Source organism: Glycine soja, chromosome 18, assembly GCF_004193775.1.
Source record: "Glycine soja cultivar W05 chromosome 18, ASM419377v2, whole genome shotgun sequence".
NCBI lineage: Eukaryota > Viridiplantae > Streptophyta > Magnoliopsida > Fabales > Fabaceae > Glycine > Glycine soja.
This window is the reverse complement of record NC_041019.1, coordinates 44,544,206-44,688,384: the sequence shown is the minus strand read 5'-3', so window position 1 is coordinate 44,688,384 and position 144,179 is coordinate 44,544,206. Positions and strand designations below refer to the sequence as shown.

General features: G+C 32.7%; 1 protein-coding gene, 1 long non-coding RNA gene and 4 pseudogenes across 2 annotated transcripts in view; 1 reads left to right on the top strand and 5 right to left on the bottom strand.

The window, feature by feature from the left end:
* Positions 1 to 4,969: 4,969 nt before the first annotated feature.
* LOC114397294 lies at positions 4,970 to 16,279 on the bottom strand (annotated as a pseudogene).
* A 237-nt stretch (positions 16,280 to 16,516) lies between these two features.
* LOC114397293 lies at positions 16,517 to 27,186 on the bottom strand (annotated as a pseudogene).
* Positions 27,187 to 27,317: 131 nt separating this feature from the next.
* Positions 27,318 to 29,887, bottom strand: LOC114397561 (tropinone reductase homolog). Its single transcript, XM_028359651.1, has 5 exons — positions 29,645 to 29,887; positions 29,322 to 29,529; positions 28,913 to 29,129; positions 28,691 to 28,803; positions 27,318 to 27,756 (listed from the first exon to the last, which is right to left on the bottom strand). Exons 1-5 carry the CDS (start codon positions 29,734 to 29,736, stop codon positions 27,586 to 27,588), a joined length of 801 nt encoding a protein of 266 aa, XP_028215452.1. The 5' UTR covers positions 29,737 to 29,887; the 3' UTR covers positions 27,318 to 27,585.
* Positions 29,888 to 55,268: 25,381 nt separating this feature from the next.
* LOC114397292 lies at positions 55,269 to 113,784 on the bottom strand (annotated as a pseudogene).
* On the bottom strand, positions 64,021 to 66,925 carry LOC114397654 (annotated as a pseudogene).
* A 30,216-nt stretch (positions 113,785 to 144,000) lies between the features above and the next one.
* The window catches only part of LOC114397657, a 3,349-nt gene continuing 3,170 nt past the window's right edge, over positions 144,001 to 144,179 (top strand). The window contains exon 1 of the long non-coding RNA XR_003663374.1: positions 144,001 to 144,179. This exon is cut by the window's right edge and continues 524 nt beyond it. This is a non-coding gene — a long non-coding RNA (uncharacterized LOC114397657).

Below are 144,179 nucleotides of genomic sequence, written 5' to 3'. Positions count from 1 at the left end.
TTGAGGGGACTGTTTGGACAAGTCAAAACTATCCAAAGTAGCCCAAAACCGCAACACCCAAAAAGTCACAAAGGAAAATCAAAGCTCCTAAAAGATATGGCTTTGATATAGTGGACAACAACAAGATTTCTTTCCAATATTTTGACACATCTCTATACTTGTTTTGCTGGCCCTAGTGGCAACTCTGGACATGGAGTTAGAGGAATTCAATATCAGAATTGCTTTTCTCCATGGAAGACTAGAGGAAGACATTTTGATGCAACAACCTGAAGGTTTTGAGGTGGAAGGAAAGGAAAATTCTATCTATAGATTGAAGATGTCTCTTTATGGGCTAAAGTAATCACCAAGGCCACTACAAGAGATTCAATGAGTTCATTATTTATCATGGGTAACATCAGAAGTTTATAAGGGTCATGGTTATCATAGCAAGGTGAAGAATGGTTCCCACATCGATGACATGCTCATAGTATCTCAAAATTTGTTGGCAATTCCAAACCTGAAGTCACTATTCAGTAGTGAATTTCAGATGAAGGACATGAGAGACACTGAAAAGATTCTAAGCATGGAGATCAAGAAGGATCAAGTCTAGAATAAGCTTTTTCTATGTTAGAAGGAATACATTTAGAAATTGATGAATTGTTTTAGGATGACATCCGCAAAACCAGTTTGTACTCCTCTGACAACATCCATTCATCTATCTGAACTCAATACTAATCATTAGAATCATAAAAGGAATACATGTCTTATTTTCCTTATTCAAGTGTTGTAGGCAGTCTCATGTAAGTTATGGTATGCACCAGATCGGATCTACCACAAGTAGTCAGTGTTGTAAGTATATGGGTAATCTTGAGAAGGAACATTGGCAAGTTAAGAAATTCATATTCAAGTACCTTAAGGGTACAACTAATATTGGACTTGTCCACCATGGAGATACATCTTATGCTCTTCCTAGTAACTCAAATTCTGACTATGCTACAGATTTGGATGCAAGAAGATCTACGACTAGGTACACGTTCATGATTGACAACTTCCTTGTTAGTTAGAAGGCAACACTTCAACCCATAATGACTTTATCCATTACAGAGGCAGGGTACATGGATCTGGCAAAAGCAATAAAGGAAGGGATCTAGATGAAGGGTCTGATTAGTAATATTAAATTTTCAAAGGAAAAAGGCTATTATTTTTTTGCGAAAGTCTGAGTGCAATTTGTTTAGCCAAGGAAAAAGTCCATCATGAGAGGACTAAGCACATTGACATCAGATACCACTTCATCTGTTCTGAGAAGAGGGTCCAAGTTCAGAAAGTTGATACGAGGGAGAATCCAGTTTATATGTTCACAAAACATGTTCCAAGAAGCAAGTTCATGCACTGTTTGGATCTACTTAACGTAGATTACTGAAAATGAACTGAGTTACTTGTAATTCAGAAATGTCATTGAACCAAGGTGGGTATTATTAATTGTTGGACAATAGAGATAGCATGGATGCTAGCGTTGGTCGTTTGGTCCAGTACTCTTGTCGTTTGTAATTTGGTGGAACATCCAATCATGTAGAAGGGAGCGTCCAGTTTGGCGGTTCATTAACATAAGTTTATTGTAATTATTTTTTGTTTTTTTTGTTGTAATCGTTTTTGGTTAGGCAATTAGTTGTTGTCTCTGTTATTAGGAGTTTTGTATTTTGGGTTCAGAGAGAGCTTGAGCATACTTTGAACTACTTCGTTGTAAATTTTGTTATTCGCAATAAACTGAACAATTTTGGACGATATCTTTCTTCTCCTTCTATCATCTGAGCTTCCTATCTAAATAGAATTTTTCAAATCTTCCAAACACACATTATTTTATTTTCTTTTATTTCTTTTCTCTTACTAGGTGTCAAATAATTTATTGGGTGTGACCAATCATTTTTCGTTAGCAAACAACAAGAGTGGGAGTGAATGGTTGCAAAGGCAAAAAAAAATTAGCAATCAAAGAAACTAATTAAATCAATATATTTGTCCAAATTTAATGTCAAAATGATAAGAATAAATTACTCATAATGGAAATACCATAACCATTGAAATAGCTCTTAAAACTAGGTGGACACAAACTAGATTTGTGACTTTTTTATATGATCTGATTAATTTTATTTAAGTTCGGATCAGATTTTGTCTAATTTGAGTATGCAACCTGATCCCATCATAATCAAATTAGATCATATCAGATCATCGGATTTATTATTAAAATAATAAAAAATTTGAAAAAACTTAGAAATGTGATTCCGATAGTATGCAATTTTATACATTTAACTCAAACCATTTTTAACTATTAGTCTAATATGAAAACCGTTCCATTTGAAGTTAAAAATTAAATACATGTCTTATTACTTACATTACAATTATAATAATCATTTATTAATAACCTTCAAATGAAAAAATACAATAAAATTTAGTTGGGCTAAAAAGCCCAAATTCTACAATAAAATTTAGTTGGGCTAAAATTCCCAAATTCCAAAGGTTCATGTTTAAGGTCTGTAAGAAATTGAAAGCTCTTAAAGCTCCCTTGAAGAATCTTTTTAAGCAGGAGTTCAGCAACATCTCCAACCGAGTGGAGCTAGCTGAGGCTGAATATAACAGTGTGCTTAGTTCTCATGAGTTGACCCAAGCTCCTTCCATTTCGATCTGCAACAGGGGTCCTAAGGTTCCACCGATTGCTTTGCGGCCTTACTTTGTCCTACTTCTAAGCAAGAGGTTTGGAACGTTATTTCTGTGATGGATAACAATATAGCTCCTGGGCCAGATGGTTTCAATGTTTTATTCTTCAAGAAGGCTTGGAATATCATTGGTGATGATATCTTTGCAACGGTTAATGAATTCTTTACAACTGGAAAAATTCTAAAGCAGCTCAACCATGCTATTATTGCGCTTATTCCTAAACATGATCAGGCCTCCCAGGTTAACCATTTTAGACCTATATCTTGCTGTAATTTGTTATACAAGATTGTGTCTAAAATTCTGGCCAACCGCATAGCCCCAGTGCTTGAGACTATTATTGGGGAAACTCAAACTGCTTTCATTAAGAACAGAAAGATGATGGACAACATCTTCCTAGTTCAAGAGATTTTGCGCAAATATGCCCGGAAAAGATCCTCTCCGAGATGTCTCCTGAAAATTGACTTGCATAAAGCTTATGATTCCATTTCCTGGGAATTCTTGGATTGGATGCTTAAGTCCATTGGCTTCCCAGCCTAGTTCTGTACTTGGATCATGGAATGTGTTTCTTCCACTTCCTTTAGTGTGGCAGTCAATGGATCCATTTATGGTCACTTCAAAGGGCAGCGGGGTCTTGGACAAGGGGATCCTCTCTCCCCTTATCTGTTTGTGCTCTGTTTGGAGTACTTTTCCAGATATATGAGCAGCCTCAATGATGATGCCAATTTTAAATTTCATCCCAACTGTGTAGGTATTCAACTATCTCATTTGGCTTTTGCAAATGATATTATGCTTCTATCTAGAGGAGATATCCCTTCTGTGTCAACTATGTTTGCCAAGCTTCAACACTTCTGTAGGGTTTCAGGGCTTTCCATCAGCTTTGATAAATCTGCCATATACTCAGCCGGTATTAGGCCACATGAGCTTTCTCATATTCAGCAGTTTACTGGATTTAGCTTGGGTGACTTCCCTTTTAGATACTTGGGTGTTCCCCTTTTATCATCTAGATTAAATGTATGTCATTATGCTCCCTTGCTTTCCAAGATTACTGGCCTGATTCAGGGATGGAGCAAGAAGTCTTTATCTTATGCAGATAAGTTAGAGTTGATCAGAGCAGTTATTCAAGGAATTATGAATTTCTGGATGGGGATTTTTCCTTTGCCGCAATCTGTTTTGGACCAGATCAACGCTTCGTGCTGTAATTTTCTATGGGGCAAAGCGGATATTGAAAAAAGCAAGCCCTTGGTTGCTTGGTTAGTAGTTTGTTCTCCGAAAAACGAAGGGGGTTTAGGCCTTTTTAATCTCAAGGACTGGAACCTTGCGCTTCTTTCCCGTATCCTATGGGACTTTCATTGTAAGAAAGATTCTCTATGGGTTCGGTGGGTTCACCATTACTATTGCAGAGGGAGTGATGTGTGGAATTACAATACTTCTTCATCAGATTCAGTTTTGATAAAGAAAATCATTCAAATAAGGGGCTTTATTATCTCCAAAAAGCTAAGTACGGAAGAGGCCAAAAAGAGGATTCAATCTTGGCGCACCAATGAACAATTGCTTGTTGGCAAAGTCTATGAATACATTAGAGGTGTCAAGCCTACTATTAGTTGGTGTTCTGTTATATGGAACCCAGCAATTCCCCCTAAGATGTCCTTCATTCTGTGGCTTGCTAAAAGGAACCGACTGCTTACTCTTGAAAAAATTGCTTTTTTGAACAAGGGTTCCCTCTGCCCTTTATGTTCAAATAAGGCTGAGTCAAATGCTCATTTGTTCTTTTCTTGCAGGAAATATCTCCAAGTTTGGGCTCACATTCGTGATTTGGCTCCTTTCCGCAGACGTTTCACTTCTTTACAGCGCATTACTGACTCTTTAATTAGAGGCAGATCCATATCAGGTGTTCAAGGAAAATTACGTTGTCTGGCTATAGCAATTACAGTCTATTACATCTGGTTGTCTAGGAACAAGTTGATTTTTGAGGATTATCAATTTTCTGTAATAGAGGTTATTAGCAAGATTAAGTTTCTCATGTATAGACAAGCGCACATGTTGCATTTGTTTTAGCATCTTGATATAGACCTTCTTGTATTAGGGAGACTTTTGATTTTCTCTAGCTGCGGGGTATGCCCCGTTTATTGTTGTATCATTTTGGGTTTAATATAATTTACTTTTTTCCCAAAAAAAAATATAACATTAAATAAAACATACTAAGTAATCAGATTGATTTATTGGAAAGGATTTTCAAAATTGACATCCGATATCCAATATAAACTCATCAAACTCATTGGATTTGCATTTTTTTAAATCCGATCCTAACCAATTGGCATTTTTGAATTTGTATTTATTTGGATTCGTCGAATTCTAGGATTGATTCAGATCCATTACCCCTCCTACTTAAAACAACTACTATTAATTATTAGTTCCGGAGCTTCATACAAACCAAGCTAATCCCAAATTTGTGTTTTTGGGTATTTATTTATTTTTCTTTGGGCATAACAATTTAAATTATGGAACCCCCATCCACAGTTATAATTTGGCTAGTGATGTATGAAGCATCGCACGCAGCTGGAAGGCAAAGGAAAGCAATCGGTGTTGATATGTCCTTAGGTTCTCCAAGACGACCAACTGTCATTTGAGATTCCATAGCCACAACCATCTTATGCACTTCAGCAGTAGATTTCTATAACAAGATCAATTCAAAGAGATTTTTTTAGCATTTGGTTGTTGAATTAATAGCACAATATGCACGTACGAGAATAGAATAGAAGAGACTGACAACTATAGGAAATATGTAGCAAGGCAATAAAAATAATTCGCTGCCATTAAGGTAAACTATTTCATGGAACATCGACAATATATATGTTTATGAAAGGAAAAACATTTTTTTTAAATTAGAAGAATTCTATAACATTTATGAAATATACAAAAAAAATTAGGACATTAACTTTTTACTAATCTATAATTTTATTTTTGATTAAAAATAACTATCAAATTAGGAAAATAAAAAATAAAAAAAATTGCACAGTTATTCACCTTGGCCCGAATATAACTATCAAATTTTACTATTTTTTTTTAAATTGCAATGTATAAGCTTACAACTAACAATACATACAATGAGATACTCCAAAAGTAAAGTCTTAATAGGACCAGGTGCACGGTATTTGCACGAATATTATCCTTTGCCAATTCCATCTTGGTAAATTGATTCAGTGCTCCTGAATATAATTTTATATGCAGATTGATTATTTTCTGGAACTCCAATTAGCCACGTCTAATTTCTAGTTAAAGTATATATATAATGACAGGGAAACTTACCTTTAGTGGTTGCATAAGCAGAACAAAGTGGAAAAGCTTTGAGACCTGATATCAACACTATGCTCCCATACCCAAATGCCTTTAGAAGTGGTTGTGTTAGTTGGCATAGGTGGAAACATGACTCAAAATTAGTACCCATTAGTGTTGCCACATATTCTGCAGTGTAATCAACGATGCTCTTAGTTGAAGTTGTTCCAGCATTGTTTATCTCACTACTATAAATAATGGTTTTAACATCGCTAAGTTAACATTGGTTTTACCAAAAACCGATGTTAACTAAAACGCGGTGGTAATCTAGTAAATAACACGAGTTTGTTAATGTTGATTTTTGATAAAATCAATGTTACTGAAAAAACGTAGAGAAAACTCAATTTTGGTTTTATGCGAGATCTTTCATAATCATTGTCAGGTGCTGAAAACCCTCAAGCTCACTAACTTTGAAACCTCTCACTCTTATCACTCTCACTCAAACGGTTTCACACTCTCATTTGAAACCTCTCGTGGCATTGAAACTCGGTCACCACCGGCATTGCAACCTCTCATGGCACTCGTGGCACTGCAACCTCACTATTGGTCACAAAAGGTTAGCTTTCTTCTCCTTTCTTCGTGTTTCTCTACTTTGTTCTCCTTCTCGCATTGTCATTTGAACTCCTTCTTCCTTTCTTAGTCTCATAAGACCTAAATAATTTCCTTTCTCCTCATCCTTCGTGTTAGTCTCACAGGACGCAATATAAATGAAGTGAAACCTGATAACTTTTTTTATAAATCTATCTATCTATCTATCTATATATATATATATATATATATATATATATATATATAGTGTTTACAATGTATTTAACGAAATGTGTATGTGTGGATGACAGTCTGTATGTGTAAGCGGTTTATGAAACAACTAATCTTGCATATTGATTCATGGACCACGAAGTAGTTAATGGTTAGGATTGAATGTTGTTGGTCTCTAGATCTACTTGGCCTTTCAATAACATTTGTTTGTGTATTTGTCTGTATGTCTCTATCTATAATATATGTTCCACTTATGTATGTTTTCTATCTTGAGTGAGTTGTTACTTTGTAATGTGGAAATTGTCCTTAACTTCTCTTGTATCTGAGATGACAAACTACAATGAAGTAGATGATAGTCAATATAATTTGTATATATATATATATGCTTCTTCCAAATGTTGAAAATAAAATATTTTGGTATGAAGTGATTCTAAAGGCACCAAATCAGAACGGAAAGTAAGATGAAAAATTATGAAACAACGAATGGTAATTTTATTTCATTGGCAGCTTTAATACCAGGGTGCTTTGTTGTTAACCTAAATTTTTTGGAAGATGATAAATGGAGGAAATATAATAAGGGCTACATTAATTTTTGTTTCTCCATTTGCTACCTTCACATTTCCACCCATGCCAATTACCAAGTACACCATGAAAAATAAAATGAGCCTTAGAATAGCCTTGATGCTTGTAGAAAGCACATTAAACTCTATGTTTCATACTCATATGGATGTGTGAGTTCCATTATATATCTATTGTCTTACAAAAGGACTGATAAATTTGCTCTAAAATAAGAAATCCATGATCTTTTATTTATATATTTAGATAGGTTGATGCCTAGATAACAGGTATTTATCAACATTTGATATGCAAGAAATGTCACTGAGTTGGACAAAATTTAATATATAAATAGTTGAGCTATCTCATATTGTTGCAAAAGTTGTTTTGATGATTGTGCTAAGTTGTTGAACCAACAACTTGTCAATGAATTCCAATATCCAATTTTTAATTTGTTGGTATTAAAAAAACAGTAGACGTTTCTTCTCGTATCTCTCACTTAGCATTGAAATCTTTAATTTGTAGACACTTCTCGTTTTCTTATTTCCATCGTGATCACGACATTCCTTGCTGGACATTAGAGTGACAATCATCACAGGTACAAATGTTTTTCATAAACTTTTGATACTTTTTTTTGTTACTAATACTTTTATAACTTGTTGACTGTGATTAATGACTATTGTTTTATATACAAGTTATATTCATGATGAGTGAACCTTAGATTCTCGTTTGAGATTGAATACAATGATTCTTCCAGATAGTTTGTATTAATTGTTGTATTGAATCTTTAATTGTCCATTTGAGCAGTTTGGGAAAAGTCATTTTTTATAGTAGATTTGTACGTATACGTTAACTTTATTTTCTTAAATTTGATGAAATTATAGTATAGTGCATTTCACTTTGTTCTCTGAGTACATACTTGATTGTGGTGGAATTCATGTCACCACTTTCATGTCTTATACTTGAAGATCAATGCAAAATGTTGTCAAAATTTTGTCAAATCTAAGAAAAGAGAGTTAACCTTTACGTATGAATCTAGTATTAAAAAATGTCTTCCTGAATGGGATAGGGTCACACCTTTAATGAAAAAAGTGATGTTTTCATGCATGGAATAACTTTGTGAGTATCACAGAGTTATTAGTTAGATGGATCAAACTTGGATGAATGCAAGTCGTATGAGCCTTACGTATGAGGAAGGCGTTGAAAAGTTCTTGCAATTTGCCTATGAAAGAAGTCGACCGAATGAGGATGGAAAATATTTTTGTCCTTGTATAAATTGTTTGAATGAGAGACGACAAGTACTAGATGACATACGGGGAACATCTTCTGCGTGAAGGGAATAAGAAGAATTATACGACATGGATATGACATTGTGAATTGACAAACATGCAGAAGGTGTCTGAAATTGAATCGGTTGATGTAGAAATAGGAGATCGATTAAAGGATATGATTCATGATCTTGGACAAGAGTCATTTCAGTAAGCACATGCCCTTATATATGATACATTGGAAAGTGATTCGAAGAAGCCTTTGTATCGGGGATGCAATAAATCTTTGACCCTATAGTTTGCGGTGTTAAGTATGGTTAATGTCAAGGCCAAAAATGGGTGGAGTGACAAAAGCTTCACTTCACTGTTTCAGGTAGTGCTAGATATGCTTCCAAAGGAAAACACGTTGCCAAAAAGTTATTATCAGGTGAAGAAGATATTGTATCCAATAGGTATGGAGCATCAGAAAATACATGCATGCCCTAATGATTGTATATTATATAGAGAAGAGTATGAAGAAATGCATAAATGTCCTAGGTGTGGGGTAGCAGTGATGAAAGCACAATGAAAAGCTCCCCAACGAAGGTGTTATGGTATCTTCTGATCATTCTAAGGTTCAAGCATTTGTTTGCTAATGTAGATGACGCAAAAGACCTTACATGACATGCAGATGGGAGAAATTGCGATGAAATGCTCTGTCACTTGGCTGATTCTAGCTCCCAGTGGAAGAGGATTAGTCATTTGTATCTGAATTTTGGCAAAGAGGCAAGAAATCTTAGGCTTGGACTTGCCACTAATGGAATGAATCCCTATGACAGTTTAAACACTCGGCACAATTCGTTACCTGTTTTGCTAGTAATTTACAACTTGCCTCCTTGGTTGTGCTTGAAGTGAAAATACATGTTGTTGTCTATGGTGATATTGGGCCCAAGACAACTAGGAATTGACACCGATGTTTTTCTCAGTCCCTTGATTGAAGACTTGACAAAGTTTTGAGATGAGGGGATTGTTGTGTTTGATGGGTATTGAAATGAGACATTCAAGTTGCGTGCAATGTTATTTTGTACCATTAATGACTTTCTAGCATACGGGAATTTGTGTGAATATAATGTTAAGGGCCATCGTGCATGCTATTATATATGAAGAAGACACAAGCTACATACAACTGAAACATGGAAGAAAAACAATATACACTCGACATCGATGTTTTCTGAAAGCTTATCACCCTTACCGGCGATTGAAAAAAGTTTTTAATAGAAGTCAAGAGCATGATAGTGCATCGATACCATTAACTAGTCAATAGGTTCTTGAGCGGGTAGAGGACATCAATACTATATTAGGAAAGACCCAAAAGAAGGAAAAAAAGCAAAACTTCCATATGGAAGAAGAGATCGATATTGTTTGATCTTCCATTACTGGTTCGATCTAGATGTCAGACATTGTATTGATGTTATGCATTTAAAAAAAAAAGTGTGATAGTGTCATCGACATGCTTCTTAACATTCAAGGCAAGATAAATAATGGTTTGAATACTTGCCAAGATCTAGTTGAGATGGGTATACAAGACTAGTTACATCCAAGGTCTGATGGTAAGAAAATACACTTGCCTCTAGCTTGTCATAGTTTGTCCAAAGAGGAAAAGAAACGTTTTGTCAGTGTTTGAGCCATATCAAAGTGCCACAGGGATACTCTTCGATACTTTTCAAATTATTATTGACATATTAAATTGTATTTTTCTTTTACATTTATTTTCAATTTAACTTGGATCTATTTTACTTTTTGCTCTGGATTTATGAATTTGAGTATTTCGTTAATTACATGTTTATGAAACAATTCAATTTTTTACGTTAAATAATATAAATACAAACAATAATTGCTAAATTATTGATAATAAATAATAAAAATTAAATAAATTACAATTATTTATAAAATAACATTTCCGACGAAAATAGTCCATCAGAAATTTTCGTCGGAACGTTTCCGACGGTTAAAATTTCCTACGATCATTTTTTCGATAGATTTTGATCCGTTGGAAATTTTGAATTATCGATGGATTTTTGAGCTTTCTGACGGATTCCAGCCATCGCAAATACGTTTTTTTTAGTTGGTCAAAGATTGGGTTGACTGGCTTATGGCCATGGAAGTACACATTTTTTTATCGAGTGAATAGGCAATTTAGTCCCTGAAATTGTATCCATTTTGTATATTAGTCCCTAACTTAATATTAAATTTAAAATAGTCCCTATCTTTGCATAAGTGTTGCAAAATAGTCCTTCCGTTAAGTTTTAAAGTAACGCCGTTAGTGAGGTTAATTTTAGTGCCACGTGGACTATCCACGTGGCACTAAAGGATGACGTGGCATGACACGTGGACGTGCGTGATGCCACGTCATTTGATGATAATAAAATGAGTAAATAGGTAATTTAGTCCCTGACTTTGTACCCCTGTTACATATTAGTCCCTAACAACATTACTTTAAAATTTAACGGAATGACTATTTTGTAATACTTATGTAAAAGATAGGGACTATTTTGAATTTTTCATTAAGTTAGGGACTAATATGCAACAGGGGTACAAAGTCAGGGACTAAATTGCCTATTTACTCGTTTTGTTATCATCAAATGACGTGGCATCAGGCATGTCCACGTGTCATGCCACGTCATCCTTTAGTGCCACGTGGATAGTCCACGTGATCCACGTGGCACTAAAATTGACCTCACTAACGGCGTTACTTTAAAATTTAACGGAAGGACTATTTTGCAACACTTATGCAAAGATAGGGACTATTTTGAATTTAATATTAAATTAGGGACTGATATGCAAAATAGGTACAATCTCAGGGACTAAATTACCTATTCACTCTTTTTTTATCATAATAATTTGTTTATAAACAATATTTAAATATTATGACTTCACATTTTATATTTTGAACTATCTTCCAATCCAACCATTATATTATAACTATATCCACTCGTGCTGATTTTCTTATGTCTTTCTCCTTCATTCATTTATTGAAGAAAATATAGAATTCATTTGGTATGAGAAAAACTTTTCATCTTGTTTTCATTTCCTTTCAAAATGTTGAAAATGACTTTTTACCGTTAAATTTGGATCATCTTTTTCGACACTACTTTTTTTTATACTGAAAATGAAAATAGAAAATTAACATACTAAACAAATCTAATCCATTATTTTTAACACGTTTTATTATTCATTAAAATCAATTGAAAACTATGAAAATAGGAGGTTCATTAAATGAGACATGAAATAAAAAAAATATTCATTAGAGTGTTACAAGTATTTTCCTTTGCACAAATAATTTATATTACCTTCATCTCTAAATATGATATTTTTTTAACTATTTTAAACTCTAATTTACTTAATATTATTAAATTTATTAACAATTTGTATTAATTTTTTTCATAATTATTCATAAAATAATCGGGACTCATCATCTTTGTCTTTTCACTTAATTACTTAATTTTTACATAATTAATTAATGTGTGTAAGTCATCTTTTCCAATCCTTATAAAGATAGAGAATAAGTTTATCTTATTAATTTATAGCATTTATTGTAAAGTAATTAAGATTATTTTGATTAAAAAAGTATTTAATAAAAGACAACTTGAAAATAATCTTATCAAAAGGAACAAATATTTTTTTTAAAAAAAAATTATATATTTAGGAATGAAGGTATTATAAGTTTTTGTACAAGATAAAGGACTAAAGAAAAGAAAAACATTGTGTAAAATAATTGATTTGATAAATAAAATGGAAAAATAATATGGTAAAATATTTTTTTAACAGGCAAATGAAACTTGTATATTAAAATAGCAACACAAGAAGTGCTAAGATATTAGATACATAATATCTGCTTAGACATGCTAGTTACACAAGAATAACTCCAACAAAATATTGTCCCAACAAAAATTTCCAAAGGCATGATAAAATATATTTTTCATCCTCAATTTTTGGCAAAATAAGCAAAATTTTGACTAATCTTAGTCATTATACTTTTCTTACTTAACGTTGTTAATGCCAATTTACCATTTTTTCGTACATATATTTGTGGTCCTCACTCTAATAAAAGGTCTACCAGTTAAGACCTAGGCAATTGATTGAACAAAGTAAGATCTTGACATGGTCCTCACTTGAATAAAAGGTCGACCAACTAAGACCTAGGCAATTAATAGAGCAAAGTAAGACCTAGGCTTGACCCTCACTCTAATAAAAGGTTGACCATTTAAGACCTAGGCAATTGATCGAGCAAAGTAAGACCAAGGCTTTACCCTTACTCTAATAACAGGTCAACCAAAATTAAGACCCAGACAACTGATCAAGCATATTAAGCCTTAGGCGTGGTCCTCGCTCCAATCAAAGGTTGGTAAGCTAAGACCTAGGCAATTAGCCAAGCAAAGTAAGACCTAGGCTTGGCCTTCATTCCAATAGGAGGTTGACCGGTTAAGACCTTGGCAATTGACCGAGAACATTAAGACCTAGGTAAGGTCCTCACTCTAATACGAGGTTGAACAACTAAGACCAAAGTGTGTTCCTCATTCCAAAAAGAAGTCAACAAGTTAAGAGGCTTTGGTTTTGGCTACAAGTTAGGCTGAGGTCCTACTAGGGTATAAGAAATCTTGGTAGGTTCATTGAGCTCAACTAAGGTCTAACCCTAGAATTCTATATTTTAAGAGGCTTCAACACTAGTTACAAGTTAGGCTGAGGTCCCAATTAAGGTGTAAGAAATCTGGGTAGAGCCACTAAGCCTCTTCTGAGGTTCGACTCTATTTCTAAGTGTGTTCTATCGATTCTACTCATGAAATTGTTCAAAGGCAAACATAAGCATACTTTCATTGATTGTCCATGAATGTGTTCTTCCTTAAGTAGATTGCACTAAAATGTGAGTCTACTTGGACAAATTTTCTATACGTCATATCTACTAAATTTTTTGTAGAATGAGATTGATCGTTAGAAAAAAAAATCTGCTTAGCTTTAAGTAGGACATACTAAGATTAACAAATTGAAAAAATTTCCATGTCGAACATATGTGATTTTTCATAGATCATGATTGATCAAAAGCAAACTTGATTATCAACAAATAGTATTTTGTACTAAGATCATCGACAAACATATAGTGGATTGTACTAAGATCTTGATTCTTATTCTTCGATACATTTAGTCATTAGTAGATCAATATGTGAATATACACATTTTATCAAGTTCACTTGTGAAATTCTCCAAAGTGAACTTGCTCACTTTTTTGTAGGTCATACTAAGCTTATCAGATTTACAAAGCAAGTTGACTCTATCATTTGTACATCGTGATTGGTTATCAATTCTGCTTGTGAAACTTTTCAAAGCAAACTTATTCACTTTTTAGTAGATGGTATCAAGCATATTGCAATTGAATGTACTTGGTATTCATAGGGCATAACAAGGTTATCAAATTTCTGAATTGTGACGAATTATGAAACATACTAGTGAATCCTCCAAAGAGAATCTCTTCATTTTTTCGTAGATCATAACAAGATTATTGAATCTACTTGTCAAATTTTCAATACAAATCCATTAGCTAGTATTAGAGTGCAACAAGGTTATCAAATTAGTTTACAAGATTTTGAACTCAACTTATGTTTGTTTTGGAAGACATGGACTTAACTTATGTAAAACCTAGTCATTAATCAAAGGTTAATCTACACTTACAAAAGAGGGCACAAGGGTCGATACAAAATCAGAACATAAAACGACTCTAATATTCTTTAGCGACCTTAACAATATGACCATTGAAGACCCTTCTACTATTTAGCCTCTAAATGCTATCACACTTGAGGGTAAAAGTTGAGTACGCTTTGGTCATCATTGGGCTCAACCCAATGATTAATTGTAGACCCTTTTACTTTTTAGCTACTACATGCTAGTGCTACTACACTTAAGCTTGGGGGACTATGTACCCTCCGATCATCCTTTGATAGAGCCTTATTGATCCATTTTCTTTTAACCTATATGCCCTATCATGCTTGAGTTTGAAAGGTTATGTATCCTTCGATCATCCGTGGGCTAAGCCCAATAGATCGAGTCCAACAAAACGAGTCCAATCCCTAACCTATTGGGTCAACTGCCACTGACCTGAACCACTATCCAAGATGCACTGTTGCCTGCACAACTACAATAAAACCTTTTAACAACGGTTAAATTGGGCTTTTAACAACGGTTTTTGACCGTTGTTATAGTCAATGTCGTTAAAAGTAAATTTCAATTAACGACAGTTCCAAAAAATACCGTCGTAAAAAACGTGAACTTTCTAGGATGATTGTTACATCATAACCATTTTAGAAAATTGACATTCTACGATGGTTATTACATTAGGACCGTCTTAGAAAACAGATATTCTAAGACGGTTCTGATGTAATAACCGTCTTAGAAAGCAGACATTCTAAGACGGTTGTCTAAGAATCGTCTTAGAAGGTATGAAGTTTTTTTTTTACACCCCAGAGCCACACTTGAGGCACTCAATGCATTCAGTAACTTTCTTACTCTTCAACCTAATATTGTTGTAAACTTCTAATGACTCAGTGCAATAGAACTATGTCACTAACATTAAAGGGACCAAAATAAAATCATGCAATTAATAGAACTATGTCAATAGTAGTTTGTTTTTTATTCATGTATATTGCCTATGAGAAAAAAAAATACAAAAGCATGGAATTAAACCATAATAGAATTAGAAGATGGAAAGTAGTACTATGACTAAATGCGAAAGTTGAATAAATATTATATCATGACATAAGAAATTTATCCATTAGTAAGAAGATTTGGTGCAATACATATAAATATGTGGTCTTGGAGTCTTAAAGTTTATTATAATTCCAATTAACTCTTAAGGTCTAACTTAAATTTTTTTCTCATCCAAAAAAAACATTCATTCTTCATCAAAATTTATTTTGATATTAATAAATGAAATGCATGTTATGCATCTTCATCATTATTCTCCATAGTTATCCGCTAGAACTATTTATCTAGTGTATCCGCTAGAATCTTTTAAGTAAACTCTACTACACGACGGGCGGGACCATAGACATGTATTTGCAAGTCTTTATGATTAATTTTAAAAAATTATTTTGAAAGAAATTTTTAAAAAATAGTCTTTTTATAAAACCTCTATCAAATACCTTTCATCTTGTTCATAAACTTAATGCTTATTTCGCAATAGGTTAATTTTAGCAAATAAAACTCTTTAATTTTGAAATAAGTCAATTAAAATGTGGATATAAATCATGTGTCCCATCTATATCTCACTAGTTTAAAGGAGTTTGGAAAAAATCTATGATCAAGGTTTATCTTGATCACAGTTGATTTTGGATTTGTCAAACTACTAGCAAAGCAAAATATGTTCAAAAGATATGAAAAATGGATCATGTAGGACTCATTGATATCCCCTTCAAAGACATAACAATAGCATAGTACTAAAAAATATATAGAAGAAAAAGAAAAAGAAAATAAATTTGTTGGAGTGATAAGAAATAATTTATTACCTTGTACCTAGGCATAACACAATATATGCCTGTTTGCATGCTTCTCAACAGGATTCATCTCCTTTGAAGACAATGCACATACCAAAAGTTGTATCCTTTATCATCTTCACACATCTCCTTCATGCCACAAGCCACAACTGTCATGACTCATATATGATATATTAATAATGCTTATTAATTAGTTATTGGTGTTATCTTTTTTCTTGAAAAAAATAAAAGTAGAGAAGTATCCTAACATATTTTCTAAACATTTACCATTTTGGCAGCCAAAGATTGTCCATGGTGAATAGGCAATAACATCAGTAGAAGAAAGAGTCCAGTCTACAGAATTTGGGTGACTTATACTATTAATTTGGGTGACTTATACTATTGGAAGATCCACTAAGTCTGTAAGCATCACACCATAAAAAGAATCACAGGTCACATAGGATTAATAAGTTAATTAATTGAATAAAATGATATTTATTGGGATTAATAGGTTAATTAATAGATGTTAAATAATCTTTTCTCTGTTTTTTGAGTCCTCGAAGATTATAATATATAGATAAATAATTAATCTCCTCATTTATATTAATATTTATATATAACTTCCTCCATACGTTCATTATTTCTCCCATTTATTACTTTAACATTTTAAACATTGGTGTCTTCTTTTTTATGATATTATAATTAACAAAGCAATAATTACTTCATACAGTATTATGTAAATAATAGTAACATATACGTATAAATAGATTTTTTCTTGAAAATGACAAATTAAAAGAAAAAGTAAAAGATGATATCATTAAGTTGGAAGTTATAAAATGTTGAAACTAACCATTGACATGGAATCTGAAACCCGTGACAAACAATGGGATAGTGGTGAAAAGGTCAAGGACAATGACGTGAGAGAAATCAGGCACTATTCTAGGTGTCTGACTTTTTCCAAACAACAATGCACTAATTGCCATTGATGAGCATATCACAACAAACACCAATGCTAGTAGGATTGATATTGCATAACTATATATAAATTGTGCTTAATTAGCCAATTGTTCCTAAAATGAAGAAGGGCCATGTTTAATTTGCCAAGAAAACAAAAGTTGCTTGTGCATTTGGGTATAGTACTAATACTGACCTACAAGACGTATAACATATTTCAAAAAAGAATTCGAACAGAAGAGGTTCAAAAGAGTTAGTATAGGTAAGCAAAAAGTTCGTATCTTTCTCTCGGAATGTCTACATATTTCAATTAAAAAACTCTTAAACATTAGTTAAATTGAAACAGCCTTCTGTCAATTAATTAATTGGCCAATACTAAATAATATCTATCATTTTTTGATTAATAGATAGTATATAAGTTGAAAATATATAATATTTAAAAGAATAAAAAAGAAGAAAATAAAATTAAAAATTTACAATTTTTTAAGACTAAAAGTTTAATTAGATTTTTTTAGAACAATATAGTTTTTTTAAAACTAAAAAATAAATTAGATAAATAAATGATCAATTGTATTTTATTTAAATTGTGAAGTTAATTAAATTTTGGGAGAGGCCACTACATATGTAGTAATCAGCAGCACTTTGATTTGATGTGACTAGAACTGAGTAGGATTGGCCAAAGGACATTTGTGTTTAGACAGTACTCATGGTATGAATACTTGCCAAAGGATAATCAATAGAGTGAATTTCTCTACGGGACAACTATAATACCATATTGAATTTTTAAATGGAATCTATAAAACAAAAATAGATCATGTGCAAGTTTTGCGTCAATCTCTCTCATGATGGATATTAAATAAGTGGGGCCCTATAAAAATTAATAAGGTGAAAGACACATACAAAACTTGTACATGACCTATCATGTCATGAGAGGATCCTTTCTTGTAGTTAATCATACCCTCAAGCTAAAAAAGTATGACAGATCATATCAAGGAGTTTGTCAAGTGATCATGGAAAACCTACTATTTAGAGACTCTTCGTGACCATCAGTACACAAAATTTACATCCTAAACAAGGAACTCACCTTCATAAAATCTTCATGGACCACATAATCACGCTCTGCCCGAATTGCTGCCATTCCAGCTTCTGTGCAGACATTTCAAAGATCAGCCCCATTAAATCCCTACACAAGAATTGCAAATACATCAGACATGCAAGCTTCACAACAACTTCATAGTCTATTTCACCATGCTTGGCAATTCCACCATTAGATTTTTTGTTCAGCAATCATTTGTAGAAAAAATCAACATATCCATAAGAATACATGAATGAGAAAAGGTCAGTGCTTCTATATTTATTACATTTGAATTTATCTAATATAAAGAAATGATCTGTCTAATAAAATAATAAAAATATTCCAAATCTTAAAAAGCATATACAAAATTGATTTTCGACTTTACAAATTATGAAATAGTAGCTCTTTCAATTTCTAAACAATATGATTCATAACATAATTTGCAAGTTCATTTTTCACATTAGAAACAATTCAACAAGTGAAAGTAAAGTCACAATCTGAAAGTGGAAGGTATGTGATACGTATTTAACATATGGGCTTGCATTCTCCATATTTTTTATTTAATATGCATAGCCATGTCTATAACATTTTCTTTTAAAAAAATAATGAATTGCATTTTGTAAGGCTTACCACAAACCTACCACCCACTACCTCCACAAAAAAAAAAAAAAGACAAAAGTTCCTTAACCTTCGAATTTGCTACAACGGATCAAGCTTTTAACTCCAAGTTAAATGGTATTATGGAATAAAATATACCTTTCGAAGTTGATCAAATCCATTAAGTTGATTAAGCAGCTCCATTAGCGTTCTCTGAATTTCACGATCTGCACTTGTTCCCTCATTGAAACGACGACCTCCAATGGCATCAATCTCATCCATAAAAATGATGCACGACTAATCAAGAAAAGTATAGATTTAGAACATCTTTAAATTAGTATGTGTAAACCTATAGGAAGACAATTTCGCACAAGTACCTCACCTGGTGATCACGTGCATAACCAAACATCTCTCTCATTAACTTGGCATTTTCTCCAATGTACTTGTCAATTATGGCACTGGCCGAAACAACCTACATCAGAATAAAGGGAAGGCAAAATAATTTTTACAATGAAGAAGACTTCAAAGCACACTGAATTTATAAAAAAAAACATAATTTGACCTTTAGGAAGTTAGCATCTATATTACTGGCAATAGCCCTGGCTAATAATGTTTTACCAGTACCAGGAGGCCCGTAAAGGAGAGCACCTTGAAAATTAGAATTGAAAATATTTTGATTAAATGTAAAATTCAAAAGTACAACCATTACAAGTAAGCTTCCACTAAAAAAATATGTTGGAAAAATGACATAACAAAGCTACTAAAAATCTAAAACATAGATTAACACTAACAAAAGTCAGAGACTAGAAAGAGCAGTGAAAGGGTAAATCACCTTTGGAGGTTTAATTCCAACTCGAAGAAAGAGCTCATGATTCATCAGAGGTAGTTCAATTGACTCCCTCAATTCCCAATCAGATAAGCCATCAACAACTAAATAGATGATATTACCAGGATCTTCATGCAACATATTGTAAACCACTGGATCAACATGGCAACTCCAATGACAAAGAATTAGAGACAATAGTGATCACTAGGGATAAAATAAATAAGATGTTAGCACAAGACAAGAACATGCTCATAAAAAGAAAATATTAAAATGATAAACTATGAATTACTTCTCGAGGAAGAGCTCGTCTTATGGTGAGTGTAGTCATATCGAGAACCACCCTTGTCCTAGAAGTCAATTTTTCCTTATCCACTTTACTACGACAACCACATACCTAGGACCGCTGCTTGCTTTAACAATAACTGAGAAAACAATAACAAACAAATTTCTATAACCATTAAATTACTCTTATATTCGTATCAATCAAGAAACAAAAGGGATAGTTTATTGGGTAGTTAGCTCAGAAAATTTAATTATGAAAAAATATTCAAGAATCAGTAAGGCACACATGTTTTATATCCATAAGTAACAGAATTGACTCAGGGATAAAGTACGGAACAAAAAAGAAAAAACTTTCATGTGTCTCGATATTTATAAAACGCGTGCTCACTCAGGTCTACCACAATGCTTAAGATGAGCTTCTGCAATGAAGAGCACCAACATCATCAATCTCTATTTATAGCCAGATCCTCCACTTTTTCACAGCCTTTGTGTGATTGTGTGCACCCTCTACTACTACTATTATACTATAGCCTATTAAAATACTACACACCTACCCTTTGTGACATACTCCACCAAGCCCAAACCAAAATCCCAAATTGCTTTTTGCATATCTGACCTAATATCCTGGTTAAAAAATATATCCAATATATTCATTATTGGCAAATAAAAAAACATCAGAAAGTTGAGTAGCATTCTAAGGAATTGCGAAAGCCATAATAAAAATAATAATATCAATTTGGTGAACTACTCTCTGAGTGCTGGCTGTTGCTTATAAACTCATCATTTGTATTCTATAATATCGTGACAAAATAAAGGGAAAAAATGTTGGTTAATTTTGAAAATCGAGATAATCCTGGATAAATCTGAAGTCGTGTATAAACACTTTCAGATTGAATCAAATTTCGGGATTCAACCAAAATTGTTCAATCGGATAAAATCAGAAGATTATAATTCAAGAGTTTTGTTTTTTGTCTTGTGAGTTTTTCACATGTTATGCTTTCTGAAATGCTTTCTGAACCAGGATGATTATTTATAATCAAAGAACAGGTGGTTTTTGGCGGTTGAAGGAAGTTATGGAAGTTTTATCCTTTGAAAAAAAAACGGTTGGCGGTTGATGGAAGTTTATCTTTTTAAAAAACTGTCTTTTCTTGAAAAATAACTTCCATGTAACTTCCAAAATTTGACTTCCATGTAACTTCCAAAATTTGCCTAAACCGAGCATCTCGTTATTACATTAAAACAAGCGTGCACTCTTATTTTAACATAATAAAGAGATCAATTACACTAAAATGTCCAACAGACCTCCCCCATTTTAGTGTAATTACCGATCAAATCACCAAAGTCATAACATACAACAAACTACTGCATAGATGAAATATCGTGACGATTGAATTTCATCTTAGCAAATTACACGTTTCAAATATTCGAATATCAGGGTGTCACTAAGGATTGAACCCTTTCTATTCATAATGAATACATGAAGATAATCTGCACAATAGTTTATAACATTACTCTTGCTTGACACTAGTTTTACTAGCCTGTGTCCCTATCCTTCATAAGCATATCAAAGCCAAGTCCCAGTTTCTTGAAGCGGCTAAACTTCATGCTTATATAGGTAGTCCTTTTCTTTCTTGCACCTGCAAATGCAATTTTTCAAAAGGACCATTGAGAAGTTATACTTCAACCTCCTTAACTTACAGAACCGAACACATTCCTTTTGGGATACTTTCGATGATGTGTTCCAATCTCTACATGTTAAGCTTCCACATTGAATTCAGCACCTAATGTCATATTAGATGGGAATTGGGTATCTTAACATAAGAGATTTCAGATGGACTTTAATCCTAATCCCACAGCCGACCTTTTCACGAGATCTCTACTTAACCCTTTGGTTAAATGATCGGCCAAATTATGCTGAGTTCTCACAAACTCCACTGATATCACACCATGCATGATTAACTCCCGAACCATGTTGTGTCTAACACCCAAGTGTCTAGACTTCCCATTATACACTTGACTATATGCCTTAGCCAAAGTTGCCTGACTATCACACCTGATAGACATGGGAGGTATAGGTTTGGGCCACAATGGAATCTCATAGATCAGATTTCTTAGCCACTCAGCTTCTTTACCAGCTGCTGCTAAAGCTACAAATTCAGATTCCATTGTTGAATTTGTAATGCAGGTCTGTTTCTTGGATGCCCAAGAGATAGCACCTTCTCCAAGGAGGAATACCCAACCACTTGTGGATGAATAATCCTCCATATTGGTTATCCAACTTGCATCAGAGTAACCTTCAATAACCGAAGGAAATCCAGTATATGTCAAACCATAGTCAATGGTTCCCTTTAAGTACTTGAATACTCTATTCATAGCTTGCCAATGATGAGAACTAGGATTACTTGTAAACCTACTGAGTTTAGCAACAACATAAGCTATATCAGGCCTAGTACTAATCATTGCATACATGAGTGATCCTATCGCCCTTGAGTATTCAAGTTGAGACACTGCTACACCTTTATTAGGTAATAGCTTCAGGTTATGATCAATGGGAGTACTTACCGGAGAACAATCTTTAAAATTAAATTTCTCCAATATCTTCTCAATATAATGTGATTGAGAGATGGAAATGCCATTGTTTCCACGTTTGATCTTTATTCCTAAGATCACATCCGCCTCCCCCATATCTTTCATATCAAACTTAGAAGACAAAAATGCCTTAGTTTCATCAACTTGATCTTGGTCGGTACCAAAGATCAACATGTCGTCTACATACAGACAAATGATAACTCCTTTGCCATGAGTATCAAACTTGCTGTATAGACATTTATCTGCTTGGTTTATAACAAAACCACTAGACAACACAACCTCATCAAATTTTTGATGCCATTGCTTAGGCGCTTGTTTCAAGCCATAAAGAGATTTCATCAGTTTACACACCTTATTTTCATTTCCTGGCATAACAAACCCTTCAGGTTGTTTCATGTATATCTCTTCATCCAATTCACCATTTAAGAATGCAGTTTTCACATCCATTTGGTGAATCACCAGATTGTGGATAGCAGCAAGTGCTAACAACAGTCTAATAGTGGATATCCTAGCAACAGGAGCATATGTATCAAAAAAATCAATACCCTCCTTTTGCCTAAAGCCTTGGATAATCAATCTGGCTTTGTACTTGTCAACAGTACCATCCACTTTCATCTTTCTCCTAAAGATCATCTTACATCCTAATGGCTTACATCCAGGAGGTAAGTCAACCAATTTCCAGGTATTATTTTGCATGATGGAATCCATCTCACTTTGGATTGCTTCTTTCCATAATACAGCATCCCTTGAAGCCATTGCTTCACTAAAAGTCTTTGGGTCTTCCTCAACATTAAGGCAATATTGATATTGAAATTCAATATCATTCCTTGACCCTTCAACCAAATAGAGTTGAAAGTCATCACCAAATGACTTAGCCTTTCTTACTCTCGTACTCTTTCTAGTTTCAGTACTAGTTGAAGGTATATCCTCAATATTAACTGAGACTTTCGACATGGAATTCATGTCCTTTGGCCTAGGTATAGATGTAAACCTTTGTTCATCAAAGATAGCATCCCGTGACTCTATAACCGAGTTCATAGCAACAGAATCATTAGATTCTAGCACATAGAATCTATATGCTTTAGAATGTTCAGCATATCCAATAAATATGCAATCTATACCTCTTTCACCTATGGTTTTCCTTTTAGGTTCTGTAAGCCTGACTACAGCCCTACATCCCCAAATTTTGAGATAACTCAAATTTGGTGTCTTTTTGTGCCAAAGTTCATATGGGGTAACCTTATTCCTTTTGTTAGGAATTCGGTTCAACAAGTAACAGGCTGTCAACATAGCCTCACCCCAAAATCCTTCACTTAAACCCGAATAGGATAACATGGAATTCACCATTTCTTTCAAGGTTCTATTCTTCCTTTCAGCTACACCATTCTGTTGTGGTGTATAGGGAGCTGTAGTTTGATGTATTATTCCAGTAGATTGAAAATAAACCGGATCATAATACTCACCTCCCCTATCCGTACAAAGAGTTTTGATTAGCCCATTTTGATGAAGTTCTACCTCTTTCTTATAAATTTTAAATTTATCAAGAGCTTCATCTTTTGTATTTAATAAATATACATAACAATACCTTGATGCATCATCAATAAAAGTAACAAGATATTTTTTATGACCTAATGATGGAGTAGCATGCAAATCACACAAATCACTATGAATAAGGTCTAAGACTTTAGTCTCACTTTTAACATCCTTAAAAGGTTTCCTAGTGATCTTGGTCAACATGCAAGTTTTGCATTTTTCAATGTTCATATCAAAAGGAGGAATCATACTTGTTTTTGACATATCTTTTAATCTTTTGTAATGAACATGTCCTAATCTAGCATGCCAAATTTCTGATTTTGTCATATTAGTTATAGAACTACACGAGGCCATACAAACAGATTCATGAACAAAAGGAACATCAATGTTTAATTTAAACATTCCATTACAACGATAACCAAATCCAACAAACGAACCATGTCTTGACAAGATGTACTTGTCACTTTCAAGTACTTGCTTGAAACCACAATTATTTAAAACCATACCAGACAATAAGTTCTTACGAATACCAGGTACAAATAAGACATTATCCAAATACAAACTTTTTCCGGAAGTAAAAACTAAATTCACACAACCTAATCCTAGGATTGGTTCAGTTGCAACATTGCCCATCTTCACAATAGAGCCATCATCGATTGGTCTAAATTCCTTGAACCAACGACGATCTTTGCACACATGGCTTGTTGCTCCCGAATCAAACCACCAAGCAACGTCGTCATCCTGCACATAGAATGCATCAGATATTAGTGATACATAATTTGAATTCGTATTTGAATTAAAATTATTCACTACAATCTGACCTTGTTGCTTTTCAGGATCATTAGACCCACTTGGACCAGCCTTGTTCTTTCCTTTGAACACCCGACAATCCCTCTTTAAATGACCAGGTTTCCCACACTTCCAACATGATAATTTTGTCTGTTTGTTTGGACCTTTGTTCTTATTTCCTTGAAATTTTCGTTTGTTACCTTTAGCATTGTAATTTTGCTTAACTGTTTCACTTTCCTCTACCATATTAACGGAAGAGGAACCTGCTACGGTTTTATCATTGACTTTGTCAATTTCCTGAGCCCTCAGCGACTCCTCAATCATGAAATGACTACCGAGTTGAACCAGAGACAACTCTTCCTTCATATGTTTCAAGGTATGCTTGAAGTCTTTCCAAGAAGAAGGCAGTTTATCAATTATAGATGAAACTGTAATGGATTCATCCATTTTCAAATCATGTTGAGTAAACTGACCCAAAATCTGCAGCAGTTCATTATATTGCTCCATAACAGGCCTCGAATCAATCATTTTGTAATTAAAGAAATTACTAACTAAGAATTTGTTACTTGAGGCATCTTCTGCCATATACTTGGATTCAAGAGAGTCCCATAATTCCTTAGCAGACTCAACATTTTGATAAATATCAAAGAGAGAGTCAGACATACCGTTCAGAATGTGTCCACGACAAATGTAATCGTCGTTCTCCCATTTCGAACGCTTCCTTGTTTGATCCAGAGTTTCGCCTTCCATATACACCGGCATCGGTGTACTCAGCACATACACCACATTCAATGTTGTCAAGAGAAAGTGCATCTTCTTCTGCCATCTTCTGAAATCCTGCCCTTCAAATTTGTCCAACTTTGCAAACTTGCTTGTCATCTTCGAACTATCGTTCGTCATCTCGAAAGATTTGATTCAATCTTTTGTTGGTTAATTTTGAAAATCGAGATAATCCTGGATAAATCTGAAGTCGTGTATAAACACTTTCAGATTGAATCAAATTTCGGGGTTCAACCAAAATTGTTCAATCGGATAAAATCAGAAGATTATAATTCAAGAGTTTTGTTTTTTGTCTTGTGAGTTTTTCACATGTTATGCTTTCTGAACCAGGATGATTATTTATAATCAAAGAACAAGTGGTTTTTGGCGGTTGAAGGAAGTTATGGAAGTTTTATCCTTTGAAAAAAAAAACGGTTGGCGGTTGATGGAAGTTTATCTTTTTAAAAACTGTCTTTTCTTGAAAAATAACTTCCATGTAACTTCCAAAATTTGACTTCCATGTAACTTCCAAAATTTGCCTAAACCGAGCATCTCGTTATTACATTAAAACAAGCGTGCACTCTTATTTTAACATAATAAAGAGATCAATTACACTAAAATGTCCAACAAAAAATGCTCTTACAAGGAGGGGCATGATCTCTGAATAAAAAAGAGGGATATCATCCTGTTCTTGAGTGGTATTCAAAGTTATCTTCCTTTCTTCTTTCTCCTTTGCTACATTCTCCTGCAAACCTCAAAAGCCTCATCTGATTTGAATGCCAGAGGCAAATGTAGTGCTCAACTTCAATGGTCGAGATCCTTGAAGGTGCCGGTGTGGCTGATTCCACAGTGTTTGACCCACAAATCGTTCGTGCCGTTACCGAAACGCTCAGCCCATAAGAGGTTGGAGTTGCCCTCGAAGGTGGAGACGATGTCGTTGTTGTAGATCTCGGGGAGGACCCACTCTTTTTTGCTCCAGATGTCAGAGCCGTAAGGCCAAGTGGTTTTGCCCATGCGCGAGTCCAAGAGGTTGCGCTAGTACTTGCCGTCGAAACGCATGTGGGCATCCATGTCGTGCTGGATGTCTAGGAGGTCGCCAGATTGGGAGCGGTAGACGATCTTGTTGAGCGAGTAGGACTCTGTGGAGGAGGAGGAGTCCGCGTTGAAGGGGACGTACTTGGCCGAGAAGAGGTGGTGGTTGTGGGGCGCATTGATGTAGCGGGCCTTGTCGCGAATGTTCTCGTCGACGGGGCGGCGACGATGCTTGGAGGAGGAGGAGGAGTTGTGTTGAGTGAGTGGGGATTGGGCGTAGATAACGAAGTGGGCAGAGGGTTTGGGAGACACATAGGGTTTGGAGGTTTGGAGAGACTGAAATAGGGAAAGGTTTTAGAGGTCTGGAGTGAGGGGTATTGGGCGCAAATAATATAAATGTCTAAAAACAAAGACGATCCTATGTAAAATCCGTTGTTGTATATTTTTGCACAAATACATTTTAAGACAGTTTTATAAATAACCGTCGTAGAATATCTCATTTAAAGGTGGGTAAACAAAATCGTCTTTGTTTTAAATCTCAATATTTACAAAAATACCACCGACATATTTTCTAAGACGGGTCTATAACAACCGTCATTGAAATCGCATCGTAAAAAATAATTTTTCTAGTAATGTCGACACTATTGTCACTTATCACCTTATCTTATATTCCAAAATTAATCAAGGAGATTTAGTCTAACCATATTTGAATCATATATTATTTCCGTGGATCACGAAAATAAGATAAGATTAGATTCCTATCCTTCAAAATTAGTATATAATCCCCATTAAATCTAGGGAAACGGTAAATTACACTTTTATATTCTGGGTAAGCAACCCGAAACCTTAGAGAAAACCCCATACCACAACAAGTTTTAAAATGATAAAAAGAACTTCACACATTGGAAACATTATAACACTTGAAATATTGTACTTAAAACAACTACAGATAATCATTAGTTTCGGACCTTCTTAAAAACCTAGTTGATCTTGAGATTTATGTTTTGGGCATTTATTTTATTTTATAATTATTTTTGGCATTACACTTTAAATTATGTAACCCCCATCCGCAGTAATAATCTGGCCAGTGATGTATGAAGCAGCTGGAAGGCAAAGGAAAACAACCAGTGGTGATATGTCCTCGGGATCTCCAAGTCTACCAACTGGTGTTTGAGACACTATATACTCAACGGCTTTATCAGCTTCAGCAGCAGCTTTCTGTAACAAGAGCAATACATAGAGATTTTGAGCATGGTTGCTGAATTGATAACACAATATGCACCAGAACAGAAGAGATTCACAACTATATATACGAAATTTGGACAATTTCATATTTCAATTATGTAATTTTAATCTATTTATTAACTTAACATTTAATATTTAAAAAACATATATACGGGTTTAACAATATGGCAGTGTCATATTAGCATAATTGTAGTATATGATTAGGGAAGAATCTAGAGGGGTCAATAGGAGTTCAGTCTGTTAAATTTTTTCATGTATATACATATATTTTTAAAAGCTAATTAATTTAAAATTATTTAAAATTAATTTTGTATGTTGTCATTATAATACTGATTAATGCTAATTATTATAAAATTATATAAAATTAATTATGTTTGTTATTTTATTTTATTTAAAGTGATAACTACCGTAAAATTATGTAAAACTAATTGTGTGTTTATTATTATTACGATAACAATTAAAATTATTACCATTTAATATAAAAATTAATTTTAATTTTATGAGTAAAGATAGAATTTTTTAAAAAAATAATTATGTATTAAAAGTTAGACATTTAAATAATTTTAAGAAAGAAATTTTTTTTTCTAATCCCTTTTATAAAGTTTTTGGATCCGTGCTTGTGTGTGACAGTGTAGTAAAGTATAAAAATAGTAAGGAATTGAATTAAATGCGCGAAGAAAAATTAATAGGATAAAATTTGTGAAATTAACAAAATATGAAAATACCAAAGTGCAATTAAGTTTTTTATTTATAAGTTAAAAGAAACATATAATATTTATAAAAATAAATAAAGATCTATATTAATCTGTTAATTTATTTCTTTTATTTAAAATAATGACCAAATTAGAAAAACTTCACAGTAAAAAATCTATCCAGAACGAAGTTTAATACAACAAAGAATACATACCATGATAGAATCCAGAAGTACAGTCTTAACAGTCCCCGGTGCCACAGCATTTGCGCGAATATTATCCTTTGCCCATTCCAATGCTATGTTCTTAGTGAATTGATTCATAGCTCCTGAATAAAATTTATTTGAAGATTGGTTATCTTCTTCAACTCCAATTTATCACTTTGTGTTCTAGTTAAAGGATATAATATATAAAGATTAAAAGATAGGGAAACATACCTTTAGAGGATGCATACACAGAACTGTAAGGCAAAGCTTTCAGACCTGCAATGGAGGATATAAACACTATGCTCCCATATCCAGATGCTTTTAGAAGTGGATGTGCTAGTTGACATAAGTGGTAACTAGACCCAAAATTAGTTTCCATTATTGTCGTTACATCTTCTGCAGTATAATCTATGAGATTCTTAGGTGTAGTTGTTCCAGCATTGTTTATCTATGGAAAAACCATTCACAAAGTCAATTCTAGTTAAATTAAATATTTAATTAGGTTGAAAAATTGAAGCAGGAAAAATAAAAGAGGCAATCATATATCATGTAATTAAGAATTAAGTTGACTAAAGAGTTGGATTTCTAAAATTAAATTAATATAAAATTCTAAAAATTAATCTAAATTGGAGGGTCTTACCAGAATGTTGAGCTTCCCGTTAAAGATTGAAGCAACATTTTTCATTAAATTTTCACGTTGGTCACGAGATAGTACATCACATGCCGACCCTGTTATGGGAAGTCCTTTCTTATTCCATTCTTCTAAACATTTATCAATATCTTGTTGTTTACGTGCACAAATATGCACAGCTGCCCCAAATTCTGCTAACTCTTCAGCTATTGCGTACCTAATTCACAATGAAAAAGAATAATTAATAACAAACCATAATATGGAGGAATTAACATAACGAAACAAAAAACTAATTTCATAGTTAGAGATAAGATTGACATTTAGGTACTAACCCTATGCCTCGTGTGCCTCCTGTCACTAGAGCTGTCATGCCATGGAGTGACCATCTTTTGTCTTTGAAGGAACTCAACTTTGTTTCTGCCATTTTTCTGGTTACTAGTTTGTGTGATCCTTCAAACAGAAAAACAGCATATAAAATAGTTTTTGTGTGATTCGGTTGTCATGAATTTGGAAAAGTTATTTTTCGTTTTTTCCCATTTCGAAAATTAATGCTTACAGTTTTTGTGGTTCTCTAATGTGGAAGAGAATTTATATTTCTAAATTTATATCTGATAATAGAATCCCAAGGGATCACGTCTGGCCGTCCTGGACCTACACGCCACAGGGTGGTCACATATAGCTCAAAACCTGTCATAGCCGGCAAGTTGTAGCAGTTCTTTTCTATATTTAAACTTTGCTTTTCTAAGGAAAATAATTAATTAATTTTATATCACTATTCCCCTAAAGAAAATAATTTTGTACATTTCTCCCTTAACAGGATAGAACCTGAATTGTCTTAAGTTATATTTCATCCTGTAGTCATGATCCATGGGTGAAATATAACTGAAGGCAAAAATATAACTGACTACAAAATTATTTTTTCTCTTCGAGTAGACATGTAGCCTTCTTTGAGTTCTCTCTTGGTCACAGACAAAAATTAAAAAGAAAAAAAAAGATAAAGAATACTCAATACTGTATAAATATTATATGAAAATTAAAATAAAATGAGGTTCCAGATGTTTTTATTTTAAATTTTTGGTTGACTTTGTAAATAATTACATATGTTGGGATTATTTTAAAATTCAATACTTTTATATATCTATTTTTGTAATTACAAAAAGACACCTTTTATCAGAGATAGCTATGAATATAATTGACAACCATCCATTTATATTTATATTAATAATATATCTGGGATTTTAGAAGTATTGGACCATCTATAATGGCATTTTCCATGGGTCCATACTATACGACACCCAGAAGAGGCGGGGCTAAAAGAATTCATTAATCAAGCGAGAAAGAATACAAACTTAACCCAAGGATTTTGTGGTGGTAATTAACGTGAGAATCTTTGCCTTGCGAACAGGTGATCTTTTCCTATCTTGGACAAGGGTCTAACTAGTTTTGCCGTTGAGGATTGGAAATTGTTGGGTTCAATATCGTTGAGAGTAGTGTAATGTAATATTAAAAACTTAAAAAAAAAATGACTTCTTTCATGATAATTAATTAAAATTTTAAATTGTATATCAAATTTAAAAATAGTTAAAAATAGTGAAATAAAAACATTTTATATAAGCCATCTATCATAATAATCCTTTTAGAAATAATAATTGTTTAAATATTATATATTTAAATTAATTTGTTTTGCAGTACTATATATCTTCGGATCCCACCGTATCAACAAACTCTTTCACTAAACTATATCCACTCAACTCCAATCTCCTTAAGTCACTCTCTTTTTCAGCCATTTATTAGAGAAAATTTATATTTTTACAATTAATTCATATGATTTTTATAATAAAAAATTCATTAAAAATATAAGCGAAATATAAAATAATTAATATAATAAAAAGATAAAAAAAAATTTGAATTATAAAAAATATTTTTAAAAATTAAAAATATTATACAAATAACTCTCTTAAAGTTCAACTTTATTCTTTCACTCATGCAGTAGCATGTCACTTTCTTGTGAGTAGATACAATGATTGTATGTTTGAAAACTAATTATTTTTTTAAAGTAATCAGTTTTATTAGTTTTTTCAAAACTAAAAAAGATTAAATATTTTTTAAAATAATTTCAACTAAATACATACTAAAATACATTATTTTCTCCTGTCACACACGAACAAGCCCCCCTTTTAAATTTATCCATGCAATACCTTCAACTATCTTATTTATACTGTATGATTTTTCATACTATAATTCCCATTATCTCAAAAAAAAATCCCATTATTTTAGAAAGAGTAAAATTAATTATATAACATTTGTTTTATAAAAATAACTTCTCACAATCATTTGTCTCTGCGTCTTCATCACATAATGTAGTTATCTCATTTATCTCTTTTTGATATCTTTTTATCAATTTCCTTTGTGTAGATTTTATCGTAAATAGTTTTCATTTTAATCTAAAGTATCCCCACCGATAGTCAAGACTAATTTCCTGAACGAAAGCAAACTGTTTGTAGGAATAATATTACTCTTTAGAGGCGCAGGCTACGGTCAACCACGGGGAAGAGTGATTTATGGTGCACAATTTTATTTTACTTAGATTAATCTTTGGTATATTATTTTATCATGGACTTTCTCCACCATATCATTCCGCCTACAACTCTCCTATGTGAAACTCGTGGTTCACAACTGCATGCCACGGGAGGTGATTTTTGTTTCATTTTTCTCCCTCCAATTTTTCTTCTCTTTTCCTTGAGAGTTCAAACTCATTCATTCCTTCACATTCCTAACTCGTTCTTGATGGCATTAGTGTTGCATTGGGATTCAATCCCAAATATTAGGATTCAATTAATTAGTCTAATTTCATTCTAAAAGGCAATTTTAATGACATGCTTTCTATTCATATAGAGAGAGAGATTACTGTACAAAGATGAATAAAATATCTTTGTATTCCCATACTCAAAATCATGATGAAAACTAGATGCAGAAGCGTATTTGGATTAACCATAATGAAATGATGATATAATGGAATGATGATGAAGGTTGATCAGAAGATTGGTCTTATGATCTTCCAAATGTAAAAAACTTTTTTTTTATTTCTCTGAATTTTTCTCTTCTGACTGGGATAAATAAAGAGAAAAACGGACCTATACGTGTTGTTCTTTACAAATGGGGACGATAACCTCTTATACCAGTAACCGCCATCAGTTACCCCAAATTTGATAATTATAATTTGGCCTCTCATCAAATTATATATCACTGATGGTATCTACACAGTTAGTTTTTCATGACATACATGCCATTAGCCATATTTTTATATTGATTAGACCACTTTAATATTTTGGCTAATTATATAATGACCCTAACTTTGGTGACTTGTTGGTCATGGGTTCGAATCCGGAAACAGCCTCTTTGCATATGCAAGGGTAAGGCTGCGTACAATATCCCTCCCCCATACCTTCGCATAGCGAAGAGCCTCCGGGCAATGGGGTACGAAGTTTTTATATAATGACCCTAACTCATTCAATTATGTGATATATATATGTATGACCCAAAATTGCTAACAATCTCCCATTGGTCACAAATATATATATATATATATATATATATATATATATATATATATATATATATATATATATATATATATATATATATATATATATATATATATATTTCCTTACATCCTTATGAATGTGTTAGACTTTATGAGCTCAAAATTTGCCATTACATGCCTTGAGCATATTGCAAAAATCTTGTCCATTGATTACATCCGCATGTAGAACCAAAGCACTTTTCATTGTATCAATCACAACTAAACTCACCAATGATCACTGATGCGTATAAAATCAAATGACATAGACTTATCATGAAATGTATAGCATGAAAAATTACGTGAAGGTGGCCTGTACACGTCTATTTTCAACTGGTCCTACTTTACCTCAATAAGATCATTTAATAACCTTAATGTACAAAGTGTAATAACTGAGTAATAAACCATATATATAACCAAATATATCCAAAAGTCAATGTATGCATACATAAAATCTAACAGAACATAAAATACATAAAAGTGACTAACTCCTACTAAACCAAAGATTCCTTGAACTGTAAAACCCCCATATGAGCAACATGCTCATGAAAGACCTTGGGTGGAAGTCCCTTAGTAAGAGGATTTGCTATCATGGAGTTTGTCCCTAAGTGTTTTATGAAAATTTGTCCACTTTGTACCCTTTCCTTAACAACTAGGAACTTGATGTCAATATGCTTCGACTTGGTCGAGCTCCTATTGTTGTTAGAATACAATACAACTGATTTGTTGTCATAATATAACTTAAGTGGTCTTTCAATTCCTTCCACAATTTGCAGTCCCGTGACAAAATTTCTCAGCCATATTCCATGATTTGATGCCTCAAAACATGCCACAAATTCTGCCGCCATGGTGGATGAAGTAGTAAGGGTTTGCTTGGCACTACGCCAAGAAACCGCACCACCGGTTAACATGAAAATGTAACCTGAAGTGGATCTCAAACTATCTAGGCATCCTGCAAAATCTGAGTCAGAATACCTAGTGATCTCCAACTAATCTGACCTCTTGTATGTGAGCATATAATACTTTGTTCTCTTCAAATACCTCATAACTCTTTTGGATGCTTTCCAATGATCCATTCCTGGATTGCTTAAATATTTTTCTAATACCCCAACTATGTATACTATATCCGGACGCGTACATACTTGGGCATACATCAAACTCCCTATAGTTGATGCATAGGGAATCTTCCGCATTTCCTGAATTTTCAAATTTCCTTTCAGGCACTGTTTGAGACTAAACTTGTCTCCCTTAGCAACTGGAGTATCCCCGGATTTATATTCTTGCATGCCAAACCTTTTAAGTACCTTTTCGATATAACTCCTTTGTGATAATCCTAGAATACCTCGAGATCAATCTCAGTGTATCTGAATTCCTAATACAAAGTAGGTGTCACCAAGATCTTTCATTTTGAAGTTTCTTGATAGAAATCTCTTGGTTTCGTGCAACATGCATATATCATTAGTGGCAAGCAGTATGTCATCAACATATAAGACCAGGAAAATGTACTTGCTCCCACTGAATTTGTGATAGACACAATCATCAACAAGATTCATCTCGAAAACAAATGAGAGAATTACTTGATGAAATTTGTGGTACCATTGGTGAGATGCCTATTAGCCCATAAATGGATTTTGTCAGTTTGCAAACCATATTCTTTGGGTCTCCTTACACAAAGTTTTCTAGTTGCACCATATAAATTGTCTCATCAATGTTGCCATTGAGAAATGCCGTCTTGACATTCATTTGATGAAGCTCCAAATCATAATGTGCAACAAGAGCCATGATTGTCCTAAAAGAGTTTTTCGATGAAACTGAAGAGAAAGTCTCTTTAAAGTCAATCCCTTCCTTTTGGGTATAGTCCTTCGCCAAAAGACGAGCCTTATACCTCTCCACATTACCTTTGGAATCCCGCTTGGTCTGAAATATCCATTTGCAACCAATGGGTTTCACACCTTCTGGTAATGGGACAAGTTTCCAAACCTTGTTGTCTTGCATGGACTTATACTCCTCATTCATTGCTTTAGTCCACTTTTCTGAGTTGGAATCTTGCATGGCTTGATGGAAGTTGATTGGATCATCTTCCATCATACCATTATTTTCCTCATGTTCCTGGAGAAATACCATATAATCATCTGGAATAACACTTCTCCTTTCTCTTGTAGATCTTCACAAAGGTACTGGCTCATGAAGCATAGGTTCTTGAGGATCTTGAGTTTGTTCTTCATGAACGACCAAATTATCTTGAGTGGGGGATTCAATAACAATATCTTGTAGAGGTTCCGAATTTGCTTTATCAAAAACAACTGTATGAATTGGTTTTGGAATTGTTACTGATTCTTCCTCTAAGACAAAGTCTCTAACTTTATTCTTCCCCCCAAACTCAATATCCTCAAAGAATGTAGCAATTCCTGTCTCAAAAATTGTCTTTAGTTTGGGATCCTAAAATTTATAGCCCCTGGATCTTTCAGAATAACAAATAAAGTAGTTGCTCATCGTTCGGGAGTCCAATTTCCTTTCATTTGGCTTATAAGTCCTTGCCTCAACTGGACATCCCCATACATGAAAATGTTTCAGACTAGGCTTTCACCTAACCCAAAGCTCATGAGGTGTTTCGGCAGTTGCCTTGGTTGGCACTCTATTTAGAACGTAAGCTGCAGTCTTTAGTGTCTCTCCCCAGAGTGACTCTGGTAAGTTAGAATGATAAATCATGCTTCTTACCATATCCTTAAGAGTTCTGTTTCAGCTTTCAGCCACACCGTTCATGCTAGGTGACCCCGGCATGGTGTACTATGGGACAATTCCACATTCCTCTAGGTACCTGGCAAAAGGCCCCGGACGTTGTTCACCTGAACCATTATATCTGCCATAGTATTCACCACCACGGTCAGATCAGACACACTTTATTCTTTTGTTGAGTTGATTTTCAACTTCAACTTTAAATGTTTTGAACACATCCAGAGATTGTGACTTTTCATGTATAAGAAACAAGTATGCATATCTGGAGTAATCATCTATGAATGATATAAAATATTGTTGACCATTCCATGAAGGTGTATGAAATGGTCCACAAATGTCCGTATGTATCAATTCCAAGACATTTGTAGCTTTATATGCACCTAATTTCTTGCTTTTGGTCTGTTTACCTTTAATGCATTCAATGCAAAAATCAAAGCTTGTGAAATCAATGGAATCCAAGATTTCGTTTGACACAAGTCGTTCAATTCTATTATTAGAAATGTGACCTAAGCGCTTTTGCCATAATGCTCCCGAGTTTGTATTATCAACTCTACGCTTAGTACCACGCAATTCTGAATTAAAGGATTCACCATAGGAAGCTACAATATCAACTAAATATAGATTATCATTAGCCAAGAGTGAACTAGTTCCAACAATATCTGAATTGAAAGACAACCTAAACACATTGTTTCCAAATGAACACAAATAACCTAATTTGTCCAAATAAGAAATTGAAACCAAATTTCATCTAAATGATGGTACAACAAAAGTTTTTTTCAAATCCAAATAAAAACCAGTATATAATAATAATCTAAAATGCCCTATAGCTTTCACCTCTATCGATTTACCATCTCCAACATAGATTCATCTTTCAAAATCAATTGGCTTCCGGTAGCTTAGGCAACCCTGCATTGAAACACTGATGTTAGTAGTGGCACCCAAACCTAACCACCAAGTGTTTCTAGGTACTGAAGCTAAATTGAACTCAGAACAGACCAAAGTAAGAAACATATCCTTCTTTGCATGCCAAGCATGATATTTGGTACATTTCTTCCTTACATGTCCTGGCTTACTGTAAAAGAAATAGTTGTCACCTTGATTTTGTTTCTTTTGTGTTGGATCCTTAGCAGCTTCATTCTTGGGCTCCTCAGTTCTTTTTCTTTTGCCCTTGTCTTTAGAGGTACTCACAACATGAGCACTTTTAGTCCTTTTTTGCTTTAGTCTTTCCTATTCTTGCACACATATGAAATGAGCTCATTAAGAGACCATTTCTCCTCCTGACAGTTATAAGAGATCTTAAACTGACTAAACTGTGAAGGTAGAGAAATTAGCACTAAATTAATAAGCAAGTCTTTTGATAGCTCAAGCTTTAGTGTCCTTAATTTTGAAGCAATATTTGACATTCCCATAATGTATTCCCTAACATTTCCTTTACCTTGACACTTCATGGAAATCAAGTTTTGAAGGAGAGTACTTGCTTCCGCCTTATCGCTTTTTGCAAAGTATTTTTCAATTTCAGCAAGGAATTTTTTGGCACTAGTTATATCATCTGAAACAGTGCCCCTAAATACCTCAGAAATGCCACACTTAATGATCATAAGACTCATGCAATTTGAGTGATCCCACTTCTCACGAAGTTTCCTCTGTTCAAAGGTACTGGAATCCATAGGAGAAGAAGATTTCTCAATCCTTAATGCAAGGTCTAGATCCATGCAGCCAATAACAATTTGCATGTTCTCTTTCCAGTCTTTAAAATTTGTATCATTAAGAACCGGAACCGAATTCAGATTAGCAAATATAGAAGCAACAATTGAAAAGATCAAAACAAATAATACAATAAGCTCACATAACAATCACCAATGCATTTAAATAATGGTATATCCCATCTCAAGATATCATGTGCATAGCTAATATCAAGTCTTTGGACATGATATTAATTGCTAGTGATATCCTTGTTGTAATGTTCAAACATTGATAATAAAAACATATCAAATAACAAACTCATCTTTTGATGGGACTTATCATTCACATGCAAAACCTCATAATTATCACACGTTTTAACATCACAGGTGTGTATGTAACTTAGTTAAATGATAACTTTCCTTTGGGCCAATCACCATTTATATAAATAATCACACACATTAACATTTAACATTTCTCATGAACAATCTACACAAGAGAGGTCACTTTGGTGATATCTTGATTCAATCAGCTCATTTAAATGCTAAATAATTAAAATGATATACCACAACTAAATTTTGAACATTGATGCACCAAATCCAAAATTAAAACGTTTCTCGAGTAAATTATTTTAATCTTATTTATTTATTTTAAATTTTAGAGGCCTATGATTATTATTTTAATATACTGCAACGACCTCTAAAAGTAAGAACAAACACATAAATGATGCATTTAAATTTATATCAAATGCTTGATATCATTGTTCATCCCGCAGTAATGTGATAATCTTATTTGTTTCCTAAAAAAAACATTGTATCTAATGTGTGTATGTTCTCCAAACATCATACATGAATCAAGTATAGGTGGCTCTGATACCAAATGTTGGGATTCAATTCCAAATATTGGGATTCAATCAATCATCAATCCTAACCACATGCTTTCTATTCATGTAGAGAGAAATTACTATACAAGGATGAATAAAACCTCTTTGTGTTCCCATACTCAAAATCATGATGAAAAATAGATGCAGAAGTGTACCTGGATAAGCCATAACAGAATGATAATAAAAGGTTGATCAGAAGATTGGTTTTATGATCTTTCAAATGTAGAGAGCCATTTTCTTTTCTTTCTTGTGAATTCTTCTCTTCTGACGGGATAAAGAGAAAAGCGAGCCTATACATGTTGCTCTCTACAAATGGGACCATAACCTCTTATATTGGTAACCGCCATCAGTTACCCCAAATTTGGTGATTATAATTTGGTCCCTCATCAAATTATATTATCACTGATTGTATCTACACAGTTAATTATATATATGTATGACCCAAAATTGCTAACATGTTGCCCTCTCCTCGCGGCCTTCCTCTTCCTCTTTTTCACCACTATCACCAGCGACAAAACTGGTTTGGAATCAGTAACAAAAAAAATAAGGGGAGGGAGAACAAATCTTGAATCATTAACAAAAAACAAGGGGAGGAGGAACAAATTTTGAACAAAAGTGTATAAAAAATAGCAACGTGAGGGAGAAGGATTTTGAGTTTCCGAACTAGTGTGGAGTGGAATTAACGGTGCTTACATGGTGGTTGCGGTGGTGATATCGTACATGACATTGTTGTGACTCTGAGTGCAGTAGAAAAGAACATGGTACTGGAGTTGACAGGTTTGTGGGTACCTATGACTCGGGTTCGGTTTGGGGATGATGATTAACGCAGTTGTGGAGAGCAATGTACAGTGATAGTGTCATGATCATGGAGGAGATCCCTGCCATGTGTGATGTGCAGAGGTCTTAGTTATGGTAACGAAAGGATGTGAAACGATAACGAAAACAGGGTGGAGCGATTTGTGCTTAGAATACTGATGAGGATAAATAAGGTATATGGTGTAGGAGATGCACCATAGTGATTGGTGAGTAAGATTAATCCAAAGGCTAATCACAAATTTACATACTTGACCATGATAGCCTGTGTGCTCTTTAGAAACATTTAAGAGGTGCAATCTATACCAATTTTTGTAAGAGGTGTAAATTCTTCGATATGTTTCATAAATGTCTTTATTTCTTGCACTTAAGATAATGAAGTCCAACATTGTGTAGCAGTTGCTCCAAAGTTCTCCATACTAGAAATTTTGTAAAGAAATTTGATAGATTCTTACACGAGCAAATTTGTTAGATGTTTATATCACAATTCCTTTCAAGATTAGAAAATGATTTTTTTTAATAATATGCTTGTTTTATCTCCTTGAATGTATCATTATTTCAACTAGGCAATATAAATAACATTATCTTCACATATAATTGTCAATATCATATTTTGCGAAGATAATAAACCACAAGTTTCTTGTACATGTTGAAACAACTTACATATATCTTACAAATAACCTGCATCCATGATGAATCCATAGATTTTTGTTAGTGGGGACAATAAATAATTTATGGTTAATTATGTATTTGGTCCTAAACTTTTTACGAATTTTACTTTTATAGCTCCTAAACAAATTTTTAAATACTTTTGATTTCTATACTTTTCTTCTGTCAACGGTTTTAGTCCTTGCTATCGGGTAACGACATGAATTGATGTTGATATGTATATTACATAGTTCAATGATTTGTCACATCATGAAAGAGTTTGATGGGACAATTGTGTGAAAATGTTTTTGGCAAATTATGTTTTTAATCCCTAATATTGTTTGACATTATCATCTAATTTAAACAAATGAGATATTTAAAACATAGTTTAATGAAAAAAATACATGTAATTACCCCGCTTGATAGTGTGACAAAGTTACTAGACTGAAAAAACTGTTAAAGTTACTAATTATGTCATCAATTAATATTGTTACTTGACAACCGGAACTGGAATTGTTAATAGAAAGAATTATAAGGACCAAGTTCATTAAAAAATCTGTTTAGAGACTACAAGTAAAATTTACAAAAAAAATTAGGGACCAAAAAAATAATAAAACCAATAGTTTATAATATTTTTTCAAAAAAAAATATCACATGCTTTTACAATAATGTCATAACAAAAAAATCTAAAAATATTTTAAGCTTCTACAAATTATAATTGTCCTTCATCCATTTTTATAATTTTCAAGTATTTTATGATATTTTTCATTGTCAAAATTATATAAAAAAATTAAAAGGATAAAGTAATAAAATTAGTATTAATTTTTTTTGTTTCTTATAATTTTTGCATTCATTTAAAAACAAATTATCTTAGGAGAAAAATACCTATTTTTTTATGGGGACATTTTTTTTACCAATCATGAAAATAAAAGAAAATTTTTTGTTGAGGCAATTGCCCCGAATCACTGTACGTGCATCTGCCACTGCTTCCATCTTCATAACCAATTATATATTGACTTGGAAAATTTCAAATAAGATAAGCACACATGTCTATTGTTGATAATAAATTGACAGCAAATGTTACAGTCGGTCGTGTATAATTAGCAAGGTATATTAGTGTTCGTAATAACATTAAGATACGATACTTTAAGACTAAGTACCTTTTTATTCTTTTCTTAAGGTATAAAAAGATCTTTGTTCACATTTAAAGACCTTACATTGAAGTGTGGAATGTTTGGAGGTGCAGAAATAACCGTGTATTTCAAGGATCCGATGTTAACATGGAGGGTCTGAATCAGGATATTTGTTTCAGCTGGTAATTTATTATCTTTTGCACTGTGGCAAAGAGAGCCAGTATCTCATTTAGGAAACATGTTTCCCAATATTTTTTCGGCTCTATCGATCTTTGGCTTGGCCGATCCAGGGGCATTGGCGGATGGAAGCATGGGCGCTACTTTGGTCAGTGTGGTGCGGGATTCTACTTCCTAAGTCTGTATGTTGGGCTTGCATATAGAGAGGTTATATTCTATTTATGCAACTATAGTATCATAAATATGGACTAATCTTTATATACGTTGGGAGTTTTTATCTCTGTATCATACTTAAGGTAATTCTGGTACCATTTTATAATAATATTATTTTACTCATAAAAAAAACATTAGAATGCACCAAAAATGTGATTTGTTCATATTTTGAACTCTCAAGCACCTTTATTTTATAAGTATCTTGATGCATAAGAACTTGATTACTTAAATATTCAATTTATAATTATTCCAATCACAACTTTTTTCTTCCTAGCTAAATCCTTTGTCTGAAATCCCTTCTTTAAGTTATATATAACTTTTGGAAGCCCTTAAAGAGTTTCAATTGTATTTATGTCATCTACATAAATAATAATTATGAAATTTTTTTTAAGACTTTTTCATAAAAATACAAGGACCAGTAGAATCAATTATATATATATATATATATATATATATATATATATAATAGCAAATACTTAATAAGATACGATGATTATACCACGTGTTTGGATTATTTTAATTCATAGAGAAATTTATTCAATTTGATTAAGTAATCTTTTCTAAAATTTGTATGGCTACACAAATTGAATTCTTCAAAGAGTGATCTTTTACAAATGTCTTTATCAAGAGAGTCAGACAAATATGTTATAACTATATTCATTAGATATACATTGAGTCCTTCATGCACAACCAAACTAATTATATATATATATATATATATATATATATATATATATATATATATATATATATATATATATTCAATATTCATGACCAACCTGAGGGTAAAACAACTAAAGCCCATACTTTAGGCCTCAAAATATATATATTAACAATTATAAGACTTATATTTTCTTATAATACTCATAAAAAATAATATAGAAGAAATATAGTTTTAATTTCTGGTACAACCCATAATTTCATTGTTTAGTTTCCACTTAAAATTAATTACTCACTGATTCTCATTAATTAGTCCGCTCTTGATTGACTATATCAAAGGTCTCTCAACCTAAATATATCAATTTTCATTCAAATGAATCTAAAATCTCGTTTCTTATTTTCTCTAATTACCGAAAGTAATCCAAAAGTCATTCTCTATTCTCTTCCAAATTAGCTGAAATATCACTCTCATTCTCATTTATACTCTTTGGGCTCTCTGCTCGTGCAGATTATTCCTTCCTTTATTCTCATTTGATTAAGTATGCTTATTGATTTTTTTCCTCATCATTCCTTGTTTTGCTTTTGATTTGTAGATTGGTTTTGCTACTCTTCCAATTCACATGCAAGGTATTGCACATGTTATTTTAATAATTCTTCTATCCATTTGACTAAACCATTTAAATCCTTTATGCTCTTTTTTTGCTTTTTGAAATACGATTGTAATTTTTATAATTCAGTTCTGGTCTTATTTTTGTATAATTTCTTGAAATTCTAAAATATTTTTGTTTTACATATATTAGTTTCGGAGTTCAGAGAGCATTGCGGTGAAATATCTTAACTCAAAGAAGTATATAAAATAATCCATTTGCAAGTTGGCAATTAGGTTTATTGTTCTAACATTTTTTTCATAATCTTGATTTATAATTGATATCTATTTTTTATACATTAGTTACTTTATTTCAAAATGTCAACTCAAAAATTTGAATATGGTTATTCAAAACTTAAAGAAAAAAAAAGATAAAAGAGTTGATGCTTTAATTGAATCACACAAAGGGGCTCTAGATAAATTTATCAAAACAAATAAAAATAAATTTAAAAATATAGGTAATTGTTCATTGAATGAATAAGTTAACAATGTAGAAATTGATGAAAATGAAAATAGAGAATAAGTATTAGTTAATAAACAAGTTAACAATGTAGTAATTGATGAAAATGAAGATAACGACACATATGTGCATGTATATCGTGGTTGAGATTTTGTAGGGTTTGAAGTTGTTATGCACATTTGTTTGGTATTCAAAGTAACTTCACTGATGTTTTTAAAATTAAATCAATTAATAAATCTATGAAGTGATTAATTAATGTTTAGGTCAGTGGTGCCTGAACAAAATGCATCAACATCAAAGTCCAGTTGCCCAATTGATTTGTGGAAATAGTGGCTGCTTTGTATACTGGTTTTGGGAACATACTAATTATAGGGGACTTACCTAAAAACATCACTTGCAAGTACTGCTTAAGTGCCTGTACATAATAAACGTAATGGGAGAAACTTTAACTATTGTGGAGCTTGTCGTTCCACTACTTCTATCTAAGCTTCTGGCATATTCAATTTTTTTTGTTTTAAGTTAATGAAAGGATCAAATAGTTAGGCAAAAGCCATCTATCTTTCCTTGAAGATGGAAAGGTTTGCAGGGTTAAAAGTTGCAATATTGTTTCCTACGAATGCATGATGGGTTCTACTATATATGTAAGCCAAGGTCCAACAACCACATATGTTGTTTTCATTGGATTATGACTGAGAGTGGTCAATATACATATATCTATGCTTGTATGTTACAATTAAATGAAATAGTAGTTATAGAATAAATTGTTCTTTTCTCCTTTTTAATTTGTTTGTTAAATTTGAGCTTCCATCTAACAAGTTATTGTTTTCTCAAGAGAAACCATATTTATACATCAAAACTATACAACTTTTTTTTTTTTTTTTACAAATAAGACAGAGAAGTAATATTATATATAAAGAGAGGAAAAGAGAATGAGGATAGAGTGTTATATAAGTTGCATAAATTTGGTATATAAATATTCTCTCCCTTTTTCTTAATCAATTTGGACATGGTTTAATTTTGTGCCTTTGTAACAGAGAATAAATACTTCGTTTTTAATTTCTTTATGTTAAGAATTACTAAAAATTATAATAAATTACGAGATGAAAATCTAAAATCTTGATAGATGTTTTTGGTTTTAATCCATAAATACTCTTGATCTTCTCCTTCAAATAGTGTTATGTATTAACTAGGCTATGACCTATAAGCCACTCTATTGGCATCACGCCCCCAAAACCATCTAACATGGAGAAACCACCTTCGAGTTTCCCAATAAAAATAAACGATAGTTATATACATATAGATTGTATTAGACTGATAGGTGAAAACTTAACTTAAAATAATATTTAAGAAATAAAATCATTTTCACTCTAGATTTTTCCTACCAAACAATCAAATAATTTTCATCTCTCTTTGTCCTTCCAATTTCTTAATTATCAAACGTTTAAGTGTTACCTAACAACCTAATTAATATATTATATGAAATACATTATTCATGATAGATATATTTCATTCATTCTCAAGTATGGACAAGTGAAAGTTAGTTGCTTCTCAAATCTTTAATTTCTTGATATTAAATTCAAATATTTAATTTGTTGGTATTAAAAAAATACTAGGCGTTGCTTAGCATTCAAATTTTAATTTGTAGACACTTTTTGTTTTCTTGCTTGCATCGTGATCACGACATTCCTTGTTGGACATTATAGTGACCATCATCACAGGTATAAAAGTTTTTCATAAACTTTTGATGCTTTTTTTGTTAGTAATGCTTTTATAACTTGTTGATTGTGATTAATGACTATTGTTCTATATACAAGTTATGTTCATCATGAGTGAACCTTAGATTCCCGTTTGAGATTCAATACAATGATTGTTGCAAACTGTTTGGATTAATCATTGTTTTGAATCTTGAAGTGTCTGTTTGGACACTTTGGAAAGATTCATTTATTTATAGTAGATTCTTACATAAATGTTAACTTTCTTTTCTTAAATTTGATGAAATTTTGGTTGGTACATTTCACTTTGTTCTTCGGGTGCATACTTGATTGTGGCGGAATTCATGTCACCATTTTCATGTTGTGTACTTGGAGATCAATGTGAAATACTGTCAAAATTTTGTCAAATCTAAGAAAATAAAATTAACCTTTAAGTATAAATTTTCTATAAATAAATGTCTTCCTGAATGGGATAGGGTCACACCTTCAATGAAAAAAGTGAGGTTTTCATGCATTGAATCACTAGCTTTGTGAGTATCACAAAGTTACTAATTAGATGGATTGAAACTGGATGAATGCAAGTTGCATCAGCCTTACGTATGAGGAAGGCATTGAAAAGTTCTTGCAATTTGCTTCCGAAAGAAGTCAATCGGATGAGGATGGAAAATATTTTTGTCCTTGTATAAACTGTTTGAATGGGAGACGACAAATACTAGATGACATACATGAACATTTGTTGTGTGATAGGATTAAGAAGAATTATACAACATGGATATGACATGGTGAATTGGCAAACATGCAGAGGGGGTCTTAAACTGAATCGGTTGATATAGAAATAACACATCACCTAGAGGAAATGATTCGTGATCTTGGACAAAAATCTTTTCAACAAGCACATGCCCTTATGTATGATACATTGGAAAATGATTCTAAGAAGCCTTTGTATCTGAGGTGCAAGAAATCTTTGACCCTATTGTTGGCGGTGTTAAGTCTGGTCAATGTCAAGGCGAGATATGGGTAAAGTGACATAAGCTTCACCTTACTGCTTCAGGTAGTGCAAGAAATGCTTCCAGAGGAAAACACTTTACCAAAAATTTATTATTAGACGAAGAAGATAGTGTCCGATGGGTATGGAGTATAAAAAAATGCATGCATGCCCTAATGATTGTATATTGTACAGACATGCGTATGAAGAAATGCATAAATGCCCCAGGTGTGGGGTATCATGGGACAAAGTGAAGGATGATGATAATACTAACAGTGATGAAAGCACAACTAAAGGCCCTTAGCGAAGGTGTAATGGTATATTCGATCATTCCAAGGTTCAAGCATTTGTTTGATAATGCAGATGATGTAAAAGACCTTACATGACATGCAAATGGGAGAAATTGTGATGGAATCCTTCACCATTTGGCTGATTCCTCCTAGTGGAAGAAGATTAATTGTCTGTATCTAGATTTCGAGAAAGAGGCAATAAATCTGAGAGTTGGACTTGTCACTGATGACTTGTTTTGCTAGTAATTTACAACTTGCCTCCTTACTAGTGCATGAAGCGAAAATACATGATGTTATCTATGATGATATCAGACCCAAGACAACCAGAAAATGACATCAATGTTTATCTTAGTCCCTTGATTGAAGACTTGAAAAAGTTGTGGGACGAGAGGGTTTTCGTGTTTGGTGGGTATTGAAATGAGACATTCAATTTGCGTGTAATGCTATTTTGTACCATTAATGACTTTCCAACATACAGAAATTTGAGTGGATATAGTGTTAAGGGCCATCATGCATGCCTTATCCGTGAAGAAGACACAAGCTACGTACAACTGAAACATGGAAGAAAAATAGTATACACTCGACATCAATGTTTTTTGAAAGCTTATCACCCTTACTGGCAATTGAAAAAAACTTTTAATGGAAGTCAAATGCATGAAAGTGCACTGATACCATTAACTAGTCAGCAAGTTCTTGAGTGGGTTGAGGACATCAATACGATATTTGGAAAAACTCTAAAGAAGGAAATAAAAGTAAAACTTGCACATGGAAGAAAATTGTGTGTGATAGTGTCATCAGCATGCTTCTTAACATTCAAGGCAAGACAAATGATGGTTTGAATATTCATCAAGATCTAGTTGGGATGGGTATATGAGACCAATTACATCCTAGGTCTGATGGTAAGAAAATATACTTGCCTCTAGCTTGTCATACTTTGTCCAAAAAGGAGAAGATAAGTTTTTGTCAGTGTTTGCACTGTGTCAAAGTACCACAAGGATACTCTTCAAATATTAAGAGCCTTGTGCAATTCAAAGATCTAAAGTTAGTTGGCTTAAAGTCTCTTGATTGACATGTCTTGATGCAACAACTGTTAGTCCTGGCAATACAAGACATTTTGCCTAACAAAGTCAAGCATTCCATAACTCGCTTTTGCTTTTTCTTCAATACCATATGTAGCAAAGTTATTGATCCTCTCAAGTTAGATGAGCTGGAAAATGAGATTGTTATTATCTTGTGTTAGTTAGAAATGTATTTTCCACTTTCATTTTCCGACATTATGGTTCACTTAATTGTTCATTTGGTAAGGGAAATTAAATGTTGTGATCCCGTTTATTTGCAGTGGACGTGCCCAGTTGAGTGATACATGAAGATCTTAAAAGGGTATACAAAGAATCTACACCATTATGAAGCATCTGTTGTTGAAAGGTACATTGTAGAAGAAGCTATTGAGTTTTGTTCATAGTACATTGAAAAGACAAAACATGTTGGGCTTCTCGAGTTTTGGCATGACGAAAAAGTGGGAGGTAAGGATTCAAGAGGATTGCATGTTATTACTCCAAGTCTAGAAAAATTGCAACAAGCTCATTTGTACATACTAAATAGCAGTAAAGAAGTTATGCCATACATAGTTCATGATCATCATGAAGATTTAGTTAAGGAAAGTAACCCAAAAATGACCAAGAATAGGGTGTTGAAAGAACATAACAAGACTTTCCTAAATTGGTTTAAAGATACAATCTTTGGTGATGATAATGCTTCTGAAACGCTAAGGAAGTTAGCATATGGGCCTAAAAGAAATGTTATAACTTGGCAAGGATACGATATCAACAAGTTTTCATTCTACACGAAATCACAAGACGACAAGAGTGGGGTCAGTCTAAGGGCTGAATCTCAACACTTTGCTACTGAACATGATGATAATCCCCGTGTAGCTTCCATGCCATACTTTGGAGTCATTGAAGAAATCTGGGAGTTTAATTATGTAAAATTTACAGTTTATGTTTTTTAGTGTAAATGGGTTGATAGCAATATCGGTGTGCGAACCGATGATTTTGGACTTTCAAAAGAACTGCTAAAAAAGGTGAGTGGCCGAAGTGAGGAAGAAAAGACGGGAAAGTGGATGGGTTCACCCAATTTTGGCTTTTGTGTAGGTTGGGGGGCAGCTTGCGATGTCATCATTATAAAATCTATCAAAATCTAAACCGATCGAATTAATTAATAATTAATAATATTTGTTAAGTAGAGAAATTACACTTTCAAGTCATTTTTACCAAGTGCAAACGGGATGTAAATTGATGTAAGGGAGTTACTATTGGCCCCATGATAATTGCTATTGGCCCCTACCAAGGGGTTGAGACTTTTTTTATTCCAAAAATACCTTCCCCACGGAATCGTGATTTCATTGTATTTCTTTTTTCCCCAAACATAACAACGGAATCATAATTTCATTGTTATATTTTGCAGCACCCCCCTTTAACAAAACAAAATCACGATTCTGTTGTGAATAATTTTTTTATTTTATTGTGTCAAAAAAATTTCACAATAGAATCGTGATTCCGTTGGGATAAAAATATCCACAATGGTATATTGATTCCATTGTGGTATTTTTTTAAAAAAGTAGAAAAAACACATTTGTGTGAAACTTAAATGTGTTTTTTCATTGAACACTACAACACTACATTTATTTTCCATTTATTGACCGAGACTAAGACTTCTTTTTTCTTAAACGTATTGACTGAAAACCACATTTTCCAAGACATATCTATTGAACAATCATTTTTCCTGATATGCATATCAACCGTATTAAATATAGACCTAATCTAAATCATTTATGTTTTTTGGTGTCATCTAAATCCTTGGTATGATATAGGTTACAAGAGAATAATAGATCATCTAATATAAATAGCAACAGGGGTTTGACGCAACTCAACACCTTTATTTGATATTCACAATATTGCTTAAAACATGAAGGGTGTATTTGCTTTTATGAATTGCAATGGTGACATGATTCCATCATCTAAACGGGTATAGTTTAAATGTCCTAGTGGTTCTCAAGTCATCACAATAAGTGATCACATGTCACTTAATGCCTTAAGGAAAACAATTATTGATGCCATCGGATGTTGCATAGTTTTACTTGATCTTTTTTACCATCGACCAATTTACGTTGGTGATAGTTGTGTTGAATACAAGTGTATTGAAGCTAAAACATGACAATGATGAGGGAAACATGTTTTTCATCTTTTCGGAATTTAGTAGAAAAGGTCTGATTGAGTTGAATGCAAATTTTGGTTAATCTCTAGATGAAATCCTTGCCCTACTGTGCAAACCAATGAAACCGATCTACTAATGAGATGATTGCTCTAATGTGTGTTAAATCTGTGTAGTCATATTTTTACTTTATCAAAATCGTACATAGCTTGTTTATTTTATTTTCTAAAAAAGTTTGTATTATCAGTGTTTATTTAATTGTTGTTTATCCAAATCTTATGAATCAATTGAAGAGTTGTTATTACTACTAGGTGCATGTTGTTTAAACAGTCGACGAACACACAAAATAAGTAAATAAAACACACAATCAACTATATATATATATATATATATATATATATATATATATATATATATATATATATATATATATATATATATATATGTCACAACAATAAAAATTTGTACAAATAATAATAATAATCGGCCTTTGCTACCTTTCCTGCCACCCTTGGTAGCCATCTTTCTTTGCCTCTCTAAGTTGCACCCAGTTTTGAAGCCCTCATGCAACAATTGTAGAGCTTGTTGTATGGTTTGATCGTGACTCGTGCCCTCTGGCACTACTCTAAGGTCTAATAAGCTATGCATGGCACTTAAATTAGTAACTATTTTTAAAGTGACAATTTAGGGAAAAAATTATCAAAATCCATTTTGATTTACCTGTCTAGAGTAGTCTCCACTTGATACATACTATGCTAGTGGTTGCCTAGGCATTAGCTACATTGGGATGGGTGGTAAACCTACAGGAGGACATGGTGGCTTTCCCTACTTTGGTGGAATGGAATATGGTTAGGAAACTCGAAGAAACCAAAGCAGATAGTTAGGGGTGCAAGGCCAAGGACCCCTGGGTAGTACAACATCGCCCAACAGAATGGCATGTTGCTGCCATTTTGACCATGCCGTATCAAAAGCCTCATATGTGAGACCCTTCTGTGGATGTTGTGGGATGCGCTAAACATGACCAAATTGCCTCAACATCCTCCTTGGAAGATAAGGCCACATGCCTGTCCTGCATCTGATGAAGCCAGAGAAAAGGGCCTATAGTGACTGAACTGAGAAAGAAAAGACGGGGAAGTGGGTAGGTCCACCCAATTTTGGCTTTTGTGCCATGTCATCATTATAAAATCCATCAAAATCTAAATCGATAAAATTAATTAATAATTAATAATATTTATTAAGTAGAAAAATTATACTTCATGTCATCTTTATCAATTGCAAACGGGATGTAAATTGATGAAATTGCTTTAAAATCTGGCGTAGGTATGTGACTCTTGTCATATCCTTCTTTTTGGAATTCCTATTGTCACCCCACTTTTACTATTCACACCACTCACGTGCTTTGAAAAAATCTTTATCCCAAATAGTGGCGAGGAAGTGGGGGACTATAGTTAAACCTTCCTAATATCATATATAGAATTATTTTTCCCCCTTTTCTTCATTAACTTAATTCTCTTTAATAATTTTTATTAACATTTTCATTTGAAGTGAAAATAAATTTTCTTCATTTTTTACTTTCCTTTTATTTGATAATTTTTTATACATTCTTTTGGCTTTTACAAAATCACAAGTTTTTCCATTATTGTTGTTTGCTCTTCCTTTATGCTATGAGTTTCTCTTATTATGCTTATAATATTTTTCATCTTGCATTTTTTATTCCTATGATTTTTCATTTTCTAAACATCTAATTATAATTATTGGCTTCATAATTGCATCCCAAATGTACCTTATTTTTTTGTTAATGATACATCTATACTTAGCTAACTTTTCTCAACATTTATCATGTGTAGTTTCATTTAATCAAGTATTTTCCAAGAACCTTTCATGTGTGATTCAAATATCTATTTTTTAAATATTTCAAATAATATGCTTTGACTATAACAAAATTTTCTTTTCACTTAATATAAATGAAAATTTAATACTTTCTTCTCCTTTTTTCTACTTGTCTTTGAATGTTAATGTGTTGGTTGCACTTGTTGAGTATTATCACTTTTATGCTCAACACAATTATATATTTATTTTTGTTCATGAGAAAATATTAGTTATATATTAAATTTCTTATAAATGTCATGCATGTAAAATTTTAAATATTTTTTTTCTAAGTCATGATTTTTCTTTTATATTGGCCCCCCTTATATAAAATTCTTGGCTTTGCCCCTGATCCCAAGTATCTTTTAATGAAAATAAATTTATGTTGTATAAGCATACAACATAAACCTATTTTTGTTGTGTAAGAGGAAGTGCGAAAAGTATACAACAAAAATAAATTTCCATTGTATACTCTATATAACAGGAATATATCTTCGTTGTGCATGTTTTGCTCTTTTTTTACACAAGGAAAATATGTTTTTGTTTTGTTATTTTTAAAAAAATTATAATTAATTATAGATATAAGTTACTTTTTTTACGATTGTTTTAATTATTCTTGAATTAATTATGATATAAATTATCTTAATGACACACATGATCTTTTTAATAGTAATAAAATTAATTGTGATATAAAATATTTTTTTTACTTAACTTAGAAATAATGATGACACAAGTTACCCATTTTAATTGTAATCAAATTTGTCATGATACAAATTTATATCATAATAAATTTGATTAGTATTAATAAAAGTAATTCATATAATAATTAATTTGATTACCTTTATAAATGATAACTTTTATGTAATTAATTCAATTTTAATTAAAAAAATATAATCTATATTAGGGGTGTGTAGATTTTCTTGCTCCATAGAAATCAAACAAATCAAGACACATTTGGTAAATCGATTATTGGGAAAGAATAGACAATTTAAAACAGATGAAGCACGTTGGGTTTGAGATCAAAAGTTTTACTCATTGATACCCAATTCCGATCGAGTATATCTTCTCGTATACCTTCTCATATTTGCTCTGGGTCTCATTTTACTCTAGTAGCATCGACATGTAGGGGTGTTTGCCAGTCGGTTCGGATCCGTTTTGATCAAATTTAGAACCCAACCCAATCAAATTTGGTCGGTACAGTTTGGTTCGATTTTCACGTTTTTTTTAATCCAACCTATTCATGAATAGTTTGGTTTGGTTCCCACCAACAAATTACCCATTTAAATCTGGTCTTTTTTTTCTCTTAGAACTACTATTTTATATCATGATTCTTTCAAATATCCAATACAATTAATACAATATTATCAAATGTCTAAAAGTAGTAAAATTGACTCGTTTAGCACCATCAACCTAATGCAAATTAAAATAAAATATTCTTGAACTAGATTTACTATATAATAGTCTCAAACACAATTGCTTCTTACAAACTAATTTCTTGCAACCAAATTTGCTACAACCACATTTATTGTAACCAGATTTGTTGAAACAAATGAATAAAATATGATCCATTAATATTATAAACATGGTAGAAAAAATAAATATGAAAAAATATGGAGCAAATAACAATGTACCTGAAAGTAATACTTTAAGAAGTTCCAACAGACACTAGTAGTCTCAACACTTGGAGTCCTAGTACTCCCAGTATTTAAAATCAAACCAAACAACTCTATAAATTTAAGCACAACCTTATTAGCACAAAAATTAATTGATATTTTATACAAATATAAAAATGAAATAAGAGATTACACACCTAATTCAATCTTGTCCGCTTCATTTATTTCAACTTGCAAGTCATTAACACTTTGCTTAGTAGATCTAAGCCAATTTTGGACACAAATGAGAGCTTCAATAGTAGTAGGTCTCAAGGAACTACTAAATGGATGTAGAACTCTACCCTAAGCCAATGTTGATTTTAATGCTTCTCCAGAAGTTTGTTATACACTTGCATTTAAAGTCAAGGTTCAACCAAAGTTTAGGAATCCTGTTGTTTTAAAATACTCATTTGACTCAGATTTGATAAACACCACAATAGACTTACTACCCGATACTGAGGTACTATTTTGTGTAAATTCAAGCTATAATTTATAAGATGTTTAATCGATATTTTAATACTTATTGCCATACATAAATGTTATAGTTATATTCATTTAATCTTTTTTGTTCCCGACCTATATTTCTGTGTATGATGTAGGCACCTTGCAAGGTTCATTCGTTTCTATCCCAGAAAGTTTTTTAGTTTCAGCTCCATACTCTCCTAGGTGCAGATGGTTGTCCGGTCTATGGTAGAAGGGAGAATGGTAAAACAATTCCAAAAAATGGGGTTATAATTAATAACAGAAATATTGTGCCTTACAATCCAAAATTACTAAGAAAATACCAAGCACGTATCAATGTTGAATGTTGTAACCAAAACACTTCTATTGAATATTTATTCAAGTATATAAACAAAGGATAGGATAGAGTAACTACTGTTTGTCCATGTTTATACGGTAGAAGGGAGAATGGTAAAACAATTCCAAAAAATGGGGTTATAATTGATAACAGAAATATCGTGGCTTACAATCCAAAATTATTGAGAAAATACAAAGCACATATCAATGTTGAATGGTTTAACCAAAACACTTCTATTAAATATTTATTCAAGTATATAAACAAATGATATGATAGAGTAAATGCTGTTATAGTTCATGATGAAAACTTGCATCCCATCGTGATGAAGGTATGCTTAATTTGTAACATAATCTTTATGCTACTTGAAGAATCTTTGACTTTCCCAATTCATGGGAGAAAACCTACTCTTGGAAGACTACATTACATTTCCACCTCCCACGACAACATCATGCTGTTTTTTTACCATGATAAGTTATGGATACAATAATTTAAGTAGTATAAGAAATTTTATACGAAATTTTTTTATTTCTTATCAAAGATTTTGTATTATTAATCAATTAGTAACTACCTTCTTTTAAGGAATGAACTACCTTCTTCGTAACTAGAATTGGTATTTTAATCAACTGCTAGATTAAATTTTGAAGTATGTATAATTATACAATAGGTATTATTCTGATAGGATATTTTACTTTGAAACACAATAGTACACCAGAACAACCGTTTAAACTTTAAAGTTTAAACTTCAATGACAAACATTGCACTTCCATGAATGGATCAAATATTTGTTGGTAAGGCTCACAATTGGCATGCATGGAAAAAAGTGCATGAACTCTCTTAAATGTTGTGAGAAGATAACTCATGACAGTTATGTGATATTACTATTATTCTTTTCAGATCTCTCATTTTTTATTTTATTTATTAAAGTTTTGGTATCATTAATCAATCATAATTTTTCCCAGTATAACTTATAAAACAATAGTTATAAAAAATAATTAATTTATTATGATAATTTTGTGATTAAATAACAATATAATTTGTGCACATCTTATTCATTAATTAAATTATAGTTGAATAAGGTAAAATTATCAAAGATTATAAGCTATTTTCATTTATTTCTTAAATAAATAAATTATCGGTCCAATTATATGCTTCAACTATCCTATATTGTTGACAAGTTGCTCAAATAAGGACAAAATGAGAATTTGAGAAGAGAAATAAAATAACACAAAAAACGCATTTTTATTCATAAAAAATAGTTTTAAAAAATACAAATAACTTTTTATACTAAACAAAAAAAAATAATGGAGCAACCCGTGTGTATACACGGGTAAATGACCAGTTTATTTAGATTTGGCAAGCAATGAATAACCAATTGATTCCATAGATGCATGTAGAGCCCTTTAGATGGGTAAGAATCATGGACCAACCCGATTCACCACAGTTAGTAAAATTCGGCTTATCTTAGTTATGTAGAAAAAAATGACCCAAACCACTTGGTATCCAATCCACCTGATTTAGGAGTGTTGCTAGGTGCACCCATCATTATTGTTGGTGCACCCAGCAAACCTATTAAATGCCAAAATTGCCCCTGCTTGTTTTTCTTCTTACGGATCAACGTACGAATCACCTTGATCCATAAGAAGAAAAACAATAATTTATTAATTAGTTTGTTATATATAGAAATCTATTTTTTTAGTTGAGATTCTTGTAATTGAAAACGATTATGCAATACATGAATTCAAACAGTACATTAACTTCAACATAGTCGAAGGAAATTAAATTTCCATCAAATACTACAACTAACTAACTCATGCTAATTTTGCGACAAGGACAACTCGTCTTCCATTTGCGGTACAGGTTTACTGAAAACAGCTAAAATTTCTATTGGCCCAATCTTTTTCCAGTAGTTAGACTCAATGAGCACCTTCATCACGTCCTCGTTGGTTTTGAGTTCAATTATTTCAAATTTTATAACTTTTTCTGAATACTCATGGTGACTTGGTTTCCGAAAAAACAATTGCCTTACCATTTGTGTTTCATCAACACCATAAGGGGGAATCCCACGAGGCGCAACTTGTTTGATCAAATACTTCAGTTCATCCATGGTACATCCGGTGGGAATGTCAAAGTTTTTGGGACTTTTTCCTGTGAACAAGTAACCAACAAACTCATTTTGGCGTGACATGTTCCACCTCCCATTGTAATATAGCAGGGCATCATGAGTAGGGGTCATAGTAGTTTCAAGTAAGTTTAAAATACCATCTGGGGTTCTAGCAATGCTACATAATAACTCAATCGGACCAACAAACGAAAATTCATGATTACACATTAACATTGTGTTAACATCAACATCATCTTTTAGTTGCATACATTGAAACCGAAATTGATTACCTGCATACGTGAAAGGCTACCGGTAGTAAATTTCATCCAAAAATTGCTTGTCGGTTATCTTAAGGATATTGTGTATTCTAGTTTTTAACGTTTGAAAATCACACCCGTTAGGTACTCGAATGGGAATTGGAGTGGAAGCTTGGAAGGAAACACCACTGTCGTTGTGAACAATGGATCCATTTGGAAAAATAAAACCTAATGTGGAGTTCACAACTGTTTGACTGCTTGTCTCTCCCAAGAATGCCATAGTTTTTTTGTAAGACTTGGGTTGATACTGAAACTTGTGCTTTCTTACAAGGTTAGGTTGTGCCATATATATAGATGAGTTTTAATATCAGTGCTGCATTTTTTAAAGATTGAAAATACGCATGCACATGCTTTCTGTATGTGTTGTCAACTACACGAATGACAAGACATGCTTTAGCTTGCATCAGATCTGCATGTGTAGTCATGCTGTGCATGGTCCTTTCACGTGCTTTATGTTAAAGCAGACAACAATTTATCATACATGGTTTTCCACAATTTGTAGTCAAGTCAGACAACGATATATCATACATGCTTTTTTAGAATTAAGTAATAATTTTGTTGTGGACGTAACAAATAAATTACATGTTCAAAACGATCAGGCATTTATAAATTACATGTTCAATCATCATTTATGTCAACATAGTCTCTCTTGAACATCATGAAGCTCTTGTAATGTTGCATTCTGCTAATATATGGATTTGGCCATGACTTCGCCTGTGGATGACAATTGCTAGACCATAACAATGATACAGGCGGTAAGGGACAACGTTCTTTTAAATAAACCTGTTGTGTATGCGAAAAAAATGTTAACGCAATCCTACAAAACTCATTGCATAATCATAAAAAAAAACACTTCATATCTACAATGTACCTCAACAAAATGATTGTCATACACATGACCGATACAAATTATACGATGCAATGAAGAATTTGTCGGCGGTTGACTTCTAAGGGGAAAGAATGTCATGCTTTGTTGTTTAGACATGGATACAACGATTACGTTATACCTTGATGCAATGACATGTCCCATGTCCGTTATATCCATCCACTTATCCGTTGTCACCTGAATAAAACAAATATACACGTCAAACTTAATTTCAAACTAAAGTCTTTAAAATCAAATTCATAAATTACATAGCTTGGTTAACCCATCAACAAGTAGTGACATCCTTAATTCCTCAAATCTCTCCGTGCCACCAAAGAGCTTGATATATTCTTCTAAGAAATTGGCAAGTTCTATAAGCAGATGGTTGCGAACCACCGACCAAGAGTCTTGACCCATACCTAATAAACCGGCAACCGACCGATATCCACAGTTACCATCACCTTTGACATCAACAATCTTATCAATGAAGTCGTGCATAAATGACTGAAACTGGTCCAACATGGGCATCATCGTTCTTCGATTCGGTTGCTCAGAGGATGATGCAGTATGTCTCACCGACGAATTGCTATTTTGTTGTGATTCAAAGGCATCTACATACTCCCAGTAAGATGGATCGCGCTTTGTTGACCTTGGGTTCCTACTCGTAGCTTTCTTCGGTGCCCCCTTTGTGTTAACCTTTGTTGGAGGAGGACACATCGAATTCTGATCAGGGTGTGCAATTTCCCAAAGTTTACTTCTTAGAGTAAACTTGCCACAAACATCAAGTTCTTCGAATTTTTGGTATATTGTTTCCATTACGTCCTTGATGCCCACCTTGGGCTCAAATAACCCTTGGTCTGAAAAAATGAGTCTCCTCCAGAACATATGGATTGAATCAAGTGGGATGCAACCACCAACATATTTGGATAGCTCACAAGCACAAGGAAGACCAAGCGTGGTTCTCACCACTCAACCACAACTTGAGGGATTCTTGCCAGCATAGTGAACACACTCTAATTCAGCAACAATCTGATTTAAAGCATACCTTGAAACCATTCCAAGCAGCCTCCTGTATAAGGTTTTTTGGAACACATGTCCAACGACATGTGTACTTGTTTCAAATGATGCTTTAATCTGTGTGTGCTGCAACATAATCATGTTGTTCACGGCATCTCACACACTGCATAAGTCTCCAATGCTATTTTGTAACAGTCTTTTTAAAGACGAGTGAGCAGATTCAACCCTACATTTCAAATACACAAATAAAAATAAACATATACAATAATACAATTCCATAAATTTTTCAACGTTAATAGAAATAGTTGAACAGTTTCATACCTGTTTGTTGTTGTGTTTCCTAAGTGCATCACCTTATTAGTCCAGGCGGAAACAAATTTTTCCTTGTGTGGTATTATCCATGTTTCCTTGACATAGTCAACAAATATTGGCCAAGGTGTGCAAGCTACTTTGAAATTCTTCAGGCATTCATCAAACTGTTGTTCTGAAGGACAATCAGTCAGAGATCCCCAGCAGTCCATGACATAATCCCAAGCATTTTTTTGCGTAATTAGTGATTTACATTTAGCCTTCACATTCTTGTTTATGTGAAAGATGCACAACAAATTTATGCATTCAGGGAATACATCTTTCACTGCATTCATCAATGCTTGGTCTCTGTCAGTGACAATAACTCCAGGGAGGGCATCACGCTTTAAAAAAAGGCCTCAGAAGCGTTGTAAAGCCCATACCAAATTATTAACGCGTTCACCCTCCACATATGCAAAACCGGTAGAGAATGTAATCCCAGTTGGTGTAACCCCAACAAAATCGAGCAATGGGAGTCTATACCGGTTTGTTTTGTAGGTGTTGTCTATCAAAAACACCAAATTGCATGCGTTGACTAACTTCACTGAATCAGGGTGACACCAAAAGATATCACGAACCACGTCTTCATCCTTTATTCTGTGCCAATAAATATATTGATCACGTTCAAGAAGCTTCATCAGATGTTGCATTTCAAGATCGCTTCCTCATATGGAAGAACGAAATACACTTCTTGCATTGTATATTTGTTTAATAGTCGTACAGCTATTGACATTGTGTTCCTTCAGAGTTAGCAGAATGTTTCTTGTCTTCACCATGGACTTCGTCATATCAACAATAAGTGTTTGTTCAGCTTTAGTCAATCACCCCGCATATGGATGTCCAACTAATGACTTGTTCAATTCATGATTATGCACTCCACAAATCAACTTCACCATCTAGCCTTCTCCTCCAACCACTGGCTTGCAACGAAGCTTGAAGGGACACCCACATTTCCTAATCCTAGTGTCTCTTCTGATAAATTCTTTTTTCCTACACTTATACTCGCCACTCCTTTCACAGCCAATTAACACAAACGTACTCCTTCCTCTACTACCTGTGTTTGTGTCCGACCTTAAAATCACCGCCACAAATCTGTTTTCATGAGCCACGGATCGAGCCCACCACAAAACATCCTCTCAGCACTCAAACACCTACAAAATCCACATAATTTAATTTTTCTACCACTATTCATTTTATTAAATATGTGACAAACATTAACATTATAACCTGAGAAGTCTTGAATGCATTCAAACAATCAACATGTGGTTCATTCACACCGCATGATTCTGCATTTTCATAATCCATATCCTCTCGTTCAGACATTATTTCATACATCCACTCATCTTCATCCATCTAACCAAATCAAACAAAAAATGGTCATACAAAAAAAATTAGTAATTTAAAAGAAAAAAGGAAAATAAATGGAAAAACAGATGCAAAAATGCAAAAACAGATGCAAAAACAGTAAATACCAAAAATAATACACTTACGGATCAACTTGATCCGTACAGATCAACTTGATCCGGAAGAGTATTAACAAGCTTCCGAATCAAGTTGATCCGTAAAAAGCTTACGGATCAACTTGATCCGGAAGTCATCTGTACGTCAACGACGAACAAACACCATCTGCGTACCTCGTTTGCCACCACCGACCACCGCAAAGCTTGACGTCGGAAACTTCACCTTCACCGCTGCGCTCAACGTTGCTACCCCCACGAACCAGAGGCAATGTCGCACGAAAAAGAGAAAAAGAGAAGCAAAGCTTTTTGAAAATGGAGGTAAGAAGCTTTTCCAGAAAAAAAAATGGCATTTTTAAGGAAGAAAGGTGGTAGGGGCAATTTTGGCATTTAATAGGTTTGTTGGGTGCACCAGCAAAAATGCTGGGTGCACCTAGCAACACTCCTGATTTAGACTTGTGGTAGACCAAGTTGTCCCACAAGTTAGAGTTTTAATTAAATGTTTAGTAAAAATCATAAGATAAAATATATTTTTGGTTTGTCTAAAATGGAGTCGTTTGATTATAGTTATTCTAAAAAAAAATTGTTTGATTTTGATCCTTGGAAATTTGAAATGCATCATTCTTGGTCATTGAATGGGCTTAGATAGCATTTTATTAAGAGAAAAAAATGATTTAAACAATTCTTGGAGGACCAAAAGTAATATATTTCAAAGTAATTTATTAACAAAATTTATTCCCATCTTAAAAAATATTACATTATTGAAATCGAATCAATATTTTTTCTGAACATATCAGCTTGGTATAAATAAATTTGATCTTAAACATATTATATGTTGATGATTTTAGATGCAGACCACTAAATAATTTTCTCATTAAATTCAAAAGTTTAATAAAAAAACAAATGCTCTAACTTTACTATCAGACCTTAGTCCTCAGCTATATGCTAAGTGAATATATATACAAACATAAATTATATTCTTTTTCTTAATTGTTTGATTCGTTAGGGGAAAGAAATCTTAATATAACATATATGTTTGTGATTACGAATATAAAGTTATTTGAATATATTTTAATATTCATAATGATTTTCAGACATATATTTTAAATATCTATATACAATATATCTGTAAAATTAATAAATATATTAAAATTATAATAATATAAAATTAATACCGTGCATGTCACGGCTTATTACACTGTTAATAAAAAAATTCAAAGATTTGCTAGAAACCAGAGATTGCAATATTTTACCGTTTCATTCTTACACAAATTGGTATAATTGTTCCACTTGTATCCTATTCAATATTGACTACAAAGATGACTACAAACGAGGTACACCGTACGAGGAATTGTTGTTTCATTTATTAACAACAAATTAAGATAACATGGGGCAATGAGGGAGAAGGTAATTAACAATTGTTTTTCCTTTTTGAATGATTTGGGAGAAATACACATAAGACTGAACAAAGGCACAGGGATATGCTTAAGAACAAGAGAAAATCACAAGCAATGATATACCAAGCAAGATTCGGTTGGAGGAAACACGAATTGTGGAGAAATAAACGTTAGAATTTAATTCAGCAGCCAAATGATATATAATTAACAACAAAACTAAGTTGTGAGACCCCATCAGCACATATAATTTGTCCAGTGATGTATGATGCAGCTGGAAGGCAAAGGAAAGTAACTAATGTTGATATCTGATGCAATCCTATCCCCCAGTATTGGATAGAAGATTTCAAAAGGATTGGGCTAAAACTGCTAAAGAAGACCCTAGGATTCTCATGAACCTCAGGGTAAATTTTTAAACTCATGGGCTAAGGTTGGGTCCACTTTTTTTGTAAATATTAGAATAAGTTTTTCCTTCTTTTGGACCTTGTATTTTGGCCATTATAGTAGTATATATAGGGTTTTTGTCTTGTATTTCTTGACATTTTGAGTAGTCTTTGTAGTATTATAGAGGGTGTGTGTAGCTAAGCTCTAGCTATTATAACAAGTGTTACAGATGCTTTTATTTATATCCTAGATAGTTTCCTTGAGACACTTCCTTGACAAATTTCCTTGAGAAGCTTCCTTGAAAAACTAGAGCTTAGCTACACATACCCTTCTAATAACTAAGCTCACATGTTTGAGAAGTGAGAAGCTTTCTTGAGAATCTTTCTTGAGAAGATTCTTAGAAAAACTAGAGCTTGGCTACACACAGCCCTCTAATAGCTAAGCTCACCTCCTTGAGATGAAGCTTAGCTACACACACCCCTCTAATAACTAAGCTCACCTCCTTAAGAAGCCTTGAGAAACTTCCTTGAGAAGCTTCCTAGAGAAGCTAGAGATTGGTTACACACACCCCTCTAATAGCCAAGCTCACCTTCTTGAGATGAGAAGCTAGAGCTTAGCTACACACACCTCTTATAATAGCTAAGCTCACCCCATGCCAAAATACATGAAAATACAAAAAAGTCCCTACTACAAAGACTACTCAAAATGCTCTGAAATACAAGGCAAAAACCGTATACTACTAGAATGGCCAAAATACAAGGCCCAAAAGAAGGAAAAACCTATTCTAATATTTACAAAAAAGAGTAGACCCAACTTGGCCCATGGGCTAAAAAATCTACCCTAAGGTTCATGAGAACCCTAAGGCCTTCTTTAGCAGCTCTAGCCCAATCCTCTTGGAGTCTTCTATCCAATACCCTTGGGGTGTAGGATTGCATCAATATCTCTTTAGGTTCTCCTATGTGACCAACAAGTAATTGAGATGTTGTTGCATTCACAGTGTTGCTCACTTCTAAAGAATTCTGTAAGAGTGCATCATTATGAATATTATAAGCAGATAAATATAACTAAATAATTCATTTTTGGGTAAGCATATAAAAAAATAATGATTTTTGTTAAATTGTAAAATGCATCTTTAAAGGTCATATTTTCATCATTTTCTTCGTGACAGTGAATTCCAGTACACTACTAAAAAATGTGTTATTTACGTTGTTGATTCTAAGACAATGTCTTAGAATGATTGGCAGTGACATTTTTGTAATAAATAGGAACACAACGATGACGTTTGTATATAACTGTCTTTGAATAGTGCGTAAATGTCTAAGCGATGGCATACTTGTAAATTTCTGCTTTTGTACAATGACGGTTTTTTCCCAAAACTCGTCTTTATTTGGTTATTGATTTTAGCATACATTCATTCAATCGCAACATCCTTCACTAACCTGAGAACGACGCCTCTGCGTTGTAGTCATCTCCCATGAATCTTATCATCGTCCCGTCCGTCAACCCTAGGCCACTCTGTCGTCTCCCGTGCCGGTCCACCATCGTGACATCCTTATTGAAGCTCAGCCCCAATTTAGAGTTCAAAATTAAAGCAAATTGCAGGTTGGATTAATTATTTTATTAATTCATGCATTACTCATGCTTTGTGGTTTTTCATGTTACGTAGCCTTCATAGTTTATATCAACATCATCAAGTTGTCGAGACTAAAAATAAATGAATCATGTATATTGACATGCATAAGGAAATTATTTTAGTCACTTAGTGGCCATAGAAGCTTTTAGACTATATTCTAACTGGTTTATCTTGCAGCAATGTATATCCTATCTTGTACCAGTTTGTGATTTAAGTTTGTTTAATGTAATCACCATAGGAAGCCATGAATAAGAGCTTGAAGGTAGGAGAAGATGAGTGGAGGAAGAGGGAGAGAAGGAGCACGAAATTTTGTGCCTCAAATGAGGTCTGAAATTTGAAGTGTAATTCTCAAATGATCAAAGTTGAAAAAATGCACACACATGACATCTATTTATAGTCTAAGTGTCACACATAATAGGAGGGAAATTTGAATTTCTATTCAAATTTCACTTGAATTTGAAATTGAATTTGTGGAGTCAAACTTTGGAGCCAAAATTTTACTAATTATGATTAGTGAATTTTAGCTATGGTTCAACCCACTCATCCAAGATCAAGTCCAAGATTCTCCACTAAGTGTGCTTAGGTGTCATGAGGCATGTAAAGCATGAAGGACATGCACAAAGTGTGACTATATAATGTGGCAATGGGGTGTAGCAAGCAAATGCTCACCTCCCCCTCTAAAATATAATTGGATTGGGCTTCTCCCAATTCAATTAAATTTATTTCCCAACACACACATCAAATATTCATGTAATGCATGTGAAATTACAAAACTACCCTTAAGACAAAAACTAGTCTAGATGCCCTAAAATACAAGGGCTGAAAAATCCTACATTTTTAGGGTACCCTACCTACATTATGGAGACCTAAATAAAAGGCCCAATAATAATGAAACCTTAATCTAATATGTACAAAGATAAATGGGCTCATACTTAGCCCATGGGCCCAAAATCTACCTAAGGCTCATGAGAACCCTATGGCCTTCTCTTGCATCTCTGGCCCAATCTTCTTAGAGTCTTCTATCCAATGCCCTTGGGGGTAGGATTGCATCAGGTAACAAGGTAAGAAACTACACTGGGATGGTCAGAGAGTTGTTTGCATAAGCTTTTATTTCAACCAGATTGGTGTTGAAGTAATTAATGGATATCGCAAATCAATGGCTTCCTTTGAAATTTTAGAATCACTCCTTAAGCCAGTGATTAATGTGATTCCAACCTTGAGAATCAACCACTTTTTCCTATAAGAGATCATAAGAAAACCTTAAGTTAAAGAGCAGATGTGACTATAACCAATGGCTATTAGTCAATGCAGAAAGGAATGAATATGGATTAACTCTGCACCGTGTACACTTTTAAAACTTTCTTATGGAAGTTATAGATCAATACATGAATAGTGTTTTATTGTAATTTTGGTAAAAGTATTTATATGCCTTCTGTGTTAGGAAAATATAGGCCCCCAAGTTGTTTGTAAAAGTTTCAACTAATATTTTTCAAAAGCTACTTGCCTCTTGTGTTGTTTAAATACAATGCAATTACAAAAAATACAAATAGGTATAAACAAACATGTGTCATGGTTGAAACAAACAATTAATCCCCAATCAGATGTTTAATGTTCTTAGAATTCTTCAGTTACAATCAACACAAAACATAAAAGAGCTGAAGTTAGGTCTTCGAAATTTGTCATTTATGCAAGCTAGAAAAAAGCATTACCTATTGACTTCCCTTGATTTCAATTTAACAAAACCCAAATTAAAAACCTAGACATAACATTTGATCAGCATGAGTGCCAAGCATATATACAAGCTTAAGCAACATATGAAATGGGTTTAAAGATTACATAGTTTACTTTAAAAAGAAATTGCAAAAAAAAAAAAAAAAAACCAAACAAAATGCTATGGAAAAATTTATAGCATCTTTCCAATTCTGTAGTGAATACCTGGGAAATGATCGGATTCAATAAACATGTTTCCTTTAGCATCAACTATTTTAATTCCAAGAGAGCATTGTAGGTAGCATAGTATATAGGAGTTTGTCGATGCTTTCCTAATACATAGGCAAAACCAAAGACATCCATAAGAATTACAAGTTAAGTGAGAACTAGCATGACTATGAGTTGATAAACAATAAAAAATATTAGCATCCTGCTAACTTAACTTTCCTTCTTTTCTTAATAATAAACTCTTTTTCATCAAAACAATTCATGAATCTAGATTTGTGCATACAGTTGTGAGAGCCGGCGTTCATACCTTCACACAAATTAAGAAACATCTAGCAAATAAAATAATTAACACTGAAAACTAGGTCCCGCATTCTTATCAAACTAAACATATCATGCATGCATGACATTCTTTTCCTCTCTTCCATGCACGACATGGTCTAAATGTATAGTAATTTTGGGTTGAAGTTATTCATATTACATATTCTACTTCATCTCATAAGAATGGAATGGAACATTTCTATCAAATTTCCTATCCAATTTAAGCCTTATCAGTCTATCCCTGTGTTGTACTCAAACCGTCCCCAACCCTGAACTCCTTTTAAAGTCTTATGCCAAAGAAGATATAACAAATACCATATTCAAGGAAATACACCCACACATTTTAAACCACAAACTATAAGAATCGTAGGGGCAGTGGGTGATATAATTGAAGCAAGGAAAAACATGTGAACAAAGTTAGGAGAATGGTTTCTACACCTCATTGCAGCACATTTATTGTCGAACCTTGTTTCTTGCATGCCCCTCTGCAGCATCCTTCAAAGTGATTAAGATCTTCATCTTCACATCTCTGCAATTAAATTCCCCGAGGATAGAGATAATAATGTAGGTAAGGTCTCCTATAGAAATCCAATCCTTGTTAATGGAATTATCTCTTACTAGATCGTGAATTTAGTTCATCGATTCTCACACCAGTAAGTCTGAATTGGATAATAGGCTTTCTCTGATAGACCTTACTCGAAACCAGTAATTTACTTCTCTCCACTCTTCTATAGACTCTCATAATCGAACATTTTATGTCAAGCCAGTTTCTTCAACAACCTCTTTTGTTTTTGGGTTAGCCCCGTTTCCATCGTCAAACCAAGCTTCAATGGCGGATCTCTCACATGTAGTATTGCTGCAAAGTTTGGTAGCATCTACCATAATAGCTCCAGTTATGGGACAAATGAAAAAAATTAAGTGGTTGTATATATGTTTCCCTTTAATCCTATCTGTGTATCACCTGAGCCCTTTTAAAGTATTGTTTTTTTACTTCATAATCCCATAGAACATCAGCTTGAGATAGTAGCTCAATGATCTACTCTAAAAAAATTAACTTGGCTCTTTCTTTCCTGGTGGTTGCTTCTTCCTTTTCCTGTTTATTGCTGGTTGGTACTTTGCTTATCTATGAAGGCTCGATCGGTACCCCAACTACCCTTACTAATTCCTTAAGCATGTCATTTACAAAAGCTTGATCCAGTTTTTTCTCCCAAATTCCATGGTTCAACTTGTAAATAATAACAAGCTGAAATTGTGAACACACAACCTCTATCATTTTCATTTCATTCGGTAACCTGCTAACCTCATCAGAAATTATTCATAGGACTTCAGTTTTGTGACATATAGCACAGGTAGAGACCTTCAAATGTCCCTTGTGACCTATTGAACTTCCTTAACGGTGTATTTGCACCTCATCAGTAGGTAGAAACGACCACGGTTGATGAACTTTTAAACCAAATTATTTGCCTTTTTACATCTGATTGTATAGACTCCAGAGTAACCCTTTCAACTTTAGACTCATTCAAGTCCTAAAGTTGCAATTCCTTTAGGACTTGTGTAATATGAAGCAGCTATTTTGAAAGGACCTTAAAGCTTTGTTTATGAATAACAACATTGATTGTTGTATTAGATATTTTCACAACCTGGCTGCTTACAACAGTCAATATTGTGCATAATGGGTATGAGTTCCAATCCAACCATTGTACAATATATGGACTAAAACTCTGAAATTTCTTATTTAACTGCTGTTATTTTGTATACTTGGAAACCAATGCCAAATGCTGTCAAAATTTCATCAAATTTACCATAACGTACTTAACTTGTACGCATGAATGAAGTGAAAAAGAGAGTTCTTGAATGGGATAGGACCTCACCTTTTTATGGAAAAAGAGGGATTTTCATGCATACACCTTAACGTAGCCGGTATCACAGACCACAAAACATGAATCAAAGTTGGATTAAAGCACCACGCATAAGTGACGACAATCAGAAGGGGGTTGAAAGTTTCTTGCATTTTGCGCAAGAAAATGGAGCAGAATTACGTGGAAATTTTTTTTGTCCATGTGTTAACTGTGTCAATGGGAGATGTGAGTCATTGGAGGACATTAAATTAGATCTTATATGTGACGGCTTCAGTTCGACTTACACAAATTAAATATGGCATGGTAAATTGCCACAGATGTCAACAGCCCCCAACATTGACCCGGTTAATGTACAAATAGCATATTGTATGAAAGACATGATATCCAACTGATTCTCCACAATAGAAGACAATTGATCTGTTGCATCCGGAATTTGGAGAGGATCCAAGAAACCTAAGGCTTGGTCTTGCTTCAAACGGAATGAATCCTTTTGGTAACTTGAACACCGGCCATAGTTCATGGCCTGTTTTGCTAATGATTTACAACCTTCCTACTTGGTTATGCATGAAGCAAAAATACATTATGTTGTCTATGATAATAGCGGGTCCAAGACAGTCAGGAAATGATATTGATGTCTACTTGACTCCCTTGATTGAAGACTTGAGAAAATTGTGGGTAGACGGGGTTGATGTGTATGATGGGGGTGTTAAGAAAATTTTTAGGTTCCATGCAATGATATTTTGCATCATTAATGTCTTTCCAGCTTATGGGAATTTGAGTGAATATAGTGTGAAAGGACACCATGCATGTCCTATTTGTGAGAAAAAGACAAGTTACATCTAATTGAAACATGGAAAGAAGACAGTATATATAAGGCACCGAAGATTTTGAAACCTTATCACCCATATCGGCAATTGAAGAAAGCATTTAATGGAGAGAATGAGATTGAAAGTGTGCCTAAACCCTTAGCTGGACACGAAGTTTATGATCGGGTGAAAGACATTGCAACTATCTTTGGTAAGACACAGAAAAGGGATGCGTATGGGAATAACATTTGGAAGAAAAGGTCAATATTCTTTTATCTTCCTTACTGGTGCGATATACATGTACGACATTGTGTGGACGTTATGCATGTCGAGAAAAATGTGTGATAGTATGATTGGCACCCTTCTTAACATTAAGGGAAAGATAAAGGATGGTTTGAAATGTCATCAGGATTTGGTTGGCATGGGTATACGAGACCAGTTTCACGAGGTGATCGAATGCATTTTCCGCCAGCATGTCACACAATGTCAACGACAGAGAATAAAAGTTTTTGTCATTGTCTAAAAAATCTGAAAGTCCCATAAGGATACTCTTCAAATATCAAGAGCCTTGTGTCAGTTAAGGATTTGAAATTGGTTAGCTTAAAATCTCATGATTGTCACGTGTTAATGCAACAACTCTTGCTAGTGACCGTTCGTGGTGTCTTGTCTGAAAAAGTTAGGCTTTCCATAACTCACTTGTGTTTTTTCTTTAATGCTATCTGTGGCAAAGTTATTGACCCTCAACAGTTGGATAATTTGGAGAATGAGGCTTCAATCATCTTTTTTGAATTAGAAATGTATTTTTCGCCGTCATTTTTTGACATCATGATTCACTTAATAGTTCATCTTGTGCGGGAGATTCGGTTCTGCGGGCCTGTGTTTTTACGTTGGATGTATCCGGTTGAGCGGTACATGAAGGTGTTGAAAGGATATACGAAGAGTCAATATCGACCAGAAGCAAACATTGTTGAAAGATATGTTGCTGAAGAAGCTATTGAATTTTGTTCAGAGTATATAAATACCACTACACCAGTTGGGGTTCCTTAAAGTCGTCATGACTCCACGATTCAAGGTAAGGGTACACAAGGATTCAATGTTGTAACCATGGATCACCAGTAGTTGTCACAAGTTCATCTATACGTATTGAACAACACAGTAGAGATCGTCTTGTACATAGATGCTCATAAAAAACATGTCACAGATACTCATCGAAAAATGAACAAGATGAGGTTGTTGCAAGAGCACAATAGAACTTTCATCAACTGGTTTAGACAAACAATCTTCACAGATGATAATGCTTCAAAGATATTAAGATTGTTAACTGTTGGTCCAAATCTGAATGTTCCAACTTGGAAGGGATATGATATCAATCACTATTCTTTCTACACAAAGTCACAAGATGGAAACAGTAGCGTGCAGAACAGTGGGGTCAGTGTTGACGGTTATTCTGATCACTTTTGTAGTGTTTCTGATAATAATCTGATTCAAGCATCCATGCCTTACTATGGAGTAATTGAACATATTTGGGAGCTTGATTATAGTGAATTCAGAGTGTCTATTTTCAAGTGTTTGTGGGTTAATGAAAATACTGGAGTACGTCAAGACAAAATGTGATTTACTTTGGTTGATCTTCAAAAGGTTGGTTACAACAACGACCTATTCATCATGGCAATGCAAGCTAGACAGGTGTTGTATGTCCAAGATCCATGCGACTCAAGATGGTCAGTGGTTCTACAAGGGAGAACAACTTGTATCGGTGATCATATTGATGGTTCAATAGTTGATGTCAGCGAGATGCCACCTTTCTATCAACAAATGCCTTTCTTAAATGGGGAAGATGAGAAGGATGATGTACATGCAAATCGTAATAATCATGATGAAGGTTTGTGGGAGAATATTCCTACGCAACTGGTTATGAACAAAGTAATGTCTATAACACATCTCATAATTGTAATACATTTATGTATTTCAATATTTTCAAGATAATGCTTATATGTTGTTTATGTAACTGATTATGTCCTAACTTAATTTGTTTGACTTGCACAGACTCATGGCAACACCCCCAAGGTCCCCTCCACATTCAGATATTCCTTCAGAGGCTACGTCTAGGAGGACTAGACAATCCATCCGGCTGAGAAGGTTGACTGTCTGAAGTTTGGATCAACCATGACCAACGGTCAACATCAATCCTACCACTGGGAAAGGATCAAGCCCCCATAAAGAAAAGTTCCACAGTTATCTGGGGATTGTAGCGTGAGAAAAAATTCCTATTCTCCACAACAATTGGAATGATGTACCAGAATCTTTAAAGAACTTAGTATGTGAGGACATTTTGATAAGTGTGACATTAACTTGACATTTGTATTCGATTTACTTTAATTAATTTTAAAATATTATCATTGACTAACTGTTACATAACAAATTTGATTTGGAGGGAAATTTTGACATCCCTGAAGGTGACAATGCCAAAAAGAAGGTGATGTCAACGGTCGCTACTAGATGGAGGCAATTTAAGTCCTCCCTGACAAAAAAGTATGTTTATGCTGACAATGACGGTGTCCAAAAAGATCATCCTTCTGTTAAGTATGGTATTGATGCAGGTACTTGGGCCGAATTTGCAAAAGCCGCCAAACCCCTAACTGACAGGTTTATTTAAGTAGTTTTGAATTTAAAATTTTATTTGTTATCATTTATTTTTTTTATTAATTTGTCAAAAATGTATTGTTTTTTTTGTAAGGGCATACGGAAAAGGCCCAGGAAATTCAAAAATACAATGACTGCCCGCACTTACTGTCTTGTGGGGGTTATGATCTCATTGAAAAAAAAATAATGGATGAGAAAAGAAAGATACGAGAATACCAAGCAGAATTTACTGAAAATTCATCACTGAGTGTCGACCCACCATCACCCGTTTCAAGACATGTGAAGTGAAAGATGACCTGCACAAATCGATATGGCCCAAGAAATATAAGACAAAATTATGAGTAACTACCTTCGTGTTTCACAGTCTGATTTAATTTATTGTACAATAAGAACCTTCGTTGGATTATAAACTCATGTTGTGTTGTTCATAGGACTCTTTAGAAGAACAAACGAAGCAGAGAAGCTTTGTTCCGCATGGTCATCATGACATATTGAACACTGCCATTGGCCGGCTAGAGCATCTAGGTCGTGTACGTGTGGCGGGGACAGGTGTGACAATCAGCTAGTATTTTGGACACGCATCTCGTGACTCCAAGACTTCCTTTGTATCAATCACGCAACAACAATTGGCTAAAATCATCGGTAACCTAAAGGAAGTGTGGCAGAAGGAAGTAGAAGAAGAAAACAAGAACCTACAAGAAGCATGGAGGAAGAAGGTAAAAGAGGAAAACAAACGCAGTGTGGAAATAATTAAGCAAGAGTTGAAACAGACAATAAAATTAGAGTTATCCCAAATTGCATCACAACAATCACCTCCACATGAGGCACCGGATATACAAGTATTAGCTGCACGTGTGAGCACCAAGCAGAGCTGTGTTGAAGCTGACACAAATCCATTAGGTAAAGAGCCTTCTGATGTGCACGTGGATACAATGGGTTTGTATGTAGTTGGTGACCAATGTACTCAACTAGTGGCATTGGGAAAAGTGTATGACAGTTCGTCCACCATACACAACGTCCCTTATGCGGATGATGTGGTTAGGGTGAGCTTTTTCAAAGTTTACCACGGTGACACTCAGCTCCCATTTTCGACATCTGAGCTTCAATTTGTGAGCCAGGCCGTTGGCACATTTGTGGGTTGGCCGACACATCTTGTGAAACTTGTGTCTACTGAGGTTTCTTATTTTCCCTCTGATCATTGCTCTTACACACATTGTTAAATGTCTACCTAACTGCTATTGATATTTTCATTAACCATGTAGGATTCACACAAGCATTTGCCTAAACCGGTTGCATCTAGTGAAATGGACAATGTCGTGGCTGCAGTTGATCCATTAGGAGAATTGGTGACAAACTTGTATGATGTTTACCAAAAGCCAATTTAGTTGCCATGGGATAGGGCGAAATTTGGGATACCTGATGTCAAAGATGGCTTTTTCATCACACACACAGACTGAGATAATTGTATGTGACAAATGTTTGAACATATCCGTACTACAGTTGTGGATGATGTAAGTAAAATTGGTATAGTAGGTGTTTAATTTATTAACTGATAATTAATGTTCATTACAATTTACCATTAACAATATTTATGTCAAATGTTTGAAATAGGTTTATAAATGATTAGAGTACAAGCTTAGGTTATGGATCGTTGTATGGTTTCCTTGAACCTCAGTGTATACACAATGCAAAGGACAGACGAGAAGAATGTGAACATTACATTGAAACATGGATCAAGGAATCACAACGACAAGTCTACTTAGGAGCTTACCTTAATCAATAAGTGAAATTCATGTCCGTGTAGTGTGGATATTATGTGCATTATAATTGCCTAAGTAATGTTTTTCATGTTCAGGTCACATTAGCAACTTCTTGTTCTATGTCTACGAGACAATGTTGTTGTTTGGTTTTGTTCTTTGCGAAATAAGCCTAATGTTAACATCAAGGCTGCAATTAGCAGGTTAGTTTTTAAATTATAAGTCAATGAATGTATACCAATTGTATCGTATAAACACAATGATTTGGATCTTATATACGTTAACCTTATTTTGAAACTAGTGCAATGAAGGCAATAACCACTACTTTGGAAGGAAAGCCTGGTCAAGCTGTACCTCGGTGGATTGAACCAAAGGTATGCCATTATTTCATGAATAGGGTATCTCCAATTACTGCCATGTGTTACTTTGAAAGTATTGGCTTTAGTAAATATATTTGATATTGCATTTAGAGTCATGTTCAAATAGGAGGCTTTGAGTGTGGATATTATGTCATGCATTGGATTTGGTGCATAATGAGCAATAGTTTGAAGAATGAATGGAATAAGGTATGTTTACCCTAACAGGTTATCGCATCTAAGTCTAATTCAATGTTTTATGTACTTCATTAATTTGATATTTACAATTTTGCAGTGGTTTTGTGATGGAACGTCGTTAGACAGAGAGGTCATGGTAACACTTCGCAACAAATGGGCAACATATTTTCTCCAGATTAAAAACATGAAATTTAGAAAAATGTAGATGACATTGGAAGATTTTTGTTTGGAAGTAAACATTTTCATTGTATATTCATAATAAACAATTTTGTTTAGTTGACATTTAATTTAGTAGTAATGTATATTTGTTTTAGTAATACTTGGTGACCCTCCATTTTTGTCCGATGAGGCAATAACCACATGCAAAAAGGTACCATCCTTAATTGCCTTAATCGCTTTTGATAAAATGGTAATAATTTCTTGCATTTCATTGGAGCAATCATTTAACATTTGCAAATGAGGCCAATGAAATAAAGGTTAGGTGTTCATTTATTATTATTATTATTATTAATAGTTATTGTCGTAATGTTGTCTCAGCTTTCTTTCTTTTTTGTCATATAATTAATATATTTTATGTATATAGCAGGCTCGTCCTTGGTTCAAAGGTGTGGAGTGGGGATAAACTGTATGAAATGGAGGCAGCATTAAACATCAAGTCAACAGGGACCTGGATACCCAAATTTTGATGAAGTTTGTTTTAACTATATTTTTTGCATAACTTGTTAATGATTTAGGCATCATTTGCATGCTTTGTACTTGCTAGTTGCTATGTTAGGAATCTCATATTTCCTTGGTAAACCAATTTTAATAATTTATCTAGTCATTCATTACTATAAGAGGTTGGACTTGTCATGTTTGACTGATGTTGTACTTTGCTTGCTTGAAGCCCACAAAGAAATTTGCATGATAAGGTGTGATGAAATTTAAGATCAGAACCATTTCTAGCCTTGCATGTGAAAACATAAGCTTTTAGGTTAATTTTTTTATCAATGCCTTAAACTAACTACTTATCACAGTTCAACATGCAAAGAACTTAGAAGTTAGAACTTACAACATTGGACCACATGCCAACTATAAAGAGTAGAAAGCAACTCATAGAGATGCATTCATTGTCAACAGAATTAATGGCAAAAGAAAATTATATGCGACAATACATTTGTTGGTATTTGTAAGTTTATTATCTTAAAGTAGGATAATATGTTGTAAATGTATATATGGTAGTTTAGTTTGTAATTAAATTGTACTTATTTAACGTTTTTCCAGCAGGAGAACACATTGTGTTGGGCTGATTCTCTTTGAGTTCAACATGGTATCAGACCACCAGTCTAGTGCTTTGAGTTTAACATTGATGCACTACTTTGTTGGTACAAATGGCACATTCAATTAGTTTCTGACTTTTTGTGTTGTGTTGATTTTCATCAAGAAGGAATAAACACCAACTTAAACATACAAACATGGGATTTCTAAATCTGGTAAGCTGGATGGTGGAAAAGTTATTGGTGTTGAGCCTGCTGCCACATGCACACCATCCCCGAAAACTGCTTTTGTTCATGGGGTCTCTTCAAGTGTTCTTAACTCGTTACCATCACTAGTCAGAGTTAAATCAGCTGACAACAGATGTGAAATTACTAAATCTGCTTCACCTGGCTAGTTGAATTTTGATAGTCAAGCTGCTCCAGCTTTTCATCCACATTCCCTTTTTTATTTTTTCGTAATGGTTTAGCTAATAGTGTTCACCATATTTCTCCTAAGGTGGTAGCAAACATGAATCTCAAATAATATGCAGTTCTGTCAAGTTTACTCCAATGGGCGCTTCGTCGAATTCAATTAATATGGTAAGTTAAAAAGTCCAATACATTAGCAAGTGAAATAGTAACTTTTTTCTACATTTTTTTGTTTCATCCTATGGTTGGTGAATCTATAAAATTTTGAACTGCATGGGTCAAAAAAATATTCAATTGATCGTATTTTTCACTTCTTGCCCAGTTTGAAAATCATCTGGAAATGGAAGTTGTCCTCTTCCTGGCCACCATTACAAATGGGGCAACTCCTATTAGGCTCCTGGAATGATATGGCCAAATTCACCTTTGTATATTGATGGAGTTTGTGCAGCCACTAATCTGCCAAGATTGCATGGACTTCCTAGGTCAGCATCACAAAGGACACCACTGTTTTACCCATAAATGGCCAGCATGTGCCTTCAACTCCTTTTTTGATTTATGATGAAGTTTACCTATGAATTGAGTTGAAAATGATTGTCACTACAAAAAATATAGTATTTATGATCCCTACATTTTTTATTTGGTTCTACACTTCATAGTGTTATACCTCCGACAGAGAATATCATATCAATAGTAGACAATGATTACTAAATTTAAAGGATATGAGTAGGGACTAAATTGAAAGTTTGTCATATAAGAACCAAATAAAAATGAGTGTAACATATAAGGACCAAAAATATAATATAACTCTTGTTTTTTGGAATACCATTATGATATTGCTTGAGAGAAGAGAAATCATATGGAATATAGAAATTTTTTATTGTCAAATTATAAGTTTTACTAATTGCAGGATACTGTCAAAAGTGCAAGTGCAAAGATTTCTGGTGAAGGGATGATTGAGACATTTCATAATGATGATGAAGCACTGGCTGTTGTGGACAATGGGGTTGTGGTATGTAATTTATTTGGTTTGTTTTTTTAATGTGTGTAGCTTAATGTGCTTTCTCATTCTCTCTATTTGAACAACTTCATTTGGTAGAAACAATATAAACCACAAGAGGGAGTACTGAAGTAGACTCTTAAACACATTAAATTATTTTTTATTTCAATTTCTGACTTTGTACTTTCCAATTTTACAAAATGTGAACTAACCTACATGTCTTTTGTGGCCTTAGAATAGCTCAAGGTTTTAGATTATTCAATTGTAGTTCTAGAGTTTCTACAAAATATTATGTCACAGCCTGTTATCAAGTTTTGTAAAAGCTAATATAAATTTCAAGTCTTATAATTTCATGCTTACCAATTTATAAAATTATATTAATATATTGTTAGATAATGTAGGATTTAGTTGTTCACTTAAATTAATTTTTTATGCATCTAATGGCATAGGTTGTGGATCTTTCACACTTTGGTCGGATAAGAGATACTTGCTTTTCTTAGGCTATTAAGAGTTGGTCCTTGACATATTTCAATGTTTTCTTAATTTTATGCGCTAATGTTTTGGCTCACTTGAAACAAAGTCAGTGGAGAAGATCACATTCAGTTCCTTCACAATTAACTATAGTACTGCAAACTTCGAATCTCTACACGAAGGACAAGTATGTATTGAAAGAAAGTAGCATTGTTTCTACACATTTATGTGTTATTGGAAAGTTGTTGTTGTCGCAACCTACCCTTCGGCGGGAGGGCGACGCGGGGCTCGCGGGTGCGTCTTCCATGAAAGGAAAATGCGCGGAGTCGCCACCAACGTTTATTCGAGGAAAACATCGGAAAAACTGGAAAGGTGTGGTCTACAAACTTTAAGTGTGAAAGGTTCGGGAGTTGTGTTTACGCACGGGGAAGGTATTAGCACCCCACGCGTCCGTCACAAAGGACGATAGCCTTTAATCAAGTGTGCAAATATGACTTCAATTTGTTTTATTTTCCCTTTTATGCTTTTTATGCCTTTTATATTTTTTATCTTTTTGTGGTCGACAAGGGTGTTTCCCTTGCTCCTACGTATTCCTCAATTGTGATAAGGAAATCAGACCTACGTAGTTCTTTGAGAACTAAGCGTTGGTTAAGTTGTTTTTATCTTTTTTGCAAGATATATTGTGACCAAACAAAAAGTCGTTTAAGACATTGGACCATTTAAACGATTTTTTTGATTCTTTTGAAAGGAGAGAAAACATTAAGGCATTGGACCATTAATGATCTCTTGGTTTTTTGAAAGTAGTGACAAAGTTATGGGTTGACTTTAGGCTTTCAAACGTCCACCTTTAACCAATAAAAGCAAAGAGGACCATTTAAGGCGTTTGGACCTTGAAATGGTTTTTAGGTGATTTTTATGGACAAAGCTTGATTTGTGAGTTGATTTTATCCTTAGTTTCACTTTGGTTATTAGTCAATTCAATTAAGAAAAATCCCAAAGAAAAGCGTTCGATTGATTTTTTGGATTATTTTATTCAAAGATATTTTTTATTATTTTATTATTATTTTGCCTCTTTTGGTTTTAAACATGGTTACGGCGTGAAAGATCGGTTGGATTTTATTTTAACAGAGATTAAACGATATTACAACTCAAATGATCGGTGGAAATTTATTTTATTATTAATTAGGCGAGAAAACGACTTAAGTAAATGGTTAAAGCACGTCAAAAGGGGGTACGGAAAGTAAACGAAATAAAAATAAAAGTACGCAAAACAAGTGGAGACCACTAGGGGTCCATAGAATGAATTGAAAGATTCGATTTCGGGAACTTACCGGTTGAAGACCGAAGAACGACGAAGAACGAACGAAGAACGGTGAAGAATCTTCACGAAATCGCTCGGGGAAACGTCTCGGAAGTGTTACGAAAGCGCCTCGGCTTGGATTTTCTTCACGGAAACAATTTTTCTCACTAATTTCAAGAGAATCCTAAATACCAGAAGAGCTGAACGAAATTACTCTGCCCTCTTTCCCCTATTTATAGCGGAAAAAAGGGAGGTGGTTGCCGCCCAGCTCGCCAAGTGGGCCTGGTTGCTATTTGCACACCCTTTTTTTACTAAATATACCCCCATTTTGCTTTTTTGCTAATTCTTTTTCCGTAACGTTACGAAACTTAACGGATTACGTAACGACACTTATTTCTTTCTGTAATCTCGCGAAACTTTACGGATTACACAACAATCCCCTCTTTTGAACTCTGGAATGTTGCGGAACTTTACAGATTGCACGACAATGTTCCCTTTCGACTTCCGGCATGTCGCGGAACTTCACAGATTACCCAACAATGGGTGTTAAGTAACTCGAAGCGGTCAAGCAAAGGTTGCAGGCCATTAAACAATGGTCCCCGGACGAAATTAGGGTATGACAGTTGTCAACTTCTTTTTTATATTTCATATTATAATACAAGATTAAGTAACTGGGTCTCTAACTGAAATCCTTAGGGATGTGTACTGTTTTTGTAACATCAATAGCACTAACAAATGATATCGCACATGTGTGTCTCATGGTGATTTGCTTTTCTTATCCTTCTCACATAATTCATTTGTTTGTCTTTTCTATAATATAAATAATTATCATGCAGCTTATCACTTTCTCTTGTTGATTATTGATAGAAAATGCGAAAATAGTAGTGGTTTCACCAGAGACCTGTACAACCATTAATGAAATGCTGAACAAGTGGGTAATTTCTTGTTAGTTGTGATGTAAGGATTTAACAACAGAAGTAAAACTAAAAGGATAAAGAGAGAAACCAAATAGTTTTCTTTCGTGATGAATATTATCAAATACATGAACTAAATCTTTTACATGTAATGATTATAAGGTACATATTTTTTGCTAATAAGGTAAAGATTCAAGACATAACTAAGAAAACTAGATTTTTGATTTGGGGGGCAGGGGGGGACCCAAAAGAGGCCAAGTAAGTTACATTATTATACCTATTTTGTGTCCAAAATGACAGAGTTGGTAATTTTCAGTATAATGAATGGGCAGGTGATGGAGAACTTGAACCTTGGTGATCTTGTTGGAAAACCATATGGCATACAAGTATAATATCTTTTCACATTTTGGAGGAAATTGTGTTGACCTTAGAGTCCTACCCAACAATCTTGGAGTCCATTGTAATTACCAAGGGGACCTAATGTTTCCTAGAAGAAATGACATAATTAATTCAATTTGAGACTCACAAACAACGTACAACGAAAACCCGCAAAAAAGAAGGTTTGCCAAACTTGGATGACAACAAACTAGTATGAACTTCATATGTTGATAAACAACATTCCTATCAAATAAGTAAATCCAATTGTATATGTTAAATTAAATATTAGGTGCTTGTATTTAAATTTTAATTTTGGGTTGTGCTTTTACCTTTCAAGACATTTTGGAGTGTTCAACCAAGCTTGTTAGCCTGGGATATAGATTAATTGTTAAGCTAGTCATAATATGGGAAAAAGTTGCACCAACATTTGGAACCCTTTTAATTTTATGAAAATCAAATTTACTCTTACTCTCTTTAGTTTGCATTTGAATTAATTTGTTGTAAAATGTCGTCTTTTATGAAATTAGGTTTTTGTGAAACTTCTTTTCGGAGAATGACTTTTACAAAATTCAAGGGGTTGTAGTAGTGTGTGTATATATATATATATATATATATATATATATATATATATATATATATATATATATATATATAAAATATGGCTTTCTTTTGTTACACATGTATAAAATGGTAGACCTTTTTACAAAGTATTAGGTGGCAATGAAAATAAATCATTTAAAAAAATACATTCTAAGACGGTTTTGTTGTGAACTGTCTTAGAATGTAACACATTCGAAGATGATCTTAACACCAAGATGGTCTTGGTGTCGAGATTCAAATGTGTTACATTCGAAGATGGTGTGGACTCCAAGACCGTCTTCGAATGTGTTACATTCTAAGATGGTCTCGACACCAAGATCGCCTTCGAATGTGCCACACTCTAAGACGGTTGTGGCATCAGACTATCTTAGAATGTGTCACATTTCAAGACGGTCTTGTGGTCTAGACTGTCTTAGAATGTGTTGACCGTCTTAGAATGTAACACATTCTAAGACAGTTTCAGGGAACCGTCGTCGTAGATACCTACACCTTCTACAATGCTCGCTACAAAGATAGTTCCTAACCGACTTTGTATGTAGGAAATAACCTATGTAAAAGGTTCTTTGTATAGTAGTGGTTTTAATTTCTACAAAGACATTGTTTTAAAATTTCTTTGTTCCCTCCCTAAAAATAATAATTTGATTGTTTCTTTTTATAAGATACTTTCTAATTATCTATTCTATTAATTATTTTTTGATCAAATTACCCAAAATAAATATTATAAATTGTCTCTTTCTCCCTTATTAGGATTGGAGAATAAGAGTTTAGTTTAAAAAATTAAAGCTTCATTACTATTATTTTCTTTCTATGTATTAATTATTTAATAGGATAATTTTGAAAAATAATATAATTATCGACAAATTTAATGTTAATAGTTAAATTAACCAACTTTTTTAATATGCATGAACTAGCCAATAATATTTTATATTTCCTCTGTCTCAAAATGTCTATAATTTTAATCTTTAAAAAATATCTAATTTAGTTGATGTTCTCACTTTTTAATAATATATTCAAACATATATTTCAGTTTTATCTTTTAATAAATATTGTTGTTTTGAAAAGTTTAATAATATATTTATTAAAAGTAAGAAAGAAAATAAAAATATTTTAGTAAAATTGTTCTATAATAAATATTATTTATTTAAAATACTTGTTTTTCTTAATCCATATAAAAAACTTTAAAAATTAGTCATTTTAATTTGGACGAAAGAAGTAATTAGACAAGGCGGTAAGGTTTAAATGTGTAGGGAATAAGATCACTAGTTACTTATATTCATGTATAAAGACTATAACATAACTTATTGTACAGATATAATATAAAATCTAAATGAGTAATTAAACTTAATTTCTAAAATTTCTCCCCGTTAAAATTAATTTCATGCCGAAACAGTTTTAGGATAAGCTAGCTTATCAACACTGCACTGAATACCTTCTATAAGAAATGCATACAAATGAAAAGAAAGTAAAGACAACCAATAAGTACAAGAAACATGAAATGTTAAATAAATATAAATAATCATACAAAATAATTAATTGAAATAATTATATTATTTCTCCTCAAATTAAAGTGGTCGTAAATAGGGAGGCACGCCAGGTCAAATTATTATATTTAGCTTTGATAAATGATTATCATAATAGAATAAGGGAAAATAATGAAAATAAGATTTGCCATATGTAAATCAATCTTGCCTATACCCATGATAAACTTAAATGAATAAATGCGTATATACCTTGACAGCCTCCATAAGGACAATCATAACAGGTCCAGCTGCGACAGCATTTGCACGGATATTATCCTTTGCCCATTCAAATGCTAAGTTTTTGGTGAATTGATTCATGGCTCCTGTGTAAATTAAATTATATATATTCAGATAGATTATCTTCTATCAATCATTCTTTGCACGATAAATTATTAGGTCTCGATTATGGGAAATGAAGAAAATGAAGCATACCTTTAGAGGCTGCGTAAGCAGAAAAAAATGGAAAAGCTCTTAAACCTGCAATGGACGAAATAAATACTACGCTCCCGTGCCCAGATTCTTTTAGAAGTGGGTGTGCAACTTGACACAAATGATAAGATGACTCAAAATTGGTGCCCATAGTGGTTGATATATCTTCCACAGTGTAATCCATTATTTTCTTTGCTATACATCTTCCAGCAAATTAAAATTAAGAGAACCGCTTAATTGTTAAATCAATTCAAATACGAGGATATCTAATTAAAAAGTGAGTCGGGGAAAATGAACAATCACATTGAAGCTAATAATGTCGACTTGAGAGTGAATTAAAAAGTACTGTATGCTGACACAGGAATTCTTCTGCATGCCTTTCACTATATATGGATGACTAAATTCAATTCCTCAAACATTATAAAATGATCACGCGGTTGCTGATTCACTAATTAATCTAGTAGAATTGATCATAATTAGTATATATAGTTGTCGGTCAGGATCCAAAAAAACTATGTTACGTTATTGAGAGTAGAGACAATATTCATATTGATAAATTTAATTTGTAGATACAAAATACAATACATGAATTTTTATACTCCATTTCAAATTATAGGGAAATTTGTAATTATATATGTATACAGTTAAAATTTTATTAATTAATAATGTCAGGATCAGATAAATTTATTAATTTAGAGAGTTATTAATAATTATTAAAAGAAATACAGTTCTTTTACAGTTCTTCTTTGGTAAAAAAAAATTGAAATCACGTTGCCTACAAATTCCGAGAAACTATTACATAATTTTTTACTATCACGTAGTGTCAATTAATTTCGATGTGATAACAGTATTAACAAAAATTTATTTATGAAAAAATTACTAAAATTAATTATGTATCATGTAGAAATTATTTGAATCAATAGTAATTTTGAAGTATGTAATAATTTCTGCCAAACTCCACTACGTGGATCCATCCCTAATCGTTGCAAAGCTCGTTTTATTTACGTATGGCAATGCCCTCCCGTCTTGATATGTCAACCTTATATTTGAGTTTAACTTTTCATTCGCAAGAGGAGAAAAACAAAATTATGTGGTTGAATCTTACTAGAATATTGAGCTTTCCTTGAAAGATGGAGGCAACAATTTCAATTAATCTTTTACGTTGGTGAGAACACTGTAGATCGCACACTGAACCAGTCACATTAAGTCCCTTGCTTTTTCACTCTTGTAAACATTTATCAATATCATCTTGGTTTCGTGAACAAATATGAACAGCTGCACAAATTCTGCCAATTCTTCAACAATGGCATGCCCAATTCAAAATGAAAAATAAAAATGATGAATTAATTAATGATGTGATTGAGTGAAAGCAAATTAAGCCATGCACCAACTAATTAGTGATGAGATTGATGTAAGAGTTACAGATAAACCAACCAAATTCCTCGGGTGCCTCCTGTGACTAGAGCAGTCATTCCATGGAGTGACCATCTTTTGTCGTTAAAGCTCAACTTTGTTTCAGTTATTATTTTTGTTGCTAATCAATGAGCTCTTTGCAAACGCAAAGGAAAGGCAAAACCCTAAATAATTGTACGTAATAATTTAATATCGATATGAAGCAGGAACAATACACTTATTGTATACTTATATATATTCGCGATGGCGTTGTGGTTCTAAATTCTCTTAATCTTATCACCAAATGCAATTTCAATTGTTCTTAGCGCTATCCATTGTAACTAATATTGTAAATAATCCAGCTTTTCATTGTAACCATTTTCTGTTATTGCTCAATAGCTTTTCCAACTGCTTTTCCTGCGCTTATGTTTTCATCATTGTATAAATAACTTCTCTCCATCAATAAAGCCAAGCTGGTTTGACCATTTTGCTGTTTTACATTTTGCTAACTTTCTGTTATTCGGTTTCGTTTTGTTATGGTATCAGAGCTCTACTGCACACTCGATATCTCAACCTTCTTCCATCTTCATTTCGATTTTTAGTTCAGCCATGAGCGAGAGAGTAGAACAAACACCTAGCATGGATAGTTGTCACTACTAGAAAAATGCAATTTAGCAACCGAAGTTAGAGACCAAACTAATTCGATCGCTAACAGAGACCGAAGTAGCAACCACAAAGATAACATTGCAACTCGTGACCGAAATTGATCGCGATGTCTAACTTGTGTTAGCGATTGCATTAGTGACCGAAACGAAAGGTCGCTGAATACTTTGGTGACTGTTTCGGTTGTTGTATATATAAAAAAATAAAAGTACTTTAACCACCGAAGTAGCAACCGATATGTATTTGAAGATAACAACCGAAGTGGTTTCGATTGCTATATGAAGATTATAGCGACCGCAAATGTTCGGTCACTATACATATCTCTTTTGAGATTAGCGATCGAATTAGCGATTGAAATCTCATTTTCTATATAATTGAAGTAACAAAATTTTTATTTATTATAACAACAACAACAACAACAACGCCTTATCCCACTAGGTGGGGTCGGCTACATGGATCAACTTCCGCCATAATGTTCTATCAAGTACCATACTTCTATCCAAATCATTAAGTTCGAGATCCTTTTTGATAACCTCTCTTATAGTCTTTTTGGGTCTTCCTCTGCCTCGAATTGTTTGTCTTCTCTCCATCTGGTCTACTCTCCTCACTACAGAGTCTACCGGTCTTCTCTCTACATGCCCAAACCACCTAAGTCTATTTTCCACCATCTTCTCTACAATAGGCGCTACTCCAACCCTCTCTCTAATAGCTTCGTTTCTAATTTTATCCTGTCGAGTCTTACCACACATCCACCGCAACATCCTCATCTCCGCTACACCTACTTTATTCTCATGTTGGCTCTTGACCGCCCAACATTCTGTTCCGTACAAAATCGCCGGTCTTACCGCAGTCCGATAAAACTTTCCCTTTAGCTTGATCGGTACCTTTGCATCACATAACACCCCCGATGCTTTTCTCCATTTCATCCATCCTGCTTGAATGTGATGATTCACATCCCCTTCAATTTCCCCATCATCCTGTATTACAGACCCAAGATATTTAAACCGTGTGACTTGAGGGATAATATGGTCTCCTATTTTCACCTCTGAGTTAGAAACCCTCCTTCTTTTGTTGAACTTACATTCCATATACTCCGATTTGCTTCTGCTTAGGCAAAAGCCATGTGTTTCTAGAGCTCGTCTCCAAGTTTCCAACCTCTCATTGAACTCCTCCCTCGACTCTCCAAGGAGGACTATGTCATCTGCAAAAAGCATGCATCTCGGCGCTATCTCTTGGATTTGTTTCGTGAGGACATCCAGAATTAAGGTAAAAAGGTAGGGGCTAAGGGTTGACCCTTGATGCAAACCAATTGTGATGGGAAAATTGTCTGACTCTCCACCCTGTGTCCTAACACTAGTCGATACCCTATCATACATATCTTGGATAGCTCGAATATATGCAACCCTAACCCCTTTCTTCTCTAGAGCTTTCCACAAAATCTCTCTAGGCACTCTATCATACGCTTTCTCCAAGTCAATAAAAATCAAGTGCAAGTCTTGTTGGGCCATGCGATATTGCTCCATCACCCGCCGTAATAAATAAATCGCTTCCATGGTCGACCTTCCCGGCATGAAACCAAATTGATTCTCAGTAACTTGAGTCTCCTTTCTTAATCTCCGTTCGATCACTCTTTCCCATAATTTCATGGTATGACTCATGAGCTTGATTCCCCTATAATTTGCACAATTTTGTATATCCCCCTTGTTCTTATAGATTGGCACTAACGTGCTTCTCCTCCATTCCTCCGGCATGCGTTTTGACCTCATAATTTCGTTAAAGAGTTTGGTGAGCCACTCAAGACCTCTATCTCCAAGAGTTTTCCACACTTCAATAGGTATGTTGTCTGGCCCCACCGCCTTACCATTACTCATTCTTTTCAACGCTTCCTTTACTTCCTGTTTCTGAATCCGACGATAGTACTTATAGTTCCGGTCCTCTTCTCTTGTGTCTAGAATGCTAGAGTCATATCCATATCCATCATTAAATAAGTTGTGGAAATACGCCTTCCACCTTTCCTTGATATCTTTTTCATGCACTAAGACTTTGCCTTCTTCATCCTTAACACACTTTACTTGATCCAAATCTCTAGTCTTCCTCTCTCTACCCTTAGCAAGCCTATATATAGATCTTTCTCCGTCCCTGGTTCCTAGAGCTTGGTATAGTCCATCAAAAGCTTGGGCTCTTGCCTCACTCACCGCCTTTTTGGTTTCATTTCTAGCTATCTTATACTTATCCCAAGTTTCAGAATTTCTACACTTAGACCACTCCTTGAAACACTCCTTTTTTACTCTAACTTTGCTCTGAACATTTTCATTCCACCACCACGATTCTTTACCCCTAGGTCCAAAACCTCTAGATTCACCCAACGTCTCTTTAGCCACTTTAATAATCTCTTGGGACATCTTGTTCCACAGATCATTTGCACTTCCTTGTGATTGTCCACACCATCCCTCCCATATCTTTTGTTGGAAGATTCCTTGTTTCTCACCCTTCAAGTGCCACCATTTGATCCTTGGTGCTACCATAGGACTTCTTCTCTTTGCCCTATCTCTAATTCTTACATCCATAACCAAAACTCTATGTTGGGTAGTCAAGCTCTCTCCCGGGATAACTTTACAGTTCAAGCAATACTTCCTATCAGACTTCCTGATAAGGAAGAAATCTATCTGAGAACATGTCCCTCCACTTTTGTAAGTGATAAGATGTTCCTCTCTTTTCTTAAACCATGTATTGGCTATAGAAAGATCCAAAGCCTCCGAAAACTCCAAGATGGATTTACCCTCCCCATTCATCTCCCCTAGCCCAAAACCCCCATGCACCCCCTCAAAACCTCTAGCCACGCTACCTACATGTCCATTGAGATCCCCTCCTAGGAAAACTTTCTCTCCTTGGGGTATATCCTGAAGTACCCCTTCTAGATCCTCCCAAAATTTTACCTTAAAGTGTTCTGCTAACCCAACCTGAGGTGCGTACCCACTAATAACATTAAAGGTGTCCTGTCCCACTACCAATTTTAAGACTATGATACGATCTCCTACTCTTCTTACATCCACGACATCCTTTTTCCACTCCTTGTCCACAATAATCCCTACCCCATTTCTTGATCTGATTTTTCCCGTATACCACAGCTTAAATCCCGAGTTGTCTAATTCTTTCGCTTTTTCACCTGTCCACTTAGTTTCTTGTAGGCACATAAAATTGATCTTCCTCCTCGCCATAACATCCACTATTTCCATAGATTTTCCAGTAAGTGTGCCTATATTCCATGTACCAAAGCGAATCCTCCTGTCATGAACTAGCTTCTTTACCCACACCCGTTCACGAAAATGTGGGAACCCTTGCTTACTTTTCACTACATCCGGGCGGCGATGTAGCGGCCCTTGCTCTTTTGACATTGTACTCGAGCCATACAGCGCGTTGCTTCCGGGCAACGACCTAGCATTCACATTATTACGTAATTGATCTATGTCATAGAGATTCGACAAAGTTTAACGTTGGCTGTCGAAAGCCTAACACAACCCTCTCCTTTTATCCGGGCTTGGGACCGGCTAAGAATAGCAAAGCTAACCTAGGAATATAAATCGTAATAAATATATAATATACTCAAATATATTTTATACTAGAAAAATATTGAAATTAGTATATTAGTAATATTTTTCAATTAAGAAAATAATATTTACATTATTTGATTAGGATAAATAAGTCATGCTTATCATTAGTCTTTTAATTTTTGTTTTTTACAAAATAAATATTTAAAAATGATAATAAATACCCTTTATATTATGAAAATATATGATAATCAAAATTTATAAAATTAAGTAATTCAAAATATAAGGTATAAGTGTAACATCAATGATTCATTAAGTTTTAATATGACATAAGTGAAATTTATGCATTGATGAAGACCCAATTTGACTTTAATACAACATGTGCATTGCGTAACATATGCATTCACTGAAATCCCAAATTTACTTTAATTTAAGGCTTAATTGCAAAATTTGTCCCCCTATTTTACCTATTTCACCAAAATGGTCCTCCTATTTTTTTAATTCACTAATTGAGTCACTGATTTTAACTAGGGGTGAGTAAACAGACTCGGGTCCATGGATTGGATAGGAGGCCTGTGGTTCGCGCAGGCCACAAACCAGTTTTTTTTTTTTTTTATAAAATCCATGGCTATGCAAGATTTTGGATTCGTCTTGCATAATCCGCAAGTTGTGTGGGTTTGGACCACGGGGTTCATGGGTTGATCCGCAAACCCGCAACTACTAACCAAGGTCAACCTAAATCAAATTAATCCTAAAAGCCTAATAAAAAATTTCTTTTCATTTATATTGAAAACTTATTTGGTTGTGTTAAAATTTTTGTAATTGAGTATTTGTTAGAGATTTATTAAGAATTTTTTAAAAATATATAATTGAGTGTAATTGACTTTTTTTAAGATGAAAAAACTATATTTATTTTCAAATTTAAGTGTTTCTCTAGAAACTAGGCCCGTGAGACGAGTGCGGACCAATGTATTAAGTTTGTGTAAGAGTGTGGGGCAGACTGATCCGTCTGCTACCAACGTGGGCTTACGCAGGGTGAGTCGACCCGTTTACCCACTCCTAATTTTAACGGTTAATGGTTAAATTTCAAACATTGATTATAATAAAAAGTTGACTAACATTTTCTTAAAAAAAATAAAAACTTTAAAAATGCTTGAGGAAAGACAAGAACCATGATGTTTAGAATGAGAAATATACTCATTTATCACCACATCAAAGTGCTCATTTGAATATTTGGTGCAAAATATAATACTAATATAAATTTTATGCAAAAATAGTTCAAATTCAATGTTTTATTGATTATAGTTTTATAATCTTATATATTATCTTTTAAAATATAACATATAAGATTAAATTTTATTTTCACATAAATTAGAATATGTATATTTATATAAGTTTTTTTTATTTTATATATTATATTTATCTTTTAAAATAATATTTTTGATTCAGTGATAAAGGTTTTTTATCTATATTAAGAAATTCATTTTATTTATTGTAATATATATAAAAATACTGTCAATAAATTACATAAATAAATATTTTGAAAATAGAAAATTTTCTCATTTTATTTAACTACATTTATTTACTATATAATTTAATTCTTTAAAAAAAATTAACCACTTGATTAAACAAAGTTAAATATAAATAAAAAATACTATTGTAATAAATGTTAAAAATATCTTAATCTTAATATATGTAAAAAAAATACTATTGACATAAATTAGAATATGTATATGTATATAAGTTGTTTTTATTTTATATATTATATTTAACTTTTAAAATAATTTTTTTGATTTAGTGATCTTTTTTTTATCTATATTAAGAAATTCATGTTATTTATTATAATATAGATAAAAAATACTGTCAATAAATTACATAAATAAATATTTTAAACATAGAAAATATTCTAATTTTATTTAAGTACATTTATTAACTATATAATTTAATTATTTAAAAAAATAATCACTTGATTAAATAAAGTTAAATATAAAATAAATATTATTCTAATAAATAATAAAAATATATCAATGTTAATATATGTAAAAAAATACTATTCACATAAATTAGAATATGTATATTTATATAAGTTTTTTTTATTTTATATATTATATTTATCTTTTAAAATAATTTTTCTGATTAAGTGATAACATTTTATTATCTATATTAAGAAATTCATTTTATTTATTGTAATATAGATAAAAATACTGTCAATAAATTACATAAATAAATATTTTGAAAATAGAAAATTTTCTCATTTTATTTAACTACATTTATTTACTATATAATTTAATTCTTTAAAAAAAATTAACCACTTGACTAAAAAAAGTTTAATATTAATAAAAAATACTATTGTGATAAATGTTAAAAATATCTTAATCTTAATATATGTAAAAAAAATACTATTCACATAAATTAGAATATGTATATGTATATAAGTTTTTTTATTTTATATATTATATTTATCATTTAAAATAATGTTTCTGATTTAGTGATAATATTATTTTATCTATATTAAGAAATTCATTTTATTTATTGTAATATAGATAAAAATACTGTCAATAAATTACATAAATAAATATTTTCAAAATAGAAAATTTTCTCATTTATTTAACTACATTTATTTACTATATAATTTAATTCTTTAAAAAAAATTAACCCCTTGATTAAACAAAGTTCAATATAAATAAAAAATACTATTGTAATAAATAATAAAAGTAAATTAATCTTAATATATGTAAAAAAATACTATTCTCATAAATTAGAATATGTATATTTATATATGTTTTATTTATTTTATATATTATATTTATCTTTTAAAATAATATTTGTGATTTAGTGACAACGTATTTTTATCTATATTAAGAAATTCATTTTATTTATTGTAATATACATAAAAATACTATCAATAAATTACATAAATAAATATTTTAAAAATATAAAATTTTGTCATTTTATTAAACTACATTAATTTACTATATAATTTAATTCTATTAAAAAATTAAACACTTGATTAAAAAAACTTAAATATTAATAAAAAATACTATTGTAATAAATGTTAAAAATATCTTAATATTAATATATGTAAGAAAAATACAATTCACATAAATTATAATATGTATATGTATATAAGTTGTTTTTATTTTATATATTATATTTATCTTTTAAAATAATTATTTTGATTTAGTGATATCTTTTTTTATCTATATTAAGAAATTCATTTTATTTATTATAATATAGATAAAAATACTGTCATTAAATTACATAAATAAATATTTTAAACATAGAAAATATTCTAATTTTATTTAAGTACATTTATTAACTATATAATTTAATTATTTTAAAAAATAACCACTTGATTAATAAAATTTTAATATAAAAAAATACTATTCTAATAAATAGTAAAAATATATCAATGTTAATATATGTAAAAAAAATACTATTCACATAAATTAGAATATGTATATTTATATAATTTTTTTTATTTTATATATTATATTTATCTTTTAAAATAATGTTTCTGATTTAGTGATAACATTTTTTTATCTATATTAAGAAATTCATTTTATTTATTGAAATTTAGATAAAAATATTGTCAATAAATTACATAAATAAATATTTTCAAAATAGAAAATTTTCTCATTTTATTTAACTACATTTATTTACTATATAATTTAATTCTTGAAAAAAAATTAACCACTTGATTAAACAAAGTTCAATATAAATAAAAAATACTATTGTAATAAATATAAAACATATCTTAATGTTAATATATGTAAAAAAATACTATTCTCATAAATTAGAATATGTATATTTATATATGTTTTTTTATTTTATATATTATATTTATCTTTTAAAATAATATTTGTGATTTAGTGACAATGTATTTTTATCTATATTAAGAAATTCATTTTATTTATTTTAATATACATAAAAATACTTTCAATAAATTACATAAATAAATGTTTAAAAAATATAAAATTTTCTCATTTTATTAAACTACATTTATTTACTATATAATTTAATTCTTTAAAAAAATTAAACACTTGATTAAAAAGAGTTAAATATTAATAAAAAATACTATTGTAATAAATGTTAAAAATATGTTAATCTTAATATATGTAAAAAAATACTATTCACATATATTAGAATATGTATATGTATATAAGTTGTTTTTATTTTATATATTATATTTATCTTTTAAAATATTTTTTTTGATTTAGTGATATCATTTTTTTATCTATATTAAGAAATTCATGTTATTTATTATAATATAGATAAAAATACTGTCAATAAATTATATAAATAAATATTTTAAACATAGAAAATATTCTAATTTTATTAAGTACATTTATTAACTATATAATTTAATTATTTAAAAAAATAACCACTTGATTAAATAAAGTAAAATATAAAATAAATACTATTCTAATAAATAATAAAAATATATCAATGTTAATATATGTAAAAAAAATACTATTCACATAAATTAGAATATGTTCATTTATATAAGTTTTTTTTGTTTAATTGATTATATTTATCTTTTAAAATAATGTTTCTGATTTAGTGATAACATTTTTTTATCTATATTAAGAAATTCATTTTATTTATTGTAATATAGATAAAAATACTGTCAATAAACTACATAAATAAATATTTTCAAAATATTAAATTTTCACATTTTATTTAACTACATTTATTTACTATATAATTTAATTCTTTAAAAAAAATTAACCACTTGATTAAACAAAGTTCAATATAAATAAAAAATACTATTGTAATAAATAATAAAAATATCTTAATGTTAATATATGTAAAAAAATACTATTCTCATAAATTAGAATATGTATATTTATATATATATTTTTTATTTTATATATTATATTTATCTTTTAAAATAATATTTGTGCTTTAGTGACAATGTATTTTTATCTATATTAAGAAATTCATTTTATTTATTGTAATATACATAAAAATTCTGTCAATAAATTACATAAATAAATATTTTAAAAATATAAAATTTTCTCATTTTATTTAACTACATTTATTTACTATATAATTTAATTCTTTAGAAAAATTAAACACTTGATTAAAAAAAGTTAAATATTAATAAAAAATACTATTGTAATAAATGTTAAAAATATATTAATCTTAATATATGTAAAAAAAATACTATTGACATAAATTAGAATATGTATATAAGTTGTTTTTCTTTTATATATTATATTTATCTTTTAAAATATTTTTTTTGATTTAGTGATATCATTTTTTTATCTATATTAAGAAATTCATGTTATTTATTATAATATAGATAAAAAATACTGTCAATAAATTACATAAATAAATATTTTAAACATAGAAAATATTCTAATTTTATTTAAGTACATTTATTAACTATATAATTTAATTATTTAAAAAAATAATCACTTGATTAAATAAAGTTAAATATAAAATAAATATTATTCTAATAAATAATAAAAATATATCAATGTTAATATATGTAAAAAAATACTATTCACATAAATTAGAATATGTATATTTATATAAGTTTTTTTATTTTATATATTATATTTATCTTTTAATATAATGTTTCTGATTAAGTGATAACATTTTATTATCTATATTAAGAAATTCATTTTATTTATTGTAATATAGATAAAAATACTGTCAATAAATTACATAAATAAATATTTTGAAAATAGAAAATTTTCTCATTTTATTTAACTACATTTATTTACTATATAATTTAATTCTTTAAAAAAAATTAACCACTTGATTAAACAAAGTTCAATATAAATAAAAAATACTATTGTAATAAATAATAAAAATATCTTAATGTTAATATATGTAAAAAAATACTATTCTCATAAATTAGAATATGTATATTTATATATGTTTTTTTTATATATTATATTTATCTTTTAAAATAATATTTGTGATTTAGTGACAATGTATTTTTATTTATATTAAGAAATTCATTTTATTTATTGTAATATACATAAAAATACTGTCAATAAATTACATAAATAAATATTTTAAAAATATAAAATTTGCTCATTTTATTTAACTACATTTATTTACTATATAATCTAATTCTTTAAAAAAATTAAACACTTGATTAAAAAAAGTTAAATATTAATAAAAACTAATATTGTAATAAATGATAAAAATATCTTAATCTTAATATATGTAAAAAAAATACTATTCACATAAATTAGAATATGTATATGTATATAAGTTATTTTTATTTTATGTATTATATTTATCTTTTAAAATAATTTTTTCGATTTAGTGATATCATTTTTTATTCTATATTAAGAAATTCATGTTATTTATTATAATATAGATAAAAATACTGTCAATAAATTACATAAATAAGTATTTTAAACATAGAAAATTTTCTAATTTTATTTAAGTACATTTATTAACTATATAATTTAATTATTTAAAAAATAACCACTTGATTAAATAAAATTAAATATAAAATAATTACTATTCTAATAAATAATAAAAATATCTTAATTTTAATATATGTAAAAAAATACTATTCACATAAATTAGAATATGTATATTTATATAATTTTTTAATTTTATATATTATATTTATCTTTTAAAATAATATTTATGATTTAGTGACAATATTTTTTTATCTATATTAAGAAATTCATGTTATTTATTATAATATAGATATAAATACTGTCAATAAATTATATAAGTAAATATTTTAAAAATAGAAATTATTCCCATTTTATTTAAGTACATTTATTTACTATATAATTTAATTCTTTAAAAAATTAACCACTTGATTAAATAAAGTTAAATATAAATAAAAAAAATAATATTGTAATAAATAATAAAAATATCTTAATGTTAATATATCTAAAAAAATACTATTCACATAAATTAGAATATGTATATTTATATAAGTTTTTTTTATTTTATATATTATATTTATCTTTTAAAATAATATTTGTGATTTAGTGACAATGTATTTTTATCTATATTAAGAAATTCATTTTATTTATTGCAATATACATAAAAATATTGTCAATAAATTACATAAATAAATATTTTAAAAATATAAAATTTTCTCATTTTATTTAACTACATTTATTTACTATATAATTTAATTCTTTAAAAAAATTAAACACTTGATTAAAAAAATTTAAATATTAATAAAAAAATACTATTGTAATAAATGATAAAAATATCTTAATCTTAATATATGTAAAAAAAAATACTATTCACATAAATTAGAATATGTCTATATATATAAGTTTTTTTTTTATTTTATATATTATATTTATCTTTTAAAATAATGTTTCTGATTTAGTGATAACATTTTTTTTATCTATATTAAGAAATTCATGTTATTTATTATAATATAGATAAAAATACTGTCAATAAATTACATTAATAAATATTTTAAACATAGAAAATATTCTCATTTTATTTAAGTACATTTATTTACTATATAATTTAATTCTTTTAAAAAAATAACCACTTGATTAAATAAAGTTAAATATAAAAAAAAATACTATTCTAATAAATAATAAAAATATCTTAATGTTAATATATGTAAAAAAATACTATTCACATAAATTAGAATATGTATATTTATATATTTTTTTTAATTTTATATATTATATTTATCTTTTAAAATAATATTTGTGATTTAGGGACAATATTTTTTTTATCTATATTTAGAAATTCATGTTATTTATTATAATATAGATAGAAATATTGTCAATAAATTATATAAATAAATATTTTAAAAATAGAAAATATTCTCATTTTATTTAAGTACATTTATTTACTATATAATTTAATTATTTAAAAAAATTAACCACTAGATTAAATAAAGTTAAATATAAATAAAAAATACTATTCTAATAATAAAAATACTATTCCAATTGAACTTGTTGTTTGATGTTATTGCTTGTAAATTAACTACGTAACTCTAAATGCATCCACTGTTCAATAAGTTCTTATCTTGTTCTAGCAAATTCATGGTTTCATTATATGTAACTTGTCACATATACAGGGCATATTATAAAATTGATTAGTTTTTGGGGAAAAGGAATTCATATAGGGTAGGATTTGGAGGTAAGTAAGGACATTATTTGTTTGACTTGTGTAGTTTTTGGACTCATGCATTATGTATCAATCATTATTTGCTATGTGTTGGTTTTTTAATTGGTCTGAATTTTGAGAGAAGTTTTGTTTTATTTTATTTTTAAGTTTTGAATATCATTTCCTCAAGTTAAATTGAATGGGACGATAAATACTAGTAATATAACTATAAATTACATATCATTGTATTATAACATAGTAAATTTTCTTTGAAAAAAAGCAGTAAACTAAAATAACTCCGGTAAACTACTTATTTCCTCCTAAAATAACCACATTGATAGTTCTTTGATTTTCCCCCTTTTCTAGTCATTCCTTGTCTCCTTCTCATCTCCTTCATCTTGGTGGCAAAATTCCTCTTCCATTCGGTACCTCCAAAATTATAATATGACTTAAAGTTAGCATTATTATGTGAAAAAGATATAGTACAAGGAAAATGAAAAAGTCTAATAATCATATTGGTGATGTTAGAAGAGTTCAAAAGTGTGATTAAAAAACATATTCCACAAGTGTAAATATTTAAGGAGACAACACACAACATATCAAATCAAATAGGAATACTCCCTATGCTTTGTTAATTTGGAGTTGCCTGCCATCCTTGTGAAATACTATTATCTTTCTTTTATTGGAATTTTTAAAGAAGTTTATCTTTTTTTTAAAGACTCCCTTCAAAGTTTAAATTGTTTTATTATTTTTATTAAATTTATTGAATTAGACAAATAATAAGCAACCAAATTTCATAATTTATTAAAAAATAACATTAAAAAAAATATTTAAATGTTGTTAGAGGTCCAAATTACAAGGGGAACGTGTACATGCTAGGTTTTTGAACCAAAGGTTTTGTTGCTTATTATCAACTCCATCTACTTCTATTGCTCCTATGGAAGACCAAATACAAGAAATGCGTGAGACAATTACTAAATTGAATGTTGCGCTTTTGGCAAAGACAGATAAGGAGAGGACACTTGAAGAAAAGATGTTGCGGCTGATAGAGAATCATGATCGCATAGTCAGGAGATGTGGATGGAACTGAGCACCATGTTGATGATGCTCAAGTTGGTCATTGACTCTTGGCTATATTGTTTTAGTTTGATTGTCATGTTAGTTATGAATTTAAACTATATTAAACTTTCACATTGCATTTTATTAAACTTTGAATTTGTAGTTTATCAATATTTAATTAGAACTTTGTTATTAGATGTATTTATAGATTATGAATGTTCACTTTTTTTATATAAGTTTGATTGTATAGTTTAATTAAAAATTATATTTACAACGGATAATTATTAAAAAGGTTAAAATCTAATAAATGAAAAAATAAAAATAATGGCATATTTTCTTTGAACAATCGAGTTGTTTTTTAACTTATTTAAATTTAAAAATTAATTATTAAACTAGACAAAACATTTAAAATACATTTTAAAATGTAAAATTAGCGACCGAATTAGCAACCGAAATTATTATTATTTTCTAAAACTTTATTATTTAGTAGCCATCGAATTAGTGACCGAACTTTATTTTAATTTATTTTACAATTAAAATTTAATTTTTTATTACCGACCGAATTAGTAACCGCGTCTTATTTTAATTTATTTTATATTTAAAATTTAATTACTTGTTAGCGACCGAATTAGTAACCGCATCTTATTTTAATTTATTTTATATTTAAAATTTAATTACTTGTTAGCGGCCGAATTAGCTACCCCAACTTCGGTTACTGATTTGGTCCCAAGCAAAATAGCAACCAAATATCTAGCGACCAAATTTTATGTGCTTGCAACTCAGTAGTTCGATAGCGAAATAGCAACTAAATAGAAATTCGGTCGCTGAAGGTTTAGCGACTTGGGTTTTTGCAACATACATGATTCGGTCGCTATTTCAGTGGCTAAGAGTTTTAGCGACTGAATTTGGGGATGTAGCGACCGAAAATCATGCTTTTTTTGTAGTGTGTCTCTATCTTTATCCGAGTGAGAACCCAGTGGTAGCTCTTGTTTCTCCGGTTCTAGATTCTTCCAACTACCATTCATGGAGCTGATCGATGATGACAACTTTGAGTGCCAAAAACAATGTGGAATTCATTGATGGAAGTGTGCCCGAACCACCAAAAACAAATCGAACGCATGGTGCATGGCGTCGCTGCAACAACATGGTTGTATCCTGGATCGTGCATTCGGTATCCACATCCATTAGACAAAGCATTCTATGGATGGACAAAGCAGAAGAAATATGGCGTGATCTAAAATCGTGATATTCACAAGGCGATCTTCTTCGAATCTCCGATCTTCAATAAGAGGCAGCTTCGATGAAGCAAGGTGATCTTTCCATTACCAAATATTTCACTAAATTGCACATTGTATGGGATGAATTGGAGAATTTCAGGCCAGATCCTACTTGCTCTTGCACTGTGCGATGTACATGTTTGGCTCTTACTACCTTTGCGCAAAGAAAACTCAAAGATCGAGCGATACAATTTCTTCGCGGTTTGAATGAATAATATAGCAATGTTCGATCACATGTCTTGCTCATGGATCCATTGCCTACGATATCAAAGATTTTTTCATTCGTAGCACAACAAGAACGACAACTTTTTGGAAACAATCTTATGGCAGGTGTCAGCCTTGAACCTAAGGGAAGCATGATCAATGCTGTAAAATCAACTTGTGATTTCTGTGGGAAAACTAGACACACTGAGAACATGTGTTACAAGAAGCATGGTGTTTCGTCCAATTATGATGGGAGAAGCAAAACAAGCGGCATCAAAAATGGAAAGACATGCACTCATTGTGGGAAAATTGGACACACCATTGATGTATGCTATAGGAAGCATGGCTTTCCCCCATGATACAGGTTTTCCAACTCAAGAAACACTGCAAACAACTTAGTGACAATGGATAGTAAAGTCACTGATCATCAAACGCAGCACCACGAGTCTCAAGAAGTTCGTTTTTCACCTGAGCAATACAAGGCATTGCTTGCTTTAATCCAACAACCATCCCATGGGAACTCAGCTTCCACTTCATCTAATGTCAAACAAATAGCTTCTGTCTCCTCGTGTTCTATCGACCCAGCTTCAATCACAGGTAAATTCTTACCTTCTGTAAATCATGCGCACACACGCACGCACACTCACTTCTTGGATATTGGACTCCGGAGCAACTGATCATGTATCGGCTTTGTTAACTCACTTTTGTTCCTATAACCAACTGAATCTTCCCATTATGGTCAAGCTACCAAATGGTCACTACGTCCCTGCTACCCATTCAGGCGACATATGTCTTTCAGCTTCCATAATTTTGTCAGATGTCCTTTACATTCCTTCGTTTACCTTTAATCTCATTTCCATATCCAAGCTTGTTTCTTCTACCAATTGTAAACTTATTTTCTTCTCCACTTCATGCATATTACAGGATACGAACACTCAAGCGAGGATTGGTACAGTTGAAGTGAGAAACAGGCTTTATCACCTTACTCCAAATCATATAACAACACCCACTGTTCAAACTGTCATCACTCACCCATAGTGCACCGTCACCCCTATTGATCTTTAGCATTTCCGCATGGGGCACCTTTCTTTTGAATGCTTACAACACATGCAATAATCTTGTCCTTTCTTGAAACATAATAAAAACTTTGTGTGTAATACATGCCATTATGCAAAGCATAAAAAGTTGCCTTTTCCCTCTAGCAAATCCTATGCATCCTGCTATTTTGATCTTTTACACATAGACATATGGGGGCCATGTCCAAAGCTTTCTATGCATGGTCATCACTATTTTCTCACCATAGTAAATGATCATTCTCGATTTACTTGGATTTTTCTCATGCATACAAAAGCTTAAGCACGTAAAAACATTATAGCTTTTACTACATATGTTGAAACTTTGTTTAACAGAAAAATTAAAACTATACGAACTGACAATGGTTTTGAATTTTCCATGCATGATTTTTATGCACTTAAAGGAATTATTCATCAAACATCTTATGTCGAAACTCCTGAACAAAATGGCATTGTCAAACGCAAACACCAACACCTTTTAAATGTAACTCGAGCTCTCCTTTTTCAGGCTAATCTTCCCCATAGCTTTTGGTGCTTTGCTTTAATTCATTGACCCACGAGCTTACCTATCATTTTCCTTGGCTTCAAACCTCATACCACAGGTTTCCTGGTCTATGATTTACATACCCACAATGTCACCGCCTCACGTCATGTTGTTTTCTATGAAGATCATTTTCCTTTACTCCATGAAATACAGAACTCACACTCTTCTATCTCTCCTGCACCCTTCACCCATGATCACACCATTTTCGAACCATTGCCTACCTCAGTTTCTTCCTCGCCATTACCCACTAACCACATTGAAGATAAACCATCCATGACCTTGCGCTGCTCGACCAGAGACAAACATCCCCCTACCTATCTTCACGATTATCACCGGTTTCTCACTTCCACAACTGCTACCACCTCGACCTCCGTCCGGTATCCACTTCATTCGGTTCTTTCTTATTCTCGACTTTCTCCATCTTATCATCATTTTATTATGTCTATTTTTGTTTCTACTGAACCCACATCCTATGTCGAAGCTTCTCGTCATGATTGTTGGCTTAAAGCGATGCAAGTTGAGTTACATGTTCTTCAAACGAACAACACTTAGATTTTAACCACTCTACCGCCTCATAAAACTTCCATCGGGTGTCGCTAGGTGTACAAGATCAAGTACAACGCCGATGGTTCAGTCGAATGTTACAAAGCTTGCCTTGTTACCAAGGGATATACTCAAATGGAAGGCTTGGATTTTCCGGACACGTTCTCCCCCATAGCAAAACTCACCACTGTTCGTTTCCTGTTAGCCTTAGCAGTTCTTCATGGTTGGCATTTGCGCCAACTCAATGTCAAAAATGCTTTTCTCCACGGTGAGCTTAATGAGGAGGTATACAAGCAACTTCCTCCAGGTCTCTTGGTTGATAATCCTCACTAGGTATGCCGCCTGCAACGTTCCTTATACGGTCTCAAACAAGCTAGCCGACAATGGTTCACTTGTCTCTCCTTATTTCTTCTTTCTCATGACTTCCAACAAGCCTCCGCTGATCATTCCCTCTTCTTAAGCTTCAATGGTAATTCCAGTACTGCTTTTCTTGTTTATGTTAATGACATTGTCTTGATAGGGAATGACATCAAAGCTATTCGTCGCATCACCACCTTTATGGATCAAGCTTTCAAAATCAAAGATCTTGGTACTTTGAAGTTCTTCCTTGGTCTTGAAGTTGCTCGATCCTAGCATGGTATTCACTTGTGTCAATGAAAGTACACTCTGGACATCCTCTTAGATTCGGGTATGCTTGGTTCTCGCCCCATCACCACTCCTATGGACTATGCTACTCGATTACAGGTCACAATGGGTGATCCATTATTTGTTGAAGCTTCCTCTTCTTATCGTCGTCTGGTTGATCGCCTTATTTACCTCACGAACACATGCCCCGACATAGCTCATGTTGTTCAGCAATTGAGCCAATACATGGCTCATCCAACTACTGCTCACTCCCAAGCTGCCTCTCGTGTTCTTCATTACCTCAAGGGTACTCCAGGTTTTGGCATTTTCTTCTCTGCCACTGGTTCTCTCCAGCTCAAAGCATTCAGTGATTCCGATTGGGCCAGTTGTCGTGACACTCGACGTTCCATCACCGGCTTCTCCGTCTATCTCGGCAATTCCATTATTTCTTGGCACTCGAAGAAACAACCCACGGTGTCTCGCAGCTCCTCCAAAGCTGAGTATCGAGCCTTGGCCTCCACTACTTGCGAGCTCCAATGGCTTACATATCTCCTTCAAGATTTATGTGTTTCGTTTGTTCAACCTGCCAATCTTTATTGTGACAATCAATCCGCTATCCAGATCGCCTCTAACCAAGTTTTTCACGAGCGTACTAAACACATTGACTTAGATTGCCATATTGTTCGTGAAAAAGTTCAAAGTGGTCTCCTTAAGCTTCTTCCTGCCTCATCTTTGATGCAGCTAGCCGACTTTTTTACTGAACCTTTACCTCCAACTATGTTTCAACTTCTAGTTTCCAAGCTGGGAATGTTGAATATCCATTCCCAGCTTGAGGGGGGCTCTTGTAACTAATATTGTAACTAATCCAGCTTTTCATTGTAACCATTTTCTGTTATTGCTCAATAGCTTTTCCAACTGTTTTTCCCGCACTTATGTTTTCATCATTGTATAAATAACTTCTCTCCATCAATAAAGCCAAGCTGGTTTGATCATTTTGTTGTTTTTCATTTTGTTAATTGTAAAATGTTGGCACTAACAGTTTTGCATGAAGCTTTGTACGGATCTACTTGTTTAAATATCATTGGACAAATATGAAATTAAAAAAAAATAGAACTTTGACAGAAATTAGGAGATGTCTTTTTTACTATACGTTCTATAATAAGAATTGGCACAAACAAGCATTTTTCTTATTTTCTATTGGATCAGTGATGCTATATATTTTCTAGTATTTCTCAACTGATAGTCGGATATTAATTTTTTTAAGATGTAAAGATGGTTGAAGTAAATTTTTCCAATTCCAACAAAATAATATTCTATAATACAAAATAGTTTTTACATAAAACTTTTATATATATATATATATATATATATATATATATATATATATATATAACTTTGATGGAAATCATGAAGATGTTTTTGTGAAGATACTTGGTGCAATACAAATTAACGTAAACAAGTATATTTCCTTTCTCATTATTCTAACATGTTTTCACACTTTTTCCCTTATACAGGGGAAGAGGGAGGATAAAAAACTATTAGGAGATGAGAGAAATTATTGAGAGATGGAGAAAATTATGGAATGCATGATAGCATGGATTCTTTCCAAAATTACCATGGATAGAAACTTTCTATGAGCAATAAAACAGTTGATTAAAATCAACTAGTGTTATACCGATCGATAAAGTTTTGACAACAAAGATTTACTACAAATTGTACGAGCAAGTTATGTTTGATTTAACAACAAATTAAGATAACATGGGGGAGAAGGTAATTAACAAAATTGTTCTGCCTTGTTGAATGGTTTGGGAGAAAGACAAACGAGACTAAACAAAGATATGTGACCATGTTTAAGAACCCTAGAGTTTTATGTCAGCAACAAAATCATTGACAACAAACTAAGTTGTTAACCACCCCCCCCCCCCCCAATATGCACATATAACCTATCCAGTGATGTATGATGCAGCCGGAAGGCAAAGAAAATCAACTAATGCCGATATCTCTTTAGTTTCTCCCATGCAACCAACAAATGTTTGAGACACTGCTTCATTCACAGTCTCATCCCCTCCCAAAGATTTCTGTTACAACAGCAATTACTATGAATATTGTAAGTAGATGATAACATAAAGTTTTGTGTTAAATTACAAATGCACCTGCTTATCAAACCAAATAATTAAATTACAAAATGTACCTATAAGGCCACCAAAGCCAATGTTTGGTAAAGTATGATATTGAAATTTTATAAATTTGCTTTGATAAGGTATATAGTATATATAAAAAATTAGATATTATACTTTTTTATACTTACACTACTACAATAATGTCATTTTACGACACCACAATTACGACGGTTAAATGCAACACGTCGTAGAAATAGTAACGGTGGCATTGTTGTAATTTTTACAAAGTTGACAACGACGGTTATTGGAACAACCGCCTTAAATAAGCACATAGGCTGGCATAACGACGGGTGTGCATTAATGACCGTCTTTGAATAATTTTAAAAAAAACTTCGCATCCGTTCATATTTCACAAATTTTGCGTCCGTTACATTCCTCTTCTTCTCGCTCGCTCAACTCTTCCTGAGTCCTATTTCCTCCCTTTTCTTCCTCGGTGTGCATCACTAACCCTTCTCATACATACCTAAATGATAAATCCACCCTCTCATCTCAATTCCATTTCACTCCCGTACTAGGCATTTTAATTTCTCATTTTTGTTTTTCTTCTTATTAATTTAATTTCCTCCTTTTTTTGGGGGGTAAAAGAAAGGAAGCATTTCCATTTTTTCTCAGATATGCGAAACCTCATAGCCCCCGAACAAGGAAAACCCCTTGCGATCAATTACGGTTTTAACGTCGCCGTGAATGGGTCGAAGCTCATCGTTTTGAAGTCCCCAACGGACCGCGAGATCGAGGCCCACTACGAGCTGGGGCGCGGCTAGTTTAGGATAACCTACCTCTGTACGGACAAGGAGACGGGGGAGGAGCTGGCATGCAAGTCGATCTCGAAGAAGAAGCTTCGAACGGCGATAGACATTGACGACATCAGGAGGGAGGTGAAGATCATGCGTCACTTGCCACAGCATCTGAACATCATGACTTTGAAGGATACCTACGAGGACAACAATGCCGTGCATCTCGTCATGGAGCTCTGCGAGGGCAAGGAGCTCTTTGACCACATCGTGGCCCGAGGCCACTACACCGAACATGCCGCCGCCCCCGCCGTCACCAAGACCATCGTTGAAGTCGTTCAGGTTTGATCTGCTGCCTTGATCTGTGGTTTTTTCAGTTTGTTGGATTTGAATTTGTGTGAAAAAACTGAAAATCGAAATCAGTTTTCTATTTATTGATTTTTTAAGTCGTGGACTTAAGGAACTTGTTAACAAAATCTTAGTCTCTTTCTTTTTTATTTTATTTGTTTCAATGTGATATATTCTCTTTGTTCAAGCATTATTTATCTTATACTTGGTTTAATTCAAATGTTTGTTCTGGGATTTTGTTGCTTTTCCCTTTAACTGAACATGTTCTCACTGGCACTTGTAGAGGTTCATCTAATGTGAATCCAAATATGCTATACTAACTTATATGTGATGATATTGTTTCTTTGAAGATAAGTATTGCCATTTTTTTGTGTGATGATACATGTTGATTATAGTGCTCCACAGGCTGAGCATAGAGTAGTGGCAGAATTTGTGGCTAGTGATTCTATTTTTGGCCAAGTGGGGAATGTTTGGGTTTTGGGGAAGCTTAATTTGGTCACATATAGAGGACCAACTATGCTTGGTACCACTCTCCATGCTATGGCAATGCTTCTCAGGACCTGCCAATGGGATTGGTTTATTAATATTAGTGTTTCTGATTATCCCTTGGTTACACAAGATGGTATGGTGAGTGGCCTTAAATGATTAGGATTGTCCAATTGGATTGCTGCTTTGTTTTTTTCTCATTTTTTGTCGTTGGTTCTGTTTGCAAATCAAAATTGGAGTTTTGCCTAATAATCTATATTGATATTTAATACAAATCTTTACTATATAGTGTGAAACTCCTAATCTAATAGATGAACAACACCAAAATTGAAATATCATGACACCTTCCTCTTATTTCCTATTTTAAAGTCTCTTGTCTACATAGTTGGTCCACAGAGAAAAACATTTATCCTTAATGAAACAATGGATGCAAAGTTTGCTAAAAGTGTAAACTGCAACTTAGTGGATTTTCCCCCCTATAATTCCATTACAATTGCATACGAGATTTAAAGCTTCTAAGAGTCCAACTTGATCTAAAATTTCCAAAATTTAGTAATAAAAAAAAGGCCTTTTCTCATAATGAAGCTATTCTAGTGTATTTGTTGTGACTGTAGTAGTAGTACCAAAAATGACAAGTCCCTTATACTTACATTCCAGTTGTATCTGATAAAGTGAAATGTGAAGAGCTGTGAATGAAATGTGAGTCAGAACTCAATAACTTTGTTTTTATTTTATTGATCATTCCTTGATTATTTTCCAGGCTGCATGGTGTTTGCAATGAGAATCCCTTGGCACCATTGATATGTGGATTAGGACTTACACTATATCATATCGGTGGTAATAACTCTATCATATATGATCATGACTTGGAAAGGTAATAATTCAGATTTTATTTTCCTATGTTTTAGCAAGATTGATGTATTTGAAGGTTTACGTCTTTACGATGTAGTAATTAGGATTGGAAGCAAAAGTATGTTAATTGAAAACTGCACGAGTATACAAATTTTTTGCCAAATTTCTTTATGTGTGCATAGCTCTACAATCTTTGTCTCTCATGAAAATGAAGCACTAATATATGATATTCTAAAAAGTGTCAAGCATTTGAAACTTTTGTAATTCAACTACTTCTTTCTAGTAATGCCATTTCATCTTTCTAGCTGTATGCTATTTAACATTGATGGTCATCAAGTCCCTCAACACATTATGATCGAAGTTGGACACGCTTACAAGAGAATTCTGGCAGAGGTAAGATCTTTGTTGCATATGGTTTGTGTTGCTTCTTTTACTCATGAATGAAATTATGGTTATCTTAAACTAGAATAATGGCTTTCTGGTGAGATTTCTAGATAGTGAAAGTAAGGAATGAGCATCTTGATGATATGCCTATATGCAGAATGGAACTTAATTCTCATCTTGAAAGTGAGGAATGCTGCATACAGGCTACAAGGACTTGCTCATGAAGTGCTGCAATGGTATATATGCAGAATGGAACTTAATTTTGATTATTGTAAATACAAGTTATTATATGTGACACCCGAAAAGGTTGCCAGGTGAGTGCTGCAATGGTATATATAGTTGTTCTACTCTTTGAAACATTTTTACTTGACATATGCATTTTTTAACTTAAGAACCATAGTCTTCTTTTTCCATAATGCTATTGTTTTTACTTTGACTGCAGAAGTGATAATCTTCTGCGTCACTTGGACAATTTACATTTTCGTGAATTGCTTGCAAGGATAGTAATTGATGAGGCTCACTGTGTGAGCCAATGGGGGCATGATTTTAGACTAGATTATCAGGTTAGAGCTTCGGTACCCTTCAAATTCATGCAAATCACATGATAATATATTGCTTAAATTTTAATTGCAATTTTCCCAGGTACTTGGTAAATTAAAAATATCTATTTATATGATTTTTTAAAAGATTTAAAAAAAGATAAGTCCATGTACAACTGCAATTACATATATATTATATTATCTTTAAAATATATAATTTTATTGTAAATTAAAATATTTATTATAATTTTCAACTTAATTACATATAATTATATTATCTTTTCACATTCTGAATATATTGTTTGGAATATATTGTCTGTGATATGGGTGGGTAGTTATGGTTGTGCTTGACTCTCTTGTGCAAGATGAGAATAGGATATTGATGGGGAAATTAGTTACATTTGGCTCATTTTATTTAGTTCAAAACTAAACATCACTTGTATGCTTGTGTTGTTTAATGCAGGTTTTTGATATCTCATCTTTACAAATTTTTACTCCTCATGAACCAGATAATTTGCTTTGCGGCCGCAGGGAGTTATGGGAGGTGAGATTTGCCCAATTTTATTATTGCTTTTAATGTTACTTAAAATATTAGATTTAGAGCAAGGCATTGAAATTAAATTTTTTTTGTTTTTAATCTTACTGCAGGCTGAGACACTTGCTGATCATGTAAAATTCGACCATGGGTACAATGCAAAGAGCCCTGCCACTGTTAATGTATGTTTTTTTTCCTCCTAATCATAAGTAATATTGTGTATTATAGAAAATTAGAGCTAGTTATAATTTATGATGCTTATCCTATTGGATGCTATTTTAGTTACTTGAAAGTACGAGGAAGGTATTCAGAAAAGAACTTTTCATAACGTGATATTTAGGCTTATTCATCTTGTACTTTAATATTTTTTCATATTAATTTCATGGTTATATATGCATGTCAATATTTTTTATTGAGACATTAAATCTCATAGATTATCACTGTGCTATTTGGAGGAATGTCTATTATAGCGAGTCATATCACAGCTGAGAAACTTAAAAAAGTTAAAAAAGTATTTTGTCTGAAACAATATTTTTTTGAAAAATCATTATTTAATTTAGTATTTTGTCATAGGAATTATAATAACTTTATATAAAAAATTATAATAAGTTGTATTTTGTATGAAATTGTCTTAAGAATTTTTATTTTGTTACACTCTTGTAATTAATAATAAAATTTATTTATAAAATTAATATTTAAATGATAGATTAAATATAAATAATTTGTGAATCTCTTATTTTGATTTAATCTATCATTTAAATATTTATTTAATAAATAAAATTTACTATTAATATTAATTTTTCTGATGGGATATCATTTAGGAAAAATATCAATAATTAAAAATAATATTTAATTCAAAGACGGTGCTTACATCAGCACTGTCTTTGAAAGCTCGCTTTCTAAGACGGTGTTGACGTAAGTACCGTCTTTGAAAGTTGATCCCTTTCTAAGACGGTGGTTTTTGACCCGTCGTTGAAAGGTTTAACTTTCCACGACGTCGGCTTCTACGACGGTCAATGACCGTCGTTGTATCCTCTTTTTGACCGTCTTAGAAAAGCTTTTTTCTAGTAGTGTTATTAGAAAAAGAGTAGTTTGGCAAGGATTATTTTGATTATATTCGTAACCAACTTATAGGTACAACATCTTAACACACTCTTTCATGTCTAAAATTAGAAATTTTGTGTGTGGAATTTGTATGATTGATTATTTCCAAAACATAACTTAGTCTCAAAAAACTAGCTCAAAAGAGAAAGATTCCTCAAGTCTTATAAGTAATATTTTGGTCATATTTTTAACCAGTACATGACATCTTAACACTAATATAAGAAGGAAAAGGAAACCAATATGTATACAAGAAACATGAAACATTAATTAATTATATATAATGGCAATGATCATACAAAATATTTCATAGCAATAGAGATATCATTTCTTCTTAAATTCAAGTGGCTGTCATAAGGGAGTTGCCGTAAGGGAACCAACTTGAGTCTAGAAACCTGTATATGGAAGCACGCCAGGTCAAATTATCGTATTCAATTCCGCTTATGATTTTCATAGGAGGTTAAAGGAGAACATTTCAAATAAGTTTTACAATTTGTAAATCAATCTTGATATTCTTATATATCAATCAAGGTTTTTAAAAAACGATCCATCCTTTTGCAACATTAAGATTTTTTAAGTCTCTATGACCGCAATTGGGATCATATCAATTGTATTTAGAATGACAAACAAACTTGTATCCATGGGTATCACTCTGCCTCTACTTGACTTTGGCGGGTAATCCTCAGTTTGACCAGACACGGGTATCACTCCGCCTCCACCTAGACTTTGATGGCCACGTGTTTCATGGCCATCTGAGATTTACACAGTCAACATTGTAAGCCCTAGTGAATTGTGGCCTGCATCGAGAGCAAGGCGTCATCTGCCTCCACCTAAGAGGAGCCTTGCAGATATTGGGGAATTGATGGTGGTGGCTTCCCATAAATGACCTTAAAGGGTGATAGGCCTTATAGAAGGAAGCTGGACTCCTGGCTAGGCAACTTGTACAGGCATTTGGTCATGTCTTATCACTTCACTCATGCAAGACATTCCTATAGTTTTCTTAACCTCCTAGAGCTAAGGCAAGCATACATTATTATTGAAATAAATTAAACACAACTATTCTAAGAAATAACAAAAACACACACAATGCAATTAACTAAAAAAAAGATAAACAAATCCTGAGTTGCCTCCTAGTAAGCACTTCTTTAACGTCACTAGCTTGATGGGTTAGATGCCTTTAAGGTGGCATGAATTTCACATAGAACACATTTTCTTTGCATTTGTGCTTATTAGCTAGAGACTCCATGAAACTCATGTATCTCAAAAACGCCTTCCATACCATTGCGGGAGAAGTGTTGGTGTTCAAGGAGAGAATGACACTTAAAGATTTATCGCATTCCACATGCCTTTCTTCCTTGCCAATCAGTTGATGAGGAGGGATATTGACTTGGAGAATGTTTTCTTGTTGAATTTTTACTTGTGAATTCTTCTCCCATTGTTGTTGTGTTCTCTCCTCACCTTTTTCTTCATCTTTTTCTCTTGAATCATGCTCTTCTACAAGACTCTCCTCATGAGCTTTAACCTTTTCAAAGTTTTCTTCTCTTGTGACTAAAAATGGTATTTTAGCCACTTATTTTGCTAGCTTACCAACCTCAATCTCCAGATTTTGAATTGCGTTTTGATTGACTTTGAAGTTAGCTTCAGATGTTTTCATGAATTGCATCAACACATTCTCAAGATTAGAAAGTCTTTTTTCTTCATATTGATTATAAGGGTGTAACTCTTGCTCCCACCAATAATTTTCCATGGAGTAAATATGACTGTTATCATTGAAACGCTCTCTTGCATAGAAATTGCAATTTATCAGTGGTGGGTGAATCACCCCTAATTGCATGACTTCAACTTACTTAGACAACCTCTTTAATTGGTTACTAAGAAGCCTTCGATGTCTGAGCATACCACTCAATATATTTTCCATGGATCAAGTTCTTCGAAGGTTTCACCCTACAAGCATAGACTCACAAGAAAAAGATACTCTTTTTTTTTGTTTTTTTTTATCATTTAAATTTAAAAAAATTAAAGAAAAATAGCAATTAGAAATAAAATATCCAAAATACAAAGTACAAAGAACAAAGTCTCCAACAGTGGTGCCAAAAACTTATTGATGGATTGACAAATGCACCAATTTGTCTCAAGGAGTAAAGTTAAAACGGAAGTTCGAGTATCGTATCCATAGGAACATACTTATGTAGATGAATATTTGATTAATAAAAAGATTTGGAAAGGTTCTAGAAAAATAGTAATTTAAATTGGTAGAAAATTAAATCAAATAAGAAAAAAAATTAAACATGAATTTAAATTAATTAATTAAAGACAAAAAAAATATGAGAAAATCCAATAATATTGTAGAAGCAAATTTAGAAGATGAGAATGTTGAGAACTTAGCCTACCAGACCTACTCTTTGATGAAATGTTAATGATTTTTATCAATTTATAATTACTCCAATTTACACTTGTATCTACTAGTATACTCTAACTTTGGTCCCCAACATGAAAGAACCTAATTTATCTATTTTCTCTCCCAAATCCCTTTGCAGAGCTAAAATAGTAAATTGTATTAAGAATAGAGATATATAACAGGCTAAACAAATATCAACCTACCCCTAGCGATGACTTTATTTAGATACTATTTCCCAGTTCTATTAGAAAATAATCTTTCCCAACGCTACCCCTAAAACTTACCGTGCAAATGGGTGATCAAGCCACAAGCAATAATATTAAGCACAAGAAAGGATAATGCAAATGTAATATTCATAAATAGATAAGAAGAGAAATTACATCAAGAGTAGTTGACTGTCAAGTTCCCAATGAAGGAGGTTTAGCCTCTCATTGTCATGGATGCTTTACAATTGCATAAGGGGAATATTTAGTAAAGGGGGGAAAAGATAAGAAAGGGAATGTAGGGAAGGAATGACTCTCGATGCTTGGTTCTCCTTCTTCTAGCCTTTTCCTTCTATAAGAAATTGTATTCTCTTGGAATTTTTGTATGTCTTTTCATTCTTCTCTCTTATTCTTTTATATGTGCAAATTAGCGGGCTTCTTGCACTAAGTCTGCCTTTACTTTCCTAAATTAGTCTGCTTTCCTTAATTAGTCTGTTTTCCTTAATTAGCCATGTTTTCTTTAATTAACTCGCTTTCCTTAGTTAGGTCTACTTTCTTGAATTATCTTGTTTTTTTGGGTTTTATTTTACTCACTAAGCATAATAAATTCATCACTTTTAATATTCTCTACACAAAAACTTAAATGATGTTAATTTAACAATTACTTGCTCAAAAATGAAAAATTAAGAGAGAAAAATTACAAATTGCTAAATAATTTAACCCCCAAAAATATACTCATAATTAACAGTTATCAATCGCTATCGCTATTGGACAACACATGTGAGCCCTTAAGTGTTAAGGGATGAGTTATTCACAATTAAGGAGTAGTGAGAATATGTGTAGGGATCCTTAGAGGATCAATTTGGATGAGTTTTGGAGTGTTTCTACAATTTTTATTATCTTTACAATTATTTGAATGTTCCTCTAATCCTATGTTCATCCCATATGGTTGAAGCATCCTCACAAAATGGAGTGACCCTAACTGGTTTTCCTATGATTTTACCTAGTGTATTTATTGCATAACGCCTGTGTAATGATCATTGTGACTTGTTAAGTCATGGTAAGTAATGAATTGTGCGAGTGTGAGATGTTATGTTGTACTTGAGATGTGTTGTTTTGAACATGATTGATGTGAAGGTGTGAAATGTGATTTTGTGATTAAATTCTTGGGAGAAGTGATGTTACACAATGAGTGGTAAAATAATGCGAATTGTGCTAAGTTGAGCTTGTTATATATATATATATATATATATATATATATATATATATATATATATATATATATGTATGTATGTATGTATGTATGCTTTCGTTTATCTCTACCTGTTTAGGAATGTAAAACTCACTCCCTATGTGTTGTTTGTGTTTGGATCATGTGATGATCTTGAACCTTGTGTTCGTGGGAGCAGATGGTTAGATGGATGACTTTAAAAAACCTCGTGCTAGAGGATGCTGGGACACAACACTCTGATAGAATGTGGCATTGGGGCATGGGTTTCGATATTATTTGCATAACGTTTTGAGCATGTTACTTTATATTGTTCCACTGCTTAACGTAGATGTGAACCTTTTACCCACATGAACTCTTGTATGCTTAGAAAATAAAATCCATTTTTATGTAATTCTGTATTTCTATGTATTTTATTATTATATAAATATGTATATCGGGATAAGGGGGGAAGGTGATGAGGTTCCTGGAAGACATGGTCGAATTGGGAGAGAAGAGAGGTGATGATTGGGGGTGGAATCTATTCCTAGGGGGTGACGGACTAGATGAGGGTTTGGTCGAGTCCGAGATATAGGATAAATGGAATAGGGCATAAATGGTTTGAGTATGGGCAAGTCTTTTGACCTGTTGGGTCGAGGCAGTGGCCGAGTGAAGGGGTACATTGACGCGCAGGGTAATGGGTTGCCCCAAGTAGCGAAAGGTCATGATTAGCATGGAGAAATCAGTGGTAACTGGGCCCAAAAGTTTCAGGCATTGAACCCCTAGGAAGATATATGCACCATTGAGGGGTAGGTTAAAAAGGTTGAGGGTGAAGGTGTGGCCCTGAATGGAGATGTGGACCTAAGGGTAGGTGGTGTCGCAGTCGAGGATGCTACTGCTACCAACCATGAAGCGAAGTGCGACCGTTGATGATGGTGGAAGGCTGAGGAATTTTGCCACACGAGACTAGAAGAAGTTGTCCGTGCTGCCGCCATCAACTAGAATCATGACATGGTGGTGTGGTATGGAACCATAAATCTGAAAGGTTTTTGGTGTCAACATCCCTGATAAAGCATTAAGGCTAATTTGGGGTATGGAGTGTGGATTAGGGTCTGGGAGGACCACGTTAGTGTGTGAGTCGTTGTCCCTGTCCGCAATGAGAAGATGGTGGCAAGGTTTGCAATAGTGACTAAGACCCATTTCTCGTCAGAGTGGTAACAAAGGCCTTTGTCTCGACAAATGGCCATTTCTTCTGTTGAGAGGCATTTGAAAGATACCCTCAGGGTGGACGACGAGGAAGGTCCAGAGGGCGGTGGCGATGGTGGCGGCGTGAACAGTGGAGTTTAAAAATTGCAACTATGGTCATTGAATATCTTCCTGGAGTTTGGTTAGAGAAATAGTCATTAACAGTGGGCGAGACCCACAATCCTATTTGCCGCAGAGTTCGGGGTTCTGGCCGTAGACGAAATAGCTCAATTGGAAAGGAGACTAAGACCCACAATCCTATTTGCCAATCTTTTGAACTTTGTGAGGTAGTCATTAACGGAGCTGCACTGCTGAAGCTTGAACAAAGCTCCCTGAGGGTTGTTGTAGAAGGAAGGCACAAAACGGGACTACAATTCTTGGAGCATTGTTGGCCATAAAGTGAGGAACCCAATCCAGGACATGCACAGGTACTTGCACAGGGTTAGTCCTTCCATGTAAAATGAAGACATCATGAGGAACTCGTGATCATGTATGCCCTGATAATCCAAGAACTGTGAAATTTAAAAAATCCAACTCATAGGGCCCTATCTGTAGAATTGGGAACATCATGCTTCATGTGAGGCGATGAGTATGATGGTGGGGTGGGTGTTGTTGGAGATTTGGGGGAAGTCAAAGTGGTGGTGAGGGCAAAAAATCATTCCAGATTGGAATCGATTTTGTTGTTCATTGTTGTTTGGGATGGAGAGAGTGAGGCATGGTTTTGTGCAAGAGTTTTTTGGCCTTGGGTGAGGCGATTAACGGCCTCCTTAAGGCAGTTGGTGATGGTTTGGTGAGTGTTGTGGTTTGGCATGGCAAAGGCATGTCGGACCAATTATTAGACCTTAGAACTGAAGCAAGAAGAAGAAAATAATTTGGATAAGTTTGTTCTGCCTCATTTCATTTCATAATCGATATTTATAGATGAAAACAAGCATAAAAGGTTGTTCCCATAATTGGCTAGCTACACTAATTACAATGAATTACAGAATTTGTAAATTTGTTGTCACCGAATTTGTTAATGTAGTGGGAATATTATGAATCATTGTCCTTTTCATAAGTCGGTGCTTATGCATAATCGTTGAGGCGTGTGGGCCTCCTGGTGGTTCTCCTTGGTCCGTTAGTAGCCATGGAATTAACAATATTGCTATCAAATCCCCTGTTTTCCCACTCTTTCAAACATTCATTAATATCATCTTATTACGTGCACATATATGAACAATTGCTCCAAATTCTGCCAATTCTTCAACAATGGCATGCCTAATTAAAAATGAAAAATAAAAATGAGGAATAAATGATATCAGTGAAAGAAAATTAAGCTATGCACCGGTTAATTAGAGATAAGATTAATATTAAAGTTGAGAAAAACCAACCCTATGCCTCGAGTGCCTCCTGTGACTAGAGCAGTCATCCCACGGAGTGACCATCTTTTGTCCTTTAAACTCAACTTCGTTTCACCCATTAATTTTGTTGCTAATCAATGAAGCCAAGGGAAGGTAGAACGCAAAATAGTTATATGTAATATGGATATAAAGCAGGAATAATACTACCAATTGTATACTTGTTGGCTCTGTAAATTCTCATATCACCAATCACGGTTCGGTGGGAGTTATAAGGTTAGTTTGACAGGAAGAAGAAAAAGAAAGAAAAAAAAAATCATGGATTCAAATCCTTATCATTAACAAAAAATACTAGCAATTAACAACTAATATTAAAAGATATAGATATAAAAAAATAAATGAAGATTGACAATACCAGCTTCAAGTTTGTTAAAAGTGGTCTATTAATTATTATTCGAATAACAAAGGTTAATAAAACCCTATCATATATTATATTGAATCATATTTAATAAAAATGATGCATATAAATTCGAAATATAAAAAATACAATGAGGATGGTAAATAAATGAGTTCACCATCAAGCTAATGAATTAATTGACTCAGATTATTTCAAACTTACAACTTAATCAGTATTTCGAGTTTAAGTTTGAGTATTTAAGTATCTCCATTTCAGTATAAGATACATACAATCTTAAAATAAATGTGTCTTTAAAATGGGTAATCTCCTTTTAAAATGATCAAAGTAGTACAGTTTTTTAAAATGTAGTCCATTTTTTTAACTGACAGCTCCCATGGTCTATCGTTTCACCTTCGTGAACCACTCCAATAGTTGAATTTACCTATAGGCTACAGAGTAGAGTTTTGTAAGAACTCCTACCAAAGAAAAAGGGGAAGTTGCTGAAGGTGAGGGAGAAAAGAGTGCGATGTAGGTGGGTTTAACCTTTTTTGGCTTTTGGGTTGGTGGGTGGCTAGAATGCCAGATGGCACTGTTAGCTCAAGTGACTTCTAACTCTCGCTAGTCCCTTATTTTGCTTGGACCAAATAAATTATAAAATCCCATACTTCGGACGTTGCTATCATTTTAGGGATGATAAATATTAGGGAAGAAGTGATAAATATTATGTCACGTAAGAGAATAATAAGTGCATTGCATTATTGTCCTACATGGGGCAAATTGCCCTAAATGGGCTACTTTTCCAAACTTTTTCCTCAAATGGTGTTGTTTTAAAACTTATTCCTGCATGGGTCTGTTTTTTACGTAAAATGCATGCAGGGAAGAAGGAAATCGCCAGCCCCATTGGCGAGTTTGGGCTGGCGTCGACACGTGGCGTGGAGTGTAGTGGTCTCGCCACTTGCACTGGCGATTTGACCATGCAGGGGACTAGCCAGTTTGACTGGCGAGTTGCGCTAGGGGGGATCAGCTTTTCAGGGTTGCAGGCACGCGTAACAAAAGAGCAGGGTGCAGTGAAGGCAACAGCAGCAGGCAGAATCGCAGGCTTCAGTGGTGATTTGATGTTGGAGGAAATCGCAGGCTTTAGTGGCGATTTGAGGTCCATAAATCCCTCCCTTCCCCCTAAACGAGCATTCACTTAAATGCAAGAAAGAAGCAGTTGGTGTTGGTGTTGGAGTGAAGCTTTCCTAGAACAAGAACGTGTTCTTCCACTTCCAGTTTTCTCAAAACTTGGTAAGTTTGTTTAATTCTTTTTTATTTTATTTGTTTAATTGTTTGTATTCTGATAATTAAATTAGTTATTTTAGATATTATAAAATTTGTATAGAGATTTAGGTATAGTAAATTAGTAGTGTAAGTTATTAGTTTTCTATGTTACCTTAGTTTTAGTTTTAAATGGTAAATTAGGTTTAGTTTGATAATTTAGTTATAATTATTGTAAGTTATTAGTTTTGTACGTTATGTTTAGTTTTAGTTATAGGTATTTTAAGTTATTAGTTTTGTATGTTAAATTAGTTTTACTTGTGGTCCAATTGTAAGTTATTATTTAAATATATTTAAATTTTCTATGCTAGGTTAGTTTTATGATACCTTGTATTAATTTTGTATATATATTGTATTAATTTTTGGCCTCAAGTATATATATTATGTTATTTATTTAAATTTGTGTTTGCATGTAATTTAATTTATTTATAGAATATATTTAAATAATGTTTTATATATTTAAATAATTTTTTATATTTAAATTATGTTATATATTTAAATTTTGTGCTTGGTGGGTATCTAAAATAGTTTTAGTTATAGGTAGTGTAAGTTATTATTTAAATATATTTAAATAATAATTAAGTTATTTAAATTTTGTATGCTAGTTATATGATACCTTAGTTTGTAGTAATTTTGTATATATATTGTTTTAATTTTTGGCTACAAATATATATATTATGTTATTTATTTAAATTTATGTTTGCATGTAATTTAATTTATTTATAAAATATATTTAAATGTTGTTATTTGTATAATATATTTTGTTATTGAAATATTTGAATTTAAAAATATATAATCTGTTAATTATTTAAAGTTATGTTTGCATATATTTTAATTTATTTGAAGAGTACATTTAAATTTTATTAGTTGTATAATATATTTTGTTATTCAAATATATATTCTGTTATTTATTCAAATTTTAATTATGTGGTATATATATTTAATTATTTTTTTGTAAATGTAGTTAATTTTTTTTCTTTACAAGTAATGTATAAAATTTATTGTCAACTTATTATATTATATTTTATTTTGCGGTATCAATGGCATCTTCTTTGTCATGTTCATCAAATATACAAATTAAGTCTGGTTCAATTGATGGTGACGTTTTATGGATGCAAGCCAAACATGTTTCAGAACATATTTGGAATGAGGAAGAAGACAAAAAATCACACATCAGACGAGTTGTCCCCACATATCAAGGTCAAGAAGAAATACCAGAGGAAATTATTCCTCTACTTCGGCAATCTGGTTTTTACTGGATTATGAAGATGAGATACTTAAAAATAAATTCGTCATTAATTAGTGCCTTGATTGAAAGATGGAGACCCGAAACACATATGTTTCACCTGAGATGTGGAGAGTGTACTATTACTCTTCAAGATGTGTCTATTTTGTTAGGTCTCCGTGTGAATGGGGCACCATTAATTGGTTCAACAAATCTTGATTGGGTTAATTTATGTGAAGAATTGTTAGGAGTCAGACCACAAGAAGGGTGAACTTCAAGGTAGTGTGGTTAAACTAAGTTGGTTGGCTCACCAATTTTCACAGTTAAATAACCATGATGGCAACGTACAACAACTAGAAAGGTTTACCCATGCATGAATCCTTAAATTCATAGAAGGTGTCCTATTTGTTGACAAAGGCAGTAGCAAAGTTTCCATAAGGTACCTGCAATTTTTACGTGACTTTGGACAGTGTAGCACGTATGCATGGGGACCTGCCGTGCTTGCTTATTAATATAGAGAGATGTGCAGTGCCACCGATTACAAAACTAAATCAATCGGAGATATGTGCATCTTAATCCAACTGTGGGCATAGGAAAAATGCACAACTTTGGCTCCAAAGAGGACTTCTCTCATAATAGAAAATAAACTCCTCGGACACAGGTTAGTCGTTTAAAAAAATTGATTTCATTTGAAAATAATTAATAATGTAACGTGTCGGCAATGATGATTTCATATTTTTTTAGGTGGCTGCGATGTGGAAATCAGCATATTGGCAATGATGATCTGATAGTTTTTCGTCGCAAATTGGATATCATGAAATGACATGAGGTAAGAAGATCGTAATGTATTGGTTAAATAATAAATAATATGTCATGTTTCAGTGAAAATTAACAATTGTCTTGTTATATGCAGTTTCTGTGGGAGCCTTACACAACAACTGTTATGTCAGCGTTGCCTCCAATTTGTTTGATTGGAAGTGTAGCATGGTGCGCCGTGGTGTCACTCATTTGTTTCCATGTTGTTGAGTGGTACCAACCCGATAGAGTTTTGAGACAATTTGGAATGCAACAACCTATTCCCGGGTGTCCTTCGCAACTTGTGAATATCCATGGCATAACGTTGAAAGGCAAACAAGATGAAAATTGGGACAACTGTTCGCCCCATTTATCAGTCAATGGAACAATCGAGATGAGTTTAGGGTCGACGTTTATCCTCGACAAGAGGGCTTATTGAGTTTTAACCCCGACTACATGGTTTGGTATAGTCGAAAAACAAAGATGTTTGTTGACCCGAACAACTCAAACACAACTACATTGGTATTTATTTGTTTTTGAATATTTAAGTTCAAATTATTTTTTAAAGCATCGGCATTAATTTCCTCACCCTAATAATTGTAGGCTGAAGTTGCAGAGCCATTATAGTATATGGTGTCACCACAAGGGAGGAACACATGGCCAGTTGATGATCTCGTGCCTTATGTGGAGAAGATAACGATTTTATCCGAAGAGCAAGAGAGAATCACTGAGCCCGTGTCACATGGTCTACCATCAGAGCGTCAATTTCCAGCACAAGAGTTTCACATTCTTCAGTCAAGTGTTGAAACTCAAGGCATAGGCAGACGAAGGGAGGCTGTTGAAGCGGAAGAATATTCGCAACAAATGGTGGACCGTGGCCATGGAATGTATTACACGCCACCAACATTTTCTCAATATCCTTTCGAAGGTCATCACACTGATACTTTTGCAAGCGAACATTCGTTCGATGGTGTTGTGGAAACACATCCTCATTTTTCATGGCCGACTATGACCCCTTCACAGCAACACAATGCCCCAATTGCAACACCTAACGCCCCATTAGGCACGCAATGGAATGTACCCGGAGCAATACCTGATATGAGTGACTTATTAGGTGTTGATTTGCGTCACCAATTTTTTGCTGAGGCTAACCAAGTAGAAGCGGGGAGACATCGAGCCAGAAGAAATCCTGATCGTCAAGCGTGAAGATGGGATCGACCATGTGGCATATCCTCACGTCATCACAGACATCATAATGAATGATTTTCATGTCTCTGTTTAAATTTTGTGTTCTATGTTTCTCATTTGAATTTGACACTTAATGTAATTTTATTTCAACTTCTAAATGTAATTTTATTTCCACTCCATTTATTTCAACTTCTAAATGTAATTTTATTTCATTACATGCATCAGTCTGGACTTTTTCCACCTTCTAGTTTGCTCAAATTCTAATTTTATTTCATTACATGCTAAATGTAGGGTTTAGGGGAGTAGGGCTTAGGGCTTAAGGGATTAGGGTTTGGGGTTAGGGTTTAGGGTTAAGGTTTAGGGGTTAGTAGAGAAACCAAAGTAACTAATGTTATAAACTAACGATTTCATTGAAGACCACAAACTAAATACATTCAAGAGAACTTCAATCAATACAAGTCAGTCGTCTAACATACATAAATCAATTAAATGAACAACTCCCATGGTCAGATTGCATTGGACATCGACGCCTGTTGTGCTCTTCAGCTCCACATCTACTACATTTTTGTCGGTGCTCAGATGGTTCGAGCCAATCCATCTCATTCCTTATCCTTGTTGATTTTGGCCGACCTTTCGCACGAATTGTAGTTGGGTCAAGGATAAGTGTCCATGCGTCATCAGAAGGAGGAATAGCTGCTTCATTCCCAAGAGGCCACCATTGTGCGGAGTAAGCTTTTAAGATGTGCTCATTTGTGTAAACAACATCTATATATTATTAGTAGTTCATGCTCACGTAACCACAAGCTGCAATAATGTGTGAACGTGGATAGTGAAGCGCAAAATACTTTCCGCATTGACAATAATGACCATTGAAGTTAACTGCCCACTTTTGTCCGCCACATTGCATTATAGGATTGAAAGTCTCCTCTACTTCAAACCTTGTCGAGTGGATATCATACACGCGAACGATATGTGAACAAGCTTGTTCTTGATTTTTTTTAAGTTCTTTAACAAACTTAGAACAATATACTTGTCTTTCATTTAACTGTCTTTGGGCTTGGCGGCCACGATCAACAAAGTACTTTTGACACCTACTATATGTTGATTTGACCAACGCTGTTATCGGTATGTTGCGACAATCCTTCAATACCTTATTTATACATTCTAAGAGGTTTGTTGTCATGTGGCCATATCGACGTCCTTCTATATCATAAGCCATGGTCCATTTTTTCTTTGAAATGCGATCAATCCATGTTGCAATGGCTGGACTCAGTTGACGGAATTTTTTAAATTTTGATAAAAAAAAATATGCTTGCAAGGAGTGTAGCCTGCATGAAACTAGTTAGCAACAACAATTTTAAGTATACATGCAACTTAAATTAACGTGACCATGATAAATGAAATCTTACCCAATTTCTTCAACATTTCTTTTTGTTTGGCATTATTGAATTTGCGATTGAAATTGTTTGCTATGTGTCGGACGCAGTAAACATGATAACTGTGGGGAGGTTGCCAACCAAGTGCTTCATTAGCAACAACAGACTTTATACTCGCGTGACGATCAGATATGAGACAAATACCATTTTTATCTGTCACGTGTTCACGCAAGTGTGCCAAAAACCATGACCATGTTGTTAACATCTCACCTTCGACCACGGCGAATGCTAGAGGAAGGACACCACCATTTCCATCTTGTGATGTGGCCATTAAGAGGGTCCCCTGGTATTTTTCGTACAAATGTGTGCCATCAACTTGTATGATTGGCTTACAAAACTTGAAAGCCTCTTTACATTGACCAAAAGTCCAAAACACTCTATGAAACTGACGGTGTTCGCGACTAACCGTATTCCCAACAATAAAATCTTCATGTAGTATTTGAAAATATGATCCAGGAGAATGATTTTGCATGTGTGTTAGCCACGACGAAAGTTTCACATATGACTCTTCCTAATCGCCGTATTCAAGTGCAGTGGCTTTTTGCTTCGCCAACCAAGCTTTTTTGTACGACACCTTGTAGGCAAATTCACTGTTAATCTTCTCTTGAATCAAAGAAACTTTTATTGATGGATCTTCTCTGATCATGCCTATTAATAAAATAACAAAATTTAAATGACAATTAACGCAAAAGTAGCATAATATGAACATAAAATACGTACCTACTACACAAGTGGCAATTAAATCTGAATCAAGCTTCTCGTGATCTTGTGTCATGGTCATATTGAGACATGTGTGTGGTCCACCCCATTGTGTGACTTTCCATGAATCAGTTTTTTTAGATAAAATTGCCCTCATATAGAACAGGCAAGGACACTCTGCGTTTTTATTCAAGCAACAAACGACATACTTGTTCGATTTGATTTCAACAACTTTGAAACTTTGATGCACCTTCATAACATATTGTTTCAGTGCATTTTTTACCGCATCTTTAGTATCAAAATCCATGCCAACATATAATTCTTGTCCAACATTAAAACTCGATGGCATCTCCAAACCACAAATGTCTTCCTCATCAGGATGACTCCAGTTGATATTGTTATAATGCAAAGCATCATTCCAAAATGGATTTTGAATTCCTTGTACACCTAATAGTTCAAAAAAAAATTCAAATCATACTTATTTAACATTAAATACAATTGTCATCAAATGATAAATGTATTCACCTATTTTTTTTATTTAATAAATTATACATTCTGTTAGGTGAACAATTCTTACTGGTTGAATCATGTCGGTGACTTCATCGTCTATATCAGATATACCGTCAACACTATCATCTTCGTCTAAAGACTCTTCAACGTATGAGTTAGATACAAGATAATCATCATCATCATCATCATCATCTTCATCACCATGTAAGTTGCTCACATTTCTTGGCGGTTGCGCCTCATTATTAGATAAATTATTTCCACATGATGTAAGAGAATTTGCAGAATGAAACATAGAACCACCAGCCACACCCTTTTCTATGTACAATTCCAAAACTGACATTTGATTTTGTTGTTGAAAACTTTCAAGCATGGTTTCAACATCTTCGTCATCACAAATTTGCAAAGCAACATATTTTCCAGAAACTAAAAATCTACAACTGATAGCAGAAATAATTTCATTATTTTCTAACTTTACCTTATCTCCAATTTTTTTTTCAAAGCATTGAAACTAATTCCACGTTTAATCTGAATCGCTTTTTTACTGCCTTCAAATATTACACCATCATTCTCCTTATATACCCTTCCATTGAAATACAACATTGTTATAACTGAATTCATCATGTACCTACAAAAACACTATTGTAAATAATTAATCATAATAATAATAAATTCAAAATAAAAAAATCTAATCACAAAAAACCTCTTTACTGAAACTTCACATTAAAACTTTATTCTAAATAAAAATTATTAACTTCAACTAAATATGATGAAAGAGACTTTAAAAAGTTGAACGATTTGAAGGTACTAATTTTAAAGGCAAAATAGTCCATCAATGAAGCAAAAGGTAGTAATTAATCTTAACAATAATAACTTAAAAATAAATAAAGGTCATTAATTAAATATGATGCCACAAACTTAAAAGTAAAAGTAAAAATTAAAAAAGCAGAACAAAGGAACGCTTTCAAAGTAGACATTTTAATTACATTACAAAGCATCAACCAAGTTATTATTATAAAGTCACACGAACAAAACATCAACAGCAAGCTAATCTAATTAAAAAAATACTACGCACTTCATATTGAAAATTTTTTCCGCATTCAAAATACTTACTTCAAATAAATATGATGCCAAATAAATTTTTGATTTTAAACAGGGTTGAAGTTCAAGGCTCATAAATTTTTAACACACATGAATAAACCATGAACACCAACCTAATCTAGTTAAAAAAATACTACAACTTCATATTTAAAAAACTTTTCCGCACTCAAAATACTTACTTCAAATAAATATGATGCCACAAAAATTTTGGATTTTAAACACACTTCAAAAAAGGCTCATGAATTTTTAAGACATTAACACAACATCAACACCAACCTAATGTAATTATAAAATGACTACAAACTTCATATTCAAAACAATTTCCTGACTCTAAATATATTCTTCAAATAAATATGATGAGACAAATTTTTTTTTTAAATAGACTTTTACTTCAACCCTCACAAATTTTTAACACCAACAAAACATCAAATACAAAACTAACTTAATTAAAAAATTATAATAAAAACTTCACATTCAAACTTTATTCCGGTGTCAAAAAAATTAGTTCAAAAAATTTAATTTCATGCCACACACATTTGATTGCGAACTTCAAACCTTGAAGGCTGACTTGAAGAAGAAAAGGTTCAACAATTATCAGAAAATCAAGAGCAAACAATTTTAAAAACTGAGCAATTTTTAAAACGCACAGCAAATGTGGGAGAAGCGCCTATTTAAACCTGATGATCTCGCCAGTGCCACTGGCTATATCAGTGATCTCGCCAGTAGCACTGGCTATTTCCATGTCATATCGCCAATACCACTGGCTATATGCCCTAAAAAAGCTATGCCTCTGAAAAGCTGCATCTGAACCCTAAAAAAACGTTGCCAAAAGCTGATGCCCTAGCTGTGCAAATCGCCAATACAAGTGGCTACTCCCCTCATGGTCAAATCGCTAATATGACTGGTGAGACCATTGCCACGTGTCGATGCCAGCCCAAACTCGCCAATGGGGCTGGCGATTTCCTTCTTCCTTGCATGCATTCACGTACAAAACAGACCCATGCAGGAATAAGTTTAAAAACAACACCATTTGAGGAAAAAGTTTGGAAAAGTAGCCCCTTTAGGGCAATTTGCCCCTACATGGCAACATTTCCATCACACTTCACCAAGTTAGTTAAATTTTGAAATATTAAATACTTTCAGTTTTTATTTATAAGATGTTATCGACTAATATTTGTTAATTTCTTTTTGTAAAGTAAGGTATTATCATTAAATTTATTTGTAATTAAAATTATTATCTAAATTTATCCTTAACATCATTAGAAATATATTTATTTTCATCAATCTTCATATATCGGAGACTCGGAGAGAGAACTCAATAACATTAAATTGTGGATTTAAATAAATAAAATCATTTTAGTTAAAAAAAAATTATCAATAAACAAAACATTTGAAATAAATTTTTATAAAATGGGGAAAATTATTTTTCTCAAAATTATGCCTTATAAATTGAGACAATGAGAGTATTTGTTTGTCTCTTAAATTTGGGTTTTTTTTCTGTTCTATAAAATTTAAAAATGACTATTTTAGTTCATAAGGTCGGTTGGTAGTGGTTGCGAGTTTTAGATTTTTGGTTTTTAAATGAAATTTTTAAAATAAAACATGTTTGACAAAAATGAAGATGAAATGATTTTTAAATTATTTTCGAAATATTTTTATACTCATTTTCAAAACCAATAAAAAAAAAGATTTTTTGCTTTTGATTTTTACTTTAAAAAGCACATGCACATATATACACATTTGACAATGACACTTTTTGTTGCATGCCATCACTAACACCACCACAACTATCATCACCATTCTCGCCACCATAACTAATTGTTACCACCACGACCACCAACACCACTACCATCGTTATTGTCACCACTATTGTTACTGACATCACAATCGTTATCGGAATTGCTAGCACCACTGTCAATGTCATCGTCATCACAACCTCCACCAATGTAGTTGTAACCGCTACCACCACCATCACTGCTACTATCACTATCGTCACCACCGATATCACCTCTATTATTAAAGTTGTTGTATGTTGGTTCATTAACAACCATTAGTTAGTTCTCTTACTCTTTACCAACTTAGTATTTTTCTATTTTCTGTTATTCTGTTATAACATGTAACAGTTAATTAGTTTTAAGTTGGTTGGGTTAGTTAGGCTTGAAATAGTGCTTCTATTTCTTCTTCTTGCATAGCCTAAATTTGTAGATATTTTTTTACTTAGAAAAATTCTGCAGAGATTGAATAAAGTGGCTACTGTGAGCACAGTGCAGTGTTCATTCATTTTTTTTTCTGCATTTTGCTTATTCTTGTTCATACAAGAAACTCATTCTTTTGTGAAGTAAAATCTAATCTTGGCACAACAAATTGGTGCGGTGAGCATGGAGCGATTTTGAGTTTGATTCAAGAAATGGGCTCGGCCAAGTATGAGGTTGAAAAATTCACAGGGCAAAATGATTTTGGGCTATGGCGATTGAAGATGAGAGCTCTTCTTGTTCAACAGGGCTTGGTGGAAGCACTTGATGGAGAAGCCAAACTTGAAAAGATGATGGCTGATGGGGATAAGAAAGCACTACTGCAGAAGGCACACAGTGCAATTATCCTCAGTTTCGGAGACAAGGTGTTGAGGCAAGTCTCTAAGGAAACAACTGCTGCTGGGGTTTGGTCAAAACTTGAAGGTTTGTACATGACCAAATCTTTAGTTAATCGTCTTTACCTAAAGCAGTCATTGTATTCATTTAAAATGCATGAAGATAGATCAGTAGGAGAACAATTGGATTTGTTTAATAAACTGATTCTAGATCTTGAAAATATCGATGTCATTATTGATGATGAGGATCAAGCTTTGTTATTGTTGTGCTCTTTGCCTAAGAGTTACTCTCATTTCAAAGAGACTTTATTGTTTGGAAGAGATTTTGTTTCTCTTGATGAAGTGCAGGCTGCTCTGAATTCAAAGGAATTGAATGAAAGAAAGGAAAAGAAGTCCTCTACAAGTGGTGAAGGGCTGACAGCAAGAGGCAAGACCTTCAAGAAAGATAGTAAATTTGATAAGAAGAAGCAAAAGCCAGAAAATCAGAAGAATAGTGAAGGAAACATCTTCATAATCAGATGTTATCACTATAAAAAGGAGGGTCATACAAGGAAAGTTTGTCCTAAAAGGTAGAAAAATGGTGGCAGTAACAATAGGAAGAAGGACTCAGGAAATGTTGCAATTGTTCAAGATGATGGCTATGAATCTGCAGAGGCACTAATGGTGTCTGAAAAGAATCCAGAAACTAAATGGATAATGGATTCAGGGTGTTCATAGCATATGACACCAAACAGATCATGGTTTAAACAATTTTCTGATCAAGCTGATGGGTTAGTACTCCTTGGAGATAACAAGCCTTTCAAAATTAAAGGAATTGGGTCAATAAGGTTCAAGTTTCATGATGGGGCTAAAAGAATTCTCACAGAGGTCAGATATGTACCTGAGTTGAAGAGAAATTTAATCTCTCTTGGTGAATTTGATAAAAGAGGGTATGTGTTCAAGGGTGAAAAAGGAATACTGAATGTAGTTAAAGACTCCATGGTTTTCATGAGGGGAATTATGGAGAATGGCCTCTATTATATAGATGGTGAAGTTGTAATTGGCTCTGCAACCATTGCAACCGGAAGAGTTTTATCAAAAACTGAGTTATGGCACATGAGGTTGGGCCATGTAAGTGAGAAAGGGTTGATTGAATTGGCAAAACAGGACCTGCTATGTGGGGGTAGAATGGAAAGATTAAAGTTCTATGAACATTGTGTCTATGGCAAAGCCTGCAGAGCCAAATTCAATGTTGGACAGCAGAGAACAAAAGGTACCCTTGATTATGTTCATGCTGATCTTTGGGGTCCAACCAAGACTCCCTCTCATTCTGGAGCAAGGTATTTCTTGAGCATTGTGGATGACTACTCAAGGAAGTTGTGGATCTATATTCCGAAAACAAAAGATGAGGTTTTTGATAACTTCAAAAGATAGAAAACACTTGTGGAAAACCAAACATGCAGATAGATCAAGAGGCTTCGTACTGATAATGGTCTTGAGTGCTGCTCTGAACCTTTCAATGATTTTTGCAAAGAGAATGGCATTGCAAGGCACAGGATAGTTGTGGGCACTACTCAACAAAATCGTTTAGCTGAAAGATTCAACAAGACCATTTTGGAGAGAGTGAGATGTATGTTGTTGAGTGCAGGATTACCCAAGATTTTTTGGGCTAAAGCAGCAATGACTGTTGTATATCTTATCAACAAGTGTCCTTCAATAGCTCTAAACTTTAAAACCCCTGAGGAGATTTGGTCTGGCCATCCACCGAGTCTAAGACAGCTAAAGGTATTTGGTTGTGTTGCCTATGCTCACATCAAGCAAGACAAATTGGAGCCTAGAGCTGTCAAGTGCATTTTTCTAGGATATCCTGAGGGAGTGAAAGGGTATAAGTTGTGGTGTTTGGAGGCTGGTTTTAAGAGGTGTTTAGTGAGTCGTGATGTTGTCTTCAATGAAGCTGAAATGGCCTACAAGACTAAGCCCAGCATGGTTCAGTCCAGCACTGATCAGAGTAAGGAAACTGATTCTGAAAAATTAAATTTTGAGGTGGAGATTGAGGATAAACATGCTGAAACACAAGCTGTTAATTGGCCTCTTGATGAAGAGAAATCTGAAGAAGAGGAACAAGAAGAAGCTGACTATGTGCTGGCTCGAGATAGAACTAGAAGGGAAATCAAACTGTTGGATCAAGTGGCCTCAGAATAATTAAGAAGAGGGGGTTGAATTAATTATTAATTAACCTTTACTAATTAAAAATCTACCCTTCTTAGGCTTTTACTATGTTGTTAAGAAAATAAAGAATAGAAATAAAAACTTAACCAAAAGTAAAAGCGATAATTAAAGTGCACAGCGAAAATTAAAGAGTGTAGGGAAGAAGAAGACAAACACAAGAATTTTATACTGGTTCGGCAACAACCCGTGCCTACATCCAGTCCCCAAGCGACCTGCGGTTCTTGAGATTTCTTTTCAACCTTGTAAAATCCTTTACAAGCAAAGATCCACAAGGGATGTACCCTTCCTTGTTCTCTTTGAACAACGTAGTGGATGTACCCTCCACTAGAACTTATCCACAAGAGATGTACCCTCTCTCGTTCTCAGTCACAACAACCCAAGTAGATGTATCTTCTACTTGTACAACAGAGGATGTGCCCTCCAATGTGTTAAGACAAAGTTCTTAGGCGGTTAGTCCTTCGAAACTTTTTAAAGGGGGAAACAAAAGAATTCTCAGGCGGTTAGTCCTTTGAAATCTTTTGTTTATGGGAAAGGAAAGAATCAAAAGAATTCTCAGACTGTGTCGTTTTGAATTCTTTGACAAGGGAGAAGGGAGACACAAAAAAATTCAGGCGGTTAGTCTTTTGTTCTTTTGGAAAAGGGAGAAGAGAGACACAAAAAGAATTCAGGCGGTTAGTCCTTGGCGAATTCTTTTTGGCAAAGGGAGAAGGGAATGAAAAAGATGAATAGCACACTTTGGTTTTCAAGGTTTAGAAAACCAGAAAACTTTAGAAAGCTTTTGGCAAAGGAAGAAGAAGAAGAAGTTCAAGAAAATGTTCAAAGAGATTCAAAGGTTGTAAAGGATTGTAATAATTGTTATGAATAATCCTTCGAAAATGCAAGTCAAGGTCTTGCTTTTATAGACTCTTCATGTCTGGTCAAGAAAGCCATTAGAAGAGTTATAACCTTTAGGAAAACTTGAAAACCATTGGAAGAGTTACATCTTTGGATTTTTATTCAAAACATATCACTGGTAATCGATTACCAAATCATTGTAATCAATTACACAAAGCATTTTTGTGAAAGGATGTGACTCTTCACAATTGAATTTGAATTTCAACGTTCAAACACACTGGTAATCGATTACCAAAATCTTGTAATCGATAACACCATTTTGAAATTAATTGGAACGCTGTAAATTCAGTTTGAAAGATTTTGAAAACCAACTTTGCTACTGGTAATCGATTACAGTAAACTGGTAATCGATTACTAGAGAGTAAAAACTCTTTGGTAAAAGCTTTTGTGAAAACTTCATATGCTACTCAATGTTTTGAAAAACTTTTTAGTACTTATCTTGATTGAGTCTTTTATTGATTATTGAGTTTTGAGTCTTGAATCTTGAAACTTGATTCTTGAATCTTGAAATCAAATTTCTCTTGATTCTTGAATTGTTCTTGACTCACTCTTGAAATCATTCTCTTGGGAATTGTTCTTGACTCAACCTTGAAATCATTCTCTTGGGCTTTTTGTCATCATCTTTGTTATCATCAAAACAACTTGAATCAATCTTGATTCATCATCATCATGAAGCTTGCTTTTACACAAACAACCTAAGAGGTATGGATATGCTGATCTAATAGCATTTGCTCTGGTAGCTTCCAGTGAAGTTTTGGAGGAAGATCCAAAAACTATTAAAGTTGTCTTAGCTAGTAAGGAGAAAGAAAAATGGCTAAGTGCCATGAATGAAGAGAATAAGTCTCTCCATGACAACCATAAATGGGAATTGATTAAAAAGCCCCCTGGTTCTAGAGTGGTCAACTGCAAATGGATCTTCAAGAAAAAAGAAGGCATCCAAGGAGTTGAACCAGACAGATTTAAAGCTAGACTTGTTGCTTGAGGATTCACTCAAAAGGAGGGAATTGATTTCAATGAAGTTTTCTCTCCTGTAGTGAAACACAGGTCAATCAGAATTCTTATGGCTATGGTAGCAGAATTTGATCTTGTGTTAGAACAAATGGATGTGAAGACAACATTTTTGTATGGAAAGCTTGATGAGGTGATATTGATGAAACAACCTGAGGGGTTTGAAGTCAAAGGTATAGAGGATTATGTTTGCAAATTAAACAAATCCCTGTATGGTCTAAAGCAGTCCCCCAAACAATGGAATAGGAGATTTGATGAATTTATGGCTAACATACAGTCTCATAGAAGTCACTATGATAACTGTGTTTACTTCAAATTTCCTTCTAAAGCTGAGCTTGTGATATTGCTATTATATGTTGATGATATTTTGATAACAAGTAACAGCAAGAGTGAGGTTGAAAAATTGAAATCTGAGCTGAGTAAGGAATTTGAAATGAAGGATTTGGGAGCAGCCAAGAGAATATTGGGAATAGAAATCAAATGGGATAGAAAAAGGAAATTGTTGTATCTGTCCCAGGAGTTATATCTCAGAAAAGTTATTGAAAGGTTTGGAATGTCAAATTCCAAACCTGTAACGACTCCTATGTCACAGCAGTTTAAGCTCAGTACAAGTCAAGCACCTAAGACACATGATGATATAATTTACATGGAAGGTATTCCACATGCTAATGTTGTAGGGTCACTGATGTATGCTATGGTATGTACTCTCCCTAACATAGCTCATGCAGTGAGCTTAGTAAGTAGGTTCATGGCAAATCCAGGCAAAGCACATTGGCAAGCCCTAAAATGGATACTTAGATATATCAGAGGATCACTTGGAAGAGTTCTGGTTTATGGTGGAGCTAGGAATAGCAGAAGAACAACTTCTATTGAAGCTTTTGTAGATTCTGATTATGCTGGTTGTTTAGATTCAAGGAAATCCCTCAAAGGATTGGTGTTCACTGCTTTTGGCACTGCAATTAGTTGGAAAGCTAGCCTACAAAAGGTACCGGCTTTATCAACTTCTGAAGCTGAGTATATTGCTCTTACAGAAGCTGTGAAAGAATCTCTATGGCTTGAAGGCATTGAAAAGGAGCTGAAGATACCAAATGAAGTGATCACAGTACACTGTGACAGCCAAAGTGCCATTGATTTATCCAAAAATTCTGTGCATCATGAGAGGATAAAGCACATTGATATTAAGCTGCATTTTGTCAGAGAAGTTATTGGTCAAGGATAAGTTATAGTCAAGAAGATTTCAACTGATCATAATCCTTCTGATATGATCACAAAGGCTCTTCCAAGCAGCAAGTTTTTCCATTGTTTGAGCTTAATTCAGTTGAAGGATGATTAAATCTTGTTTCTGCAGCAGCCACTGTTTTTGTTAATGTTTTGTTATTGAACCAAGGTGGAGAATTGTTGTATGTTGGTTCATTAACAACCATTAATTAGTTCTCTTACTCTTTACCAACTTAGTATTTTTCTGTTTTTTGTTATTCTATTATAACATGTAACAGTTAATTAGTTTTAAGTTGGTTGGGTTAGTTAGGCTTGAAATAGTGCTTCTATTTCTTCTTCTTGCATAGCCTAAATTTGTAGAGAGTTTTTTACTTAGAAAAATTCGGCAGAGATTGAATAAAGTGGCTGCTGTGAGAACAGTGCAATGTTCGTTCATTTTTTTTCTGCATTTTGCTTATTCTTGTTCATACAAGAAACTCATTCTTTTGTGAAGTAAAATCTGATCTTGGCACAACAAAAGTCATTGTCACCATCATTGTCACCACCACCACCAACGTCGCCGCTACAATCACCACCCCACCACAATCTCTATCACCGCCACCACCACCACCATCACTGGTTGTCACCACCAACATCGCTACCACCACCAATGCCACCTCTACCACTGCAATCGTCACTATCACTGCAACCATCACAGGTATCTCTATCATTGTTGCTGTTGATATCATCATCATCACCATTGTCATCACCACATCACAAAAATACTTTTAAATTAATTTTAATACGATATGAAACTTTCAAAATAAATTTATTTGGAACTAATTATCACTACTAAAAAATATACTTTTAACATCGTCATTTTAACATCAGTTTTTATGAAAACTGATGTTAAAAAAAATACTATAACATTTTTGTTAATAAATTGAACTTGTTGACATCGATTTTCTAAAAACCAATGTCGCTCACAGATGTTAACATCGATTTTTTAGAAAATTGATGTTGTTAACAAGAATGTTAACATTGATTTAAAATAAAATGATGTTGCTAATAGGATGCTAACAGCGGTTTCTAGAAAATCGATGTTGCTAACTGCAGATGTTGCACACTCTCTCTCATCTATTAAGATAAAATGACTTCGATTCATTTGATAAACACTCTCGCTGCTTCGCTTCTTTCTTTTTCTCCTCGGTCGCTTTTTCCGCAATGCCATTCTTCTCTCCATTCTTCCGCTGCACCGAAACAACATCATTTTGCTAACTCCTCTGGTTTCGCCTTGCTTCAAGCCAAATCGTGAATTCAGTTTTGGCGAGTGTTCTTTTCTTCGGAACAAAGTGTCATTCTTATGCTACCATGTTCCTTTCTAGATTCTTTTTTTTATGCGTTTGCATTTTTGCGTCATTGCTACTATATGGAACTTACACCGTTGCTGATTTCATGACAAAGAAGCAAGATTCGCATGTTGTCAAAACCACCATTACCGTTGATGAAGGTAACTCAATGTTCTATATAGTTTTAAATCATGTGATTTACTTTATTTATATATTTTTTGGATTACAACTCTGGAGGCTCTTGTAAGTTATAGAATCAATGGTCTTCCGGTAATCAATGAGGTATGGAATCTGGTAATTTTTTAATTCCCTTCATATTATGGCCCATGAGGCCATGATTTTGTCAGAGAGACAGTAGTTTCTATTTGGTAGGTGAGGAATGAAGCCAACGGTACTCCCTTTACTTCAAATTATGTTATTATAGAAAATGAAGAACACATTTTTTTTTTAAATATCAAGCTTATGATGTTTTCCATTATTGACACCGTCAGTACTCATCTTTTCTATTTCCATGCTGGTTGTGATCTATTTTTTTGTTCACAAGGGAGACATACTGGATGAAACTGATGAATATGTTCATGTTCAAAAGAAGTGAGTAAATTTACATTGAATTTTAATTGGTACTACATTCATGTTTTCCCCTAAATTAATTGATAACAATTGACAAATTCCATGCATCATTTTTCTTACTTTTAGCATTAGAATTAACCTGTAAAGTTTCTCTATTTGAGATATTGTTTCTCCCGGTCAACTATGATACTTATCTTTGAGGAAAAACAATTCTAGTTAGATAATTGTATGATTATTATCATATTGTAACCCAAGTTCCATTCTATTGGCTTTCTTACTAATTTTGTATGGTAGAAAAAAGAGCATATCTATTTAGATGAATATGCATTTTATTTTAAGAAAAAATGTTGTTGGCTTGGATTGCAAGTGTGTCATTTGAATATAGGGAGTGGACGTAGTAAAATGATATAGTTAATTTCTATTTATTGTTTGTGTGAAAATAATTATATTATTAACTATTTAAAAATCATTATTTATATATTGAATATACTTATCATATATTATATATCATATGATGATAGCTTGTAATTGAATTTTACACTTTACATATACTATTTCCTCATAATATAGTAGTTTTATTAAAAAGAAAAATAAGGTAGAAGTAAAATGAACATAACACTTACCGCTTTGGTATTCATTCGGGCACATGCTACATTGAGTACATTATGCTTCGTAAGAAATACAACTTTGGCAGCACAAAAAGCTATGGTCTATAAAAACTTTGCCTTAGTAAGAAAAGAAAACAGGAGATAATTACATTGTCTTTACACAATAAGGGATTATATGGGTGCTGGTTTTGAATCTATACTATGTATGTGCTATCCTTGGAGTTTATATATATATATATATATATATGCCAATGCTAGTGATACTGCTATAGAAGTGGTTGGAAATACAACATTACGGGTAAGAAACAAATTTCAAAATCCAAGTTTTGAGATGATATACTTTTTAGTCTATTTAAAGGCTTAGACCAGTTGACCTACAAAACTTAGGTCCATTAACCTATTTAGAGGTAATAATTTGTGATCTTGATACAAAAAATATATAGAAGAGTTTTCTTATTGTTGCTACCAACAATTTACTTATATTCTTAACACTATTGTATGATGTAAAAACTGAAAAATGTGGAATAAATTTCAGGAATAATTTTGTCTATAGTTAGAATGAAAAATTGCAACTAACATGCTAGCATTAATTACTACTTGCATGATGACATACCGGCTGAGATAATTAAATAGTAAATAATAAATATTTACCTTTTTAAAATAATATTTTTATTTATTACTTGTCCTATACATTTTGTGTATAAGATAAAAAAAGTTGTCGATAAATTGTCTCTAATAGGGTGGGAATCACTTGAGTTTTTATTTAGCACAAGAAGTTTAAAGATATGTTATAAATTCTAGTGCTTCTGGTAAGTCCTTTTCTTTTGTTCTACAATTCTGAAAAGATATAATGTACATAATATCTCGAATGATTTTATCATGTTAGAGAACAAAATTATGGTGAGAGGACTTAATATCTCACATTGTAAATGTATGGATCAAGATTTAAGAGTCAAGTCCTTGGTTAACTTAAGAACTTGAGAACTTATGCATGGATGTTTTGTGTTTATAAAAATAATTAGGCACTTGAGTAAGTGTCTTTGGTTTTGGTACAGTAATTTTATAATATATGAAAATGTTATTGGTATTTTGCTGTGTAACTCTCAAGAACACGATATAATCAAGAAGAGATTAGACTCACATGACAATGTGATAGAAACAAGGCAAGAAGGAATTGGTGCTCTCAAGGTAAAAACAAAAATACTATTATGGTTGGTTCGACAATTTTATTTTTTATCCCAATCCATGCCTCACATTTGACCCAAACGAAAAAACAAATCTATGAGGAGAGGAATTGCAAGCTCGAGGCGAAAAATAAAGCATATAAGGTTAGTTTTGAATTTTATCAATTTATTGTTGGTTATAGGATTTGATTTCATAGATAATTATTCATAAGGAGTTGATCGAGTTTAAATTCAGTGTTTGCATTAATTTATTTAGTTGGGTATAACATTTATATTAGAATAAAATTGATATTTTTTTGTAACTTAGTTGTGGTTGGTTCATTGTAAAAAGAAACAAAAAATAAAAAAAAATTTGCAAAAAATAACATCGGTTGGTCTAAAACTAATGTAGAAAGTGTCTTTACTACATCGATTTTGGCCAAAACCGATGTCGTAAACATATTCAACATCAAGTTTTTCAAAAACCGATGTTGTATATAACTTTCAACATCAAATTTTTTCAGAACCGATGTAAAAGGTGTTTCAGAATACACAATTCAACATCGGTTTTTTTCTAAAAATCGATATTGTTTTGTGCACCACAACATCAATTTTTAGCAAAAAAACCGATGTCGTATAGTATATTTTAACATTAGTTTTCATAACCGATATTAACGTTAATACTTTTAACGTCAGTAGTTTCAACATCGATTCAAAACTGATGTTGAATGTTCAAAATAACCAATGATGAAAACATTTTTTTCTAGTAGTGTATATTTAAAAATTAGTTTAATTTTTTTAAAACTAAAACTAAAAACTGATTGTTATTTTTAAAAATTTTGAATCTCAATACTAAAAATCATTCCAAAGAGAACCTATACTAATTAATTAATTCTTAATTCTTAATTTTTTTTACGTGCAAAACAATTTATTAATGATAAAGATGCTTAAATTGAGTACAACTTGTGTAGTTGTGCCCAATTCAAGACTCTCAATTACACAAGGAATAAAATTGTCGTCTCTAGATCTCAAGCCCTTGCATAATAAATATCACCCATAACAAAAAAGGAACGTGCATTTCATGTTAAAAAGAATTATAGAAAGGTCTTTTACCAAAAGAGTAAAAAACATACTGGAAAAAAAATGCATCAATAATATATGTAGTCCCCCATTCACATGACAAGGACAAGACCACTGAATAGCATAAACCATCCAAAGGTTAATAAACTAAAGTAACGCATAGCCATCAGGCATGCATATTATAAAGCACCAAAATACAGTACAATCGGAAACGTGATTTGGAACTCAACTCCACAACCACACATGAAGGAGTCTTAACTTGCTTCCAGCGTGTGGGTAATCAAATTAACCAACATGAAAGTGAGTATTTAATAAAAAGCTATCTTAGCAGCGGTGATCCGATCCATTGCCAAGAAAAGAACTTAACCATCTCCACCATTTCATTCAAATCACTTCTTTTTTATGATAACAAAAATTAAGGTTTTGTTTCCTCGTATTGCCCAAATCATTGAAAATCATATTACTTTCCAAATACATTTTTTTTTCCAAAACAATCAATTAATCCCCTAAATTGAAGATAATGGTCTTTAACATTATTATGCAATTCTGACTTGATTCCCCATAACTTCAAACAATCTGCCATACCTTTGAAAAAAACTCGCATTCAAAAAACAAATGAATCGTAGAACGAAGATGGGTAAAACTTGTAAATATTTTTAAAAGTCTTTACTTATTAAATAATTATTTTATAGAAGTTGATTGTTTAATTAATTATAAAACAAGAAAAAAAAGCTACTCCTTGATAATTATTCATATTCAGGTGCCCCATTTTTTTCAGGAACATGCAAAGCACTATTCAGGTGCACCATGTGCAATAATAAGTTTCTATATTAATTTTACTGTACTGCCACGATTAACCCTCCCTCATCTGTCTACACCATACTTATGATGTAGAACTTGATAACACAAAGACTAATGGTCCATCTTCATCCTCCAACTTCATTTCCTTAATAATGTTATGTTGAAAGCCTTCAGAAAGCCTTTAGATTCTTTATCCCCAACCTCCTTTTCCATATAAACTATATTTGATGCATGAAACCTAGTGAATTTTTTGTTTATTTTCTCTCTCCATGTGACACCCTCTACCCCGACATATAAATAAATAAATAAAATATATTGGTAAACAAAAATCAAATGGGTAAAAGGTTCACATTCATTTCAATTACCAAATAAACTCATTAAAAATATATTCGGCTCAAAATAAGGCCGTCAAATTTACAAAAAATATTTTGTTAAATCAGTGAGGTGAAATAAAATAGACTAACATCATAAAAATAACATAAAAACTTATATCCCAATGTCACATCTTATCAGGGCGTTGTGTCCCGACGTCCTTCAGCACAATATTCCTTAAAGCAGTTCACCTAGTCATCTGCTCCCCCGAACACAAAGTTCAAGATCATCACAGGATCCAAACACAAACAACAAACTGGGAGTGAGTTATCACATTCCTAACTAATAGAGAAACAAGACAACTAGATATACATATCATATAAACCAAATAAAACTTACATGTAATTCACGTAATTCCACCACTTTGTCATTCAAAATTCACTTTTCATCCATCAATCACACTTTTCAATCATCAATCACATTACACAAGAATCACACGCTCTGATCAAGACATAATAACACCTCAATTTCATAATAAACAATTAGCAAACGCATGAGACAATTATGCTAAGACTCAAGCCTACATGCAATGTGGTACCATGTCAGTGAAAAACCACCCTGGGGCGCTTAGGAGTACATAACAAGACACACCACACAATGGGTTTGCCAGGTCACTCTCACTAAGTAAAATCATAGGGAAACCAGTCAGGGTCATGATGTTTTGCGAGAATGCTCCAACCATATGGGATCAGCATAGGCTTAAAGGAGCACTCAAACCCGATGACCCCCAAGGCCTACACTCCGAAGAGTCCGTCAGGGCCTTTCCCTCCTGATTCAGGTCCAACCCCTAAAATCATTTTAGCACACAGACACTGCTAGTGAATTATACAATACCCACGACCTCACACTCGTGTCTTAAACACGTACAACATATTGCGCTACAATTTAACACTGGTTCCTAAATAGGAACCTACACTTTCTCTTTAACACTGGTTCCTAAATAGGAAACCTACACTTTCTCTTTAACACTGCGCATTTACACTTTTCTCAAGATAACACTGGTCGGGTTATTGTACAATTCACAGCTTACAACACAAATAATGTCACATCAAGAATTAATCATACATTTATACACAACCAAAACTCATTCACAATTTCACATCTCATAATGTCACAATCCACCATCACATATTTCATTTATAAGCACTGCTCATAAATTATACAACACCCCCGACCTCACACTCGTGTTTCAAACACGTTTAACACATTGTGCTACAATTTAACACTGGTTCCTGAATAGGAAACCTACATTTTCTCTTAAACACTGCACATCAATGTTTTTCTCAAGATAACACTGGTCGGGTTATTGTATAATTCATAGCTCACAATATAATTATTGTCACATCAAGTGTCAAACACACACACTTATTCACAATCAAATATCATGCCCACAATTTAATATCTCATAATATCACATCAATCATCTCATTTTTACATGTATCTCGCAAATTGACACATTCAACTTTGACTACTCAATCTTCACTATAATATTATAATATCATTATAATAACTTATTACACCTTATAACTCATACACATCACAGAATAATAATATTTGCATGATACAAAACATATATATGTATATGTATATATTGTTTTTAATCAAAGGATTTCTATAACAATTAATTTAATATTACATCAAAAGAAATTACCACTAGACATTAACCTTATAATTTTCTTTAATTTATTATTCTAGTATTACAATAATTATATACACATAACATGTTGATCATTGTCGTAGAAAAATTAGAACAAGATAATAATTTGTATAAAATAAGTCATTGAATAATATTATTTAAAATATAATTTGCTTAATTTTTCTAAGGGGTTCACACTCAACACAAGAACACATCAATTTCATAGCAATTTCTCATTGGGACATCAACTGATTCATCAAACATATATAATTCACTGTAATAATTAAAAGGATAAAATAAAAATTGCAAAAACACCCCAAAACTCATTCCAATTGATATCTCTAAGGATCCCTACACATGTTCTCACTAATCCCCAATTGTGAATAATTCATCCCTTACCTCTAAGCGGACTCACGTGTCTTCAGCCAGCGATAGCAGCATCTCTAGCGGTTCTCTGAGATTCCTCCAATTTTTTTCCTCTAGCTGCTCCGATAGAATTCCTAAACGTCAAAGAGACAGAGAAGGGATTGAAGCCTCCACTTGTACTGTCACCATGCGATTTATTTTTCTCCCTCCACAAATATTATCTCGCAAACGGTGAAAGCGTGCGAAATTGAATTTTGAACAACATATCCAAATTTCATAAAAATCCAACGGTTAACGAAACCGGGATCGTAGTTTTACCGATACAGCTCTGGGTTTCTACGGGAAAGGAAAATGCTACAATGCGAGGGGCATTTCTCTTAGCTCAGACATAATATCGAAATTCCCAACAGTGAGAATGCTCGTAATTGGGTTGCGAATGTGGTGCTCAAATTTCACGACGATCTAACGGTGAACGAGTCCGAGATCGTCGTTTTTCTGAGACAGGTTAGGTGGCCTACGGGAAAAAGAGAGGGTTTTGGGAGAAGAAAGAAGAAACAACATTGTGAGGCAGAGGAGGCTGAGGAGTCAGTCTGAAAACTGACCTAGCATGTTGTTATTTATAGCTAAGGGCATTTACGACCTATTGTTTACTCTATTTATTTATTTATTTTTTTATAAAAACAAACTTTATTTTATTCTCTATCAAACAAATAAATAAAATACCCTTTTTATTTTCTCTCAAATCATTATTTTAATTAATAATTATATCTCCTTATTTATTTATTTATTTATAAAATCTCATCATTTATTTTAAACTCTATTTATTTATAAATAACAATCCTTTTTAATCTTGTTTATGAAAATTGGGATGTTACACTCCACACCCAACAAAAACCTTCTAAAGAAGAGATATTCAAGATTAGAAATAATACCAGGTGAATAATTGAAGAATGGAAGAAAATGAATGATAACTGCTAAATATGAGTTATTGTGATGATAAAAATATATTGAAAATATCTTTAAAAATATTTATTTAGCAGTTATCTTTGGCTTAAATATTAAGATTTGATATTTTTCTTATTTATGGCTTGTAGATATAAAAAAGAGAGATTAAAAGAGAAAAGGATCGAGAAAATATCCAAAATATCAAGAAGTCTCAGGAAGATATGATTAAAAGCTAAACAAATCTAAAAAATATCAAAAAGGAAGATTTATAGCATCAAACCCAAGTCCATTACAACAACTATAAAAAGAGAGTCAAACCAAGGAGAAAAGGACACACCACTACAGAATCCCCTTTAGGGGAAATCATTTTCTCCCTTTCTTTCTTTCACTCTTCTTATTCCATCTGTTCTTATATCTCATCCATTGTAAAACCCTCAATGGTCATGAGTGACTAAACCCCTAGTTAGGGTCTGGTAGGCCTAAAAGCCAAAAGATGTATTGTACACTTCATATTTATCAATGCAAATAGGTGTTTTCTTTCCTATTATCCTTTCTTACTTTTAATTTCATACATTATTCATCCTTGCATCATCTTTGAGGGTTAGGTGCTCAAGAGAGGGTAATCCTTAATAGAAAACAAGGAAGGTTTTGCATACATATGTTTTAGGAATTAGTCGCTCGAGAGAGGATAATTTCTAATAGAACTAAAAGGAAGGGATATCTTGATAAAATTATTGCTAGACATAGAGTGATTGTATCATGCTCATGCATCAAAGCAAATATCTAGAATTAGAACTTCATGCATTTCATCTATTGAGTCTTTGCAAAGACAGTTGGGATATAGATAGGTGAGATAGGCTTGTCATCGTGAGACATCAGGGGCAAGTATTTTAACAGATGTGGGTAGGAAAAATTCAACAAATTGATAGAGAAAAACCTAAAATCATACATCCTAGGTAGATAAGGCAGGCTAGGTCCCAACATGATCAAATTCTGATTTTATTTTATTTTTATCTTCTATTTTTATCTTTTACTTTTCTTATCTTATCTTTTATCTTCTATTTTCTTTTATCTTTATCATATCTTAATTTAAATATTTTATCTTCTCTATCTTCTATTTTTATCTTTAAATCTTTTATCTTTTCTTTCAAATCTTTATCTTATCTAATATATTTCTTTATCTTTATTTTAAATTCTTTATCTATTGCCTTTAATTTGGGTTTGCATTAATCTAAGTACAATCAAAGTCCTTGTGGATTCGACACTCGGACTTCTGAGTACTTTACTACTTGTGACAATTTGGTACACTTGCCAACGAGATAACAATGAATCATGAGAAAACTAATAAGACTGATCTAAACAAGCTAGACATCACGAGCTCCAAAAGAAATATATTACTATTCTAATATGATAGCTTGTGTCAAGTGTAAAAATCCTAGAGAGGCTAGCGAAATAATTGTTTGAGTCAGTTGTGAGTTTGCAACATGATTGTTGTATAGTAAAAAACTTAGATAAACTTATGAAACAATACTTGGGTTGACTGAACTTGTAAAGGTGAGAATATTGGCTAAAGAGATTAGAAGAATGACATGTAGAAGTAAAAATATCTAGTACAAGCTTGAAGATATGACATTAATCATTACTATAAAATAGACTTTTAATATAGATCATTTAGAACTTAACATCAATTATTAACCGATATTTTGAAACCACCGACGTTAAAAGTATTAATGTTAACATCGGTTTTTGAAAACTAATGTTAAACTAAACTATACAACATCAGTTTTTCTAAAAAATCGATGTCAAATAATAAGAAATAACAAAAAATATAAAATATGTAAAAACCAATATCTTTTTTTAGAAAAATCGATGTTGTGGTTGACTAGGAACATCAGTTTTTTCTAAAAATTGATGTTGTGAATTAACTACAACATTGGTTTTTTTTCTAAAAATTGATGTTTTTGCTCAAAAACAACATTTTTTAGAAACAACATCGGAGAATTCAATATTCAAAACAATGATTAATGCAAATTATCTGCAAAAATCATTGTATTTAATTTCAAATGGGAATTTAACATTTACTCATGATGAACATAATTTGTATATAAAAAAATACTCATTAATCATAGTCAACAAGTTATAAAAGCATTGATAACAAAAAAGAACATCAAAAGTTTACGAAAAATATTCGTACCTACGATGATGGTGCTATAATGTCCAACAAGGAATGTCATGATTACGATGCAAACAAGAAAATGAAATGTGTCTACAAATTAAAGATTTGAATGTTAAGTGACAGATGAGAAACAATGTCTAGTGCTTTTTTTTAATACCAAGAAATTAAATATTTGAATTTAATATCAAAAAATTAAGGAAGCTTTCAACCATCAATTGACCTTATACTAACTCTCAACCATCAATTAACCAATCAAAAAAGAGAGAAAAAAGTAGTTGTTCTACTTAATTAGCTTTCAACCATGATATATTATAGTAACAAAAAGTTCCATTGTATTGCAAAATTAATATATACTATCAATATACCGATAATATATTAGTGTAGATTGTTATCAACAGTGTGTTAGTTGTGATCTTGAGAGGTAAATGAACCTACTAACTTTGTAATTATGATAACTATATGATGAGATGCTTTAAGCCTTTACAAAACTTCCGGATCATATCACTCGCCAAGAAGCCAAATACAAAGGATAACTCAAATAATAGAAAAATCACTTAAGTTTGAAGGGGATGCATGTGAGGGAAAATATAGGGGGAAAATATAAATAAAGAGGCAATCATCATATTTAAATTTTTTTTAATAAAGAGAAATTTTCAGTCCAAAAAAATGTGTAAAACACTACATTGTCCTTAATTTATCATTATTTAATTATTAGAATATTTTGTATTATTTATGAAAAGTAATATTCTGTTATTTTAATTATAATGATACATATTCGTTATTTAAGTTTTTTGACGTAAATGAATTGTAATGAATTGGGTCTCTCATCACTTAGTGTTTAAATGTGGATCTTTACTTTCATATAATTTGACTATATAAGAAAAATCTACTCTTTAAGTACACAGTAATCCATTAATGTTTTAACATTTGTTTCTCTATGGTATTGTATCAAAATTGCAAGACGTAATTCAAGTTTCCCTTCACGTACACACATTTTTATTCATTATTTTTTTGTCTCCCTCAATCATATCAATTGTTGGAAAAAAAAATTGGGAACCTAAGGCCGTGATAGAATTCTCACACTAGCACAAAGTCATATTATAAGAAAATAAACAAAACACATAATTTAAGATTAACTGTAAATTTGACTGCTTTAGCATTTCCGGAAAACAAATAAAACATAGAATTCTCTCGCCAACACAAATCTCATATGAAATAATATATTCCAAGTTTCAAATTGTCAGTATTTGTAGTCATTGAAGCATAATAGAGCCATAAAATAAAACTAAGGTCTGACGAGGATTGTCTCTAACGGCACTAGTGAGGTGCTGAGAGTCTGAGACTGAGTGAGGAATAATGAGGTCTAGTGGTAGCACAGCGGTGCGGAGGTCTCACAGTGCGGCAGCGACGAGGAAGTCTGGTGTCACATCGCATCGCTAGCGAGGAATGTTGCAGTGTGTTGTGGCGGCACGAACAAAGTGGAGACTAAGAGGAGAGAACGAATAGGTGGAGAGAAAGAGAGTGGAAGCACAAGAGGTAACAACGGTGTGGAGATGGAGAGGCATCGTGAGAGGTTGCAGTGCCAACAACTAGGGAGTTTCAGTGTCGTGAGAGCGAAAGCGAGGGATTTTGAATGAGAGTGAGAGTCAGAAAGGAAAAGTGAGGAAGCTCAAGGGTTTTCGATGTCAGAAAATCATTATAAAAGATCACACAACATCAGTTTTTAAATAAAATCGACGTTCCCGAAGTAACTCAAGATCAATTTTTGGACTGATGTTGAGTTTTCCCTACATTCTTCCAATAATATCAATTTTTGGAAAAATCGATGTTTCGTTAACATCGGTTTTTGAAAAACCGATGTTGTGGGATCTTTTATAATGCTAATGAAATCACGTTAACATCAGTTATATGAAAAACCGATGTTAACAAACTTGTGTTATTTATGAGTATGCCACTATATTTTTGTTAACATCGATTTTATAAAAAATTAATCTTAATGTAACAATGTTAAATCCATTATTTGTAGTAGTGAATACTGAATTTAGGAACTAGTTAGATTTATGTGATTAATTTTTCATAACAACAATTAAATAAAAAGATCACATTAAAAAACAAATACAAATAAATCAATGTTAATGTAACAATGTTAAAACTATTATTTGTAGTAGTGAATACTGAATTTAGGAACTAGTTATATTTATGTGATTAATTTTTCATAACAACAATTAAATAAAAATATCACATTAAAAAACAAATACAAATACAAGAACCTAAGTGAAAAACAAAATAGTTGGCTGACCTATTAAAATATTGACAAATAATTCAAGGGCATATGAAATAATTTAACCTATGGATGCAGAGAATCAAATAAGTTTTTTGAAAACCTTAAATAAGTAAAATATTAGTCATATACTTTGGACAGTAAAAATTTATCACTACTACAAATGTTATTTTTTATGACGTTGTTTCTAAGGCAGTTCTATGTGGAACTGTCTTAAAAAGTATTGCGATGACAATTTTATAATTAGTGAAATAAAAAAAGCTTTTTACGATTGACATTCTAAGACGGTTATTAAAAACCTAGAATGTATGTTGGAACAATCCTGTAATTTTATGGAATGAAAACTACAACGGGTTTTACTTAAAAACCGCCTTCATTCTCATTCCCAAATTTAAAGTGCAAATCCAAGCTCCATTCTAGGGTTTACTACTTTTTCCCCAGGGTCACATGAAGCGTGCCTCTCCCTCGCATTACCTCAGCCTTCTCATCTGCTCTCTCCCCTTCGTCCCCTGTCGATCCTTTCTCCGACGATGTCTTCGCCAAGTTCCTCCTCACTCCCCTGTCATAATCACAACATCAACATTTCCAAAACGACACCAAGGAGGTTCGAA

Excerpts from the sequence above, each read along its gene's own strand:
- LOC114397561 (XM_028359651.1), bottom strand. The coding sequence starts at position 29,736 with ATGGCAGAAACAAAGTTGAGTTCCTTCAAAGACAAAAGATGGTCACTC. Across the intron at positions 29,530-29,644 it reads GGAGGCACACGAGGCATAGG|GTACGCAATAGCTGAAGAGT; the intron begins GTTAGTACCTAA and ends ATTGTGAATTAG. Across the intron at positions 28,804-28,912 it reads TGTGTATGCATCCTCTAAAG|GAGCTATGAATCAATTCACT; the intron begins GTATGTTTCCCT and ends AATTTTATTCAG.